Here is a 144,179-nt window from a genome sequence, read left to right as displayed (position 1 = left end):
AATCCATCAACCAAGGGGTCTCGCCAATGTAAAGTCCCAATTAGACCTCACACCGTTTGGAATAGGAGCCCCATTCGGAGTATCGGCCTGGTTGCCATGTATTCTTATAGATTTTCCTTGACTCTGATTGTCAACACGGGGGAGGAGTGCAATGGTCCTTTCGAAAAGAAAGAAGGTGTGTCTAGTGAGTGTTCGGTTGTAGGTGTCTCAGAGATTTTCTATTGTGGATGGAAAGAGTAAAGTGAGCCTCTATGAGAGAGGTAATACTACCACCCTAGAAGAGACACACACAATCAAGAAGGATTCGTCTAACATCCTTCTCGATAAGATAACAACCATTAATAACAACCATTCATGTAATAACAACCATTACAACACATTCTCAACAAGATAAACACTAAAATAACTGAAATAGTTCAACTACTTTAGCATGGATGGAAGAAAACATGAAATACAAACATTCGCAGAATAATCTTACAAATATTCATAATACATGCATGAAGAACATGTTGGCCTTGAAGGCTTTTGTTATTAAGAAAAAGTTCCAAGACGCATGTATACAATGAACATAACTAGTTGTAATAGTGGAGTGTTAGAGCCATTCATTGATCCTCAAAAGAATTGATTTGTCTCTCTAATGCCTTGCGGGAGGAGCCAAGGTGAAAATTCCCTCGCTATTACAATGAGGGTGTATATATAACAATGAGGAAGTGATACTTCACCTTTCTTATGACTCTCCATCTACCCTGATCACTTTTCGACTCCTTATGAATTTTCAACTTTTCATATTCCATACATGTCCTTTGGACTTCCACTTTATAATACATTTTTGAAACATAATTTAAATCATTAACCACCATGGTGTGGTATGTGACAAATCATGACATGAGATGACATGACACTGTTGACATAGACTGCTTGATGATATGGCAACATCAAGCCACTGCCACTACTGTGTGTTTCAAGTCTACTTGAGAATATGTTTCTTTCCACCTCTGCATGGCTTGGTGATAAGGGATCTTCAATGATCTCAAGTCTTGAGTAGTGATCGCAAACTAGTGTCCCTTTTCTTTGTCTTGATTGATCAGATTGCATACTCAACTATAAGAATTTCTTTTAGCATGTTGTGTTCTCCTTCATCATCTCTCCATGGCATGATAAGGTACCTATTTCTACAATTCACTCATGGTGAGATGACATCAGTCTGAAAACCCCATAGTATAAGATTGGGCATATTGATCCAATGATTGATCCAGAACCGGATGTAAGGTTGGGAAAATGTCTTGGTGAGTATGCAGTTACGTAGTTCAAGCAGTAGAGGGGAGCCTTGAGAATGCGCAATGCGCAGTTCAGGCTCGGCTGAGGGAGCAAACTACGCAATTCTGGAGATCAGTGTGACAGGCTAAGGGGATGAGCATTGGGTGAGCACGTTGAGCAGTTCTGAGAGACAAGGGAGACTAGGCGATTACACAACTACATATTTTAGGAGCTCAAGGATGAGCTTGACCTAGATATTGTGCAATGCACAGTTAAGGCCAGGGTGGGAGGATGAATTGCACAATTCTGGGAGTCAAGGTTGGGGCTTGAGCACAAAAACTGCATAGTGCAGCAGTCCTGGGAGGCAGGAATTACTCATTACGCAATGCCAAGAATTAAGGTCACAGATAGAGGGCTGAGACTGCACAGTGCGTAGTTCAGGGAGGTTGGGTGAAGCTAGGTTGCTTGGTCGGGAAGTTTTTCAGAAAATGACTAAGTTTGGGAAGGGTGAGATTGATGTGAACAATGATAAGGCTTCAACTATGATCATAGACTTAGACTAATTTATGACACAACAACATAAATCATCCAGGACACATGACAATGAATTTCCCTCCGTGCGATATCTTTACGACAACTTACGATAAGTGCGACATTTAAGATACACTTTGCGACGACCGTGATGACACTTGTGCGATAGTGCTTGTGACAGATGTTTACATGGTTAGAACAAGTCATTTAAACAAAGGTGACCTCTTGAAACCGCCAGAACAGGCTTACATACATGATGCGACAACTAACATGCGAAAAGAAGACATTTTTCCTATCTTGAAAAGGGATAAAAACTCCTCAAGAAAACATGTGGAATGAGTTTCAATGTTTGCAATGACAATGTACAAGACTAAGGAAGGCTTTGAAATTGAGCGTAGGCCAAAATTTTGTAAGTGTTGTAGCAGCGAAAACACTTGGTGACACACTGGTAGAATTCCAACCTCTATGTCTTGGTGTACTCTTCTATGCAGGGTCTTGGTTTTTTAGGGACTATTGATTCATCATGTAGATTACTTTGGTCTGCCCACTTACCCCGTGAATAAACATGGTCCCCTCTATACCTCTCTCTCGCTTGAACACTTCATAAGATTCAGCGATATCGCAAAGTTTCAAGTTGGGAAGGGTAGTGAAATTCGCAAGCTTAAGATTTTCAAAGTTTGTTTTTTTCTTCTCCAATGTTGCTCGGTTATGAGCGAGCCTGGATGGAACCCCGAAGGAATTGTTTGCTTCGCCTCTTTGGGTAGGAAGCCTTTCTCTTCTTTCGCCTTTATTTATTTATTTTATAGGATTGTGCATTGGAACTTATTCATTTTGTGGGTGGAAGAGGGATCCCAACTTATTGAGAGCATAAGAGGTTGTTCCTTTAGAGAACCATGTAGATAACTCTGATTTAGGTTTGCTCATTTAATTTTCCCCTTCTCCTCCTCTATTAATTGGATAGGCATGACAACACCGAAACATAAAACCGAGTGTGGGCATGAGGTTTTCCTGAATAGACACAAGTTCATGGTTTAACCAAAACTCTCCTCACGGACGGATCATATTTTCCATCAAAACTTCATCAACCAAAAGATATAACCAACACAAGGAAGATGGACAGAAGGTTAGCCAAATGTTGCAGTGCTACAAAGTCCTTTTCGATTTTTCCACAATCCCTTTAAGCCAACATATCATCTTCATGCAGGGCCTCACAAGACGAAAGGAAAGACAACACACAACAAGAAAACAAAACTAGAAAACAAGACAGAAAATAGCTAAAGCGAAACATTATGTGAAACGAAAACTAGAAAACGCAAGACAAACAACAGGCAATGAATGCAGGATGGAGGTGCAGGTAAAATAAAACTCAATTAGCCCTACTCCTAACCTAACCAACTAGAAGGTTAGGCTCACGTATAATGCAATTTCTGATGTAGCCACAATAATTGTTCTAGGCTTGCAATCACAAAGATGTGATCGACTAAAACAAATATAAAACAATGTGCAATAGGAAAGATAATAACTTGAATAGCTTGCCCAAAAATTTGAAGGTCTTTCCTATCAGTAGAAAGATAGGCCATAGCTATCGCTTCTAACCATTTTTATTTTTACCTTTTTTATGAGAACCATCATTCAAAAAACCTCTTAATATTCCCACGAATGTGTCTCCATCTGCACCAAACACCGTAGAAAGCGTGTGGAAAGATCAAAACTCATCATATGCGATGAAGATTACCAGGTAAGATTGTTCCAACCATTCAGTGATTGGATCATAAAATTCATGATAATCCTCTTGAAAACCCCGAAATATTTGAAAAGATGAATTTTCAATTAGAGGCATGGATTACGATGGGAATCTTGTGAGGGAAAATAGATTTGATCATATTCAACAGTCATATTGAGACAGTGAGGACCTAACATAACCATCAGCAAAGGTTGAAGCGCCTCAACTGCTCGACAAAAATCTGAATAGTGAGATGTTGAACAATGAAAATCAAAGGATGTAAAACAATTGTCATTGGATATACTGGTGGGAAAATGATAAAATGAATGACAGTCATCAAAGACAGAATAATGATCAGATGGGTTGATTAATGCCTCAGATTCCCATTTTGTAATAAACGAAGATGAATCAATATTAACAGTTTCACAAATGCTTTGAACAATAGAATCATCTTCCTCGTGTGATGAATGTGAGAAACTATTTCTTGTAATAGGTAACACACTACACTAACATCGTAATCATCAAAAAGAGTGAAAAGGAATATCAGTACAATAAACACATGAAACTAGTCAAGATGTAGTGAACGAAGAATAATTTGATTCACACAACAACTCATGCATTCATTCGTACTCAAGAGGATTTTAGATGCGATGAAGAACAATATTCGCAATGTGATATTCACAAGGAAATCTAGGAGCTTCTCAACATAAAACAAATCTGATAGATATGATTCCTTCAGCCAAAGATGGCCTTTGGAATGATCAACTTCACAATTCCATGACTCTATGAGAGATAGGCACTCCAAACCCGAGTTTGTTGCGAGAGATTTACATGAAGATGAATGAACTGAAAAATATTCCTGAATCCAATTAGAAGTAAAACCTTTGAAAATTGAAAGATCAGATCTAAGATACCAAACATTTTTCAAAAGCAAATTTTCATCGAGTGACACCATGAAAAGAGAAGAATTGTGCGGGAGAAACTGTATTTGACTTAGTTCGGGGAGCTTACCAGAGTCGCGAGATATTGACATAACCGTCAACGGAAGTTGAAGTGCCTCTACTCCCTGGCAAGTCTCAGAACTTTCCAAGATTGTAAAATTGCATTTTGAAGATTGAACCATATCATGCATGGTTTGAGGATATCTGCTACTAATGTTTTCAATAATTCCACTGCTCACCAGATGGCAACCATCTTTGTCACTAATCTTACCATATTTTTCAACTTCAACAACTAGATTACTCAAATCAAAATATTCTTCCGATTGCAAATTCAAACACGAATGAATTGGGGAGATTTCATGAGCAAGTTGATTTCAAGAGTTGCCTTCATGCAAGAGAAGAGATGATGAGTGATGGGAATAGTACTCAATGATTTGATTGTTTTCGTTTGCATCAAGGATAATTTGACCACCTTGTGCCAATTTATAGGTTAACTCATCAGATGAATAACTTGAAGAGGATGGAGTATCTTTGTCACACGTAGATGCATCAAAAACAATAGAGAAAAAGGGATGGTGAGACGAAGAGGAAGTTTTGTTAAGAACATTTTCTTTGACTGGATCAAATTCTGGATCTAAAGTGAAATCTTCATGAGAACCCAAAAGGTCAGTTGATGCACCTGGGAATTTGTGATCACATACATCAACAAAGTCGTCATCATCAGAATGATTGTTTCCCAAGGGTATGGTTTGATTAAAAGAGTTAATTACATTTTATTCACTACTGAGATTAGCATATTGAAAACCATTCAAGAATGGAAGCACATCATCTTCACATGGAGGATTTTAAAAAGGAAAACAAGTATTGAATGCATATTCACCTTCCTATTCCTCTACCGGCGTAATGTGACAGCCTTGTATATGATTGCAATTTGAACCAAGAACTCAAAAATTGAGAGAGTGTGAAAAACTCGCTGGTGGAGTGGGTTGATCGGGTGGATCACGGTACAAAGGGTCATGGCATGTAGATGATAGAGGATAACAAAAATCCAAATCCTATTTGAGACTAGAGTTATGAATAGTAACATCATCTTGCAGAATGAAGGAGTTAGTCTTCATCATGTGCTTCATGAACCATTCTAGGATTTCCTCCATTGAATTTGAGTCATGACAAGCGAAAGAGGAATGAGAAGATGGACTAGGAATTTGATTTGTACATTTCCAACCTTATTATCATTGCATGGAGACACCCTCGTCGGAACTGGAAAAGGAGGAGGACAAAGAACAAAAGGAGTAGTAAATTCCTCCTCTAAAATTAAAGGCGTCTCATGATTTGTAAGAGTTGGGGAAATATAAACATTGGGGGGTTCAGGTTCACCTTGCAAAGAGACATGAACTAAATGCTAGAATTTTTGTTTAAAGAAATCCCAATCCGCGTCTTCTTCAAGAAATTCATAACAAAGGTCGAGGAATTGACTAGTAAAAAATCCTCAACTGATTCATCGGGCTTCATTCTTAATTGATTGATTCTTTTATACACATATCGGTAATCATACCTATTAAAGGCTTGATAAATCTCCTTGAGGAAATAATGGAAACAATGGATGGAGGTGGGTGGTAAAGTATGACACCATTTATTGACACGACCTTCAAGGGTGAGGAAGAAAATCACACAAGCAAACTCTTCCTCCTCGATTTCGTAAGATTCACAAAATTTAAGAAAATCATAAATGTGTGTGGTTATGGCTGTTCCATTCTCACCATTAAAATTTAATTGAGACAAGTGATAAAAAGGCTAATCAGGGATTGAAAATTGATAAATGGATAAATTAGAGAAACACCATGGGAGTAAGATTTTAGGGTGAGCCATTTTATATAAGAGGTTCAAAACATATTCAATGGGTTTAGCTTGTCATCTGGACCTCCTTCTAGCGCCATTTGTTGATGGTGCTAGAAATTCGTCAACCAAGGGGTCTCCCCGATGTGAAATCCCAATTAGACCTCACACCATTTAGAGTAGGAGCCCCATTTGGAGTATTGGCCTGATTTCCTTGTATTTTTATAGATTTTCCTTAGCTCTAACTGTCAGCATGAGAGAGGAGTGCAATGGTGCTTTCGAAAAGCAAGAAGGTGTACCTAGTGAGAGTTAGGTTGTAGGTGTGTCAGAGTTCTTCTAATGCATAGGGAAAGAGTAAAGTGAGCCTCTAAGAGAGAGGTAATAGTATCACCCTAGAGGAGACACACACAATAAAAAAGGATTCATCTAACATCCAGCAGAATAGTCCACAAAAGATGTGACGGTCATTCCAAAAAATCAATGAGAAATGTCTATCTAGTATCTAATGGAATAGTCCACAAGGATGGGACAACAATAACAACCATTACAACACATTCTCAATAAGGTAGCACTAAAATAATTGAAATAGTCCAACTACTTTAGCATAGATGGAAGCAAACATGAAATAAAAACATCTGCATAATAGACTTACAAATATTCATAATCCATGCATGAAGAACATGTTGGCCTTGAAGGTTTCTGTTATTAAGTAAAAGTTCCAAGACACATATATACAATTAACATCACTAGCTCCAATAGTGGAGTGTTGGAGCCACTCCTTGCTCCTCAAAAGAACTAATATGCCTCTCTAATGCCTTGCGAGAGGAGCCAAGGTGAAAAGTCCCTTGTTGTTACAATGAGGATGTGTGTATAACAACGAGGAAGTGATGCTTCACCTTCCTTATGACTCTTCATCTACCCTCGTGAATGTTTGACTCCCTATGAATTTTCAACTTTACATGACTCTTCATATTTCGTACATGTCCTTTGGACTTCCACTTTGCAATACATTTTCGAAACATAATTTACAGCATTAACCACCATGGTGTGGCATGTGACAACCCATGACATGCCATGACATGACACTGCTGACATAGACTTCTTGGTGATGTGGAAATATCAAGCCACTACTAATATTGTGTGTTGCAGGTCTGCTTGAGAATACTTTTCTTTTCATCTATGCATGGCTTGGTGATAAGGGATATTCAAGGATCTCAAGGCTTGAGTGGTGATCACAAACTAGTGTCCCTTTGCTTTGTCTTGATTGATCAGCTTGCATACTCAGCTACAAGAATGTCTTTAGAATGTTTCACCCCTTCATCTTCTTCTTAATCATCTCGCCATGGCATGATAAGGTACCTATTTTTGCAATTCACCCATGACGAGACGACATCAATTTGAAAATCCCATAGTCAAAGATTATGCATACTAATCCAATGGCTGAGTCAGAACCGGATGGAAGGTTGGGAAAAGGGATCAATGAATGTGTAGTTGTGCAATTAAAGCAGTCAAGGGGAGCCTTCAGACTGCATAGTGCGTAGTTCAGGCTGGGCCTAGGGAGAAAACTATGCAATTCTGGAGATCAGTGTGACAGGATGAGGGGATGAGCACTGGGTGAGCACATTGCGCAGTTTTTGGAGACAAGGGAGACCGGGCCATTGTGCACTTGCGTAGTTCATGAGATTAAGGATGATCTTGAGGCTAAATACTAGGAAATGCACAGTTAAGAGAAAGTTGGAAGGAGGAATTGTGCAATTTTGGGAGTCAAGGTCGGGACTTGAGCACAGAAATTGCTTAGCGCAGCTGCCCTAGGAGGTAGGAACTATGGTAGGAACTATGCATTGCGCATTACCAAGAGGCAAGGTCATAGCCAAAGGACTAAGACTGTGTAGTGCACAGTTCAAGGAGGCTTGGTGAAGCTAGGTTGCTTGGTCTAGAAGTTTTTCAAAAATGACTAAATGTGGGAAGGGTAAGACTGATGTGAACAGTGATAAGATTTCAACTGTGATCACACACTTAGAATACTTGATGACACAACAACATAGATCATCTAGGACACATGACAATGCATTTCCCTCTATGTGATAGCTTTACAACAACTTACGACAAGTGCGACACTTAAGATACACTTTGTAACGACCGTGATGACACTTGTGCGACAGTGCTTAAAACTTTGGAAATGAGTGCGATGGATGTTTACATGGTTAGAAAAAACTCATTTACACAAAGGAAACCTCTTGAAACCACCATAATAGACTTATATAAATGATACAATAGCTAACATGTGAAAATACTACATCTTTCCTATATTTCAAAGGGGACAAAAACTCCTCAAGAAAACACATGGAATGAGTTTCAATGTTTGCGACGATAATGTAAAAGACCAAGGAAGGCTCTAAAATTGAGCGTAGGCAAAAGTTTTGGAGGGTGTTGTAACAATGACAACACCCTGCAAGATTCTTTGTTCTCTATTTTGATCCAAGCACTCAATGGCCTTCTCATAAAAATCCACCTTAGTCCTGTGAAGATACAACTAATTCATACCTAGAAGCATATGGTATGATCCCAATGGAAGTACATTCAGATGCATTGATGTAGGCATACCATTCAACTCAAATACACAAGCTCTTACCCAATGATGAACTCTCTTCTTAGTATTTGTAGCCAACTACTCTAACCAAGACTTTGCATGCACTTGTTTTCTCAAACCACACTTATCCACTAGGTCAAGGTTAACATAATTATAACTAGATCAAGGGTCAATCAAAATATAAACAAATTGATCACAAGGACTATCATCCATCTCAATAATAGATGTCTGGTGATCCACCTGCCTGTTATCTAATGTTGCATAGATCTAAGGAATGCTCTTCCCAACATCCCCAACTCTCTACGCTTCTTGTGCACTGTAGATCTAAGGCCTACCACCCTAATACGACGAGAAAAATCATTCTTAAAATGCTCCTTGCCACATATTCAACACTGTAATTGTCCCTTACCATCACCTCTATTTTGTTTCCCTCTAGGCTGTGACCCATGTCCCTTTCCAACTACATTGAACTTCTTGTAAGGAAAAACATTCTCTTTCTCACATGCATCCCGAGGTCTTATTCACTTCAGTGGCCATTTACCTTTAGTCTTTTCTTTCCCTTTCCAACCTTGTTGAGACTCTGTCTTATGCTTCGATTTATCATAACAGTGTTTCAACGTCTCAATGAATTATTCTAGTGATTGAGGTTCATCATACTCAATCTAATATTTAAATTCTAAAGGTAATCTACTGAAAAATCTATGAACTTTGGCCTTCTCATCCTTAAGATATGGTACATACCTCAACGACTCCAAGAACTTAGTCGTGTACTCCTCATCTGTTATCGATCCAATCTTTAGCTCATAGAACTCCTTAGATTTACTATCATATTACCTCTTTGACAAGTACTTCTTTCTGAAAAGTCTTTTCAACTCATGCCAACTCAACTCCTTTGTCTTGATGTCTCTGACCCACTTCACATCTTCCCGCCAAATGTTTTCTTTCCCTTTGAGGCTGAAAATATTTATCATGGCCTTCATGTTCTCTGTGTAATCATGCAGCTCAAATAATTTCTTCATTCCAAGAAACCATGCCTTCGCATCCTCCTGTTTCTTCAATTCTCCATAAAATGTAGGTGGCTTGGCTTTCTTAAAATCATCTAGAAAATATCTCCTATCACTCCTCCTATAAGCATGATAACGATAATGACCATGGTACTTGTCCGAACCAAAACTAGAATAAAGCCCATGCCCTCTGCCTCTGCTATCAGGTGTATTCGAGAATCTTCCATCCCTGACAATATCATCCATGTCCAACTTGTTGCCATCATGATATCTTATACCACAAGATCCATTAGTCCTGTCCTCCTATCCATGACTGATCCTAAGTGGTCCCTATCTCTGCAAGTATGAAAAACTTTGAAGGATAACTGCATTGAACTCTACTTTTTTCTTTTGTGCCCTGGAAATTCTCTCTTGTGACTGAATGATTCTGTCATTATCTACTTTTCCACTTCTTATTTCTTCCTTCAAACTTCTCAATGTATTTTCTATGTGAGGAGAGTACTCATCACCATGATGTTCATTTGATTTGTAAGGAGAGTCTTGTGAACTGTAATCCACCATTTTCTTAGGCATCTTTGATCTTCTTCTTCCTGTAAGTATACCATGTCAGCTAAACCAAAATATAAACATAACCAACACACCACGGTATAGTTGAGGGGAGGATATATCATCTGCAAGATCAACCAGATTAGCACAATACATGCATAATCATAATCATAACAGTATATCGACATCATGCATAACAATATAAATTACATACCATGAGCGAATGCACGACAACCATTCCCATAACAATGCATGTATAAGAACATATAGACACTGACATGCATGACAAATACATATACAACTAACATGTATTCATGAGAAACACATCCCAACAACAACATCATGAGCTTCTAAATGTCAGCACAACTATAACAATGACCACCACCATGAATACATAACAAACACCTATACAACCTACCTACATGCATGACAAACATCTTCTGCCCAACCAGTCCAAGTGTTGAACCATGCTCTGATACCAATTTGTAACACCCTCCTCTCACGCTTACCCAAGCTTATTGGTTCACCGGGGTAAATATGTGATGAAGAGTTACTATGATATGAATCAACTCCCTAAGTACAGTTAAGGAAGTGGAATCGATGAACCAAAACCTTATTAACCTCCCTCAGGTGTTGTAGGACCCCTAAAAGCCAACCAACCACTCTAGGTGCCCAACCCCTACGTTAAATTTCTCTTTCACTGACCTAGGCTCTTAGCTGCTCCCTTGACAAGGCAATCTAGTGACTATAACCCGCCAGTCGCTCTCATAAGCATGTTTCCTAGTGGCTGTAGATTAAGTTACTTAGTTCTCTGCCAGCAACCCCGCAATCTAAGCCACTCTTTTAGGGCTAAGACCCAGGCCTCTACCCATAACTTAATGAAAATCTCATACTTGAGCAATAACACAAATACAAAGCCTTTAATGTAAAACTTGAACAAGGACTTAACCCGACCCATCCCAACCATGACATACATTTCATCAAACACATCATGAACAATTGATGTACAGGTCATAAATACACATTTTAACATAGGGATCTCATACTTATCTGAGAATCGTCAAGAAGGTATGATGCCCTCTCACAATAGTTTCAATGTCATCTATTAGGTCATGCATTAATTAACCATTCATTAACTAATCAAAACATGATGAGAGCCATAACTAGAATCTGCCATGAAACCATGCTTATAACCAACCTATAACCAGAATAATAACAATGATAAAACAACCATCAAATCCACATAATAACAAGTATATTTACTAATGAAATATAAGGAAAAAAGAGTTATTATTAACCCGACCATAATTTGGGTTGAACCAAATCTTTCTTTCAGCCAATCACCCCCGTGCCATATTCCAAGCATGAATGTGAGACTCGCAACAAAACCAACCAAGGATTCCTCAGGCTTTACGACATATCCTGCCATTACCAATCAAGGTATTTCTAAGCTCTAAACCCTCATCTATACAACTAAGATTTACCGTGCATCCTACCATTACTGGTTAAGGGATCACTAGGCCCTAAACAAGCATGGATTCCTCTAGATTTCTTCACCATTACCTTGAGGAATTTTTTCATCTCCACCCACATTATTTACCATGTATCCCTCCATTACTGGTCAAGGGATTCCAAGGCCTTTTGGAATTCTCTTGAGACCATCTCACCCAATTCCAAAACCATCTAGCAATCCATCTCAACCAAATGAAAGAACCCCATCACACCGTGGCTATCCAGAAATGGAAAGGCAAGGTTGAAACCACTGTCACAACTGGAGAAACCCATGCCAATGAGCAAGAGAACCAAATACACACATGCATGTACCATGCATGCCAAAACTAGCAAGGAAAGCATACATGCAACTCGATACCTATTGTTATCACCCTGTAATTGAACCTCTAGGCTCAGAAAAGGTTTGTAGGGGTAACCACAACCTCTTTTGGCTAGAAAACTGGCCTTTCCCAACCAAGTTTGACTAAGAGTAAGCTCAGTTCCTTAAACTGAAACCTGTCATTTTTTGTGTCATATATCACTTTTTGTATTGGAAAGATCCCAATGGTATGTTGTTGAACTGTTTACTTGAAGATGAGGTGCAGAAAACTATAGAGGATTTTCACAAAGGTGATTGTGGTGGACACTTGTTCTAGAATGCCACTGCTAACAAGATATTAAGGCTTGGTTCTTACTGGCCAGCATTGTTCGTTGATGTATATAAAAAGGTTTCCAGCGATCATGAATGATAAGTTTTTTAAGGAAGGAATAAACTGCTCCTCCACTGCCCTGAAACCTATTGCAATTGAGACACCTTTTCAGCAGTGGGGACTTGATTTCATAGGTGAAATCCACTCGGTCTCATCTGGAAAACATAAGTGGATTCTGACAGCAACCGATTATTTCACCAAATGGATTGAAGCAGTCCCAACTAGGCAGGCTACAAATGCGATTATCATTCAATTTTTGGAAAGCAATATCCTGTCTAAATTTGGTTTCCCTCATAAAATTATTACAGACAATGTTTTTGCTTTCAAATCAAGGAAGATGGTGGATTTATGTCATAAGTATAAAATTACCCTTGGCCACTCAACAACCTATTACCCTGAGGGTAATGGTTTTGTCGAGTCTTCCAACAAAATTCTGGTCAATATAATCAAGAAGTTGTTGCAGGAAGACAAAAGGAGTTGGCATAAGAAGTTAGTGAATGTGTTGTGGGTTGACCAGGTAAGCACTAAAAAATCAATGGGCATGTCCCATTTTTAGTTAGTTTATGGCACATATTTTTTTTTCCTTCTTCATTAGGAGTTTCAGTGATGAAATTCCCGATGGAAGTTGAGGTGGAAATCGATGATGTACAAAGAAGAATCAATCAAATGATCCAATTGCAACAATCTAGGGAAGAAGTTTTCATAAATACTCAGGTGCTATAGGACCAGATTAAGAAAATTTATGACAGGAGGAATTAGGCAGCTAATTTCCAGATTGAAGACTTGGTGTTGAAATGGGATGTCAGGAATGAGGATAAAGCAAAGCACAAGAAGTTTGAAAATTTGTGGAAGGGGTCCTTCAAAACTAATTCATTCCACGGAAATAATTCTTACTTGCTCAAAGATTTGACAGATGAACTACTTGGAGGAGGGTCTGTCAATGGTAGGCTGCTGAAACATTTTCTCACTTGAAATTCAGTCGATTCAACACTCCATTGTACATACCACTTTACTTTCAGTACTCCAAGTGTGGGCGGTTATCATTGGAAATTGAAGCTTGAGGAGAAGGCCTAAGGTTCTGGTAATCTGCTACCATATGTAAGTTAGTTAGTCAATTAGTTAATTTTCATCCAGTTAGTTAATTTTTTAGTTTTCATGTTGACTCCATTTACCCAATGGTTAGGTTACTAGTCTACAATGTTCTTGGTGCCTCACTAGGAGATTGCCATCCCTGTTGGAGCCAATGTTAAGGTCCTATGTTTTAGAGATCAAAAGTCTTTGTCTCTTTCATTCATTTTGAAAGTTTGTGTAGCAGTTTAGCCTATGAACTGTTGCTGTCATAGTCTGAAGAGTATTATGCTCTTGACCTGCGAGAAATTCCAGAATACCAAATATGCGAAGAAGTACAACCTAGAACACAGAATAAAATGAGAAAAAACAGCAAGTATTTTATTATTCAAAGATAGATGCAATGTTCACTTGCCTCTTCCAGGAGGAAACCTCCAGCAAAGCAGAGCTCGATTACAAATAAGACTTGATTATCTTTCCCTTCTAACTACGACTATTTATGGCTAAATGACCTACAACAACCTAACGACTAGTGGTCCTTTGCATAACATGGGTTAACCACTTTATTTATTAATTATGGCCCGTTTGCAACTAATTGTGGTCCCTTTCTTAAATGCGGGTCAACCACTTACAATTATTAATACGGGCTTTATTGACTCTTTAACTAACCATGACTATGACTCAGCCCCATTGGGTTTATTACATAAATAAAGGGGATAGGGTTGGACCCTAACATGCCCTCCCCCATCAAAAGCAACCTTGTCCTTAAGGATGAAGCTACAAAAACTGTTGAAGAATAATGGATGGTTCCCAGGTCACATCTTTTGGAGAGGTGTCTTTCCACTTGACGAGGACTTCCTTGATCGTGCGGCAACACAGATGTCTTTCACGAGTATCGAGGACCTGTTCTAGTTGGAGCCAAAGTGAACCTTCCTCATCCAATTCGGGTAGACTGGTTTGAATTCTACAATTGTTCCCCACCACTTTCTTAAGGCATGATACATGGAAGACTAGATGGATTTTTGAAGTTGGTGGCAAGGCCAGCTTGTAGGCTACTACTCCAATGCACTGAAGTATTTGATAAGGTCCATAGAATTTTGGAGCTAGTTTCTGGCAGCCCTTTTCTTTGAGTGATTTTTGCTTTTATGGTTGCATCCATAGGAATACATGATCCCCTTCTTGAAATGTGCGCTCTGAACAATGTTGGTCTGCCTATTGCTTCATTCGATTCTAAGCTTGATGGAGATTATCTTTGAGATGAGCTAGCCTGGTGGCACGACTCTGTAGGAGTTGTTCAACTACTTACACCTTAGAACATCCAGGGATATAAGAAATAGGTGAAGGTGGGAGTTGGCCATACACTGCTTCATATGGAATCATCTTGCTGGCTTCATGATAGTTAGTATTATACCACCATTCAGCTAAAGGTAGCCACTATACCCATTCATGCTGCTTTTCTGAAGTGAATCACCTTAGATATGTCTCCAAAAATTTGTTGACTACTTCAGTTTGACCATCGATTTGGGGATGATAGGTAGTACTTTGTTGGAGTTGGGTGCCTTGTAGCTTGAAAAGTTCTTGCCAAAATTTGCTGGTGAAATTTGGGTCGCGATCAAACAAAATGGAAGTTGTTATGCCATGTAGTTTGAAGAACTGGTCCATGAAAGCTTGAGCCACCAAAGTGGGGGTAAATGGGTGGGTTAGAGTGCAAAAATGAGCATATTTAGAAAGTCTGTCCATAACCACCATGATGACAGATTTGTTGGCCGACTTTGGGAGACCAGTAATGAAATCCATGGAAACATCCATCCAGACAGAGGCAGGGAGTGGAAATGGCTGTAAGGTTCTTCGTAACCTAATTTTTTCTCCTTTGTAGCATTGACACACATCACATTCAGCTACGAAATAAGAATTTCATTTTTCATGCTCGTCCAAAAGAAATAACGACGAGTGCAAGCATAAGTCTTCTGAAAGCCTGAATGCCCTTCCGTGGGAGATGAGTGCAACTCTTCTAAAATGCGGGTTTTGAGGGTGGATGTTGACGATATAACTACTTGATCCTTGTAGTGAAGAATATCATCCTTCCAAGAGTATCCGACTGAGGAATTAGGATCTTCTCTCAAGTTATTAATAAGTTGGGAGAGAGAGGGGTGTGAAAACCATTCCTTGTGGGCTTCTTCAATCCAATCTGGTATGGGAAGAGAGATTGATAGCAGGGTGCTTTCATCCTCAAATTGGTGCGATAAAGCATCAACTACTACATTGTCATGCCATTTCTTGTAAATTATCTCATAATCATATCCCAACATTTTGGCCAACCATTTATTTTGTTGTGGCGAGGATAGACGTTGCTCCAAAAAATATTTGAGGCTTTAATGGTCTGTGCGGATTTGGAAACATCTCCCCAATAAGTATGGTCGTCAGGTATCTGCTGCATGGAAGATGACCATCATCTCTTTCTCATATGTAGATTAACCCAGATGTTTCCCACTCAATTATTGGCTAGTGAAAGCCAAGGGTTGACCTTCCTCCATTAATACAGCACCAATACCAGTACCTGAAGCATCACATTCAATCACAAAAGATTTGGTGAAGTCTAGTAGTGCCAATACTGGAGTGGAACACATAGCCTGTTTGAGAGCCACAAACACCTGTTGTGTTACATCAATCTAGAGAAATTATTTTTGCTCGAGAAGGTTAGTGAGGGGTCTAGCAATGCGACCATAATTGCGGACAAATTTGTGATAGTAGCCAGTAAGACCCAAGAATCCCCTCAAACTCTTCAAGGTTTTTGGTTGGGGCCAATCTTGAATTGCCTATATCTTTTTTGGATCAACCCTGACACCTTCACGACCCACAATGTGTCCCAAATACATGACTTCTTCCACGCCAAAAGAGCACTTGGACAATTTGACAAATAATTTGTGATTCTAGAGCAGTTGCAAGATTAGGTCTACATGTTGAAGATGTTTTTCCCAGGTTAGGTTGTAGATGAGAATGTCATCAAAGAAGACGAGGACAAATTTTCGGAGATATGGTTTCAGCAGGTGATTCACGAGGCTTTGAAAAGTAGATGGATCATTACAGAGACCAAATGGCATGACCAAGAATTCATAATGGCCTTCATGAGTTTGGAAAACAATCTAGGATATTTGGCGATAGAGAGAGCGAAGATCTAGCTTGGTAAAGAATTGAGAACCATGTACTTCATCAAGCAGATCATCAAAATCAGAATTGGGAATTTGTCTTTGATAGTGAGCTTGTTGAGGGCCCAAAATTCCGGACACGTGTCATTATCCATCTTTATTTAGCACCATGACCACTGGTAATGAATAAGGATTGATGTTAGGACAAATAACACCTGCTTCAAGGAGTTCCTTGATGATTTTTTCAATTTCATTATTTTGGGTGAAAGGATATCAATATGGACGCACATTAGGCGGTTGGGCCCCCGGGACCAAAGGGATGCTATGATCATGTTCACCTCTAGAGGGTGGAAGCTCTTTAGGTTTGTCAAATACTTGTTGGTGACGGTCTAAGACCTGTTGCATCTCAAGACGAATATGGAGAGTAGTGGATTCAATGGCCTGGATGGCATTAAACTAGGCAATGACTCCATGTTGAACCCCTTTTCAACAAATTTTCCATTCGACGCAAGCTGATGATAATAGGAGCACCTGCCCGAAGTCCACATAGTGTATGAATGCGGTCATTCTACTTAAAGCTCATATATAACTCCTGGAAATCCATTGTGATTAGGCCTAGTTTTTGAAGCCATTCAACACCCAAGACAATGTCACAACCACCCATATTAATCACAAACACGTGGGTCTTTAGGTGGTAGTCTCCCATCTAAAGTTTAATATTTTCGTAGCGGCCTTCACATTTCATTGTCCCCCCATCAGTGATAAGGACTTGGAAATTAGAGACTGCCCATATAAAACAATGAACAACTTCAGCGACTCGCTTATGGATAGAGTTATGAGCGCTACCACTATCAATCAATACCACTATGGGGCAATGTTTAAGAAAGCCTTTGATTTTGAGAGTGTGGGGTTCAAAAATTCCTGCCAAGCATGTGCAAGATAACTGGTTCATCTGGCATAACTGTGAGATCATTGTCATGCTAGGTTTCCTCAACTTCGTCCTCTGGCCCCCTAAGGGGTGGGGCTTCCACAGATGAGCTATTATCAGTAACATCAATTTGAAAGAATTTTGGCTCCTTGCATTTATTCCCCGGGAGTATTTGTCATCACAGTAGTAGCAAAATCCTTGTTTTCTTCGTTCAACCATTTCTGTTAGAGACACCTTTTGAACCTTAAGTGTTTGGGTAGGGCCTTGACCCTGGGTTGGATGCCCCTTGGATACGAAATTTGGACAAGTAGACTGGGCAGCTAAGGAAATTTCCACCTCGACAACCTTTTTGCAAGCGTCCATCCATGTAGGTGGGTGGTGCATCCGGACATGTGCTTAGATTGCTTCTTTAAGACCATTGATGAAACACTCCAAGTAGAAGTCATCTCCTAGACCTTTTGTTCTGATGGCCAACGTCTCAAAGGCTGCAATATAGTCTTTTACTGTGCTTGTCTGTTGGAGCTTAGTGAGACGGCCCAAAAAATTAGATTCTTTGTCAAAGCAGTCACAAAGGGATTTTGAGAACACGTGCCAAGTTATGTTCCCATGATAACATTTCAGATGCCACTGCAACCATTGCCATCTCTCTTGGTCCAAGTAAAGGACTCCCACTTGTAGTTTAGTTTGATCATCACAGATATCATTCAGGGTGAAATATTGTTCCATTTGTGCTACCCATACTATCGGATTAGAGCCATCAAATTTATGCATGTCCAGCATGGGTGGTCGAGGGTGGGAATTTTGGTGATTTCCATGGAAGTGAATATGATGGCTAGATTCTCCTTCGAGGTGTTCATCAATAATATGTGCCTCCTGATGAGACCCCAGCATGCTCTTGGTGAATTGTGCAATCGCTTTTGCAATGTTGTCCAGTCGGTCCTTGAACTCATTCAACCATGTTTTAAGGCGCTCGATCTTCTCATTGGCCATGACTCGAGCTTTGCTTTCTACCATACATAGATCTCGGTCACTTGAAGTCACTCTGAAAAAATTTGGGACCGCCAAAAAATTGACGCTGACAAGTGAATGGTACCACTACGATCAGCTTTTCCTCCTAAATCTTATGGGCTAAGTCTCTTGTAAGCGTCCTCGGAAGGACTCTCCCTGCTGATCAATACTGTAGTGGCCAAATTCTAGAAAACTTGATCCTGCCCAATATCCTGTGAAAATTAGGCCCGACTATAGCAGTAGCAAGCCTCACTGCGAAGAGAGTCGGATCTGCCTGTGAAACCCCAACAACTGAATGTGATTTGCACTGCAGCGGGAGAACCCCAACAGTTAGATATGATTGGTGTGGCAGTGACAGAACCCCAGCTGCTAAAAATGAATTGTGTTGCGGCGGTAGAACCCCAACTGTTGGATCTGATCTGGAAGATAAGATAATGGGCAATCTTCAGAGAGTAGAGGGAACTATGGTCACAAAGGAGTGTTAGGTGCTACAGATCGCAATATACATAAGGGTCCAACAATAGTACTCGGCCCAATCTTTTAGGGTGCTAACTAAGGAGGATCAACCGTACCCTTAGCCGTACTACTCGACCACCCTATCATAAGTGCAAGTAATCTCCCTTAGTGTTGTTATCAGTATACTGTAGTAGCAAGACGGTCGACGGCTTATCTAAGCCAAGGTTTCAGGTGATCCTATGGGGCTTCCAATATACCCAAAGGGTACGTGGGAGTGCAGGCCATGCGCGGTTCTGTCTAATGCGCTACTACTCGAAGGGGTACCCACATGGGTTACAAGGGAGTCCAACAAATGTGACCACCTCTTGTATTTCCTACGTGCATGCCTCCCCTAATCCGCAAGTTTATGCACTCAATGACAGATCCTGTGGTTTAAAGACGTTGGAACATGTCTCTAGCCTAAAAAAAAATTCGCAAAAATTGGAGGTACAACCGGCCCTGGAAAGTGCTCTGATACCACTTGTTATGCTCTTAACCTGTGAGAAATTCCAGAATACCAAATATGCGAAGAAGTACAACCCAGAACACAAAATAAAATGAGAAAAAATAGAAAGTATTTTATTATTCAAAGATAGATGCAATGTTCACTTACCTCTTCGAGGGGGCAACCTCCAGTAGAGCAAATATCGATTACAAATAATACTTAATGATCTTTCCCTTCTAACTATGACTATTTATAGCTAAATTACCTACAACAACCTAATGACTAGTGGTCCTTTGCATAACATGGGTTAACCACTTTATTTATTAATTATGGTCCATTTGCAACTAACTGTGGTCCCTGTGGGTCAACCACTTACAATTATTAATACAAGCTTTATTGACTCTTTAACTAAGTATGACTATGACTCAACCCCATTGGGTTTATTACATAAATAAAGGGGTTAGGGTTGGACCCTAACAAAGATTCATTGTCTGACATCACTACAAGTCTTTCATAGAGGGTCCATAAAGAGAAGACAAAACTTGAAGAGAGACTGAGTCAAGGAGAAGGTCATGGGGTCATCTGCTCATATAAAGTCTTTTAGGGTTCGAAAGGTTATGTATCATTGGTCACTGGTTAGAACCATGAAAAACAAGTTTGGTTCAATTTTAAGGTTTGTTGAGTATGTTGTTGAGTATGGTTCAAGATGCCATTCCACCATTTATAGCTCATGATCCCCGTTCTTATATCCCTATTATACACTTTTCCATTCCTATACCCATTTCATATATCCTATTTCCTAAAAACCCTTACATACACTATCCCCCTACATTTATGTTTATATCTAACATTGTATGCATGCACACACCACCTCTGAAACTCACCTCTTATGATTATTACCTATATTCCCTCACCTCTCATCATTATCACCTATTTTCATTAACCCATTTCATCATTATTGATATTACACCCTCACAACTCATAACTATCGTTTTCCTTTCATGACCATGATAACCATAATAACCCTCTTCTAGGTTCATACTCATGACCAAAGCAAAACAAAAAGGCGCACTTTCAAATCTCTTTTCATACCACCCTCATTTCTCTCTCCACTATGCAATTAGCACTCTTCTATAAGGTAAATTGATAGTCACACAGCACAAGGCCGAGAGTAATCTAATAGGGGTGTGAGGACAAGTTTGTTTCGACTGTGGGAGAACTATTACTCAACAGCTGCACAATCGTTGAGCGACCGCCTCCAACTCCTTGTAGAGATTTCACACAACTTCAAATCAGGCCTTCTTATTTCCAGAGGTAGGAGACATCACTTCTAGCCCTATTTTTCCTTTTAAAACTCAGTTAGATATCATTTGGAAATCGTTGTATGCGTTGCTGCAAAATCGTTATGCAAACCATGTTTATAGTATGGTCTGAGTTTAGGATAATATCACATTCTTAGGGTTTGCGTGTCATTTGTATGGTGTCACAATTTGTTGACTCATAAACTTGGCATGAAATTTTTCCCATACATATTGCACATTGTATACACTACATTGTTAAAAAGGTTGCCAGCGCACTAATAGGTAGAGCCCTGTAAATTTTGTGAAAAAGACCTATCAGTCACCTTTGGATTGCATTGTCAGTTTGCAGCCACCTTTGCATTGTTTGGCCATTCCTCCACAGAGTTAGTGTGCCACGAAAGTATATTTGAACTATGTGTTGTAGTTTTTAAAAGGCCACATGGAAAGCCCAGTTAGCAGAGGAAAAACAAAAGGAGGAGAAGTGTTTCGTATTGAGCCTAGGATTCTAGACATGGTGAACTCTAACCCAACCATTAGAGCAGCATTTGAACAAACAGGGTGCATATATTTTTGTGAAAAATTGCAGACTCATGACCATCATTCTCAACTTGTAAGCATGTTTTCTCTGAACTTCAAATGTGATAAAGTCGAAATTGGTGACCTGGAGTTTGTGGTGTCTAAGGAAACCATTTGTCAAGCTACAACAATTCCTTTATAGGGTGAGAGTTGGTTCAAAGGGAAGGAATTAGATGCCTCACACTTCAAATATTTTGTAAAGCCTTAGTTCAAAAACAAATATGATACCACATTTCCAAGGACATATTTGTTGGATCACTACAGTCAATTGTTGAAGGTTATACAAAGATACTTTACATGTGAAGGTCACTTTCGCAAGGTGTGTTAATACCACATTAGATTGCTTATGCATTCCACTGGTAAAAGGAGCTTGAATTTGCCCTATTACATATTTAAAAGCATAGGCAAGATGGCAGAGAGGGTTCAGTCAAAAGGAGACAAACACTTGTCTAGCCTATTACACTTTTCACTGATCAAATTTTTGGTTTTACATGAGATAGAGAATATAAAGATCTCTTGGGATAGATTCTTTTCAACTTTAGGTTTGCTGGCTCATGCAGACATTTCTCCAATGGAAACACATGAAGAACAACCTAAAGCTAAAGAGATAGAGGCATCTAAAGCCAAAGTGACAGTGAAAGAGGCAGAGGTACCTAAATTTGCAGAGACAGTTAAGGAAAAAAGGATAGATAAGAGAGAAACAAGCAAACAAAAAAGCAAGATATCAGTGAAAGAAGCACAGTTTATACATATGCCAAGGCCTAGGTCGAGGACAAGATTTTCTACAAAGCAATTGATTGAGGAGCCAACTCCTTAAGTTGAGATCTCAGAGAATATGCCAGAACAGGGTACGGGGGAGGAACAAGATGTTCAGATGGAGGAAGACAAATATCTTGAAATTACAAAGTTGCAGGACACCCTTGCTAAGGCCCAGCTTCAGACTGCTTATTTGCAAAAGGAAAATAGAGAACTTAGGCACACAACAGAAAAGGTAGCACAACGACAAGAAAGTGACAAGTCCAAGAGGCCTCCCAGACCTTCAACTCAGGAAAAAGGAAAACAAGTAATTGATGTGGAGGAGGAAAGAGAACCCAATGTGCCACTAAGGAGACCTATCAAAAGGTCAATAGCTAAAGGGAAAGAGCAGATGGAAGAAACCTTTCAAACAACAGAGAAGTCGTTGTTTGATGAATGGAAGGAGTATCAGAGGTTGTTGAGAGAGATTGAAGTGTGCCAAAGGCAAGGTGACTAGGTAAAAGAGAACACTGAAAACTACAAGAAGGCCATCAATGATACTATCATAGAAGTTGATACTCAAATTGCGAAAGCTTTGGATGCAATTGATGGCGCTAAATAATTCATGAAATGGACTCTTCCCCTGCGTAGAAATCTAAAGAATTATTACATGAGAAATCTAATTTTGAGGAGAAGATTGAGGGTGATGAAGCAGAAACTAGAAAAGGCTAGGAGACAACTCAAGAAAGTCAAACAGTCCAAACAACCACCTAGTGACTTGCCTACAATAGTACAACCAGCTAAGGAAGTTAAAACAACCTCTAATAAAGAGGCCAAATAATCATCCAACAAGGCCAAACCATCATTCGGCAAGAAGAGAAGGAGCTAGTTTGGGTGCCTGATCACATACTCTGTCTCATTTACTGAAAGTTCAATTTGTGTAGCTAGGCTCATTTTGTAGTTACCCAAGATTACATTTTTTTGAGGAAAACTATGGAGGCTTTTGGTATTTCGATGCTTGCTGGGAGTCATAAGTTACAGGTGATGAAGTTGTTAGAAATTGTTTTGTTTTGGAGCGGGAAAAGAAAGGCAAACTCATAAATTCAAAATTTTGTTGCGCAAGTGCCGAATGGGCAATTCTGAGCTTTGCACGCATGGAAAGAGGCATTAGACGAGTCTTACTCCAACTCAACACCCTTTTCATCATCCTCATTAGCTCAGTTTTACTCGGTGCAGCCTATGTCTATGTTGAGTTGGAGCCTACTACGCAGCTCATCATTCAATTTTTTTGTCTTTTCAGTTAGTTTTGGACCTTGCTATTATGATATTGGTGATATGGATAGAAAATAATGGATAGAGATCCAATAAGTAGATAAGATAAGGTTGGTTTTATCAAAATGATGTTGCAATTTTATTTTTAGCTTTGTCTTAGTTTTAGCTTTTAAAAATTGATGTTTCTAAGTTGATATGATTTGATCCTCTTAGTGGATGAAAGATACATTGTATCTAATTTTGATTTTTCATTCTACCTAATGTATTTAAACTGAACAAAACAAGAGAAAAGGGTTTGAATTTGGGAGAAGGCCTGTGTATGTATTTTCTTTTGCTAAAATAAAATTATCAGTGCAATGAATTTGCCACTTGACCAAAGATTCTTGTGGTATGTATTTCAAGTTTTTGTGACCTTTTTAATGTGTATGTTATTCACTTTCTTTGTTCAAAATTTCACTTTTAAATTGGCTCTAAAATTTTTTCTAGAATTCATCTATGTTGATGCTCTGAATCACTGTTATCCTTCTACACTATAATGGAATTCACCTTTAGCTATGTGATCCTTTATAGTATTCTTCTAGATATTTGATCATGAAATACATGTTTCAGAATTCAATTCATGCTCGGTTATATGTGGTTGGATATCTTTGTGTGATTTCAAGTTATTTTCAAAACTCATCCTATGTTATGACAAATGTTGTGACTTGAAATAGTACCTTCCCTTCCTCTGTTTTCATAAGTGTCTCATGTGAAGCTTTGATATATATATATATATATATATATATATATATATATATATATATATATATCAATCATGGATCCATGCTTAGTGACCCTCCCTCTCAAGTCTATCAACCCTCATCATTAAATCATATTTACCTTTACAGATATGGCCTCTGTCGAATGTCATTTAGCATTATTGTTTACACAATTTGACCTTTATTTCAAGTGAGGGAGCCCCCTCCGGTTGGGAAAGGCCAATTTTCTAGCCAAAAGAGGTTTGTGGTTACCCCTATAAACCTTTCCTCATCCTAGAGGTTCAATTATGGGTGATAACACCTACAATTATTTTCATTATAGTTGCTTGATCCAACTCTTCCTTCCTTGGTCCTTGCTTCCCTTTGCTTTCTTGTCCTTCCTTTGCCTTCCTTTCTCCAATGCTAGAGTGCTCCAAGAATGCTCTAAGTATGCAAGAGTATGAGAGAGAGAATAGAGAGAGAGCTCCAACCCAAAATTGTCAAAAGGTTTTGAACTGATCCTCAAAAGCCTTTTTATCAATGACGCTTATATTTTCTTCAACTTCAATTATTTTCCTTCAATTTCCTCCTCACATGCAACTTGTGACCTTTCACCTTCCTTTTCTCCTATTTTCCATTATTTTCATAAATAAAATGCCAATTAATACCTCTTTTCCTTTTCAATGCCTTTTCCATTGCCTTTGCCAATTTCCCTTAGCCATAATAAACCAAATGAACACCCACTAGGATGTTTTTCCCAACATTCAGCTTGGAATAAGTGTCCCATGACCTTGGTGTTATTTTACTTTTATTAACTTTATTACATGAACTTTTAACCTTGGCTTTCTACAGGGTCGATCCATCATTTGGAAGGTTGAGTCTTAGGAGGTAAATTCGTTCTCTATATGGAGGTTGAATTGCTTAAGTAATTGGGGAAAATATTTCATTAGAGTTTGGAGATTTCTATGGTGAGGATTTTGAAGGTTTTGAGATCTCGGAGCATCCACAATATTCATTTTTGAGTTTCGATGTTTCGAGTCAATACCATGACTCATCATCAGGAAAAAACTTGCAAAGAAGAGAAGAGAAAGGATGAGATAAATAGGAGGAAAGAAAAAGGTGAAAGAAAAGAGCCGACCAGCAGACCCAACCTAAATAAATGAGAAGGCATGAAATAAATTATTTATTATAGTTAAAAAATTATTTTTATTTATAATTTATTTTATTATTTCTAATTTTAATTTTATTATTAGAAAATCATTAATGTTAATTTTAATAATATAAAATTTAAAAATTTTATATAATTATTGGAGGCATAGACTCGTTCTTTTTTTTGCCCTGAGCGAGATCATTAATTAACATGTTGGTGGAGACCCACATAATCATGATTTGAAAATTATTTGCAAGGGTTCGATGCATCACCTGGAAGATGAATCCATTGAAAGACTGAGTTCCATACATTTTGAAGGTTGTGACTAGTATTTAGCAGATCAAATTTGATCTACCAAGGATGTTGAAACCCATCAAGTGAAAGGAGCCCATGATCATTAATTTTCCAGTGGTTTGTTCTTAAATTGGAGGCCAAAAACCCTACAAGTTTAACTCATTTATAAACTAGTCAACTTTCATAAGCATTCAACAGAGCGAATTTAGCAATAGATGTAAGGTAACAAGATTCACTTCTTGGGCAAAGCTAAATTTTTGCTTAATATATTAGGTCAAGTGTCCTTCCTAGGTGTGAATATTCCTATCTAGCAGGCTAAAATAAATATTGTATTTCTAAGATGAAAACCATTGTATATATTGTTTGGTCAATTTAGTGTGATCTAAATTGCTATTTATAATGTCAATCCGGGGTTCGTAAACTGACGAAGTGAAGTGTACTATATGTACTAGATAACCATTTCCTTAATCTTTTGTCGTTTTTGAGTTTTTAGTTTATTTTTGGATTTATCTTTCCCTAATGTGTGATGGTGAGAGTGAAAGTGAAGTATGAAGTATGGATGGTGATGGTGGTTTCTACGGTGATTTTCTCAAACTTGAAAGTGCTCAAGAAGAAAGCTTTAGAACAACTAAACTGAAATCAATTCTTAAGAGAAAGTAAATGCATCAAAAAGTGAACTAATGACAATGGCCCAGTGTCCTTGCTGCTGAATGAAAAGAAAGTAAAAACTGAACTTAAAGCAACTCAAACCAAAATCAAAGCAGCTAATTCACACTACTTAAACTCTTCAGATCCTTTACCCTTCAGCTCAATGTACCTTGTGGGAAGTAATCATGAATAAGTCAAGCAATATGCTATCTAAATGGCAAGAAATTAAATTGCATAAAAGAAACTAGTCACGCTACTTTAACTCTTCTGGTCCTTTACCCTTCAGCTCAATCTACCTTGTGGGAAGCAACCATGAATAAGTTTAAGCAATATGATAACTAAATTGCAAGAAATTAAATTGCAGAAAAGGAAACTAATCACACTATTTCAACTCTTCTGATCCTTTACCCTTCAGCTCAATCTACCTTTTGGGAAGCAATCATGAATAAGTTTAAGCAATATGATAACTAAATCACACTACAGTTAGTAATATTATGATTTCTTGCTAATAGAGTCACTTCACTATAGAAAGAAACCATAAATTGATGAGCAATATGATATCTAAATAACAAAAAAAAATAAGTAAGCAAATCACAACTTGAAAAAGACAGTGCTGAAATTAAACTTCAAAAAATGAAAGTTAGCAGGAAGGACAAGATGATCTCATATGTCAATAGTTATCAAAAAGATGAAAATTTGCCCGGGCTGCCTAAGAAAACCTGCAGAAAAGCACTGATCAGTTGACAGTTATAAGAAAACAGAGGTGAAAATCTAAACAGCAGTGAGTTAAGAAACATCAAACAGTGTGTTATGTACAAGCTAATGATACAAGAACATAATAAAACCAAATGAAAACTTTACAAGGCTTCAGCGCGCAGGGGCCCTCTGCCACTTCAGCCGGTCAACAAGTAGTCACACGAATAAGCTCAGAAAAGTCTTCTCATATATTAAAACAACAACATGTATAAACAGTGGGGTGACAACACAACAGTTCAGAATTTACACATCAAGGAAAAACTCCTTTACAGCGTTCATTGACGCGTTATTTATAATGACAAAATGTTGAAACTAACTAACTAACTCCTACGCTATTGACTGTGTTGCCAAAGACACGTAGACCCCTTTAGCCGAGATCTAGCGTAATTGTCAACATGTCTATTAAATCTCTGGAGTGGTTGCTATTAGATTCCGGTTACAGAAGTGATCTCCAGGTGTGTTGGTGTCTTCGTGAGCTGAGGACTGTGCCACGTAACGTTCACGTGCTCAAAACAGAGACGTGCCACCGCTGAACTCCTTGGTTGGCTCTGCCTTTGACCTTCGTTGACCGTGACCTTCCATGGATGATTTGGCTGCTTCGAAGGGACACGTTCCATGTATCCGTCACCTGGAACTTGCCCATGTGGCTCGTTTCTTCATAGGACACCTGTAGCACAGATTTTAACAAAATAGCTGCGGAAACCTGTGTTGGCTGCGGAAACTGACAAGTTTCTGCAGCTGCATGAACAAAAAAACTAAACCAAACAACAGTCATAAGCATAGTCAGAAAACCATGTAAAAATGTCAGTTTCCGCAGCTGCATGAACAAAAAAACTAAACTAAACAACAGTCATAAGCATAGTCAGAAAACCATGTAAAAAGCTCTTTTTAAACTACAATGCAATGATTTAACAGCTGGGTGGATGAAATAAGTGGAAAAGGAAGGCTGAGAGGGTGTATAGGAAGGTGCAGGTTTTGAGGCTCAACATATATCTTGGTGGATTCTTTATATGATGATCAGATTGAATTACTAGTGACCTAAACAGATCAAGTCTTTTTCACCTAGGCATGAATAATTCTCCTTGTGTTAGGTCAAAAGTTTTGTATATTAGGGGTATTGGAAAAAAATTCTTACAAGGTCGAATTCTTCTTCCTCTGGGGCTCTATCCCTATTTATTTCAAAATTCCAATATGTAATCCCAGGGTCAAACACTTATCAGTAAAGGAGGCCAAGTTGCATTATTAATTCAGTGATCAAATGTAGGATTAAAGTTTGAACCAATTGTCACTTGGTCATGATAATTTTTTGGTGGAAAATGGGTCCTTCGCCTCCCTATTCTAGAGTAGAGGATGATTAATCATACTCTTCAAGGGTCTACATTAAAAATTAATTGAGAGATCAAGTTCTTTATATTGGAGAGATAAACTTGTGGGCCATCTATAGCAGGTTGTAATTTCCTTCTTGTTACTGAAGTTGGACAATTATATTGGATGTAACAAATCATTGTAGGCCCCAATCAATTACAAACCTGAGCAAGATTCTCTAAATCTTGGGCATGGGTAATCCCCCTTGGTGGATGGAGGTTAATGGCATTCCTGAGTGAATATATCAACAAACAATAATGTCATACATACATCTAAATTCTAGAAAAGTCTATGGACAGGTTGAAAATCCTTTGGAATCTATACGAAATGTCACTATAAACTGGGTAGTAAACCTTCATTCCCTTGGTGGTTGAAAATCAATAGTAGACAGACCAGTATTGGAGGGTTGAATACACTTATTATCTCAAAGGGCCAAATTGCAGGTATTTTAGTGGCTTGATTTTTCCATTAAAGCTTGAATCTTTGTAGGCTAAATTCATCAAGTCGTAGATTTGTGTATGCAATTTCCACCTGCAAGCAGATCGTATTTTGAGCAATTTATATTAAATGGTAGACCATTTATGTGTTAATTTTGGGTGAGATCTGTACTATGCACAATACTCATAACTGGAGTAGAGTATTAGCTTAGATTCGATGTGTGGAGTGGTGACTCTCAACCATATCATTTTGATAGAAAAATACATTGTACAGGGTGTATCAAGTTTCTCATTGTATTTATCTTGAACTTGTTATTTGCCCCAGAACAATTACTTTGCAAGTATTATAGTTGCTTATGACCTATTTGAAAAAAGTTGGCATTGAGTTGTCTCTTAAGTTCATAGTTTCTTAAAAATTTTCTAAGTTGTTTGCAATCTGTCTGAAAAAACTCTGAGTGCAAATTGTTTATAGAAATTCATGAGTGAGAATATTTTGGGAACATAAAAATTTAGGCCTAGTATACTACAATATAGTTCTATTGTTATAATGTATTGTTAAGTGACTTGTTGAGTTGCAGAAGGTTTTGGGAATAATAAATTAAGGAGCTAAGCATATTTTATTGTTGAGTGTATTGTGTCAAGTGTTGTATGGATCCCCTACTTTTCAAATTCACTTGGACGATTGAGCATGTATCTAGGTTGAGTGTGAATAAGTGTTACTTGAAAATTTTCATAGAAGGGGATTACAAATGGTGTGTGTTAATATTCCCCAAAGGGAACAACATGGACCACTTGTCCATATACTTAGATGTGGCATATTCCACCACATTACCTTATGGATGGAGAAGATATGTCTCTTTTAGTTTGGCTATTATCAATCAAATTCAGCACAAGTTCACTATCAAGAAAGAAACTCAACATTAGTTTAATGTCAAGGAGAGTGATTGGGGATTCACATCGTTCATGCCTCTACTTGATGTTTATGAACCCACCAAAGGATATTTGGTAAAAGATACTTTGATTTTGGAAGCAAAAGTTAGTGTGTGAAGGGTACCTGATTATCAAACATATAATTACAAAAAGAAGACACAATTTGTTGGACTAGAAAATCAAGAGGCAACATGCTACATGAATCTTTTTCCCTGGGAACTCTTTAGAAAGAACATGCACTATCAAAGTCCAATACAATGTGGGACACATATGATTCTTTCATGCAACATGATGTGCAAGAGGTCAACTGAGTACTTTTCAAGAAGAAGAAGGAGTTGATGAGGAATGGTGGTAAAGATAAGGATGCAGAGGGTAAAACAAACAAGAAGAATGAATTAAGGATGGAATTTCTATGTTTTATCTACAAGGGAACTTGTGCACCTAACCACACATGCTTGAGTGATATGGAGAAGATAGTAGGGGTTCCTCCTGACCATTATGATGAGGATTCTTATTGTATAGTTGAGTCCATTAATTTTCATGAGGATACATGTTGACACTGCGATCAACACCCTCCAAAACTTAGTCTACACTTGAATTTTGCAACCTACTGAGGATCTTACAATTTGTCTTCTATGATCACTTTATTCTTAGTTGATGTTATATTAAATGTTTAAGTCTTCTTCCTAGTTGCTTGATCACGCATGTTCAATCCTTGATTAATGTATAAGAACACTTCTTTTATGCAAGCTTGAACAAGCATAACATAGTCCATCAAGATAGTGCACGTGAAATCATCAACATAGGCTAACAGTTGGTCTACATTTTCTATTGATAGTCTCCCTCACTTTGGTTTCAATTGTACCTCTATTCTGGTAAATTTTCCCACCTGTCGCTTTGGCACACCTTTGCCTTCACAAGTGTTGGTTTCATGTTTATGATTGCTTTTTCTTGCTTTCACTTTAACAAGTGCTGTTTTTGTATTATATTCGCTCTGGCACGTGTCACTTTCAATGTCGTCTGCATTTGCAAGTGTCGTTTTCAAGTTTTCTTACTCTCACGGGTATCACATTTGTTGTTTTATTTCTTGCATATGTCACAACTTTACACGTCACTAAAGTTAGTTATGGCACACCCTTTTGCATTACATGGTCCTACATATCATTAGAATACACACAAGACACATTCCTACAACTTAGCGTGCATTTTGGTCACAGCCGACATTTCTGTCACAACTTGTGTTTTAAGTGTCACAATGTGTTGTTTCAAATATCACACTTAAAAATAAGTGTCGCTTTGTTGTCATTTCAAGGTGTGACTATTGTTCATGAGTATTGTATATATTCCTCACTTGCATTGATGGATTTCATGTGTATGATCCATGTTTGAGTCACGTTTGGATGCATTTCCCTCTCCTACTCTATTGGTCTCACACTTAGCCATTTTGGAGATCTATTGGTCCTCCTTCCCTGTAGAAACGGCAAGAAATTTTCTACTACTTAAGAATTAAAACTAAATACAAGAGATAAATTTCTTCTATAGTTTGTGGAATAGAAAATCACAAGATAGGAACACATGCAATGACATGCAACAATCAAAACACAAGGAATATAATGATTTTACACGGGAACCCAACTAGGAAAAACCCCTCTATTGCTTTTCATTAATCAAATGAGAATGAGAAATTATTACAATGTCTTGCTTCAACTCTAAAGCACACCTTGCACTATAAACCTGTTCTCCTACTGACTATCTCTGACCAACACTTAGCCTATTCAAGCCTCCATCTTCCTCCTATTTCCTTTTAAATTTTAGGATAAGTTGAGCTTCTAAATAATACGGAATTCCCTATTTCCTTGCGCAATTCCAAGGGAATTGATCACCTACTTAATTACCAACAATGTACACTCAACTAGTATACAATTGATAATTTTTCCTCCACTCCAACTAGGCAATTCAAATTCCATGCATGTATGGGATATTTTTAGCTGATTGACTAGTTAACATAGAGATCAATGAGTTAAAAACAGTCATAACTACTCAACTGACTCAATTAGTGACTAGAGCTCAGATAACTGAGTTCAACTGAAGGCAAAAAAAAAAACAACAACAACAACAACAACAACAAAAAACAAAAAACATAAAAAACAAAACAAACAAAACAAACAAAAACAAACAAACAAACAAACAAAACAAAAACTGAATTAGATTGCTACAGATTGCTAAATTTTAGCAATCACTACATGAAAAACTCTACTCCAAGCCTACAAAATTGAATTTGTTGATCTAACTAAGTGACAAGGCCATGTCACTCAAGATAACTAGAATACAAGTCATACTACCGATGTGGAAAATTGAATTTATCCATTTGACTAAGGCACTAGTCAAATGAAGCTTTTCTTGCTACATTTCTAACACTTCCTCTTAGCAAGAAAATGAATTTTCACCAGCCTTATCCTGCACCTATGGAACTCGAATTGCCTCTTGACAATGCCTTTGTCAAAATATTTGCATCCTACTCCTCGATGGGAATGTACGGAAACATCATGATTCTCCTCTACACACAATCTCTCATGTGATGGTACTTAATATCAATGTGCTTGGACCTGTCATTAAGTACTGGATTCTTAGAGAGTTTGATCAAACTCTAATTATCACAATAAATCATTGTTGGATCCATCTCTTGACTGAAAAGACCACAAAGAATTTTCCTCATCCATATGGCCTCGTATGTTGCTTGACTTGCAAACACATACTCGGTATTTGTTTAGATGAGTGCCGCAAACCTTTGTTTCCTGCTATACCAGGAAATAGATTCATACCCAACACTCAAGATAGCTCCTGAAGTACTCTTACTGTCTGATGGAATCGCTACTCAATATGAATTAGTGAAGCCTTGTAGCTTCATAGGATTTGTCCTCTTGTCGCATAACCTATAATTTGTTGTGCCTATGAGGTATCTAAGCACATGCTTTGCTACTTTTCAATGAAGCTTGGTAGGCTTCACCATAAACTGACTTAGTTGATTAACTTCATAACATATTTCAAGCCTTTCATTCACCAGATACATCAAGGACCCCACCAGATGTATGTTAATGGTAGCATATACTGCCTCTCCTGAAGAAGCATCCTCCTTCCTCCAATTTCTAGCTAGAGGTGTGTTTATATGCTTGCAGCCATATATATGAAATCTTTGAAGTATTCAGAGGAATACTTTCCCTTACTCACAAACATCGCTCCATCTCACGACCATACCTCCAAGCCAAGGAAGTAATGCATCAAGCCCATGTCCTTCATCTTGAATTCTCTTACAAGATCCTCCTTGCAAGAGTGGATCAACTTCTCATCCCCTATATGTATCAAGCCATCAACATACAATACCAGGATAAGCAACTTGTTAGCTACCACAATGTGATAGAGATTGGCAACTACTTTACTTTTTGTGAAGCCCAATCTGCTGATATATGTGTCAATCTAAGTGTACCATGCTGGGGGCACCTGTTTGAGACCATAAAGGGCTCTCTTGAGTCTTAACACATGTGTCTCTTTATCATATGTCTAAAAACCATATGGCTGTTCTATGCAAATCTCTTCCTCAACCACTCCTTTGAGAAAGGTAATCTTCACATCCATATGGTGGATCTTCCACACAATCTGCACAACTAATGCTAGAATGCTTATGATTGAGGAATATCTTGCCACAGGGGAAAAAGTCTCCTCATAGTCAACTTCCTCTACCTGTGAAAATCCTTTGGTCATAAATTTGGCCTTGTACTTCTTGACGCTCCTGTCAGTTGCATGCTTCATTTTGTAAATCCATTTGGATCCAACCACTGACTTGTTCTTTGGTATCAACACCACCTCCTATACATTATTCTTCATGATGGAGTCATACTCCTCCACCATGGCATCAACCCACACTGGTTGAGAAACCTCTTCCTCAAATAAAGAAGGCTTGGAATCAATCAGTTTTGTCATGAGAGAAATATACCTAGTGTATATGTATGTTCTCCTCCTATTTCGGTGCAAGGATGTTGGATTTCCCACATGATCATGTGCATCTTGCACCAACCTGTCATCCCCTTTGGTTCTCTCCCTCCCCTCTCTGGAAGATTTTGGTTGAGTGGGTGTCTCTACTTAGCCTCCTCTTTGCTCATCCATATGTGGTTTCTCCATAACATCCTGAAGCTCCATTTGAGGCTCCTCCTTTGGAACTAGAAGCTCCTCCTCTGGCAGGATACTCAAATCTCACTCTAGAGAGCATCTCATAGCCTTCTCCTCATAAAATATGACATCTCTCCTCACCACTGTCACCCTAAGTGAGGGAAAATACACTTGATAATTATTTGATGCCTTTGTGTATCCTACAAAGACTCCCATCTTAGTTATAGGCTCCAATTTCTTCCTGCTATTCTTGGATACATGACAATACACAGTAGCTCCAAAAATTTGAAAATGGGATACATCTAGATTTCTCCCAGAGAAAGCTTCTTTGGGTGCGATCATGCCAAGTATTCTATGAGGGCTCCTATTCTACATATAAATTGTGTTGTTGCATGCTTCTACCCATAGATGTAATGGAAGCCCTTGATCATGCAACAGAGCTCGTGTTGCTCCCACTATGCTTATGTTTTTCATTTCATCCACCCCTTTTTTTGTGGGTTATGAGGTGTTATCAGTTCTCTTCTAATACCCTCTTTGGCACAAAATTCCTTGAAGGTGTTAGATACAAATTCTCCTCCATTATCACTTCTCAAGGCTTTTAATTTATGACCAGACTCCTTTTCAACCAATTCGTTGAATTCAACAATGTAAAAAACTTCATCATTTTTCCTCATGAAGAAGATCTAGCATTTTTTAGAAAAGTCATCGACAAAAATCACACAATACTAGTGTTTGTCTGTAGAGATTGTAGAAAATGGTCCACATACATCAGAGTGGACTCGCTCCCAAATTTCTCCAGCTCTGTTATCTTGGACTTGGAAGGTGGATTGACATATTTCCCTAGTGCGCGTCCCTTACATACATCATGCTAGTCAAGGGTGCATTTCAAGAGTCTGGTGGTAATTTGTTGATTATCTGGTTTCCTTGTGATACCCCTTAATTCAACTTCCTTTCTTTCCCAAAAAGAATTCAAGAAAAGTTCTTGAAAATTAAAAGCTATCGTCCCCAAAGATTGTAACCATTGGACTCTTAGTACAACATCAACACCACCCATTGGAATGGAAATCATTGGACTATGAAAGACATATTCCCCCATGTTTAGCTTGATATTGTGGTGTTTTTTGAAGCAATCTATTGTTCCTCCATTTGCAACCATCACTTGACACTCTGGTGTTGGATATAGAAAGCAATTCAATTCCTCTCAACTTGCGCAATTAACCATTGATTCCTTAGCCTCCTCCAACTATGCACTGCACATTTCCAAACCATAGTGATGAAGCCTTACCTCCTGGAACTATGCATTGTGCAATCATAGAGGACAACCTCCTTCAAATGCACATTGAGCTATCTCAGAGCTCAGTGACTCCATCATATTGATTATACTTTCTCAATGTGCAGTTCTTGACCAAACAAACCTAGTGTTGTGCACTGCACACTTCTAGTGGACAGTCAAGTCATCCTTATACCCTTGCCATACTCAACTGCATAAAGTGTAATCATAGTGGCAAATCATGTCACTCTTGTCTCCTACATTGCTCAACTGCAAAATGCCTTGATTAAATCTTGCCTCCATTGTGCACTACGCATTTCTAATGGACAATGGGATCATCCCTTAATCCATGCATTGCTCAACTTCGCAATCCCTAGCTTCCCTTCCTTGAGCACTGCACACTACGGATTATCGGTCAGAAAGCTTGTCACTCTTTCCTCTTACTTGCTCAACTATGCAAATGTCATTGTCAATCTTTCCTTTAATGCGCATTGCACAATGACATGAACATGCAAGTTAAACTAGTTGATTTTGGGACTGATATTGTCTTTCCATGAGTGAACTTACTTTGCATGTGTTACCATCTCAACATGACAAGGTGATACTCAAGGAGGACATAAAGGAAAATGTTACAAGGACACTTATGGAGACAAGTCACAAAGATGTTATCATTCAAGAGTAAAGGAGCCTTGGACCGCGATGAGGAGATGGCAACTTATGATGACTTAGAAGGTTCCAATAATTATCTAGACCCTTTGGCAAGTGAAAATGAAGCACATCATAGATCAACCATTAAGAGTTAAATACGTCACTGTAAAGAAAGGAGCCTCACATCGATACATCACAATCAAGTCTCAAGTCATAGTCACCAAATTATGGCTTCTCAAAGTGTCATTAAAAAAGTATTATGTTGTCCATGCATTTTGCCACATTTGGTGGAATGTAATATTGTATTTTCAAAAAATGATAAAATGTAAAATGTGGAAGCCAAAGGGTCACACATGGAATGTCAAAAGTCACTAGGAAGTCCAAGAGTCATGTAAGAAGTTCAAGCGTCATGGTAGAAACTCATGAGTCATGAGGGAGGTCAAGATTTCACATGGGAGATGAAAGGTCACCTCATTTTTTATAAATAAACCCTCATAACTCAAGCAAATGACTTTGGACTTTTGACCATGGCTTCTCTAGCTTGGCATGGGAGAGAAGATATTTCTTTGGAGAAGCAAGTGGTGACTTAATGTTCCACTATTGGGGCTAGTGTTGTATCATTGTAATTATGTATCTTGGGTCTTTTACTTAATATATGAAGCTCTGAGAGTCCGCGCACTTTCATGCATATGTCATGAATGATTATAAGATTATTCTTTCATTGTTTGTGGTGCATGTTTATATTCACACATACTAATGAAAATTAAATAGTATGTTGGCTTTGGTATGCATCTTGTTCAATGTGTGTTGTTACTTAGTTTATGATCGTTGTTGCCTTGTGAAGTACTTTGTAGGTTAACTAATGATTTTTTCCATGCTCTTGTGTGTCCCTTTTAGGATAGTACTATTAATTTTCTTCTAGAAGCTCACTCTCTCTTTCCCTTACATGAAAGTACCTTATATATATTGTAATTGTAATATGTATGCTTCACAATGTAGACTTACTTGCTTGATTCAAAGATTGTTTGTATAATCTCTTGTGTTGATAATTCTAGCCAAGTAAGAATAATGTTGATTGGGCCTATTGTCCAAATCAGGCTCTTAATCCAAATAGGGTGACGTGTAGTTGGGACTTCATACCAGGGAGACCTCTTGTGTTGGTGAACCTCTATCTTCAGCGTCTTTAGGACACTAGAGACCAACTTGTTGTAGTGGGGTCCACTCCTCAGCCAACCGCGATGGTGAGGATAGCCCTGAATGGAGTCTCGAATGAATGGAAAGTTTTCGTCCAAAGCATATTGGGTAGAAAAAAAATACCTTCATGGGAGGAGTTTTGGGTGGCTTTTCAACATGAGGAGTTAAGGAGGGACCTAGTGAAGGTCAACCTCAATGGCAGCAGTGGGAGTGGCACAAAGACAAAGGAGGAGGAGGAGAACACAACTCTAGCATCGAAGGGACAACAAAAGTCGAAGCGAAAACGAACATTTCGAAGGTGAAATGTTTCAGTTGTGGTGAGTTGGGCCACTAAGCATCCCAGTGTCCTTTGAAGAAAAGGACAAGGATGAGAAACATGATCCTAAGGCTGCTTCAGCGAAGATTGACGAGGATGAGTTTGCCACAAGTGCCCACGCATCTTCAGGCGAGAGATGGTGTGATATTGAGCTGTAGTCGGGAGGACTACATGTGGGAAGGATCCTTGAGGAGTCCACCTCTTGGATCAATTCCTTGCTACGGGAGCCCAAGATTCAACAATAGCGAGATGGACTTAGTGTCAGATGACGCAGTGGATTGTTTGGAGGACAGATTTAGTAGCTTGGGACCAGAGACTGATTATGCAGAGCAAGGTTGGCAACAGTGCAATTGGCACAATGCAGAAGTCAACAACATCGCAGAAGATTCAAAGGGTCAAAGACTAGTAGCAGTCAGATTCCAACATTCATTGTATTATGCTTAACATAGTTAAGTTCAATTAATTTTGGATGTTTTTCAGTTGCTTCTCTCAGCAATTGAGTTGCAGTACGGATGCAGTGTTAGCAGTGACAATGCTAGCAGCATAACAAATGCAACGTTTGAGAGGGAGCTGTAATATAGATGCAACAGTGGTAGTGGCAGTGTCATGGACAACAATAAAGTAGTAGCAGTAGCACAATGTTGGTAGTAGCAATAATGTAGAAAGGAGGTGCTTCAGAAACAGAGCAACATGCAGGTGGACATTGTTTCTAGAGCACTTTCCTCGCTAAGAGGGAGTGTTAGTTTTTGGTAGCATCGGAAGTGATTTAGCCTTGAATATTGGTGGAGGGGCTAAGTCGCATGAGTTCGAAAGAACCCATAAACCGTTCGATGAAATTCCACCCAAATTTATTTTATTAAAATAATTAATATTTTTAATGGAGTTCCTAAGTCTAAACTTAGGGAAATTAAAATATTAATGGGTATTAATCAAAATATGGGTGAGAATGATCTAGAAGGCAGATCAAGTCATGTTTTAATCTTAGCCATTGATTAGAGACTTAATCTCAGCTGTTGAAAACTCAACAGGAAAAGTATAAAATGGAGGCTTGGGGTTCACTTGGAAACACACACAAAGAGATTGAGGAAATAGATTTTCTGAGGTGAGAAGTTCTTAGGAGGAAAAACGATTGGGGAGGCCTTGCAGCAGAGGGGCAGTGAGAATCCGAGAGGACTTTTCGGAGAATATTGACAGAGAGGCGGAGAGAGCTTGCAGAGAGGTAGCGCAGAAGCCGGGAGAGCTAACAGAGAAAAGTTGTTTGTCACACATAATCCAAAATTGTCGGAATAACCGAAACTGCTGGGAACTGTCAGAACAACCGGGAGAGCTGATGCAGAGGCAACGCAGTAGCCAGGAGAGTTGATGCAGAAAAGTTTCCTGTCACATAGAATCCAGAACTATCGGAACAACTAGAACTACCGGAACAACCGGGAGAGATGACACAGAGGGAAGAGAAGGTGACACAGGGCTTACATAGGGTCAATGCAAAAATAGTTGGGGCTCAACTAGTTTTGTGCCAGATCAGTCTGAATTCTGCCATGTGAAGTGAGGTAAAACTCACTCAAATTTTTTGCCAGTATTTTCTCTGTAAAAGATTGCTAGATGAACATCCTAGATTTGTATTCAAATATTTCTCCTGCATAATAGTAAAACCCTCAGAGTTGCTGCATCGATTTTCCTGCATTGGGTTTTTCCGTGGACTATTGTGTCCAAAAATAAATGTGCCCTATGTGTCTTGTTCTTTGCTCTGTTTTTCTATTTCATGAGATCAAATATTTAATTAGTGTAGGTTGTGGAAGTAATTTGCTTCAATATTCATAAGAATAACTTGGTTAATGTATATTAAAAAATCAAGTAGGTGAAGTAGATTCAGATTCGTTGCAGTAGGGGTTCCTTCGAGTCTAGAAATTTTCACATGAATAGATAAAGAGCCTGATGATATTGGACAGTCGTCATATTGAAATCTAAAGCAGTCTTGTGGAGAAGATGATTAATTGTTGAAGTAAGTACATTCATACATTCTATTTGTTAAAAAAAGAAGGGTTGGAGCCCTCAACATCATTAGTGTCCTCACTTGTTCCTAATAAAATTCTTATTATTTATTTGATGATTATAATTGTGAAGGATCTTAACTGGTAAACATAACAATTGAAAATAAATATTGATTCACCCCCCTCTCAGTACTCCCAACACCTTGGACATAGGTAATAAACAAATATGCAAATACTTTTTTAACTATTTTGTTCCAAATTTAGCAAAATATGTAACTATTTCTTTGATGAAAAACCATGAAATTAATGAGCCACTCTATTTCATATCACATGTGTGAATGTGGAATGTCTTAACTGCTATAAATGCATATCATCTTATCTTTGTTTAATTGTGATAATGTTCATTTTCTTCATTTTATAAGGTTAGATAACTACAATTCTTTGATTGTTTTAAATTATTATGTTTCAACCCCGGATGCGGGTGCTCTGCATAGTCATTAATTCGATGGGATGGAGGATGGCGAGGTGTGAAGGGCACATGTCCAGCATGCGCGCCAGACGGAATATCGGGTGGGAAGACGGGACATTAAGCGAGGAAAGCGTTAAGGCGAATAGAATGAAGGGTCTCGGCATTAAACAGAAGTTTGGCTCCGCACGCGCTGAGAATTACCCGCCTGCAACCACCCTGATAGCCACAGTAATGGCGGGTGAAGATTGAGGGAGAGGCGCCCGTTTATTTAAGAGTTCTGGCAGCAGCGAAATGCTACTATGCCTCATGATATTCATAATCATTTTGGGTTTTGGTTCTGCAAAGGTCTTGGGTGGGTCTGGCTCTGTCTGCTGTTTTCGGATTATGGTTGGGGAGAAGGACTCTTTCGCAGCTGAAGGAGGCTGCCGTGGTGGTGTATGCAGATTTAATCTGGCTGATAGTAAAGGTTACCCGGGTTCGCAGGCTGTTAATCAGGGCGGTAGCGGACAACTCTTTGATGGTAGCGGAATCCCCACTGTTGCGCCTAATCTTCCTTCGGCTGCAGGTAATACTCTCAATGTAACTCGTGGATTTCCGCCTGCGGTTGATTATTTTCATCTTGTTGTCTGCAATTTCTGGATAGTTATGACGAGACCCCGCCAGCGTTTGTTAAGCCGTAGGGGCTCCGGCCGTGGCAACCCCTCTCGCCCTTCTGTTGGGCCGGGTTCCAAGGAGCAGGTTCCACACCCTCTGAGATCTGAAAACGTCATGAGACCGGGTCAATTTATCAATCCAAGTTCTCCAGGTTCTACCGGCTCGCCGTCTTCGGCTCTGCTACTTTTACTTTTAATTGTGCTCTCAGTCGACCCCGAATTAATGCTCATGTCTCTGTGCTTTTCCTGGAAGATACCCAAGATGAAGGCGAGCCTGGTATCACTCTGCCTCACTCCCTTGGGCCTTCTCCTGCAATGCACTACGGGATATCACAGCCTGCCAGCGCTGTCAACACTATTTCAACTGATCCAACTCAGATGGAAGGGACGAAAATTGACGAAGGTGGCTGCAGGATTGTTGAAGAGCCCCATGATGTTTAATCCCATGTCTCAAATCCTCTTCAGTTTTTTGCTCATCTGGACAAGATTCAGTTTTGGCTCTGTTTGTCTGATTATATGTGTTTGTTCTTGTGTCGGATCTACTATCATGTTTCATGTTCCAGTGATATGTGCATGTATCAGTGGTATGTTCATGTGTCGATTCTATATTCAAGTCCCAAATGTTTCTTCCTGATTCCCCTGCGAGGGATATCTTCTCTCATCTTACAGTTTTGGACTAGACATGCTCATTCGGCCTATCTCTCAGGCACGATGATTATCAAGACCCAAATGATGTAACAATATTCTCTTTTTGTAAATAATAGATTAATCTTACTTAGCAAAAAAAAAATTATTATGTTTCAAGCTCCCTTTGGATTTCATTGAGACAAAGTCTTCATTGCTAATCCAATAGTTGAAAGATAAAAGGTCGATTCCTTTTGAAACCATTGCATGTTACTTCAACATGCAATCTAACAAGGGACAACTTTGGCAACTTAATATGAACTTTAAAATGATCCACGAATCCTAATCCTCGAGTTGGTTTATAAATGCTTGGAGTCTTATGAAATGTTGAAGTTATGATTGTGTGGTTTAAGTTACAAGTTGCTCCGAGTAGTTACATCATGGTTAGTAATTTTATTTATGGCCATGCCCTTTTTATCTTCACATGCATGAACTAGCTAAAAATTGGTTGAGTTGTTTCTTTATCCATCCTTCAAAATTGATTTGAATATCCTAGTTTTTTTCTTTTCTTTTTGGTCAAATGAAACCTTGTGGGAAAACCCAAGGGATGATGCCCCATAATCATGGATGGCATCCCTAGCAAACTCGTCGACATAGACTAATATGCTTGACCTAGGAGGATTTAAATTGGGCCGTTGATGGCATAGATCAACCTACATGCATAACAACATTAATGAAAATCAATTGACCTACCACCTTGGTTTATTTTAAATTGAAAGACATGGAGGTAGGCTTTGATCCACGTATAAGCCTTTTGGATAAAGTACATTAATTTTCATGTTATTTTATGCTTGATAAATTATTTGAAGAAGATAATTCTAGATTGTGAATTGGTTGAAAATTTTTGCAAGTTTTCCCAATTGCATCAAACATAGTCAATCAAATGACTTGCATAATTGCATCGAACATAGTCAATCAAATAACTTTCATTATTCACGCGGAAAGGAACACATGTTCTTGTTTAGATTTATTCACACTGAAAGGAACACATGTTCTTGTTTAGATTTTCAACCTTGAGATGGTTGTCATTTGCTTGAAGTTTGAATTCACTGAATTCAAGAAAATGCTTAACACTTATGGGGTCATGGTTTAAATCACGATTATGAGAATTTTTACCTTATGGTGTTGAACTAATTTATTGGTTTTTTGAAGCTTAATACATCATTTGTCGGGAAACAAATTTTAAGGTTTGGAAAACGCTTATTAATTGCAACATATTTATTAGTATTAGTTCTTTTCCTATTTTCTCATATATGCAATTTTAACGTTGCATTGAACTACTTGTTTATTCCATTTTGATGATGCTTCACGCACTAATTTTAATGTTGCTGCGATGCTATTAGATGCAACATTATGCGAACTAGTGGATGATGTCTTTCTATTTATGTTTACTATCCGGTACATGTTGCCATATATTGACTTAGGCATGTTTCACTATTGTTCTGCAATTGACTATAACTTTGCCTCTTTTAATTTCCCTTCTCTTATATACTTAATTTCCATCATCTTATTCCACGACAACACATCTCGTTTAGGCATTTTCTCAGACACCTTCAGTGCCTCAGTGACAAACCCAGTGTGTAAATAATCTCCAATTAATGTATCCCAAGAGACCGCATCTCATTAAGGCCTTTTATCAGAAAGATCGCGTGCAAACTCTCTATTTCCACATTTTGCATAAACGTCAACAAGGGAATCCCCTGCACAGACATCTGACATGAACCCACAACTAATTACATCTCAATGTATCTCCTTGCCCAGTTCAAGAGCACTCAAAGAGGCACACCGGGAGAGCACTTGCAAAGGTACATTTATTGGGTTCAAATCCTACCCCTTGCATGTGGTACAACAGTGCCAATGCTTCCTCGACATTCCCATGTCTGGCATCAGCTGTAATTGCCACTATCCAGGAGGCACAATCGCGCTCCGGCATCTGACTGAAAACTCTGCCAAGTCGCCAGGCTCTCTAATTTCACATACATGTTAACAAGCGCGTTCTCTAAGAATTTGTCTGGAAAATTCCCCATTTCAATCATGTGCGTATGAACTGATTTACGTTCTGGCGTTTCTTTTTTTTTGGTTGCAACCCATACATTCAAGAAAGAAGCATATGTAGAAAAGTCCAGAAGAATCCGTGTTGTTGGTTAGTAACATCTAAAAACCTAAGCGCTTCTTTTCAATCAACCCAACATACAGAGCGTTTTGGGGTGCTGCGAAGAATGAGGTTAGCAGTAATTGCGCTAGGTTTTAATGACACCATTTGTAATAATTTTTGTAGGCTGAAGTTGAAGCCTGGGGAGCTAATGGACGCCATTCCTTTTTGTCACTGCTGTGTGCACCTTTGTTTCTGGGCATGAGCCAGCTGTCATGATTGTGGCTGGTCCGTGCCCAGGATGTCTTAAGATTTGTTTTTCATGTTAATGTGGATCAATAATTATTTATCAGATAGATTTTATTTCTCATCTGCTACGCATTTTGACAATAATGCGCTTGCAATTATTGAGTGTAGTGGGCAGGGAGCCTGGCAAGCCCTCATTGCCTATGAGGCCTGTGTGCGTCTTTGTCTCCGGGCATGGGCCAGTGGTCGCATGGAAGCTCCTAAATTCCTTCAAAGTGAGTGCATTGTTTTGCGTAATGCCTTTCGGTAGGTTATTAAGAAAATTGTCTTTGTTGATTTCTTTTAATTGTCATGTAGCTCGGAAAATGCAAATTCTTTCACAATGAAGGTAATACTCTGCATATTATTAAGTAATTGTGTAAATTGAAATATCTGCAACTTGTATAGACTACAGCAAATACTGTTGCAACCAGAGGAAGAACAGTTGATAAATGATTCTGCAGATGCTGCCATGGAAGGAACTGCTCCTAAGCCAAAGAAAACTATTGGAAAAATTAAGGTTCAAGGTATAGTAGCATCTGGTTCTTTTCATGGTTATTTTGTATTGACTTGATATGGATGCATCAATAATAAGTACAATTGATTTGTTTTTATTCCTTATTTTCTAAATGGCACATATCTCGTTCTTCTTGAAAGGTAGTGAAAAAGAAACAAATAGATGTAGAGAATAGAGATCTGTTGTGCTGTTATAATTTCCATCAAATTTTTTCCATTAGGTAGGTTTGGGAGTCTATGGTTGTTTGATTGCACTTGAAATAAAGCAAGTGAATGTAAAACACGTCATGATTCAGGAAGTTTAAACTGAGCTTTCAATACATTGTTTTTGATGCAGTGCGTAAAGTCAAGATCATGCCAGATATGCCATCCAGATGCAGTTTTCAGTCTTGTAGGTCATCCTTTCTAAATATGGAGTCCCTACGCTCCCGATCTTCAAATTTACAGTCCACAGTTTTGGCTAGATGGGAAGCAGTGAGAAAAATTCGTGTTAGACCCCATCCTCCTTTGCGTGCCACATATTCTTAGCGTGGTCTTGCTTATGTGCAAGCTATTGCAGAATACATACGAGAGGTGTCTACCCTTATAAAAGTAGGGGTGACATCAGTTCACAACAGCACATCAAATGAAATGACACAAGCTGTGACTTATCTTCTATAACGTTGTAGAGGTTTTAGACCATCTTTGTCAATGTCTGGCTATTAAGAAAAAATATTCAGTCACATAGCACAATTTGAACCTCTCTGTTACAGGGATGTAGGTTATTAACAAAATTGTGTTTATTGATTTCTTTTAGTTGTCATGTAGTTCGGAAAATGCAAATTCTTTCACAATTAAGGTAATACTCTGCATATTATTAAGTAATTGTGTAAATTGAAATGTGTGCAACTTGTATAGACTATAGCAAATACTGTTGCAACCAGAGGAAGAACTGTTGAGAAATGATTCTGCAGACGCTGCCCTGGAAGGAACTGCTCCTAAGCCAAAGAAAACTATTGGAAAAAATAAGGTTCAAGGTATAGTAGCATTTGATTCTTTTCATGGTTCTTTTGTATTATAAAAATGTTTATAATGTACAAACACATATCAAAAACTTAAAAAACAATGAGAATTTTGGTTCTTGAAATTGCTTTCCAGGATTGCTTCAGATTGGCATGTTCCAAACTTCTCAATTTTTCCAAGGCTGGTACAACAAATCCTTCCACTTTATACCAAGCAAGGACTTCAACAAAAACTTTCCAAACCCTAAATAAGGCATTCAAAATCACTATGAACATTAACTAGCAAGGCATAGCAAAGCATCCCAATGAAGTGTCTCCCCAAAAAACAACAATCTGTCATCACATCAATTGTCCAACCCACAATTCATCTGTCACAAGTAATCTGCTCAAAAAGGAGACTGAATCAAGGTTCCAGTAGTCTGTTCCAAGGAACTATGGTAGGACTATTCTTCGTACTATAAAAAAATTGAACTCACACTAGGTAACAAATCTGCTCCTGACTTGGCAGAGGCTTTGTTCCAAGCTATGTACAAGCTTATCTAGAGAAAAAGAGTTCAGAGGTCAGAGGTATATTTATGTGATATATGAGCTTCCTAAAAAACTACTTCTTTGAAGAATGTGAGCTACAGGAAAACCATAATTTCAGTGAAAAATGTGAGCTACAAGAAAACCATAATTTCAGTGAAAAATGTGAGCTACAAGGTATAGTAGCATCTGTTTCTTTTCATGGTTATTTTGTATTGACTTGATATGGATGCATCAATAATAAGTACAATTGATTTGTTTTTATTCCTTCTTTTCTAAATGGCACATATCTCATTCTTCTTGAAAGGTAGTGAAAAGGAAACAAATAGATGTAGAGAATAGAGATCTGTTGCGCTGTTATAATTTCCATCATAATTTTTCCATTAGGTTGGTTTGGGAGTCTATGGTTGTTTGATTGCACTTGAAATAAAGTGAGTGAATGTAAAACACCTCATGATTCAGAAAGTTTAAACTGAGCTTTCAATACATTGTTTTTGATGCAGTGCGTAAAGTCAAGATCATGCCAGATATGCCATCCAGATGCAGTTTTCAATCTTGTAGGTCATCCTTTCTAAATATGGAGTCCCTACGCTCCCGATCTTCAAATTTACAGTCCACAGTTTTCGCTGGATGGGAAGTAATGAGAAAAATTCGTGTTAGACCCCATCCTCCTTTGCGTGCCACATATTCTCAGCATGGTCTTGTTTATGTGCAAGCTAGTGCAGAATACATACAAGAGGTGTCTACCCTTATAAAAGCAGGGGCGACATCACTTCGCAACAGCACATCAAATGAAATGACACAAGGTGTGACTTATCTTCTATAACTTTGTAGAGGTTTTAGACCATCTTTGTCCATGTCTGGCTATTAAGAAAAAATATTCAGTCACATAGCACAATTTGAACCTCTTTGTTACAGGGATGTAGGTTATTAACAAAATTGTGTTTGTTGATTTCTTTTAATTGTCATGTAGTTCGGAAAATGCAAATTCTTTCACAATGAAGGTAATACTCTGCATATTATTAAGTAATTGTGTAAATTGAAATGTGTGCAACTTGTATAGACTACAACAAATACTGTTGCAACCAGAGGAAGAACTGTTGAGAAATGATTCTGCAGATGCTGCCCGGGAAGGAATTGCTCCTAAGCCAAAGAAAACTATTGGAAAAATTAAGGTTCAAGGTATAGTAGAATCTGATTCTTTTCATGGTTATTTTGTATTATAAAAATGTTTATAATGTACAAACACATATCAAAAACTTAAAAAACAATGAGAATTTTGGTTCTTGAAATTGCTTTCCAGGATTGCTTCAGATTGGCATGTTCCAAACTTCTCAATTTTGCCACGGCTGGTACAATAAATCCTTCCACTTTATACCAAGCAAGGACTTCAACAAAAACTTTCCAAACCCTAAATAAGGCATTCACAATCACTATAAACATTAACTAACAAGGCATAGCAAAGCATCCCAATGAAGTGTCTCCCCAAAAAACAACAATCTGTCATCACATCAATTGTCCAACCCACAATTCATCTGTCACAAGTAATCTGCTCAAAAAGGAGACTGAATCAAGGTTCTTGTAGTCTGTTCCAAGGAACTATGGTAGGACTATTCTTCGTACTATAAAAAAACTGAACTCACACTAGGTAACAAATCTGCTCCTGACTTGGAAGAGGCTCTGTTCCAAGCTCTGTACAAGCTTATCTAGAGAAAAAGAGTTCAGAGGTCAGAGGTATGTTTATGTGATATATGAGCTTCCTAAAAGACTACTTCTCTGAAGAATGTGAGCTACAAGAAAACCATAATTTCAGTGAAAAATGTGAGCTACAGGAAAACCATAATTTCAGCGAAAAATGTGAGCTACAGGAAAACCATAATTTCAGTGAAAAATGTGAGCTACAGGAAAACCATAATTTCAGTGAAAAATGTGAGCTACAAGGTATAGTAGCATCTAATTCTTTTCATGGTTATTTTGTATTGACTTGATATGGATGCATCAATAATAAGTACAATTGATTTGTTTTTATTCCTTATTTTCTAAATGGCACATATCTCGTTCTTCTTGAAAGGTAGTGAAAAAGAAACAAATAGATGTAGAGAATAGAGACCTATTGTGCTGTTATAATTTCTATCAAAAATTTTCCATTGGGTAGGTTTGGGAGTCTATGGTTGTTTGATTGCAATAAAGCAAGTGAATGTAAAACACCTTATGATTCAGAAAGTTTACACTGAGCTTTCAATACCTTGTTTTTGATGCAGTGCGTTAAGTCAAGATCATGCCTTGAAAATAAAAGATGAGTTTAGGTTGAATTTAAAAATAAACGATTCCATAACAAATGGATCGTATATCATTATAATATAAAAACAAGTTATTACTTTAAGACGTGAAAACAATAAATGAATGCCTAAAATGATATGATATGATGCATAACCACATAACAATCATGACCATGATGTAAGATATACTAACTAGTGTCAACATTAATGCAACTGGTGACGTTCACTACACTAACCTGCCATATATTTCTGGTGCATGTAAATTCATCCGTCACAGGAAACAACCAAATAAAGAGCAACCTTAACAATACTATATACTACAATAAAATACCTTACATTATTTATGACAAACCATTGCATTAGAATTTACGGTGAGATCATGATAATAAGAAACCTATATAGTCTGTATTTCAAAAAGAGTTTCCAAACAGTCTTCTGTTGTCAGTGTACTCAAAATACACGAAATGTAACTCAATTTTCATCTCAAACAAAAGTAACACATTTTTCCTCAAAATAAAACAACAGTTTTTTTCCTTTAAAAAATAAAGAATTCGTAACAAATGAACCGTGTATAGCATTGAAATAAAAAAAGGTTATTTGCGCATCCAATAAATGATTGCTCATGATGCTAAGATATGATGCATAGCAACATAACAATCATGACCATGATCTAAGATAGACTAAGTAATGTCAACATTAATGCAACTCAAGACGTTCACTTCACTAACCTGTCATATATAATGACTTTTAGTGTATATAACTTCATCCATTGCCGGAAACAACCAAATAAAGAGCAGCCTTAACAATCAACCAAATAAAGAGCGGCCTTAACAATACTATATGATACAAAAAAGTGCATTATTTATGACAAATCATTGCATTATAAATTACTATAAAAAAGCAACATTTATATTCATAAGACAATGAAAACATACATAAATAGAACAATGTTCAAGCGGTATATTGCCAAAGTCATAAGGCAGTTTCAGGCTATGTAATAGCATGTGCACAATGTGAAAACAGAAATTTGGACAAAACAAAATTGTGGAGCAGGTTCATTCTATTATGGAATAACATCACCATCTGCGAAGGAAAAACAAGTTCCATTCCACAGAGGATACTGAGTAATGTCTAGTGGTCAGCCAACCCAAAATCAACAACAGGAAAATAAGACAAAAAGCAAAAAATCAGAAACTGCCAAAACAAAACTACACAGGAAGAAGAAGGTCCCCCATGATATAGATATTGTTTTCCCAAAAGATTTCCATGTACCATTTACCTATATCTTTGAACAAGCCTTTTTTTGAAAGGTTGTCAGCTAGCGGATTTTGTGATCTTTCCTATGTGTTGGATAGAGAAGCCATTTTGAAGTTGCCAGTGAAACTCGGTTCTCTTTAGCCATTTAGTTAAAAAAGGATTGTTTATGGAAGCTTTATTTACATTGCTATGCATTTAAACTTAAATTTCCACCCCAGGTACTGTCAACAGTTCATGTTTTAGCTTTTTCATCTCATTCCTTAAATTGGATTAAGCTTTAAAATGTTATTAAAATTAAAATGTTATTTTAATTAATATTTTTAAATATAAATTTCTCATTTATTTAAAAAATAAAATATTTGCATTCTTCAATTTATGCCTTACGACGTTTCCTTTGCAACATCTGATGCAAATGCTAGTTTTAATGTTGATGTGATGCTATTAGATGCAACATTATGTGAACTAGTAGATGATGTCTTTCTATTTATGTTTACTATCCGGTACATGTTGCCATATATTGACTTAGGTATGTTTCACTATTATTCTGCAATTGATTATAGCTTTGCCTCTTTTAATTTCCCTTCTCTTATATACTTAATTTACAAGGACAAATGTTATGCAATTAATGTTGTTATTATGGGGAACACATTTGTCATTACTTAAAATCTAAGCTTTCGCCATTTCCAATATTCCAACTTTTCGTTATCTCATAATTAACAATTTTTTATTCAAAAGTAGAAAAACACCTATAATATTGGGGTCACTAATTTAGTCTTTATGAATACAATCTCATGATTTTGATATCTATATACATATGTATAAACAAAACTTGATCACCTAAAATAATCTAAATAATTTATTGGTAATTGAAAAAAAAAATACTTCTCATCTTAAAGATTATTAACTCTTTTTTTAAGTATAAAGAAGAAAAACTTCTCTCAAGATCTACTGAGAGGGATAAAATACATTGATATGCAAACTAGCATAGAGTGAAAAAATATTTGATCCCTCTTGGGGCTTGGTAGATCCAAGTAAAGATGGATATTTTATTTATATTTTTATTTATTATCAAATATCCTGATATGCAAACTAGCATAGAGTGAAAAAATATTTGATCCCTCTCGTGGCTTGTTAGATCCAGAGTAAAGATGGATCTTTTATTTATAAGTATAAAAAGAAATTTAGTTATTTACCATACCTCGGGTTTATTTATATCTTTATTTATTTACCATACTTCTTTTTTGAGTGTTAGTAAAACTCTTTATATTTTAAATGTATAATAGAACTCTTTATATTTTAAATGTATATTATGTTTATACATAATAATAATTAGATTGATTTTTAAATATGGACGACACTAGATTAAAAATGTTAAATATTACATGTTAAATGTTTACATTTACGTGAGATCTACCCCCATTACATGTTAAATGTTTACCTGTGAGATCTTCCCCCATTACATGTTAAATGTTTACGTTTACGTGAGATCTACCCCCATTACATGTTAAATGTTTACATTTATGTGAGATCTACCCTCATTACATGTTAAATGTTTATGTTTACGTTTATGTGAGATCTACCCCCATTACATGGTAAATGTTTACTTATGTGAGATCTTCCCCCATTACATGTTAAATGGGGGAAGATCTCATGTACCTAAACATTTAGGTGAGATATACCCCCATTACATGTTAAATGTTTACGTTTAGGTGAGATATACCCCCATTACATGTTAAATGTGAGATATACCCCCATTACATGTTAAATGTTTACGTTTACGTTTAAATGAAAGAAATCTACCCCCATTGCATGTTAAATGTTTACGTTTAAGTTTAAGTGAAATCTACCCCCATTACATGTTAAATGTTTACGTTTACATTTAAGTGAAATCCACCCCATTACATGTTAAATGTTTACGTTTCGTGAAATCTACCTCCATTTTTCATTTCTATATTCTATGTTCAAGACCCAAAAAAATACATGAAATAGTTTGCAGACCAGCGAAAACCAAAAAGAATAGGAAAAGGGGAAGTATAAAAGTTCTATTTTGCGTCGATGAGGAAATCAGACTAAGAGAGGAATTGGGACGATTGTGATGTGTTGAATAAGGTGCCAAATTGAAATTTGAAGAAAAGAAAAGGTTGAGAGTTTTATATATAAAAAGGGAAAACGAGAAGGAAACCACATTGGGTGTGTTTATATTTTTTGATTGAAGAGCAGGGAAGCAGAGAGAGATAAAACATGGTTCAAACAATGCAGACTGCCCATAGAACCACTGGTGGGAGGCAACTACATTGGGTGTGTCTATATTTTTTGATTGAAGAGCAGTGAAGTAGAGAGAGATAAAACATGGCTCGAACAATGCAGACTGCCCATAGAACCACTAGTGGGAGGAGACCAGACCGCAACAAAGGTTGCTTACCTAGCAACTAGCGACCGCTTAAGGAAGGCATGGAGGAAGGCAAGGAAGAAGAAGTAGAGTGGTGGGAAGGCAACGAGGAAAAGTAAAGGTAGAGTAATGAACCCTCAGGGAAGCATCGTTTCCTTGCATGAGATTTGAGAGATTTGAAAGCGTGAGAAGGGCACAAAACTCCTTTGAGAAATCACTCCTAGGAACTTCAGATTCCCACTCTCTGCATTGGCGGAAGCGACTTCTCGTAGAACCACCAGTGCAGAGAGTTGGAATCTGACGTTCTTGGGAGTGATTTTTTTAAGAATTTTGTGCCCTTCTCACGCTTTCTGATCTCTCAGATCTCACGCATGGAAACTATCCCTGCATGAGGCTTCATTACTCTGCCTCTACTTTTCCTCGCAGCCTTCCCACCACTCTGCTTCTTCCTCCTTCCTCCGTGCCCTCTTTACGCGGCTGCTGGTTCGCTGTCCAGGCAACTTTTGTTGCCGTCTCCCACCCGGGTTTCCTCCCACCAGTAGTTCTTTGGCAGTATGCATTGTTTGAGCCATATTCTCTCTCTACTTAAACACACCCAATGCAATTTCCTTCCGCTTTTTCCTTTTTATATCTCAATTTTTTTTTTTTTTTCCAAATTTCAATTTCACACCTTATTCAACACATCACAACCATCCCAATTCCTCGCATCGTGGCCGTCTAATTTCCTCAATGCGAACCACGTGTAATTTTTTTTGGGTCTCGAACATAAAACATAGAAATGAGAAATGAGAAATGGAGTTAGATATAGAACTTTCGCTGAAAGGTGCGATCTGCGAACCACTTTGAGCCAGTGCGAATCACTTTGAGCCCAGTGTAATTTGTAATGAGTGTAGATCTCATGTAAACGTAAACGTAAACATTTAACATGTAATGGGGTAGTTTTTATTAAACTTAAACATTTAACATGTAATGAGGTAGATGTCACCTAAACTTAAACTTAAACATTTAACATGTAATGGGAGTAGATCTCACGTAAATGAAAACATTTAACATGTAATGTTTAACATTTAACATTTGTAATCTAGTGTAGTCCTTATTTAGAAATCAATCTAATTATTATTATGTATAAACACAATATACATTTAAAATATAAAGAGTTTTACTAACACTCAAAAAAGATGTATGGTAAATAAATAAAAATATAAATAAGAGATCCATTTTTACTCTGGATCTTCCAAGCCCTGAGAGGGATCAAGAGTAAATCCAGAGTAAAGATGGATCTATGGTGGTTTAATTCCTCCCTTTAAATAGGCTACATTCCACGTGAATACTATGGGTCAATACCATTGATTCTCAATACCATGGGTCAATACCATGTGCCATCTTTATTTTTATTAATATTAATACTAGGGTTAATGATGTTTTTTTTCATGGTATTAATAATAATTTCGCCCACCGTATTTTTCCCATAGCGTTCACTTAGATAAAACCTCTTTTTTGAGTGTTTGTAAATGTAAAATGAAAATGTTTTATTTATTTATCATACCTCGGGTTTATTTATATTTTTATTAATTTACCATATCTCTTTTATAAATATGTTATATGGCCCAAGGTATTAAAATGGTATTTGGCCCATAGGCTTCACCTAAATAAAACTTCTTTTTTGATACTTGGTAAATAAAAAGAGGTTTATGGACTAAATATAAAAAGAGGTTTTATTTATTTACCATACCTCTAGTTTATTTATATTTATATTTATTTACCATACCTTGGGAGTAAGTATAAAAAAATGTTTTATTATTTACTATATCTCCATTGTATTTATATTTTTATTTATTTACTGTATCTATTTTTTGAATGTTGATAAATCTCTTTATATTATGTTTATATATAATAATTAGATTGATTTTTAAATAAGACCGACATTAGATTAAAAATGTTAAATGTTTACATTTACGTTTACATATTTATGTGAGATCTACCTCCAAAGCAATAAAATTTTATACTATTATCTTAAAAACTATTAACCTTTTTCCTAAAATATCAAATAAAAAAATACATATTTATTTTCTAAATTCAAATGTCTGTATCATGTAATAATTTCAGAACCTGCCGTCTAAAAGTTTCAAACCATCCAATATAATTCATGATCTAAGCGTTTCAAACCATCCACTATAATGAAATCCTAAACCACACTAAATATTTAAATTGAAAGTTAATCTAAAACCAAATTTCGAGTTCTAAATGCATATACCACGTTTTCCATTTCAGATATTCAATAAAGTATCCCGAATTGTAAAAACGATTTGCTCACTACAAATCCGACAGTAAGGGATAAGCTTAGGCATTTTGCTCTCTCACACCTCTTTCCCTCACCATTAACGGGTAACATGAGTTCAGGCCTGCGTTTAATCAGTTTTGTAGAAGATTTTAAACTATAAAGTATCCGCTAAAACCCTTAAAACCCTACGGTGAAACCAGCCAGAAAAACCTCAGGTACTCTGATCAGAAGCATGACGTCCCGTTGCGGAACATTGTTGAGATCTTCGAGGTCCGCACTTAGTTCAGGCGGAAACCTATTCAGATCTGCAGGTAGTCGTCCCTCTGTAACGTCAACTGCCAGACCTCCTCTTCTGTCTTCCCGCACAAATCCATTAGCAAACGACACCGCAAGCTTCCGACCTGGATTCACTTCTTCGTTAAGGTATTATACACACATACATCATTTAAATTCGCCGCACAGTATTATAATGTGTTCATGTTTTTCAGGGGTTTATGGTTTGTTTAAGTTTGTTTGCCAGAATTCCTGGAGAATTAGGCTGTGTGATGTCAATCATTTCACTACACAGCTCGGTTGTAGCTTCCAGACCAACGTCTCATCATGTACATGCCAATTCCAGGGCTTGTAGCGCACTGGCTCACGGTACCGTTTACTACACTTATTTGATTGACATGCTTTGCCCAGTGAAATAAATCTCTTCTTTTGAACAAGCTTATGTGGATTCTGCAATCGTTTATGATACATTTTTGTTTAGCTATTGGACAGGGTAAATACATGTCTAGGAGAAATCTGTCTGGGTCTTTCTTTGCATTCATCCATGATGCTTTAGAATCCGTAGTCCTTCCATGCGATCCTTCTCCTTTGATTGTTGGTACTTGGGCTTCTCACGTGATTCCTTGTCTGCCGATATTCTTGTCCTTTGAGTTGATTGGGAGTCCTTCAGGTTAATCCTGCCTTTCTTGAACTTGCGCAGCGGGCCTTTAAGCCCCTTTCTAAGGAATGATTTCCTGCTGTTTTCCACGCTTTGAATGCGATGCAATTCAAAAGTTTATGCCTTGGTAAGGCTGTTGATAGGATTTCTGTTATGTTAGTTGGAGCTATTTTGCTATACCTTTTGCTTATTGAAGTTCTATGTGCTTTCCCTTAGTTCTTCCTCTGTACGCTAAGACTATTACGCTTTTTCACCCTCTCAATTTTGCTGCCACTCTTGAATTGGTTGCCCTTTCAATCGGATTGTTGCCATTGACGGCAACGATCTGTAGTGGCCTTCACTACCTTTGAAGGAGTGGCATGATAAATCTGCAATCATTAACTTAGGGATGGGGCCGAAAGAAATTCCCCATCTCCAGAGAACTATAATAATTGAAATGCAACTACAGACTTCTTTATTCCATGGGGTCAGTAAATCGAAAATTGATTAGATTTGATTATTGGACATTGATGATCAGGCTTTCGCATTCACCTTGCCAATGGTCATCCTCTCTCATCTCGTATGGGAACTAGATCGTTGTATTTTTAAGCATTTGTGGATGGCAGAATTGTGCAAGGTGGCTAACCACTTTGTTTGAGATCTTTATTGCATGTGAGAAATTTACCTCCTCAAGAATCTTGATTGCATCTAATATGCAAGTACCTATGAGGATCAAAATGTCGTTCCTCACAAGGTCAATGACTAATTTGATTCCCCTTCAATTTATTATTTAACTCTGTTTTATTCCAATGTACGATAGAGCTTTATCCACGTCGTGAACGTGCCATTTGTTTTTGATTATTTATTTGTATTTTAATTTCCCATGTATAGAGAGCTATAAAATTTCCTTTTATGTCTTAGGTTACAGCTCCTGCTCCTGCCTCTTCAGGGGTTACCTTTGGTTGCCACATCAAAGTTTATTTTACTCCGCTCTTTTTGCAAAGGAGTCCATATTTGGTGTCCGTTGCTGTGTCTATGGAAGGTTTGCTTTTTATAGGAAGAGTTTTCTCATCTTGACCTTAGTTGGGGTGCTGTTTTCTATGAGTGGGATCTTCTCTTGCTTGTAATGTTATAATTTTGATTATGTGTTTTACTGTTTCCTTAATTCTCTATTTTGTTCTCTTCCAAATGTACTATGGGGTGAGAGATTGTCCTTGGAAAATTGGTGGTTTCTGGATTTCTTAGGTTCCAAAGAATAAATTTGGCATATCTTCCATATTACCTTCAGCTCTTGAGATTTGTAGTTTGGAAGGGGCCTTTTTTTCAAGATATTCTCCTTAGTTTCCTTTTGGAATTTGGCATTCCATTTCTGAAGTTTAGAGGTTCTAAACTTCTTTTTCTATCTCACAATGTAGAATAATATGGTCCGTGTCCTCTTCTTGAGAAGGCAACTCATTGCACCTTGTTGGACCTTAGTAGCCTCTCTTTCGCAAGCTGTGTACCTATGGTATCCATTTTGAGCATGCTTTTTGCACATGGGTCTATGTGTACCAGTGTTCCACCAAGTTTCTGGGATGGGGGAGCGTAGGAGCAGTGAGATGCACATGGGGAATGTATGGAAGCACCCCAAAATTTTGAGGAAATTGAGGGGGGACAGGGGATGTCGGGGTCTCTATCTCTAAAATTATTAAAATAATAATATAATGATAAAATCCCAACAATATCAATTCATCTCAGGCAAATTCATCATTGTGCAATGTCAATACTAAACGATAAACAGTAAAATTGTAATAAATTCAAAATTGTAAATGATATAAGCATGATTCAGATTCAGATTCAATGATGAAACACATTGATACGTAAACATGAATGAAACAAAAATAGTAAATTTTTGATACATTGATTTAAATTCATTATTGTAGAATCTAATTAGTATGAAAAATAATAGTAGATATTGAAGTTTGAAATAGTAAAATGAAATTACTCAAACTCAAAATAGTAAAGAGTGACAAGTCAAAGATTCAGTGTGAGGTCATTTGTATCTAGAGTCAAGACTCAAAAGTTAACACTGAAATTAACAATGGACAATGAACATTGAAAACAAAATGAACAATGAAAATGAATAAAAGTAAAAGGCAGGGTTTACACACACACATACATCATTTTTTAAGCCTTTATAGCCATAAATTTGGTGGGCGGGGTCGGTGACTCCCAAAAGTCCCTCTTTTGTGGGGGGATGCCAAAAGGCACCCCTTTTTTGGGGGCGCCCAGAAGCACCCCTTTTAAGGGGGATGGCTAGAATTCCGCCTTTCATGGGGGGATGCTTAGAAGCACCCTTTTTTTGGGGGTGGGTTGGGACACCCAGAAACACCCTTTTCCCTGGGGGATGCCCAAAAGCCCCCCTTTTGGGGAAGCATGTCCCACACACTGGGGAAATGTTCCCCCTTGCATTTCCAACTTTCCCTGCGCTTCCCCTGTTGAAGAATGTGTAACTAGGTTTGGTCTTCATAAGTATGAAATGTATTCTTGTAAATAATAAAATGAAAAGAAATTATTATTGGAGCATGGGTTTCATGCTCAAGTTCTTTTATTTTATAGGTCAAGCACCCATTGAGTGCTTTTAGGGATTGTAGAGTCATTGTCATATATTGAAGACCCTATGGGTACATTGTATCTTGTAAAGAAGAATTTATTTTGTCTTTAAAGTGTCGAAATACCTCTAAGATCAAGTCGGCCTACGTGAAGATCAACGTCTCCCCCTTGGAAGAGCCTATATATAGAGAGGTACTCGTCCTCCATTCTACATCGTCCACTTATCTCATTCTATGCGAAGAAGAGGAAGAGAAGAAGCCGAAGAAGAGGGTACGAAGAAGAAGAAGTCGAAGTGCTTGGGCTAGATCTCTCTCTCTTGAGAAGGTCGAAATTAGGGTTTCTGCACTGGGACTATCTCTGGTTTGATCTTGGAAGAGGAAGAGAAGAGAAGGCAAGCGAAGGTCTCTTAGGGTGTCTTAGTAGCCCTAAGACTCAAGGAAAGGCAAGTGAAGGGAGGAGAAGGCTATTCAAGGGAGATCGAAGTCTCCAAGAGAAGTAGCAGTAGTTGCCGTAAGCCAAAATTTCAGATCTACAGTGGGAGGTCAAAGTCTGTACAACTGGAGGCTGAGTTGATCTTGATCTTGGAGGGTATTTGTCTAAGTCACTAGGTCATGGTATTCGTCAATTGAAGAATCTATAAGAAGAGAAGAAATTTACGGGTTTTCCCCTCAAGAGGAGGGGTTTTGGCCCTAGCTTGCAGCTTATATACTGTGTCACTGTTCTTATTGTTTTGGTAGTTGTTTGATGTATTGCACATTGTAATAATAAGGAACAAAGCTAATAAGTAAAAAGGTAACACAAACAATTATCAAGTTAAGAGAATTAACCTACTTACTGCCCTATTGAATTCTCAACATGGTATCAGAGCTAAGGTTATCTAAGGGCATCATGAAGATCTCCTCTACAGTGAAGAAGTTCATCAAGAAGATTGCAAGCCATCTCAAGAAAGGCATTAAGGAAGCATGGAATTTCTTATTCTCTACAAAGAAGGTATCAATCAAAGAAAGGGATGAAGGTCTCTTCTTGGCTCTCTCTGGCACATTTCAAGATGAAGACATTTGGGTAATTGACAGTGGTGCATCAAGGCACATGACTGGTCACTCCAATAGATTGAAGACCTTATCAAAAGGAAAGTTTGCTTATTCAGTGGAACTTGGAGATAACAAGAGCTATCTCGTAAAAGGCATTGGATCAACCTCCATAAAGTTGGAAGATGAAAGCAACATCCACCTCAACAACATTCTCTTTGTTCTAGGTTTGCACAAGAATTTACTTTCTATTTCAAGTCTAGAAGATAAGGGTGATAGAATAGCCTTCATTGATGGAAAGGTCGTTGTCTGGGGAAAAGACTCAAGTATAGATCAAGCCAAAGTTATAGGCATTCGAGAAGGAAGACTCTACAGATTAATGTCTCCTGTGGCTCAAGCCCTAGTCCACATTGAAATTAGCCCATGTGAACTTTGGCATCGAAGATTTGGTCATCTACATTTCAAAATCCTTCCAACCCTAAGTTCCATAGTAGATGGAATTCCTAATCTGAAAGAGGATCATGAAGGTGTCTGTAAAGGATGTGCATTAGGTAAGAATACCAAGAGACCATTTGGAAGCAGTGCTTCACAGTCAAAAGAAATCTTGGATCTCATTCACTCTGATGTATGTGGTCCCATGACTCCTAAATCACTTGGAGGTCATCTATAGTATGTCACATTTATAGATGATCATTCAAGAAAGACTTGGATTTACTTAATGAAAACCAAGGACGAAGTATTTACAAATTTCAAGAATTCAAAGTTGAAGTGGAGAACCTTACAGAAAGAAGAATCAAGATACTAAGATCCGATAATGGAGGAGAATATACACCAAAGAGATTATAAAATTCTGTAAGGAGTCTGGGATTAAGAGGGAGCTGATAGTCCCATATAATCCCGAACAAAATGGAGTTGCAGGAAGGAAGAATAGGTCCATTGAAGAAAGTGTAAAAGCAATGTTACATGATCAAGATCTACCTAAGTTTCTGTGGGGAGAAGCCACGAAGGCAATTGTCTACATTCGAAATCGAAGTCCCCACAGATCTCTAGACAACAAAACTCTGGAAGAAGTATTCATTGGAAAGAAGCCATTTGTAGATCATCTCCGGATCTTTGGGTGTACTATATATGTCCATATCCCAAAGGACAAAAGAAAGAAGCTAGATCCTTCAGGCATGAAGGGAACATTTGTTGGGTATAGCAACTCATCAAAAGCTTATAGGATCTACATGAGAGATGGACATCACATAGAAGTCAGTTGTGATGTCATATTTGATGAGAGCATAACATTCAAGAGATCAAAGGAACTTTCCATAGATTCTGATGATGAAGAACTTCCGATATTTGAGGAAGAAGTTGACCAAGGAAAAGAAGAATCACACCATGAAGAAGAAGGTCCCTGTGAACCTGTTCAACCTGTGGTCATCCTTGAAACAAGGAAAATACCTAATTGGTTGAAATCTACACTACTTGATGCAGAAGGTCATGGAGCAACATGCTCATTTAGAGAAAGCAAGAAACCGAAAAGATATTCTGGATATGCTGCATACATGACAAAACTTATAGAAGCAGAACCATCCTCCTTTGAAGAGGCTATAAATAATCGAGAATGGAAGGATGCCATGAATGAAGAGTATCGATCTATAATGAAGAATGGAGTTTGGGAGATCGTGCCTAGGCCCGAAAACAAATCTGTGGTTACTTCTAAATGGATCTATAAGATCAAACACGCAGCTAATGGAAGTATTGATAAGTATAAAGCAAGATTTGTGGCGAGAGGCTTCTTTCACTTGAAGGCATTGACTATGAAGAGACATTTGCTCCAACAGTAAGATATACAACGATTCGATCATTAGTCTCTTTGGCATCATCGATGGGATGGAACATCCACCAAATGGATGTCAAGACTGCGTTTCTGAATGACACAATAGATGAAGAAGTCTACATAGAGAAACCCTTGGGATTCGAAGTTAAAGATAGAAAGGCATATGTTTGCAGACTGAAGAAAGCACTATATGGTCTCAAACAAGCACCAAGGGCATGGTGTGCTAGAATGGATGCATACCTTCAAAGGATAGGCTTCACAAAAAGCTTTGCTAATTCCAATCTTTACATTAAGGTTGTAGATAATGAACCTGTAATCACTTGTCTGTGTTTAGATGATCTTCTCTTGATAGGTGTAGAAGGTCAAATTGAAGAATGTAAGAAGCAACTTGCAACGGAATTTGACATGAAGTATCTAGGGCTGATGCATTACTATTTGGGACTAGAAGTCTGGCAAGGGCCTAATGAAGTTTATTTGGGTCGAGGGAAGTACGTGATCGAGTTACTGAAAAGGTTTGAAATGATGGATTGCAAACCTATGACTACTTCGACGATCACAAACTTGAAGGGACTAAGGAGTTCCGAACGTAGCCCTGTGGATCCTTCCAAGTATAGGCAACTCATTGGTTCATTGATGTACTTGGTGAATACTCGTCTAGACTTATGCTTTGCAGTAAATGTACTTAGTCAATTCCAAGTGGAGCCACAGCATGATCATTGGGTAACAACAAAACATATTCTGAGATATCTATAAGGAACCATCCACTACTATCGAAAATATAATACAAGGAATGATGTCCAATTAGTTGGATATACAGATTCCGACTGGGGAGGCAGTGAGTAGGATGGAAGAAGCACTGCGGGAGGATGTTTTAGTTTGGGATCCTCCATGGTCTCATGGATGAGCAGAAAGCAAGACTCAGTTGCTTTGAGTAGTGCTGAAGCTGAATATGTTGTAGCCTGTGAAGTAAGCAAAGAAGCAATATGGTTGAGGAAGCCGCTATCCGATTTGTTTGAAGGACCGATGAACCCTACAATGATACGTTGTGATAACACCAATTGTATACGCTTGTCTGAAGGTCCAGTGTTTTATGGAAAGACAAAGCATATAAACAACAAGTATCACTATATCCGAGAGCTAGTACAAAATGGTGTTCTGAAGCTACAATACATCTCCATTGATGAGCAGGTAGCTGATACATTGATGAAGTCACTTCTAAACAAGAAGCTTGTATACTTGAGGGACAAGCTTGGTTTGGTAGATGTATCCTCCCTAATTGAGGGGGAGAGATAGACACTACATTCTTGTCTTCACTTGGGAAGAAAGAATGGAGGATTGGGTAACCCTATGGCATTCGATACTCTTTGAGAATGTTGTAGGGCATTCAAGACAAGAGTAGTTGTGGACCGATATTTTTTGAGGACTAGCTATCCAAGATAAGAATAGTCCAAAGGAAGGTCATACTCTATGAACACCCGGGTGGAGTATGAACCTTGTGAGACAATGATTATGGTGTCTATGAATCATTGGTCTCGCCAACATTGTACTCTGCTCATGTGGATAGAGCTGGTAGTCAAGGCCTTGCTATGTAAACAATGCTGGTTGATATGATGCTAGACAGATGGGTTACCAATCCAACACTTTTTATGAGATCTCTTCAGATTGAGAATGACCATGTACCTCTTATGAATAAGAGGGAGTTTTGAAGAATGTGTAACTAGGTTCGGTCTTCATAAGTATGAAATGTATTCTTGTAAATAATAAAATGAAAAGAAATTATTATTGGAGCATGGGTTTCATGCTCAAATTCTTTTATTTTATAGGTCAAGCACCCATTGAGTGCTTCTAGGGATTGTAGAGTCATTGTCATATATTGAAGACCTTATGGGCACATTATATCTTGTAAAGAAAAATTTATTTTGTCGTAAAAATGTCGAAATAACTCCACGATCAAGTCGGCCTAATGAGCTATCAAGTCAGTGTATATGAAGAGCAACATCTTCCCCTTGGAAGAGCCTATATATAGAGAGGAACTCGTCCTTTATTCTACATCATCCACTTATCTCATTCTATGCGAAGAAGAGGAAGAGAAGAAGTCGAAGAACAGGAAGAAGAAGTCGAAGAAATCAAAGTGCTTGGGCTAGATCTCTCTCTTGAGAAGGTCGAAATTAGGGTTTCTGCATTGGGACTATCCCTGGTTTGATCTTGAAAGAGGAAGAGAAGAGAAGGCAAACAGAGGTCTCTTAGGGTGTCTTAGTAGCCCTAAGACTCAAGGAAAGGCAAGCAAAGGAAGGAGAAGGTTATTCAAGGGAGATCAAAGTCTCCAAGAGAAGCAGCAACAGTTGCCGTGAGCCAGAATTTCGGATCTACAGTGGGAGGTCGAAGTCTCTACAACTAGAGGCCGAGTTGATCTTGATCTTGGAGGGTATTTGTTTGAGTCACTAGGTCATGGTATTCGTCAATTGAAGAATCTATAAGAAGAGAAGAGATTTATGGGTTTTCCCCTGAAGAGGAGGGGTTTTGGCCTTGGCTTGCAGCCTATATATTGTGTCACTGTTCTTATTGTTTTGGTAGCTGTTTGATGTATTGCACATTGTAATAATAAGGAGTAAAGCTAATAAGTAAAAAGGTAACACAAACAATTATCAAGAGTAAGAGAATTAACCTACTTACTACCCTTTTGATTTCTCAACACTCCCCTCAAGTCATGCACACTAGGGCCTTTGAAGCCCTTTCTTGCAGCTATAACAGAGTCTCACATAGCTTGGTAATAAGGTGAGCGGGCAACATTAAATGGGATATTTGCATCATACCACCATCTAGCAATGTATTGAAAAGAAGATTCTTTGCATTGCTTTTTCCAATGGTCATCCAAAGTGGGTTGATGTTGAGTTAGACTTGGTTGGGAGGAAGTGGGATTAGTAGAGGCAATGGTGGCAGAGGTTGAGAAATAACTCTGGATGTTCATCCTCTTTTTTCCTTTAGATTGTTGGCCTTGATGATAAGACCCAAGAGCAAGAGGAACATAGTGAAAGGGGTCATTGGTGGAAGGGATAGAAGAGGAGTCTTGAATCTCAAAATCATCATACCCACCATCTTTCATGGCTTGTAAAATTTCCTTCTTGCAATTTCTTCATGGATAGCCTTTTCCCTTGCCTTATTCTCCTCAAACTTCTCAAACTTGGCAAGGTGTTTTGGCCCTAACAATACCTATCTCTACCTTTGGTGCATCACATGGCTTTACTTGGCCTCTTATCGTAGCCAAGTGTTATTTCAACCTGAGAATACCCTCCCCTCCAATAGATTTATTGCAAAATTTGCATATCATTTTTCCATCAATCACATCACAATGAGCCCATGCAGTGTCCTTGGATTTTGGAGGCATGGTGGCTAGAAATATTTGAAATTTGAAAATGAAAAAAAATTGCAAATTAAAAGAAAAATTGCAGCAAAGTAAAATGGAAAACCTAAGATAAATTTAGGAAAAAAATGGGGCATATTTAGCCTACAAAATTTAAGACTTGAAAACTAACAGTTGAACTTGAAATTTGATAGCATAGAACACATAAAAAAATTAAATACATGGACAACAATGAAATATGGATTTTTTCAAGTGAAAATCCTTACCTGGAAATGCAAACTAGCTCCCTTAGACTCCTCTTGAAGATGCTCATTACCCACCATTTTGTGGGTGATATCCCTAGGAGAATTTTTTTCTCCAAGATGGTCCTCAGTCGGCAGCCAACAACCCCTTGCAGCCACCAACTAGTTCGTTGTGCCATTTCTTCGCCACCTGAGCCAACCATGTGGTCCCTCGCCCATTTGCCATGATCGTATGTTTGAAGGTGGGCCTCCCGAACCTAAAGGTATGCCTTGTCATTTGGTAATTGAGTATTGTAGTTTGCTTATCATGGACACTTCTGGGCATGGATTAATGGGTGGATTCAACGGAAAGAATGGACTAGGTCTGTGCTCTTTTCCCCTAGACCCCTTTTAGGTAGTAATTTTGGATTCTAGCCCTGTGGGATCTCTTTTACTGACCATTTGGCTCTAGGGATGGTATTTCATAGGAAACTCTGATTTTGGTTGCGTGGTCCCACTCCATTATCTGCTTATATTACCCTCTTTCCATTCATTATCACCCCGTTCATCATTTCTCCCACCTGGGTCCACATTCCTCCATTGGGTCCACATAGGGTTAACATGCCCCTACCCCTTGCCCACACCTCAGGTCATGGCCCGGAATGAAGCCCGGAGGTTGATGCAACTAAAAAGAAAGATAAAAGCATATATGGTCACATTCAACAGGAAAATGTACCACAAAATGCAAAAGATGGCTGGGACAAACGCATTTAGCGCGTGGGCAAAAGCCAATACATGAGCTCTACCCCATCGTCATGGCCATCGCCCTGGTTCCTACAAGTTCTGTGAACCTCCCTCATCATATAGGAATATGATTGTCCCAATCCCTGGTGGGCAATGAACCACCTTACCATTAAAGGGGGTATTCACTGCTATATCTTGTACATCATGTTCTTACCCCTTAAGCCCTGAGCAGTTAATCAAAGAAAATCATAAAAAGCAAAAGGCATATAAAGAAGTGTGGAAAAATCAAGGCCGACACACCTCATGTGCCACGATTGCTCCCTCCTATACATTATAAATCCAAGTGTGGGTTTCCCTTTTATTAGCTACCATTGTACCCTAGAATGTGGCCCAGGGCTACCCCTACTCATCCCTTACTTCATTCACCTATTTGTCACATGCCACCACCTTTTGATGTAACTTGAGTATATTGTCCCCTTTAGAAGTAGAAACCACTCAATAGGATACTTGGTTAACCCCATTTCGATTTTAAGAGACATTGGCACATCCCGAAGCCCATTATGGAAGGGCAGACCATTATGAAGTCCCTGTTATCACTCCAGGAAACTCTCCGAGGTTGTAAATCAGAGATGCCTGGTAACATATAAATTTTAATATTGTTCTCTGAAATATTGGAATGAAAGATGGTTTGGATCAAGTCGGATAACCATTTCAGCTCTATTCACACTCAAGGCATGCATGAACACCCCCAATAACACAAGGCTTTAGACTGCTAATGCTCAATAGTTTGTAGATTTAATGGATAGATGGAGAACACTGACTATGCCAGCAGGTTGCATACATGGACCTATACGAATGGCTAGCTACAGGCAGCAAATGAACTTATTGACTATACCGGCAGATGCGTATATAATTACACATATAAATGGCTAGCCATAGGCAGCAAAGAAGCTTGCAAATCTAATATATCAAAGCAGAGATAAGATGACAGTTATCTGGCCTCGAACACACGGAAAACTTGAACAAACTGTTCAGGTGCAAGCATAGAACAGAAGAGAAATGGACATTAAACATGTAGCAGCAAAAGAAGCTTGTATTACTAAAGACTACAGATGAGAAGCTTGAGAAAACAGGGGAGGAATAATCTCCAAAAGTTGAACCCTTGTTACATCTTGTTTTCAGCTATTTATAGCTTGTTTACAATGGTCCTCAGCCTTTTGAGGCTTCAGGTGTCTTAATCTATCCTTCTGTCTTGTTTAACTGATTGATTCCCTCAATAGGTAGGCATGGCTCGGCGGTTTTCCTCTTCCAACAGAAAAATAACGATACTCAGATATTTTGGGTGGCCTGCTGTGATGCATAGGAGCTCCCTCGTGCCAAAGATGCCCCATTAAGTTCGTTAGGATGATTGCTGCACTGGCAGGGCCGTTAATGCTCCATGATTTTATTTGATTTGGGTTGAGGCGTGTAGTGGCCCTTCCCCTTCCCTTTTTGGGTTCTGTTTGCCGGCCGCTGTCCCTTCGCCGAATCCTTCTTCTGGTATATAGCATAACTGCACGGTTCCTTCAAGGATGGCTTGCCGCTTGAACCTGCAATGGAGTGGCTGCCGTTCTTATGAAATCCCTGCACCGGTCGCTTGTTTTTTTAATATTTGAACAATATACATAAAACAGCTGCAAAATCATGAAAAATGGCTCTGGCGGATTTGAAGAATATATATATTTTACTTTCGAATCCCATCGGATCCAAAACCCATCATAATCGGCATCTGCCCAGGGCTTCCCTTTATATTTTCTTTATACAAAGAAAATACACCAAATACATTGAAAACGATATGGGCGCGGACTTTAAAAAATATGAAATGGAGTGTTGTGCATATATCGGGTCCGGCCCATCGGCCTGCACCATCATTTGTGTTAAAGCCCCGCCCCTTTGAAAGTGCCGATGCGATATCGGCGATCACCGCGGACCCGATATTTTATAAAATGGAGTGTTGAAGGGTCATCGGGTCCGGCCCATCGCATCGGCGCATAACATATGTGAAAGGCCCTGTACTCTTTGGCAGCCCCGATAGCGAAATGTCGACGTGATGCGAGCCGTTGATCTGTGCACGCGATTAATGGCCCTGATCAAATCGCTAGACCGCAATCGCAATGCCACTGCCGATACCGCCGACCCGTCAATCGCCGATATTGTCGCGGACTCGATATTTTATAAAATGGAGTGTTGAAGGGCCATCGGGTCCGGCCCATCGCATCGGCGCATAACATATGCGAAGGCCTTGTACTCTTTGGCAGCCCCGATAGCAAAATGCCGACGTGATGCGAGCCGTTGATCTGTGCACGCGATTAACGGCCCTGATCAAATCGCTAGACCACAATCGCAATGCCACTGCCGATACCGCCGACCCGCCGATCGCCGATATTGCCGCGGACCCGATATTTTATAAAATGGAGTGTTGAAGGGCCATCGGGTCCGGCCCATCGCATCGGCGCATAACTTATGTTAAAGCCTGCCCCTCGTAATCGCCGATAGCGAAATGCCGACGCGATCTGGACCGTTGACCGGCCAGATCCAACGACTGATATGATTTCGGACCCTTAAGCCTGCAACTTTGGTTTTTATGTGTTTTTTTGGGTATTTTCACCTTCCAATAGTGTAATTCTGCCCTCCAAAGGGCTTCCCTCTTGCAACCTCTTTGATCGGTGGGTAGCTTGTGTCATGTCTTGATGATTTGAACAACAAACATGGATTTTGGGCATGACTATAAGCATATTTGCAGCCTTTGAGAGCTTTTTGAATCTATTTTTAATCCATTTGCATAGCAAAGCTAACACTGGCTCCTTCTGGGGATGAGATCCTCCTTGTGAGGTCTCAAGAACCTGCAGACCAATGCCTTCATACAAAAACAGCTATAAAAACACTTGCCTAGTGTCCATTGGGCATGGAGTCAACTAAGCATACAACATAAAAACTGAACAAGAAACTATTTACAAACATAAAAGCCTGAAAATTTAAACTTCAAAATTTGCCCATTTGCTGGGCCACCAAAATTGTTTCTCCTGTTCTCAGCCTGGTTCATCATATATCAGCAGGACAGGATTTATTTGATCATCCACTTCAAACAGTTTAGGACACTTGAGCTTAATAGGTAGAGATGATCGGTGCTTCATTCCCTTTCTGTGTGTTTTCCTCCTTGGACGTTTTTCAGAGGAGCCTTTGTACAGCTGCTGGATAATCATGGCTGCAGTGTACGAGTCTGTGTCTTTTGCGGCCTGCTCCACTAATATAAAAGATGCACCATTGTATCCTTGTGCAGGGGACACAGAGACATTTTCTGCTCGTTCATCTTGCTTAGAACAGTCCTCATCCAAGGAGGAATCCCAAAACTGTACACCCTCTTCCTCTGTTAATTGATAAGCTGCCTTTTCAGTCTGTGTGGAGGCCATCTGAGCAGGTTTCATAATATCAAGACTGAGATGATCAGCTTCAGCCTCGATCATTGAACTATTTCCTGCCTCAGTGTTTAAGGGGCAACTAGGAGGGATTTTCACTTGAGCAGACAGAGAAGCAAAAGATGATGGGGAGCTTTCCTCCCCGTTTTTAATCACTGAACTGGGGACAATAGCAGGCTGGAAAATTTGCAGATCTGCATAGCCATGTAAAGATGAGCTGGCTTCAGGCACAAATTCTTCGAGGGGGAAGGGATCTGCTGCTGGCTGCCACTGCTGGTCAACTTGTTCTTCTGCAGTTACGACAAATTGTTGAACAATGACTTTGGATATTGCTTCCTCATAAGCAGCGCTTGTTAAGAAAGGAGCACCTTCCAAAACATGGACCTCCTCCTCTTCGGGATGCTCTTCTTCCATGACTATATTTTGACAAAGGGTTTTCACCCTTTGATCTTCGTTTACCTCTCTGCTTCTCTGCAAAATCTGCGCATGCTCATGTGTTCGTCTACATGGATCTGGAGTTGGAAAAGAAATAGAACAATGAGCTCCTGCTTCTTCAAAATGCTGCTCAGCTCTCAACTTGGAAACTTCAGAGGTCAAAAGCTTGATCATCCTAGCTAATTTATCAATCTCAAGCTCTGAGGATGATGAGGATTCACCTCCCTGACTTCTGCATTCATCATCACCTTCAAGTCTTCCTGCAGCCATAATATTGGCTTCTACTTCAAAGGCTGCAGCTTGCATATCAGCCAAAGAAGTACATCTTCGTTCTCTTAACAACAGGCAGAACTGAGAATCGAAGGCATTGGCATATGTGAGCATGGCAGAAGAAGGGGTAGGTTTTATTTCTACTGGCATTCTGTTGTACAAATGATTAAATCTGATATTGAAATCAGACAGCAGCTCACCATCTTCTCTCTGCAAGTTCCCAAATTCATCATGATAGAAGAGCAGATCTTTATTATTTCCCCAGTGCTTTAAAAATACATCATCTAAAGCATCAATGTCTGCAATGGACCTAGGGGGTAAATCTCTAAACCATTTTCTAGCCTCCCCATCTAGGCTTTGAACAAAAACCCTCATCCAAACATCCTCTTCATTGATATCTAAATTGTCAGCATAACTATAAAAAGCTTCAAGATGTTCTTCTGCTGTCACTCCCTCAGTTCCAGTAAATCTAGGCATATATTCCATATAATCTCCTACAGGCATGGCATTCAAAGGGGTAGGCAAGACCAAAGGTGCATACCTAGCAGCAACTATTCGTTCTATCTTTGAAAGGGCTTGCTGGCCTGCCATGACCGAGGTAAGGTAAAAAGATACTGGTAAACTGAGTGATATGAATCAATAAAGAGGATAGGAGAGACAGAGGAAAACGATAGACAACATGGATGCTTCTTTCAACTGAGGTCCGAAAGGGAAATGAATGGGGGAAGGAGCTGAATGAATCTCTGAAGGAAATACTTCAATCAGCAAAGATACATAAACTTCTTTAAGGCTTACCTGACCCTGATGCTCCTTCTACAATATTTTCTTCGATTAACGATCTTCTCAGGATCAGGCACTGGCCAGCTAGTGATTTCTGAAGATTTCTCCGAGCAAGCTTCACGAACTGCGCCAGAACTTCAATGTGGAGTCGCCAAAGGATGGCCTTCCTCCAGTGGAGTCGCCAGACAAATGATTACAACCAACGTCTATGTTCAAACCTTGTCTGTCATCAAAGCTTGAAGCTGTGTCGTCTCCCAGGGAAGCTGAGCTTCGATTCTCTTCTCCCCGGCAACGGCGCCAATTATGTTATCACTCCAGGAAACTCTCCGAGGTTGTAAATCAGAGATGCCTGGTAACATATAAATTTTAATATTGTTCTCTGAAATATTGGAATGAAAGATGGTTTGGATCAAGTCGGATAACCATTTCAGCTCTATTCACACTCAAGGCATGCATGAACACCCCCAATAACACAAGGCTTTAGACTGCTAATGCTCAATAGTTTGTAGATTTAATGGATAGATGGAGAACACTGACTATGCCAGCAGGTTGCATACATGGACCTATACGAATGGCTAGCTACAGGCAGCAAATGAACTTACTGACTATACCGGCAGATGCGTATATAATTACACATATAAATGGCTAGCCATAGGCAGCAAAGAAGCTTGCAAATCTAATATATCAAAGCAGAGATAAGATGACAGTTATCTGGCCTCGAACACACAGAAAACCTGAACAAACTGTTCAGGTGCAAGCATAGAACAGAAGAGAAATGGACATTAAACATGTAGCAGCAAAAGAAGCTTGTATTACTAAAGACTACAGATGAGAAGCTTGAGAAAACAGGGGAGGAATAATCTCCAAAAGTTGAACCCTTGTTACATCTTGTTTTCAGCTATTTATAGCTTGTTTACAATGGTCCTCAGCCTTTTGAGGCTTCAGGTGTCTTAATCTATCCTTCTGTCTTGTTTAACTTATTGATTCCCTCAATAGGTAGGCATGGCTCGGCGGTTTTCCTCTTCTGACAGAGAAATAACCATACTCAGATATTTTGGGTGGCCTGTTGTGATGCATAGGAGCTCCCTCGTGCCAAAGATGCCCCATTAAGTTCGTTAGGATGACTGCTGCACTGGCAGGGCCGTTAATGCTCCATGATTTTATTTGATTTGGGTTGAGGCGTGTAGTGGCCCTTCCCCTTCCCTTTCTGGGTTCTGTTTGCCGGCCGCTGTCCCTCCGCCGAATCCTTCTTCTGGTATATAACATAACTGCACGGTTCCTTCAAGGATGGCTTGCCGCTTGAACCTGCAATGGAGTGGCTGCCGTTCTTATGAAATCCCTGCACCGGTCCCTTGTTTTTTTAATATTTGAACAATATACATAAAACAGCTGCAAAATCATGAAAAATGGCTCTGGCGGATTTGAAGAATATATATATTTTACTTTCGAATCCCATCGGATCCAAAACCCATCATAATCGGCATCTGCCCAGGGCTTCCCTTTATATTTTCTTTATACAAAGAAAATACACCAAATACATTGAAAACGATATGGGCGCGGACTTAAAAAAATATGAAATGGAGTGTTGTGCATATATCGGGTCCGGCCCATCGGCCTGCACCATCATTTGTGTTAAAGCCCCGCCCCTTTGAAAGTGCCGTTGCGATATCGGCGATCACCGCGGACCCGATATTTTATAAAATGGAGTGTTGAAGGGTCATCGGGTCCGGCCCATCGTATCGGCGCATAACATATGTGAAAGGCCCTGCACTCTTTGGCAGCCCCGATAGCGAAATGCCGATGTGATGCGAGCCGTTGATCTGTGCACGCGATTAACGGCCCTGATCAAATCGCTAGACCGCAATCGCAATGCCATTGCCGAAATCGCCGACCCGCCGATCGCCGATATTGTTGCGGACCCGATATTTTATAAAATGGAGTGTTGAAGGGCCATCGGGTCCGGCCCATCGCATCGGCGCATAACATATGCGAAGGCCCTGTACTCTTTGGCAACCCCGATAGCGAAATGCCGACGTGATGCGAGCCGTTGATCTGTGCACGCGATTAACGGCCCTGATCAAATCGCTAGACCGCAATCGCAATGCCACTGCCGATACCGTCGACCCGCCGATCGCCGATACTGCCGCGGACCCAATATTTTATAAAATGGAGTGTTGAAGGGCCATCGGGTCCGGCCCATCGCATTGGCGCATAACTTATGTTAAAGCCTGCCCCTCGTAATCGCCGATAGCGAAATGCCTACGCGATTTGGACCGTTGACCGGCCAGATCCAACGGCTGATATGATTTCGGACCCTTAAGCCTGCAACTTTGGTTTTTATGTGATTTTTTGGGTATTTTCACCTTCCGATAGTGTAATTCTACCCTCCAAAGGGCTCCCCGCTTGCAACCTCTTTGATCAGTGGGTAGCTTTTGTCATGTCTTGATGATTTGAACAACAAACATGGATTTTGGGCATGACTACAAGCATATTTGCAGCCTTTGAGAGCTTTTTGAATCTATTTTTAATCCATTTTCATAGCAAAGCTAACAGTCCCCACCTGTGGTCCAGGATTGGTAGGCTCATTTACTCGATTTCTCAAATGACTTGTTGTATTGAAAGGCTAGGGGACGCATTGGATCTTATGCAGGATTGCAGATGGTCTCCATCTTGGGTTTGGTCTCCCTATACAGGGTTCTAACCCTCTAGAGGGCTACATTGGCACATGTAGGGTGTGCGTTGAAAGCCATGGGCCTCCACAACAACAGATAGCACTCCATGGATCCCCACAACCATTCAGAGATTGCTCGTGTTCACTTATTGGATGGGGAAGATGTACCTGATCCATCATGCCCAGCTGGCCCCAGATTTGCACCATACACTTGGCAGATGATCCAGGACTTGTGCGATGATGTGGCATCACTCACACCATCATCCTAGCCCTTGCGGGTGATCTACAACATCTTCAATTTGTTTGGAGACCGACAAAGACACTTGTGTGCCTCCACATGTCATTTGGAGCACCAAAGGTTATTACAAGGGGCCAACTCCTTGTCCACTGCTTTTTAGGGTCCTATTCTTCATTATGGAACCCATGGACCTCATTAGGCCTCTTAGAGGGCCCTATGACATGCATAGATTATTATTTGACTTCTTGAGAGACTTACTCTTTTATTTATGAGCTAGTTTGGTGGGCTTGTGACCAAAAGTTGGATTATTAGAACATTAGTTTATTTTTGGGGCTTATGTAGGCCAAGGAGGCTAATTCGAACTCCTAATTTGTGTATAAATACAAGTGAGATGAGTTCATTTGCTCATCATCACTTTGGATTGGATCTTTTTTCTCTCTTGAGAATTTCACACTTTTTCTAGAGGATGAATTGGAGCTTTATGGATGAATTTTGATGTGTGGATATTGGTCTGTCTTGTCTTGGAGCTTCTCTTTTGTCAATTGTGGATGGTTGGATATATTCTGTTACATGTAAGTACATGCTTTTAATGTTATTCTTGTTTTACTTTGTCATATACATTGGATTGAGATTTTTGCTATTTTAGGGCTAATTGTTGCAAGCATTCATTTCTTTAAATTGTGGAATTTCATCTCTATTATATCATCTCTCAATGTATGGGCCTTCTAATGTAAAGGAAATCTCCTAGGGGTAATTCTTTCAACGAATTGACCTTGATAAGTCATCTCCTTTGTACATCGAAGTATAAAAATTGCAAGATTGCTTCTCTTTGACCTAGAGGGCTAGCAAAGTGGTCTTGAGGCCTCCTTGACTGCAAATCAAAGATCCTCACTCATATTCATCATAGACTTCATTCTACCAAGACTAAGAAACTGATCTACCAAGAGGTGGTCACCTAAAATCATATCTTTTCACCTTTTCCCAGGTTTAGCCAAGTTGGGTCACCTAGGGCATCATTTTCCCGACAAACTACCCATCCAAAAAGTTCGATCTCTTAGGGTCTCCTGCGCTAGTGTTTCCTCAAGACCTCCTCCAAATTTGAGGCCATTCCGACGGTGGAGTTGTGAGAAAATCTAAGCCCTAGCTCTGCGATCAAACTTTGCCCTAACATCCCCAAAGGCTAGTACCTTATTGGAATAGTTCAAACCTTTAAGTGGATATTATTTCTTTGATCCATTTCCATACCTTGTCTAGGTTAGGGACATCATTGGTTGCATTACTCTTCTCCCCTACCCTACACTGGGTCTACTTGGTCCCGTGTGGTCCCATTCCTTTGAAAAGACAATTCTTCAAGAACCATTGGGGATACCAGTTTCAATAAGGATTTTAGGGATTGGGAAATTCCTTCACAAGTCACATCCCATAAACGTAACCCTCAAATCCTCCCTTCCTTTTCCTAGAAGACTTTGTACCTTGCTTAGAAAACAAGCGAGCTCTATCTTTCTAACTTTTCTAGGAAAGGGATTATTTGGGTCACTCCACATCTTTTCATCGACTTATCCGTATCGGTGACTCCATAATATACTGGGTCTCCTCCCATCAGTGAAAGTCCGTAAATAGAAGGGAGCCTTAGCTAAGGTGATAGTGGGCTAAGTCTCCATTTTTTGCCCTTGGTCTAGCATTTTCCCTTTAGGGTTTCCCCTTAAGTCCCCTGCTAGTTTGAGTGGTAACAATGCCGACTCCACTAACAACTCCAAAGTAGCTCCAAAATAGCTCCAAGTCCAACTCCAAGCCTCTAAGATGACTACTCTAGCAAAACTCAACAATCTCCAAGCTCCTAATGAAGCTCACAAAAACTCCAAATGAGATGTGTGAGGCAAATGAGAGGGGAGACCTCTTTTTATTGGTTTGGAGGGGCTGTTTTTGGAGGGAAACAAGCCTTAGTTTCCCTCAAAACCACCTCACAAGCCCTAAAAACCGTGTTTGGTGGGTTTGTGGCTGGCTTGGCAGTGAACCAATCGGTTTATGACAGAACTAACCAATTTATGGGAAAACTCGTTGGTTCCATCATAAATCGGTAGATTTATTCCCAATTTGACCAAAAAATCAGTGAGGGCAGTCTAACTAGGTTTTTTTACTGGTCTGGTGGAGTTTGCTAATGAACCAACCAGTTTGACCGGTTTCTGGTTTGAACTGGCCGATTTTGAATACTATGTTCCCAATAATGTAGGTAGTACAAAGAACATCTTGCTTCTGATGGAGCAATAATGGCAAGAACATCCTCCTTCACTTTGACAGGTAATTGATGACATTGTTGAGCAAGCACAGATGCGCTGATTCACTGAAATGGTATATGATGACTTTGTCAAGCAAGGACAGGTACTGAAATAATACATGATGACTCTGTCAAGTAGAACATTCATGCAATGGTAGACACATGCTTTCTACCATTAGGAGAAAATGTGATGGCATATCCCATGTTCTAGTGAATAGGTTGACAAGATGAACTTTTAGTGCCTCTCTTCTTTTAGTGAGTAGGTTAGCAAGCAGACCTTGATCTGGTCATAGCCAACAAGGTTGTGCTTGACTCGTTTGCATGGTTATGGATACAAGAATGGTATCTTAAATGGATATGACAAATTTCTAGAAAACCAAAATATGACATGGCTAAGAAATGCCAAATACGTACATACAGATAAAAGAAACTAGGAAATAAAAATTTCTGAATAAATTTGCAATTTTGGAAATAAAGCCAAAAAGAGAGTTATCATTAAGAGAGCCCCAAGCCCTCTTTTTATAGTTTGATTCCTACGAAACTTGTGTTAACACACACACACACACATTGATTGAGATTGAGAGGCGGAAACCCAAGCCTTCTTTTCATCATTTGATATGTAAAAAAATTGTGTTAACAATTACATGTATTTTTTAAAATTAATGTTTTTTTTTTGAAGAAAAGGGTACTAAAAAGGTGTTGCCCAGTGCGTTTGCCATTCTGCCTAGGAAAACACTTTAAAACACCTTTTTAACACGTGACTTTATGAGTTTGATTAAAGTCAATATATAAAGTACTTTATGTGCTATGTACTTTTAATATTAAAGTTACTTTATGTGGAGAAAGTACTTTATCTACTATGTACTTTTAATATTAAAGTTACTTTGTGGAGAAAAAGTACATGGTACAAAATATGAAGTGATAAAGTGATTAGGATTCATTAATGAGGGGACCACATGAAAAGGAGGTCAAGTGAGGGAATTATCTCCACCATTGATCTAGAGCGCTGAGATCTAATCTCATCCCTTGATCAAAAGAGTTAGGGTTTCTGTTAAAATTGGCAACTAGGCCCAAACTCCATGTGGGTCATCTTATTAATGGAAGCTGATATTTTTCTTGGATCCCTCTCATCGAGAGGTGTAGGATTGGTCTAAAGATCATCCGATTTCGATAAGTATTCATAGAGATATGAATTTATTTGTGTTATGGGACAATTCGTCAAGGTCGGCCAGCAACCAAATAAACCCCACTTGTGCTCAACGTTTTAGTATAAATAGAGGTGGCCTTCAAGTCATTTTCAACGCACTTGGGATATCTTCCTCTCTACTTGTCTTTGGGTTTTAGTAGGAGGAGAGATCCTAAGGGATAACGCTACCCTAATCTAGAGGGCATAAGCCAGAACTGCCGGGAACTGTCGGGAACAGTTGAACTGCCATAACTGTTGGGAACTGTCGGGAATTGCCGGAACAGCCGGAACAATCGGGAACTGCCTGAATAGCCGTAACTGCGAGGAACTACCGGGAACAGCCGGAACATCTGGAATTGCTGGAACTGCCGAGAATTGCCGAGAACTGTCGGAACTGTTGGAACTGTCGGAACTGTCGGGAACAGCCAGAACTGCTAGAACTGCCAGGAACTGTCAGAGCATCTGTCTCCGAAGGAGAGCAGCGTGCAAGGGACAACTAGCATGCAACAACAAGCATGCAAAGGACAACAAGCATGCTAGGGACACCAAGCAAGCGAGATGCATCCAACACATAGGTTAGTATGACAACATGGTGCAGCAATGGCACATAATGTAGTACAGTGATGGGTACAATCATGATTAATGAAGCATGATGAGATGCAGCATAGTGATGATGGGTGTAGCATGGTGTAGCACGGTGAGGTGCAGCATGGTGTAGCACGGTGAGGTGCAGCATGATGACGAAATGCAACACAACGATAGGTGAAGGAGTCACCTTGGAGAATCAATTGAAGCAGCATGTCTTCAACTAATCTCATGTATCATCTTCTTAGAGATGATCTTTGCTCTTATCTAGATAAGTCAAAGTGTTGACTTCTGTTGTAAACGTACTATCTCTGTCTCTCTCTGCTGAACTATTGAAGAACATATAAGAAGAATTGATCAAGGGTTTCCCCACATTGGGGTTTGTCCTTGGCTAGCGCCACATCTTGTGTCCTCTTGTCTTGGCTTGTCTTCTGCGATTTATGTTTATGTTCTATCTGCAGTTTACTTTAATGCTGATGTGATTGCTAATCTGGAAAAGATATTGAGCTAACTTTGAAAATTGAAATAAATTTGATCCAAAATGGATTTTGGATAGACTTCTAAGTCTAAGTGTTCCTCACAGAGGAAAATTAAAGTCTAAGGATGCTCCTGGAAATAGTCCCATTGCGTAGATCTTTTCATTCTGAATCTACTGCAATTTGAATGGGCTAAAATGGACCTCGGATGCAGAAGTTATCGCAGAAAGAAGTTGCCCTTTGTCCTTTGAAAAAGAGGAAAAATCTTCAAAAAATGGCCTAAAAGGCTTTATAAAGGAAAATCGCATCGGAATGGTCCAAGAGGCGGACTTAAAGCGGAGGCGGAAGAGACCCCCGATCACCGATCTCCGACATATTGGGTTGGAGGTAGGCATATGCAAATAATATAAGGAAAGGACACCGGGTCGATGCGATATTGCGATCACCAATGATCGGATTGACAGATCGGCATCGATGATGTACAGACCCCTGGGCCGTAGCGAATGCGAAATGCGATTGTCGATCCGTGGCATGCGATCTCAGCGGTCGGATTGGAAATGAGATCAATGGCCAGGATTAAATCGGCGGTTGGGAGATTGGCGATCCCCGACACAAAGGGCTGATGCGATAGCGATATGCGATGCGATTTGGACCGTCCGATCGGGGATCAGATCAACGGTCCAAATTAAATCAACGATCCCCGATAGCAGGGCTAATGCGATTGCGATTGCGATAAGCGATAAGGGCCGGACCCGATAGGGATTATGGACCCGATTGCATAAAATTTGAAGTCCGAAAACACGAGATTTCTTTGTATCTCCTGTGTATTGGGTTTTTTGATCATTTTGCCATGCGATAGTGAATTGAGATAAAATGGCGGACTTGATGGGTTTATAGGGGCGATTTAATGGAATTTCAAGTTCGGATTTCACGCCCGATAGTGTATTTTCAGAAAATCTCTGTGTATTGAAATTTTGTACATTTTCAAGTTTTTTGCCTGGAGGAAAGCCCCGAATCCTCTGTAACCACTCCTGATCATCGTGCCACGCTGCAAGCGGGCGTTTTTGCAGACAATGATGCATTTTGAAAGCCACAGAGCCAGATGGCCAGTCGAATAGACAAGGAGCAGAGAAGTCGCAGAGCCACAGAGGGATGATGACACGCAAAGAAACGGCTAGGGAAGCCGCAGAGCCGAGAGAATACCTCAAAGAAGCCAGAGAGCACGATTGAGGGCAGTGCTTGACGGAGAGCTCAATTGACAGTAGCGAGTTGTTGCTGAAGGTCGTTGGAAGGTTGCTAAGGGATGCTTGGAGGTCGAGCGATCCATTGATGCACGCAAAGGCTGAGAGAAGCTCGTGAGAGCCAGAGCCAGAGCCAAGAGCCAGAGCCAGAGCTGAGAGCAAGAGCACTAGAGCCGCAGAGCCAGAGTGCTTGACAGAGGCATAGCCACCAAAGGTTGGAGGCAGAACCTTAAAGCCACAGAGCTCAAAGCAGACTTCCAAGAGCTGTGATGCTGTAGTGAAGCTGCAAAACAACAAAGGGTTGAAATGATCAGCTGTTGTTTGTGTCTAGAGTGGGCTGAAGACAGAAAAAGGCATTTCAGAGACAGTTAAGAGGATTCTGAGGGAGTCGGTGCAAGCTAGAGCAAGATCGCTCAGAGCGTTGATTGAAGGAGTTGAGTCCAAAGAAGCCTAGATCTGTCGTCGGAGTGAGGACAACCAGCGGGAGAAGATGGCATTTTAAACCCATAGGTTAAGTGTAAACTAATGGAGTTGAGCGTGGAGCTTGTAAAAGATTTCTTTCCATAATCCCAGAGAGCTTAGTTGAGTTGACTAGGGCTCAAGGAGACGTAGCCCAAAAGTAAAGGGTGAACTCCATATTATATTGCTGTTATGTGTTATTGCTTATTGTTGCATTGCATTTGCTGCTTATTTGCTGTTCTATTTACTGTTATATGTATTTTAAAAGCAAACACAAGCATACACCATATTTCAAGCATTATTAATTCCGCAATTGGTTAATCACTAGATCTTGGGAATATTTAAGCTTTGGAAGTGGGAGAGGTTCTTGTAGGATTGACAAGAAGCCTTTAGTGCCCCATTTTCAGATCAAAATTGCTCTAAGCATAGAACATACCTAGAATTTAACATGGTATCAGAGCTGAGATGAAGACAATGCCCAAGCAAGAGTGAAAGAGCAATCACCGAAGACAGTTGGGAAAGGACAAAAGGATCAGTGGATTCCTCATCCCTCTTCAAATTCATCGAGGGTGAAGTTGAAGCAGAGAATATTATCAGAATGGCGCAGTGGAAGTTTTTGATGGCCTACCTAAAGATCACTTCATTGGGAAGTCCGGATCTAAGGGTGGAAGGAAACGCAGATGCCTTGGTTGTAATAAGTTCGACCATTATGCGAAGGAGTGTCTGAGGTAGGGACACATCACTTGATGATTATAACAATCATTCTAGGGACATATTTAATGATCAGAGGAATGACAGGTAATGCAGGTCATCAAGGAAACGATCGACTCTTTAGAGAAAGCAAGGAACCCCAGGTATGAAGAATCAAATGTTGTTTCTGATAAGATAAAGAAGCGTTATCTTGTATTGGCCCTCTCCTTCAGACTCTTTGGGAATCTGGCTTATTGATCATAGTGCTTCAAGGCACCTCTTCGGATAGAAGCGTGCTCTCTCGAATTTGGTAGAGACGGAAACAACTGTGGGATTATACTTGGAGTCAATGCCACCTATCTCGGAAAGGGTGTAGGGAATGTTACCCCTCAATTGAATGAGGATAACTCGATTCATTTACAGAATCTCTTTTATGTACCTGATCGCAAGAAGAACTTGGTGTGCATTTCGGCAATGGAAGTCAAAGGTTTCAGGGTGGCATTCATCAATGGAAAGGTACGTGTTAAAAAATAGAATTTTCAAAGATGTTTTTGAGTTCAGGGTTGTATCAAGTTGCAGGAAGTCCACTGGGGACCATGTCCATTGACCCATAACACCGGAGGTCTGTGAGTCAGATGGTGATATGGATGCCTGAATTCAAAATGAGCACGAAAGTACATGTCTGAGATGTAACGAAGGAAAATCTTACAAGGTGACCATTCCCTTCATGTAGCAAGTCCACAGATTTGGAACAACCCGAGGGGTTTGAGATTCATGATTGGGATTCTCATGTATATAGGTGAAAGAAAGCCCTCTATGGATTGAAGCAAAACACCTTGGGCCTAATATGAGAGGATTGATAGTTGTCTGATGAAGCTGAGATTCAATAAAAGTGAAGCCGATCCAAACCATCGTTTGAAGGTTGTGGATAATAGACTTCTCATACCGACACCTTCTGAGAACGACCTATCTCTGATAGGTGCAGACCCTCTCACTTGCTGAAGTAAGAGGGAGTTGGATTCCAGATATGGAATGGTGAACTGCAAGCCCATGACTACCTTGAGGATCTTAACTTTCAAAAGTTATATGGTGGTGATGCCGGACCAGATTTAGGAAATGCCTCTGAGTTTCATAAACTCATTTGCATTGATGTTCTTGGTGAATTTTTGTCCGGACATATGTTTTGCAGTTAGCATGGTGAGCTCATATTTGGTTGAGCCTCACTGGATTGGTGCCAAGAATCTTTTGAGATATCTTCGGGGCACAATCTCTCATGGATTGACATACATTGCCGGAAATATGAAACTGCATGATTATTCGAATGCTGACTGGGCAGGCAGTGTGGAGGATCACTAGAGCACTTCTCAGTGTTGGTTCTCTTTGGATTCTGCTTTGATATCATGGATGAGCAGGAAGCAGAAGTCGGTTGCTATAAGCACCGCTGAGACCGAATACATAGCTATGAGTATGATCTCGTGTGAAGCTGCCTGGTTGCGGAAGCTCTTCAGTGAGTTGTTTGTACACGTGATGAATACCACTGTGATTCTCTGTGACAACCGGGGGGGGATTCGATTATTGAGGAATCTCGTATTCGATGATTGCTCCAGCAGATAGACATCAGATACTGCCTTATCTGGGATATGGTAAGTCGATGAGAGAGGAGGCTCCATCGCATTGAGATTGATGTACAGGTCGCAGACATTTTGTCAAAGCCCTGGGGAAAGGTCAAATCTGTGACTTTCCCGAATGACTTGGAGTTGTTGAGAGACCTTCTTATAAGGGTCCTGCATGTTGCATGCATTGAGCTCTGGGAACTCTGGGGGGCTTAGGGTACTAACTGTGGAATAGGATGATTAGTTCTCCTGTGGGCCGAGATGATTAGTTCTCCCGTGGCAACTGTGAAACAGGATGATTAGTTCTCCTGTGGGGCGGGATGATTAGTTCTCCTGTGGGCCGGGATGATTAGTTCTCCCGTGGCGACTTTGGGGTAGGATGGTTCGTTCACCTATGGACAGGATGATTAGTTCTCCTGTCGAGACATCCTACCCATGCAGTTTGGGACTCATGGGAAGTACCTCTCATCTGATCAATGAGCAGGGAGATGGGGTTAGGGACCATAGTAGTACTATCGATGGACGCATCGTTGTATCTACCATACTCCCTATGCTAGGATGACCACCATTGATCTGGGATCAATGAAACTGATCTGGGATCAGTAATAGTGGTTTGAGACACTCTCTTGTGATATTGATCTGGGATCAATAAAACTGACTTCGGGTCAGTAAGAGTGATGTGACACACTCTCTTCAGATGAAATTGACTTCAGGTCAGTAGAGAATGGTATGAGACATTCTCAATCAATTCTTCTTCTTCATGGTTCAACAGAGCAGAGCAAAGCAAAGCAGAGCTCAGCGAAGCAGAACTCAACAGAGCAGAGCAGTACAAGGCACTGATGGCAGAGATAGTACAGTCGGACATATGGATCAACGGATGGAGTTCTCCCTAGTTGAGAGGGAGTGTTAAAATTGGAAACTAGGGCCAAACTCCATGTGGGTCATCTTATTAATGGAAGTTGATATTTTCCTTGGATCCCTCTCATTGAGGAAAAGGCAGGTCTGAAAATCAAGGTAAAATCGGTAGATACCAGCATTGAAATGGAGGCAATTTCAGCGTGATTTTCAAGGCTGAAGGAGGCCCGAATTTCCAGGAAAGGGCAAGACTTACAAACATGTTTTTCTAGGCAAAAGGAGGTCTGACAACAACTTTGTTTTCAATGCATTAAATGTTGGTTGACTAGTCCAAGTTTTAAGACAGTTGAAGGCAAACAATGGGATGAATTTCTGGGTCTATAGTTTGATGGTTTAGTGACACAATTCGAAAAGGAGGTTTGATAGAGCACACAGTTCGAGGAGGCAGAGATTACAGACTGTGGTTTAATCATTAGACTGTGGCTCGAACTTCCAGAGTAGCAGAGCACAGATTTCAAAGGGAGATAAGTACCCTTGAATGTGATTTTTCGTATGCTGTAAAAGTTTCCTGAGAAAGCAAATAAAATCTCCTTAGAACTGGTTTTCCCCTTGTGGGTTTTTCTAGGGTCACTATTGACCAAAAAACTGTGGGTTTTTCTAGGGCAACCTACAATAGTTTATACCTTAAGTTGATAAGAAAACCCAACAAGCTACCTTTTGCTATAGGACAGTGAACAGTCATCTAAAACTTTCCTACATATACCAGAGTATAGTGGTTGAGAAGAAGGCTAGTTGTTGATACTCAGATTTGAGATTTTGTGTTGGTTGTGGGGGTCATGGCGACTGGTTTGAGGGTGGAATATAAGCTGAGTGAGGTTGATAATTTTGGCCCTTGGAAGGAGAGAATGATGCTATTGCTTGACGAAGTTGAGGCGTGGGACACTGTGGAGAATCTAGTGCAACCTCCCACTGATCCAGTTCAGTTGGTTGACTTCAACAAGCAAAATGTGAAGGCAAGGAGAATCATTTTCGATGCTATTAAAGACCATTTATTCCCTCATGTGACAGGGATAAAGTTTGCCTATGAGATGTGGGATTCCCTAGTCACACTACACCAGAGCTCCAATGAGAATAAGAAGATGGTATTGCATTAGAAGTTAAGAAACACCAAGATGACCAAGGTTGACATGGTGACCTCATACCTCACCAAGCTCACACAGGTGAGAGATGAGTTGGCAACACTAGGATGGATTCATATATGGCATTGTGGCAAGAGAGCATTTTCCAGACGGGAGGATGATGTGGGATGATTTCATCTAGGAGGAGACCAGGGAGAGTGCCAAGAGTAACAATTAGCGTGGTGGGTAGATGAGCAGGAGAGTGTTGCCCTCGCAGCTAAGCGCAAGAAAAAGGCCAAGAAGGGTCTTCTAGTGGGGCCAAGTAGTAGAAGAGGAAGTAAAGGCCAAGGAGAAGGACATGAGCAAAGTGAAATGCTTTGCTTGTGGGAAGTTAGGTCACTATGTTGCTCACTATCCCAATAAGAAGAGCAAGAACAAGGGCGTAGCAGCGCCGACAAAGGTGGATGAGTTCTCCTCCAAATTTGACACATGGTTTTCCTTAGTGGTGAGTCTTGCCACTAGTGTCATGTCTTCTGGTGTGTGGTTTTTAGAATGGAGCTTCCTGTCATATGACTGGAGTGAGAGAGCTTTTCACGAGTATCACAAAGGATGATATTGACTAGGAGGTTGTGCTTGGAGATAACTCCAAGGTCAGAGAAACAAAAGTGGCGACATTATCCTTTCAAAGGGAGTCATCACCTCCTCTAAAAGTGACGAATGTTCTCTATGTTCCAAAGCTGAAGAAGAACTTGATTTCAGTCTCCAGTATTGAGGACAGGGGTTATGTAGTGGTGTTTCGAGAAGGATAGGTGCTAATATATCCCAGGGGATCGAGTAATGAGTCTGCTATAGTGATTGGAGTCTGTAGTGGGAGACTCTATAGGTTTATGTTTCAGCCTACTAGAGCCTTAGTGGCGCAGATTACCAGTAGTGAGTTGTGTGAAATATGGCATAGGAGGATGGTCCACTTGCACCGTGGAGTATTCAGGATGCTGAGGGATATGGTTACAAATTTCTCTAAGTTAAACACTGAGCATCATGATGTGTGCAAGGGGTGTGCTTTGGGAAAGTACACCAAGACACCTTTCCCAAGCAATGACAACAGGGTAACAGGTATCCTAGACCTGGTACACTCTGATGTGTGTGATCCTATGTCTCATGTATCATTGAGCAAACACGAGTACTATGTGACCTTCATTGATGACTACTCCATGAAGACCTAGATTTTCTTTTAGACCAAGGATTAGGTTTTCAAGAGGTTCCAAAAGTTTAATTCTCTTGCGGAGAACCAAACGGGGAAGAGGATTAAGGTGTTGAGATCAGACAATGGGGGTGAGTATACTTGCAAGGAGATGAAAGAGTTCTGTAGGAGTGCTGACATCTGGAGGGAATACATAGGGCCTTATTAATCCTAGTAGAATGGGGTGGCAGAGAGGAAGAACAAGGCCATATTGGGTGCAGCTAGAGCTATGTTGCATGATCAGAGGCTACCTTTCTTTTTATGGGCCGAGGCGTGTAACACTGCAGTGTATTTGTAGAACAGGAGCCCACATAGAGTCTTGGGGAGTAAGACTCCCGAGGAGGCTTTTTCTGGGAAGAAGCTTGAGATTGGGCACATCAGGATTTTTGGGTGCCTTACATATTCACACGTCCCTAAGGAGAAGAGGACAAAGTTGGAACCCACTGTAGAGAAGGGTATCTTTGTGGGTTATAGTGAGACCAACAAGGCCTACCGTATATACATTCCCGCGCTGAGGAAAGTTGTCTTGTGGCGGGATGTGAGATTTGAGGAGGGGGCCTTGAGGATGTCTCTGGAGGTTGATCGGATAGAGAAATAGGCTCCTCAGCAAGGAGTAAGGTTGCTTGGGAGTGGGAGCGGAAGCGAGGGTAGGGAGCGACATTTTCAAAAGCTCCTGGGTTGGGAGCGAATCAGGAGCAAATTTTTATATAATATATACTTTTTATATATTTTGATGCATATATGTCAACAAAAGTATGTAGAATGGTGAATTAGATATAAAAATCATAAAAACATGGATTAAACCATATAACATCACGCTTATATAACATGTGAGGGTGGACATAGCCAAAATAACATTGAGTGCAATGCATCTCTGAACCAAAAATACATCAACAAATAGGTTGTAGATGGCCTCTAACATCCAAAAAAATCATGCTACAACAAATACCTAAATATCATCAAAATCATTGCCTATCTTGGGATCTTTGTCATTAATATCACCCTCTAAGCATTAACATAAGATACAAAAAATGTAGCATGTCAAGTCAAGATTTTGTTTGAGTGATGGGTACATTTTTAGTAGGGTCGTGATAGAGGAGTTTGACATGTTGAAATATGTAACTAGGTTCGGTCTTCATAAATGTATTTGAGATGTACTTATCAAAAGAATGAAGAAAATATTATTATTATTATTACGACTTATTAAAGCATGGGTTTCATGCTTGGGTCATCATGTTTTAGGTCAAATTCCCCATTGAGGACTTCTAGGATTTATTTAGAGTCATTAGAGTCATTGTACATTAAAAGAGACCCTTCTTGAGCTTTCAAATATGTAAAAATAATTATTTTTGAGTAAAAAATGAATTTAGTCTCCTCCACACCAAGTCGGCCTCAAGAAGATCAAGTAGGCTTCAAGAAGAGCAATTCGACTTCCTTGGAAGGCTATATATACAAGGCAATTTGAATTCATTTGGAGCATCTCATTCTCTCAAGCATAGTTCGATATCTGAAGCTAGAAGTTGGGAAGTGCGAAATTGAGAAAGGGCTAGAAGGAGTTGGAAAGGAGTGCGAGTTTGTGGAGGAAGATAGAAGACCTCAAGATTGAAAATTTGGGACAACTCTCACTCACTTCTGAGGTTTATCAAGGGAGATCGAAGTTTTTCTAGTTTGGTCGAAGTTGCTGTTGCTACTACTATTGGGTTGAAGTTGTTGTTGATGCTGCTAGGTCAAAGTTGATTTTGAAGGGTTGTCATCTACAAGAAGGATTGAGGGCTGACTTGGTGTGGAGGAAGTCTCTATCTGGGTCTAGAGTCTTGGATTATCTCGAGAAACTATTGAAGGAAGAATTGTTGACTGGGTTTTCCCCTAGATAGGGGTTTTAGCTTGGCTGTCCACCTACATCTGTTGTCTTGTGTCATTGTTTTGGTAATTGCTTGATGAATTAAAAGATAAAAGAGGAACATAAAGATAAAAGAATCATCTATATAAGAAAATCTTTCTGCCTTTCTGATTTTCTAACATGGTATCAAAGCTAAGGTGAAGAAGGAAAAAGGCAGTTTTGAGTATCTACTAGAAGGAATCTAAAGGATTGATCAAGGGATCATATAAGGAGCTCTTATAAGGGAAGAAGCTCACTATCTTCAAGGACAATGTCTAACACAAGAAAGAGTGAGAACAAATTGGAGGGAGCATCAAACTATAGATCTTGGAAGAGGAGAATTGACCTCATTCTTGAAAAGAACGAGGTCCTGGATTTGGTCAAAGGAAAAGTGAAGAAACCTATTGAAGAATCTAGTGATGCAGACAAGGTGAAAGTATAGAGAATTGGAGATATTGGCTATGACACTGATGGTAGAAAGCATAAAGGACAATATTGTCCCTTACATTTCCAATATAGACCATGTTCAAGAAACATATGAAGCTTTGTCAAAATTATTCACTATCAAAAATATTGGTCAAGTAGCAAGTTTGAAGAATGAGTTAAGGACTACAAAGATGACAAAGGATGATATTATGGCTTCCTTCTTTGTGAGGATATCTAGAATTAGAGATGAGCTTTAAGCCATAGATGAAATTGTACTGGAAAAGGAACTAGTAATCACTGCACTATTGGGATTACCACCTACTTGGAGTTCTTTTGCTTCAGATCTTAATAGTTGGAAAGAAGCTCCTACCTTTGAACAATTGTGGAATGCTTGCACCCAAGAAGAAATGAGAATTTCATTAGTATTCAACAATGAAGAAGAAAATGTTTCAAATGCATACCTTTGCATCTCACAAGAAAGGACACGCCAAGAAGTCAAGAGGGCCAAGAAAGAAGGTTGATATGTCCAATATAGAATGCTACTAATGCCACAAGATGGGTCACTATAAAGGTGATTGTCTTAACAATCTGAAGAATAAGAAAAGAAGCAGAGACCAAGCCAATGTTGCTGAAGAAGGATTTCCAAAGAAGACTAAGCTCGAAGAACTGGATATAAGGGACTTACACTACTAAGTCCTTTGATCGAAGCTTTAGTTATTTTATTTTTGATTTTTAGTATTTGTAGGTTTAACACGTTTTAGAAAAACATTTTTATTTGTTCTAAGGTTACAGGTATCCCTCAAACTTGGAGGGAGCCCTCACCAACCTCCAAAGGAAAAGCTTGCTGAAGACTCAAGAAAGAAGGCCTCACAAGACAAAGCATTGGAATTATGAGGTTTGTTAAGAAACAAGAGGTATGTTTTGAACTACAAGTTTTTTCTATCTTCATATTCATTCTTGGTAAACTATTACTAACATCTATTTGCCTAACTTTCTTGAATCTTAAAGATTCTTGATTGGGTGATTCATCATTAGATAAATCTACCCTCATATCTTTGATTATTCTCATGGAACCCTAGAAAAATTCGTTGTGAAAACCCTAACTTAAGGGTATGTTGATGATTATGTTTGGAACCCTAGTTTACTTAGGGTTATTGATGAAGTCTAAAGAATCTAGCTGATGCTTTGATGATATCATGTTGGGGATTATGGTATGGGTATGGAAACACTAACTTGTTAGGGTTGAAGGTAATGTTTGAAATCTCGAACCTTTGAAGTATTGATAATTTAGGGTTTGCTATGTTTTGTATTGAAACCCTATATCATTAGGGTTTGGTAGGGTGTATAAGCAAGATCCTTATAATGAAATCCTTGGCATGTGTGTTTGTCCAATCAAACCCTAGTCTGATCATGTTTGTTATATGTCTAACTCTTATTGATATTTGTGTAGTTGGGTTTGACTAACACATGTTATGATATGCTTGTGCATGATGATGGAATCCTAGATATATGAGTTGACCTAATTGTTGATGGTCTTGAGTCCTAGGGTTTGGAACTAAGCCCCAGTCAAAGTTTGATTCTATATGATGATAGTATTTGTGAATTCTAGGGTTTTGTAACTAAACCTTAGTAGAAGTCCAAATCTCTGATTTATGATGACAATGTGATAATTTGAGATTTGTGTAAGATTGCTGAAATTTGAATTTGAGTTATGATTGTTGGGAATAAGTAAAATCTAGGATTTTGTTGACGGTGCTGGACCTGCCAACATGTAAGGGGATCTCCCCGGTAAGAAGTCCCAATTAGACCTCAGACCGTTTGGTGTAGGAGTCCCAACAATGGGTCGTATGGTAATGCCTCGACCGCGATTTTGCACAGAGGAAAGTAAGATAACTCTGTTAGTAGCAAGGGTGTGACCATTGTGGTGAGTCAAGGAAGGTGCATGAGAGGTTCTAACACATGTGGGTTGAGATGAGTGTGCCCCTTGGCAACCTGTAACTGTACTTGGATGGGAAAGGAACACACGAGCGAAGATGCATCACAAGTTGGAGAGCAAGTCAGCTGGCAATCCAAAGTGATGGTTAGACCGATCAACACAGTTAAGAAAGATTCATACATGCTCATACAAAACAGTCCATACATGCGTGCATAAGAAAGAAAATACATATGCCATTTAGAGTAAACAAGACAACTGGAATACAATACAACATATGCATGAAACGTGCTGGCTCTTATTATATAAAGAAGTGTAAGTTCCAGTCATACAATACATCCATGTACACCTGCTAGCCCCAACAGTGGAACGTTACAACCACATCCGCTTGCTCCTCTAAAGAGATGTACTAGCTCCGTGTAGTGGAGAAGCCAAGGCGCGTTACAATACTGTCCAAGCTCTCTCCAAGATAGTCTTATCAGAAGCTTGGCTGACCAAAAGCCTATACAATGAGTTATGAGGTTCTATTTATAGCAAAGGGTGGGGTGACCCTTGACATTCCCCTTTGTGACAGTTCATCTACTCTCATGACTCTTCATCTACTCTATGACTGTTACATCCAACTATTGACACTTGAACTTCCACTTGACATGACGTTACATTACAATGCCCATGTGCTCAATGGCTTGAGCAAACCATGGAAGACATCACTGACACTCGGTCTGTTGTGGTGAGACCAACTCTTTGACATGCTTGTGATGGTGAAGGTGGTGAGCTGATGCCAAGCTTGGTTGTCTGTGATGGTGTGCATGCACCCAATGGTGACATCTTGCTGAAGCGAACTCTTGCCTCCATTGCAACCGGTGCATTGGTTCGGCTCCTTCATCCAACTTGTCTGCAAACATGTGCATGGTCTTCTTGGGTGCGACTGAACTGGCAACACGCTTATGCATAGTGTCCATGCTGATCTTCAAGTGTGTGTTGGTGGTCATGCACATCAACTTGCCGAAGTACATGTTCAGCGCCAGTTGGACTTACTTCTTGTCTTCGTCTTGGTGAGTGTGCTGAATGGGTTGGATCGCATGTGTGTGCACAATGACATGAATCCCTTGCACGCGATGAACAACACTACTCACCATGTCTGCTCCGTGCCAGCTACTGGGATAGATCTATAACTTGTACGGGCGTAGTTTCATCCGTGAGTGCATGTTGCGCCCACCGCTATTCTTGTTCCTGCTGCAACTCATTCGTCTGTCTGTGCAATTTCATGTTCTTCCTTCAGTTGCTGCTTCAGCACATGCAACTCCTTCTTTGTTCCATTCTCTGTCTTCGTGCGATCTTCATGTCATGTCGTCACCTCATAGCCTGAGTCTCCAAAGTTGCTCTCGTCATTAGTGGACTGCTTCAGCTTGCAACTTTGTTTCGCCTCTGTGTTGTCAACAAGCTCTGGCATTTGTTGCATTCGTTGCGTTCGTTGCATTCTGTATGCTACCTTCAACTACTGTTCATGATGCTGTTGCTGTCATATCTTGATGTCCTTGTCTACGAACTACTTGATATCTTCGTGAGTAGGCAAGCTCATAGACATTTGATCAATTGCATCTCCAGGTGTGCTCTGAATAGTGTCTTAGACTCTGCTCTCTTCGAAACCATTGTCCCTTCACTGCTGAGAGGCAGATGAACACCAGCAATACCTGGAGACATGGCAACACTCATGGCAAGCAAATTGTCAGTCGAAAACCAAAATGAATTTGAGAACTGACTTACAACATACCTGTGTGACTGATCATGAAGGTTGCGCAATTTCGGCTGGGTGGTCAGGAGACTGACTGCCAAGACTGTGCAAGGCACAGTCTGGGCTGCTGGAACTGCGCAATGCACAGTCCAGTCTGGTTGCTAACTGCTGGAATTGCGCAATGTGCAATCTCAGCTGGCAATCGTTGTAGGCTCAGTGACTACATTACGCAATTTTCTGGGCCAACAGTGATTGTCCCTAAGAAATGCGCACAACAGTCTTGGAGGACAGTCATTGGGCAGAAATGCGTACTTCCTGAGAGGAAGACATAGCCTTCCCTCTCAGGATTGCGCAATGTTGTTTTGGTGAGGCAGAGTCCGGGCTAAGGTTGCCCAGATTCGTTGACAGGCAACGAAATGCGAATGTGAATGCGAATGCATGGTGATATTGAGTGTAAGCATAAGTGAATGATCATGCATGCAAACGGTGAATGACAGATTCAAAAAACAGAACACATGCATGTGGGTGAGGCGAGTCGCCAAATTGACGACCGTTCGTGAAAAACAATTTCATGCATGCGACAACAGTGAGATAGCAACGAAAACTGAAACAATGCTAGGAAAAGCTAGTATACATGTAAACGACAGCAAGCATTCAAAGAAATCAAGCAAACAATACTCACACATGCAAAAAGACAAAAGGCGACGGAAATGTAACACAAGGCATGGAAAGCGGGCTTACCCCAAAACAACTAAGCTGTATGTGTCGACTACTCCTAGATGTGATGTGGGATGTTAGAGCTGCAAGGTTGATGTGAGGAATGAGCTCTGCAGCATCCAATTGATGAGGTTTGATAACATCGAGGTTGTGATGCGCATGCCACTAATTTAGGGAAAGCAACACTTGGTGGGAAGTTTCGGAAATGATCCTTGCATGTAACCTCCAACTGCTAAACATAGATCCCATAAACAAGGGATGCCTTTGCATGCTGCCTTGGGAGAAGAAGCCCATGCATGCAAGTATGCAAGTCAGTTTTGCTCGGTCCCGGAGGGAACCGATCAACTCAGTTGCACATGTAAGAGACTGCTCGACCACTGGGAGAAAATGCGCATTTCTGGCTTGGAGTTGGGTTGGCTGCCCATGAGATTTGCACAATTTCTGGGCAGAGCCGCTAACTACTGCCCAGATTTGCACAAATTCTGGGTTGAGCAGCCCTAGTGAGGAAAATTGCGCAATTTTCACTATGAGTGTTGACTGCCAGAATTGCGCAATTCTAGAGCCCAACACGCTGCCAATTAGGATTGCGCAACTTTTGGTGGGAAGGCTGGTTGCCCTCCAGAATTGTGCAATTTCTTGGGGGAGCTGCTCAGCCTGTAGCTGGACCAAGTTCGGGTGATCAGCCTGTGAGGGGAATGCATCGAGCTGTGATCAACAGACTGCCTTTGTGCAAGCAAAACACTGAAGCTTGTGAACTTGACGAAGCAAGGCAAGCTGTTGTGAAGGTTGGAAGGGAGGCTCCAAAACAAAGCTAAGGCAAAATTTTGGAGGGTGGTTGTAGCCGCTACAACAGGTTTACAACAAATCCTAGTGGAAGCTAGTCATGTTGTTGATTGGGTTGTGATTGTTGGATCTCATGTATGAAATCTAGGGTTTGTATGAAATCCTAGTAGGAAGTCTAACATATGAATTCTAAAAGTCATTGATACATTGTAGATCTATATTTGTTTGAATTGTTTCTAGGGTTTGCTATATGATGTAGTAGGGTATGTCATACCTTTGGAAGAAGCATTGAAACCCTAGATGGAATAAAAGTTGTTATGAAATGCTCAAAGTCTTGATGAAGTAGTCTAGGGTTTATGACAAAAACCCTAGCAAGAAGTCGAAGAGTATGTGTCTCGTGTTTGTAACCAAGTGTGAATATTTGATGTCTAAAGTTGAAAGCTTCCATGATTTTGATATGGTTAACCTCATGCTTCTATAGATTTGGTTGTACTTGCTATCTAAGTTGTGTAGGTACATAATCTTCAAGATGGTGAAGATGTTCATAAAGTAAAGTTGATGTGATAAGCATGATGAAGAAAGTCATAATGGTCATGATAACTTTGATAAGAAGGATGGAAGCCAGGAGAGATTCTTTGATGTCGTAGGTTGAGCCCCCTATGTTAAGAGGGAGCTTGAATAAAAGAAATCTCCCTAAGTCGAGAGGGAGCTTGGATAAAAGGAATCGCCCTAGTTGAGAGGGAGGTCATGTCATAGTCATGATGGACACCTTGATAGAAGAAATTGGAGAATGTATTTTGAAGGGTTGCTGAGATAAGAAGAGCCAGATCTATTTGTAGAATATGTCGTTGCATGAAAAATAGGAAAGGAATCTGTATAGGAATCTTCTGTCAAGATTCATTTGGAAAGCTCTAAGTTCAACTGTGAAAAGTTGAGAAGCAACATTAAGTTGTCTAGAAGACCCCAAAGGTTTGTATCTATTTATGTACATTTGAAAGTTAGTTACTGATTAGGGTTGTGTTTGTACATGTAAATCTCTCTAAGGTTTGATAGCATGTTTTACATGCTTAAGAGTTGTCAATTAGTTTGTTTGGGAGAGATTTGTTGCCGATCCATTTGATCAAGGAGGATTTGTTACCGATTGGAATAATCGGGAAGTTGAGGCTTTGTGAGTGAGACATTGCCTGGGAGGACATCTGGCCTACACTTTGTGTTGATGTCTAGTTCCCGAAGTGGGGAGGGTGGCATTGGTCATGGAGCTCTGAACTTAGATACGCACCTAGATCCCTGGGTTGATGGTTAGTAAGTAAGTTTGAAGAGGCTGATAACTTTAGTCCATCTTAGTCCCACTTGGATAGATTTCCCTGGTCAAGAATCTAGTCCATGGCATTGCGGTGCCTAAACTGTTGGAGGACCTTGGATAGATTGCCCTGGTCAGGAATCTAGTCCATGGCATTGTGGTGCCTAAAATTCTTCATGGTTCATGTGTTCTGAGATCTTCCTTGTACTTGTTCTGATGAATAACTCCCTAGTTACGAGGAGTGTTGAAATATGTAACTAGGTTGGGTCTTCATAAATGTATTTGAGATGTACTTATCAAAAGAATGAAGAAAATATTTTTATTTTTATTATTATGATTTATTAAAGCATGGGTTTCATGCTTGGGTCATAATGTTTTAGGTCAAAGTCCCCATTGAGGACTTCTAGGATTTATTCCGAGTCATTAGAGTCATTGTACATTAAAAGAGACACTTCTTGGGCTTTCGAATCATGTAAAAAGAATTATTTTTGAGTCAAAAATGAATTTAGTCTCCTCCACGCCAATTCGGCCTCAAGAAGATCAAGTCGATCTCAAGAAGAGTAATTCGACATCCCTAGTGTTGAAAAGTGTAACTAGGTTCGGTCTTGATAATGACATATATAATTGTGATTTTATGTAATTGATGAAAATAAGAAAATAAAATTATTTTTGTAAGCACTTGAATCATGGGTTTCATGATCAAGGGATTTGATTTTAGTTAAGGTTCCCATTGTGAACTTTTAGGATTTGTCATTTAGTCATAAAAGTCAATTGGAGTCAATGTCATGTATGAAGGACCCCTCTTGGGCATGTTACATTTGTGTATGAGTCAATGAAAGTGTCAAATAGCCCTCCAAGGCAAGCACAAGTCACCTCCTTCAACTCAGTTTCAAAAGAATAATGAAATCTCTCAAAAGGACACGTCGGCTCACCCTTAGTTCATGTTGGTTCATTATGCATACTCCAACGACTATAAATAGGCAACTCAACCTCATTTCAGATACACAATTTTGGTGAATCAAGTCTGAAATCAAAATGTGCGAATATCACTTAGAAAGGAGACTTGTCATCAACGAAGAAGGGAGAGGAGGAGAGTGAGGTCTTTGGTATCATTTGGATCTGTTTTGGGTCTGTTTTAGGACACATGTGCGAAGAAGGAAGTGGACATTTGTTGCAGAAAGCGTCGAGAGGAAGTACAATCCTTCTAGGTAGCTAAGTTGGTAGTAGGGCAAGTTGAAGAGGAAGTCGAGGCAAGCTAGAAGGAGTCACTATGCAAAGAATGCCTAATTCAAGGAAGTCGAAACTAGTGAAGGTCTAAAGCAGAGGGTAGCTAACGTTGAAGAGAAGCAAAGAAGAAGGAAGTAACAGAAGGTTGACTATCGTTGACTCAAGGAAGGACTTAATCAAGGAAGCTTTGTGTCTTGGTCTTGGAGTGGCAAATAGGTCAAGGGTCTTGGTCTTGGTATTCGTCAATTGGAGTCTCTATAAGAAGAAAAATTTGTTCGGGTTTTTCCTATCAAGTGGGAGAGGTTTTGGTCCTAGTTGATAGCCTATATTCTGTGTCTCTTGTCGCTTTATGGTTTATGCATGGGTAGTTGTTTGATGAATAAGAACACTATAATAATTCTAATCTAAGAAGTAAAAAGCATTCACAAGCAATTATCTAAAGAAGAGAAATCACCTAATTGTTATGCCCTAGATTTATCAACATGGTATTAGAGCTAAGATAACAAAGTCAAGGAAGGGCATCTTATCAAGGGACACTCAAGGATCAAATCTCGAGGAAGGCATCAAAGCAAAGATCATCTTGAAGTCAGGATCTACAAAGGAAGCATCATAACCCTAGACCAAAGAAGAAGTCAATAAAGAAGTATTGGGATCATCATCAAGAAAAGAAGGCCAAAACCCTACATCTACTCAAAGAGATCTACGAATCAAGGTAAGCTTAAAGTTTATTCATCAAAGAAAAGCACTTCAAGATCAAGATCATATCATCATCAATCAAAGAAGCATTCATGGGATTTGCTCTCAATCACTTTGAAGTTGAAGTGTTTTGAAGACTATTCATTCAAAGGAAGCTAGATCAAAAGGCGTTGTCATCAAGACTCTAAGGTGATCTCTCTCTCAAGATTCCTACCATTAAAGACATCATCAAGAAGTCATTATTGATCTTCATCAACAAGACTTCACCATCAAAGGATCCTAAGGGATCTTCATCTCTATGAGATCAAGGATCATTATTGAAGAAAAACTATCTTCATCAAGGAGAAGTTTTTCTATTCTCTATATTATCATCAACATCAAGGAAGCAGCAAGGAGAAGGAGCATCCTATCAAGTAAGTATATTTATGTCCACATCTGAATCTGTCAAAATGTCTTTTTGCAAGGAAGTGATCCGAACTTAAACATGAACGCAACAACTTACAGATATAATCATAAACACAGAGATGCAGCAGAAAAACACTTCATTTCATTAATGGAAAAATACTGAACTAAGCTTACAAACAGAATGGAAATGAGATAGCTTGGGCGATGGTAGCTTATCTTTGAGGAGAGATGTGGCGGCTACATGCCTCTGAGTTGTGTTACAATGAGGCTCAAAGGCCTATTTATTATTGAGAAACAATGGAAAACCCTAAACATCCAAAAACCTAACCTTAGGAGATGAAGCGCCAAAACTGCGGGCCCCATTTGGGTAAATTGGTACATCAACTTCCGGGGTTGTAACTTTGGCATACGATCTCCGTTTGGCTATCATAATACCTCGTTTCGAAGATCTCGAAGAGAAGGCCAAAAACAAACTGGCAAGCCAATTTGGGACGTTTTCGGTCTCTCCGTTTTTTGTAAAAACGTCGTTTGGGGCCTCAAAACAGCTCCGGAAGTTTAGTACCCAAAAAATTGCCAAAAATAGTAAACAATGTTACAATTAAGGAAACCAAAAAACTAAAAGAGACAGTGTCGGGGGTCCAAGTGGAATAGGTAGGTGGCCACCAATATCCCCCTGGATCAGGAAGGCAACAAATTGGTTGGGGCTTCAAACTATCTTGCATGGAAGAAAAGGATAGATTTGTTCAAAACCAGGAAAAGAAGATGCTTAAGCTCTTGCAAAATATACGAAAGGGGAAGTTAGGGCTCAAAGGATTCTCATAGAATCCATCAAAGATCCCCTCATCCCATATGTATCCAAACTCGAAACTTCAAAAGAAATCTAAGACAAACTAGTAGAGTTGTATTCCATAAGCACTGCTGGAGAAGTCCTCTCATTAAGGCAAGAACTCTACAAGCTGAAGATGTCAAGGGAAGATGGAATAACCTCATACCTCTATGAGGATATCTGAAATCCAGGATCAACTACAAGATCTAGGAGAAGGCATGTCTAACAGAGAAATGACTACAGTTATATTAAATGTACTACCGGAGGAGTGGGGTAACTTTACTTCAAGTATTTATGGGAAGAAAGAAGCTACTCCATTCCAGGATCTATGGTCACCGTGCAAGATTGAAGAATCTAGACTAAAGGCCAAATCTTATGTGGGAGCAGGTGAGAAAAATCAAGCTTATGCTACATGACAAGAAGAAAGGGAAAATTTGAAAAGTCTGGTTCTCGGAAAAAGAAGAGGGACATGGCCAAGATTCAATGCTATGAGTGTCAAGAATATGGGCACTACAAAAGAGATTGTTGTAAGATCGAGAAGGAGAATAACAAAAGAGGAAGAGAAGAAGCCCATATCACCGAAGAAGTGGAGGAAGCTAAAAAGAAGAAATCCAAGAATGAGGAGGTAAGAGATCTCTATTATGATTGAGATAGTCTTCCTCACCTAACTTCTTTTCAAGTTCTTAAGTCTTCTGTTGTAAGATATGGTTATCATGGTTCACTAAGGAAAAAAATGATGGAATGCATCATAGAAGCATTGAAAGCAAGAGCTCGTGACATCAACATAGAAAAGCATGAAAGATGGTCGAAGCATGGCAGTCAACTATGGAAGGATATAGCTCTTGGAAACCTCATTTGTAACATAGGTGGCACTTATGGAAGAGAAGGAAAAAGGTCATCTAGTACAAGGCTCATCATACATTTGTCAAAAGGAAACATCTGTTAGATGGGGATATTCTAGATCCTCAAGATTCTCTGATGGAATCTTCATTAAAAGGTTCATTGATCAAGAAAGGAAGCAAGTGTTTCATCGAGAATTCCAAACTTGTGGAATTCATGGGATGATGGTATGATGACATAAAAGGTGAAGAAGATCAAGGGATTGAAGCTCTTTCAATTAAGGAAGCTGCTACAAGAAGTCTGGATGACCCAAAGGAAAATGAGGTATGGATGCTTATCTTCAATATTGAAGAGTCATGTCATATGGTTACAGGCAACATGGATCAATGCTCTATCTTGAGAGCATGATCAAAAGAAAAGGATCTCCTCATATGAAAGGATACAAGAAGGCGTTAGTCACACATTGTCTAGATGAAATCAACATAATATTTCCTTATATGTAATATGAGGTGGACAACAACAAGAGGAGTTCTGATTGGAAATTCCCGGGAATGAAATGTGTAAAGAAAGGAAGGAAGAGATTGTGGAATATGCAACCATGGTAAAGGCAATCGACATCCGAAAGGCCAAGAAAATTTGACTAGGATATCTCCATAAAAGATATGAAGACTCTGATGGAGTTTGAAAAGTAAAGAGACCCTTGACAATATATATCTTTGGGAGATGTGTTGATATGTATGCAGAATGCTCATGCAAACTAGAAGATGTCATGATGAAAGATCATCACAAAGGTAATTTTGATTTAAAGTGTTTATTTCTTATTTTTTGAGCGAATATCTGGTGGGCTTATGCAGGTCTGCTGAGGGAAGATTTTGGATAACTTCCACCACTGATGCCCATGTAGTAGGATGAAAGATCCTTATAGGAACATGGCATGAAGAAAGGCTAGATATGAACCGATGGATCACTTTCCGACGATGACCTGACTAACTTATGGATGAAAGTGATGGATGGTCTGTGCCCTATGAAGAAGTCCCAAGCATAAAGACTCCTAGATAACGAAAATAAGTTCATGGCATCGTGAGGAGGAGTTCTTCAAGCAACTGGTTGTCCCATCATCTCCACCTGAGGAGCTGTTGTATGTCCCTAATTAAGAGGGAGCCTAGAAACAAGTTTCTTACTTGGAAGAAAAATTCCTAAGCGAAGACAGAGCTTAGGTACATTCCTTCCATAGGAATGAGTACATTCCTTTATTGGAATAGGTATGTCCTCCAGAATTAAGAGGGAGAAATAGACACATCATTCTTGTCTTCATTTGGGAAGACATAATGGAGGATTGGGTAAACATTTGGTATCCAATGCTCTTTAAGGACGAGTTAGGGCATCCAAGATAAGAGTAGTCGTAGAGGACCGATATCCTTTGAGGATTGGGAATCCAAGATAAGAATAATCTTGGTGGAACACAATCTGAGAAAACCCGGGTGGGTTATGTTCCGAGGGAGACAATGATGAGGGTGTCTATACATCATCGGTCTCGCCAACATTGTGCTCAGATCTCGTGGACATATAGAGTTGTTAGTCAAGGCCCTGCTATGTGACAATGCTGGTTGATATGATGCTAAACAGATGGGTTACCAATTCGACTCTTCTTATGAGAATTCTTCAGATTGAGAATGACCAAGTACCATTATGAATACCTCCCTAGTTAAGAGGGAGTGTTGAAAAGTGTAACTAGGTTCGGTCTTCATAATGACATATGTAATTGATGAAAAGAAGAAAATAAAATTATTTTTGTAAGTACTTGAATCATGGGTTTCATGATCAAGGAATTTTATTTTAGTTAAGGTTCCCATTGTGAACCTTTAGGATTTGTCATCTAGTCATAAAAGTCAATTTGAGTCAATGTCATGTATGAAGGACCCTACTTGGGCATGTTACATTTCTATATGAGTCAATGAAAGTGTCAAATAGCCCTCCACGACAAGCACAAGTCCCCTCCTTTGAGTCGGCTTAAAAAAAATGAAATCTCTCAAAAGGACACGTCAGCTCACCCTTAGTTCATGTCGGCTCATTATGGAGGCTCCAACAACTATAAATAGGCAGCTTGACCTCATTTCAGATACATAATTTCAATGAAGCAAGTCTGAAATCAAAAGGTGCGAAGATCACTTAGGAAGGAGACTTATCATCAACGAAGAAGGGAGAGAAGGAGAGTGAGGTCTTTGGTGTCATTTGGATCTGTTTTGGGTATGTTTTAGGACACACGTGCAAAGAAGGAAGTGGATATTTGTTGCAGAAAGAACCGAGAGGAAGTACAATCCTCTTAGGTAGCCGAGTTGGAAGTAGGGCAAGTTGAAGAGGAAGTCGAGGCAAGCTAGAAGGAGTCACTATGCAAAGAAGGCCTAATTCAAGGAAGTCGAAACTAGTGAAGGTCTAAAGTAGAGGGTAGCCGAAGTTGAAGAGAAGCCGAGAAGAAGGAAGGAGCAGAAGGTTGACTATCGTTGACTCAAGGAAGGACTTCATCAAGGAAGCTTTGTGTCTTGGTCTTGGAGTGGCAAATAGGTCAAGGGTCTTGGTCTTGGTATTCGTCAATTGGAGTCTCTATAAGAAGAAGAATTTGTTCGGGTTTTTCCTGTCAAGTGGGAGAGGTTTTGGCCTTTGTTGAGAACCTATATACTGTGTCTCTTGTCTCTTATGGTTTATGCATTGGTAGTTATTTGATGAATAAGAACACTATAATAATTCTAATCTATGAAGTAAAAAGCATTCACAAGCAATTATCTGAAGAAGAGAAATCACCTAATTGCTATGCCCTAGATTTCTCAACACCTGGAAGGCTATATATACAAGGCAGTTCGTATTCATTTGGAGCATCTCATTCTCTCAAGCATAGTTTGATATTTGAAGATGGAAGCTGGGAAGTGCGAAATTGAGAAAGGCCTAGAAGAAGAGCTGGAAAGGAGTGCGAGTTTCTGTAGGAAGATAGAAGACCTCAAGATTGAAATTTTGGGACAACTCTCACTCACTTCTGAGGTGTATCAAGGGAGATCGAAGTTTTTCTAGTCTGGTCGAAGCTGCTGCTGCTGCTACTACTGGGTCGAAGTTGCTGCTGATGCTGCTAGGTCGAAGTTGCTTTTGAAGGGTTGTCATCTACAAGAAGGATTGGGGCTGACTTGGTGTGGAGGAAGTCTCTTTTTGGGTCTAGAGTCATGGATTATCTCGAGAAACTATTGAAGGAAGAATTGTTCATTGGGTTTTCCCCTAGACAGGGGTTTTGCCCTGATTGTCCGCCTACATTTGTTGTCCTTGTGCGATTGTTTTGGTAATTGTTTGATGAATTAAAAGATAAAAGAACATAAAGATAAAGGAATCACAAGTAATTATCTATATAAGAAAATCTTTCTGCCTTTCTAATTTTCTAACACGACAACCAATGTCACTAACATGAAGGTACATAGAGGGCTTGGTGCTCTTGATTAAATACATGTTCCATCGTACATACCCTAGTACATGACAAAATCCAGTGGAAACATTGCAATCCCCCTAGTCCTGAAATCCTGAAAAAACTAATAAGTCTGCTGGATTTTGAGTGAGATCTAAAATTCTACATTCTCCATATGAAATTCAATGAGGTTAGAACCACTGTCAAACATCTCGAGTCATTTAATGGTAATGTTAAAAATTTAAGTAAAAGGATGAAAATGAAATATAAAGGACAATGTCACTTTTACTTCAAGAATTTAACATTACCATGAATTGCACATCAATACTAGGGCCATAGGCTTGAATATTAGGTTGCCCCACTAAAAAAATCTCATTTCTTTGAAAAAAATTGCATTTGGAATGCGTTTGCAATTTTTTTTTTGCGAAAAAAGCTAGGGAGCGGAATTTTTTATGCGGGAGCGCACTCCCGATCTACTCCCGCTCGGAGCACACTTCAGAAGCAGATTCGGAGGGGGGGGGATACTCCCCTGTAACCTTGGCAGGGAGCCACACCACAAATATCAGGATCTTCATGTGGTACATGAGGATTGTAGGTTTGAACCTTGTACAGAAATTACCTGCATACAAATTCTAAAAACATAAAATAAACCATGGCAAGAACATAACACATAAAACAAATATACAAAGAGATTTTCCCTTGGATGCCAAAACCGGGACTACTAGATTGATTTTTCATTATTTTCCTTTCAATGTTACAATACATATATATACATGCTGAAGCATTCTTAAACCCCAATCCATTAACCTTGGATTAGAACGTAACTGTGGTTCCCTTGACTGGATCTACAAAATACCATGGGCAGAAAACCAACATGCCCAAAACCATGTGCAAAACCCATGCACAAAACCATAGGTAGGTTTGCCCACATAATTTAAGGTCTAATTTTTTTCTCTCAGGGCGTTGCCCCGGACCTCGTGCGGGGGGGCTATCGCCCTCCTGAAACCCCCTGACAGGCGAGGCTGCACCCCACCTGTGACCCCCTTGCTGCATCCGATGCAACAAACAGGGGGGGTTAACGCCCCCCCTGTGACCGCCCTGCGCATGCGACTAGTTGTGGAAAGAATATAACACATACGTAACAAGGATCACCTATGTCTGGGGTGACAGGTTCACAAAGTCTAGGATCACTAGGCATAGGATCTCAGATTACAGGTTTACCATAGACCACAGGAGGGGATTCCCCATCAGGAGGAGAGGTTCTTGTGGAGGATTTTCCCATACCAATAGAGGAGGCTACTACAGGGAAGAGGAAGCCAAAATGACTTCGAGAGACCCTGAAGGAAGCACAATAGGCAGTGGGGAAACCCACGTGGTTAGTGAGGGAGAGAAGATCACCAGAGAGGCTAGGTGTTTATGTGGCAAATGTTGTGGAGATTGAGCCAAGTAGCTACGAGGAGGATGCTTGTCAACATATCTGGAAGGATGCCATGGTGGAGTATGCCTCCATCATGAAGAATGATGTATGGGAGATAGTGTCGAGACCTGAGGGGAAGTCAGTGGTGACTTCCAGGTGGATCTACAAGATCAAACATGCTGCAGATGGTAGCGTGGAGAAGTTCAAAGCTCGTTTTGTGGTGCGGGGCTTCTCATAGGTTGAGGGAGTTGACTATGACAAGGTCTTCCCACCAGTTGCTTGTTATACCTCTATTAGAGCAGTGATATCTATAGCAACTGAGATGGGTTGGAGGATTCACCAGATGGATGTGAAGACCACCTTTCTCAATGGGGTCATACATGAGGAGGTATACATTGAGCAACCACAGGGCTTTGAGGTGCATGGGAGAGAGTCTCATGTGTGTAGGCTTAAGGAAGCCTTATATAGATTGAAGCAGCCGCTGAGAGCATGGTACGCGAGGATAGATGCCTTCTTGCAGCATATGGGTATCCAGAAGAGTGATGCAGATCTGAACCTATACTTCGTCATGGTTGGTGACGATCCACTCATTCTGGTTCTGTATGTGGATGATTTGTTTATTACAAGAGAGGAGAGACTCATCCAACACTGCAAGAGGGACCTTGCTTTAGAGTTTGACATGACCGATATGGGATTGATGCATTACTTTTTAGGGTTGGAGGTTTGGTAGGAGGATGGGCATATCTTCGTGGGCCAGGGTAGATATGCAAGGGACATACTGAGGAGATTTCGTATGGAGGATTGTAGGCCTATGTCTACTTCGATGATCACCAATTGGAAGAAGCTGCATGCTTCAAATTTCGAGTTGGTGAAGCCCACTTTGTATTGTCAGTTGATCGGTTCGTTGGTCAACACTAGAAAAAATATTTGTTTCGCAGTCAACACATTGAGTCAGCTTATAATGGAGCCTAGGAGACTGCATTGGGTGGCTGTGAAACATGTGATGAGGTACCTACAGGGCATAATGGACTATGGTTTGGACTATATCTGAGGAGGTAGAGTCAGATTAACAGGTTGTATAGGCTCAGATTGGGTAGGCAGTGTTAGTGACTAGAATAGTACTTTTGGATGTTGTTTCATGTGGGGTTCGATAGTGGTGTCATGGTTCAACAAAAAGCAGAGATCAGTGGCACTGTGCTCAGCGGAAGTTGAGTATATTGCAGGTAGTAAGGCCGGTTGCGAGGCTATTTGGCTTCGTAAGATGATATGTGGCTTATTTGGCCAGAGGCTGAGACTAACTACGATATGATGTGATAATCAAAGTTGCATTAAACTCACGGAGAATCCAGTATTTCATGATTGGTCAAAGCACACAGAGATCAAGTACCACTTCATCAGGGATTGGATTCAAAGAGCAGCAGTGAGGCTTCAACATATGTCCATTGATGAACAGGTTGTAGATATTCTCACCAAGTCATTGCCAAGGGGCAAGCAAGCATGTGTATTTCAGAGATAGGATAGGAGTGGTGAGAAACACCTTCCTCGGTAAGAGGGAGTGTTGAAGAAAAGGGTACCAAGGAGGTGTTTCCTAGTGCTTTTGCCATTTTACCTAGGAAAACACTTTTAGCATGTGACTTTATGAGTTTTATTAAAGTCATGATAAAGTCACTTTATAAAGTACGTTATGTACTATGTACTTTTAATATTAAAGTTACTTTATGTAGATAAAAAGTACATGGTACAAGTGATAAAGTGACTAAGAGTCATTAATGAGGAGGACCACATGAAATGGGGGTCAAGTGAGAGAATGATCTCCACCATTGATCTAGAGGGCTGAGATCTATTCTCAGCCCTTGATCAAAAGGGTGACGGTTTCCTATCTTAATGAAGCTAAAGAGGGAGAAAAAGGTAGAAGTGCACATTCATTCTTCAATGTGCATTTGGAGAAGTGAAAGGAATAGAGCTAGATAGGAGCACAAGTTTGCAGGAGGAATCAAACCACAACAGAGAAGAAGTCCAACACTGGCCCAAATTTCTAGGAGATTTCATCTTGCAAATTCAGGAATGTTCAGGCAAGCTTCAGTGACTAACTTCATCATGTTTTTCTTGTAGATTTGAGTGCATTTCCAGCGCAGATCTAGAGGAAAAGGCAGGTCTGAAAATCAAGGGAAGATCAGTAGCTACCAGCATTGAAATGGAGGCAATTTCGACTTGTTTTTCAAGGCTGAAGGAGGCCTAAATTTCCAGGAAAGAGCAGGCCTGTCAGACACATTTTTCTAGTCAGGAGGAGGTTTGACAATAACTCTGTTTTCAATGCATTAAATGCTGGTTGACTGGCCCGAGTTTTAAGACAGTCAAAGGCAAATAGTGAGATGAATTTCTGGGTCTATAGTTGCTGGTTTTGTGACACACAAATTGAGAAGGTCTGATAGAGCACACAGTTCGAGGAGGCAGAGATTGTAGACTGTGGGTCAATCATCAGACTATGGCTCAAGCTTCCAGAGCAGTAGAGCACAAATTTCAAGGGGAAATAAGTACCCTTGAATGTGATTTTTCTTATGCTGCAAAAATTTCGTGAGAAAACAAATAAAATCTCCTTAGAACTGGTTTTCCATTTATGGGCTTTTCCAGGATCAGTTTTGACCAAAATATCTATGTAAAATTTGTGTCAAATTCTGTGTGTGCTTGTCTATTTATTTTCTTATCAGCTGGAAAGAAAAATAAAAAAGTAGAACCGTCCTGAATGTTTCAAAAAAAGTTGTATTAACAGTTTACATATCAGCTAACTTGTGGGGGTTGTGGGCATTAAACTTTATGGTAAAAACTTGAAACTGGAAGGGCTACAAATTTAACAAATTTCTGAACTTTTACCTGTTTTAGTGACTGAAACACTGACCAAAACAACTAAAATGTTGGCTTGAAAACTTGTGACAGAGATTGGGTCGGCTAGTAGGTAAGAAAATGAAGACTGGTAGAACATTGCGGTAGGAGTGGGTCGTAGCGGCTAGCTGATTGCACACATAGGAACACAGGGATTATTTGGGGTCCATGGCTGGATCCATCAGCCGATGATGGCAGCTGACAAGCAAGAAAAGGCCGACAGCTAGCTAGTCACCAGCCACCATCAACAGTTGCAGTCACAAGTTTAAGATTCAAGCCATTTCTGTGAGCAATTGAATTCTTCGAAAAAATCTCCCCGAGTTTCAAACACTCGACCTGTGCCTACAATGTCTGGGAGCGAAAACATCGGTGTGGTGGCCTTGCTGGATTGTGTTGGCAATGATTCAAAGAAATCTGTCATATGCTATGAAATTTGCCTTGGCCCAGATGCTTTGAGGTGGTGTGATTGTTGACATGAATAATCCTAGGTAGGCCCGAATTGCAGAAGAGGTCAAAGCTATAACAGTGACGACGATGGGACTGCTAGGGGACGTCATTGACAGAGTGATCGATCCGAGTCTGTTTTAGATGATTAAGAAATCCATCATTATTCCTGTCGTAACTTGTGTCTAGATTAGACATTTCCTGGAGGCCCAGATTGTGGAAGCCACGACGTGGATTTCATAGATGAGAGCAAGGCATTGATGCCGGAAGATGATTCTAATTTCACAAACAGGCACAATTCTAGTGCTTGTTTCTGTGGTTGCTGGGACCTTGGGGAGGCCCTGCGCCGTATTGCAGAGGGTGCGTGCGATGATCGTGAGGACAACAGGGGGTCTATCCGGTGAAAAAGAAAAAAAAAAAATTGTGAGAGTGCAACCAACATGCAGTGAGGGGCTAGCACGGGGCCACGAAGGGCAACCTAGAACAGGTGTTGAGTGGGCCATGAATGATATAACATGGCAGAGGATCATGCCGCCGGCAGAATACAGTGCTGGGCATGGTCAAGTTGTTGCGGGACGTAATGGCCAACAAAAAGTCGTGTAGGGGATTTGCCAAGACTGACATGAGTTAGTAGAGGCCTATAGAGCGAGTTAGTAGAGGCCTATAGAGCTCATAGCAACCAGCAGTAGGTATGAAGGACAATACCATCGACATTTGCCAGTAGGATTGGCGGAGGTCGGATCTCAAAGGAAGAGAGGGAGACAGTACTATTTGGGGGTTGGCATCAGGTTTCGTGGGTGTCTCAGAGGATTGAGATAGACCCACAATAGTGCTAGAATGACTTAGCATAGAAGCTCAAACGTGATATGGGTGCCAGAACGGAGGTGAAGTTTGCTCTCTATCTTGATGATTGAGAAGACGGGGTTTGGTGTAATGTTCTAGGATGGACATGCACTAATCAGACCTAGGGGATCTAGCTCAGACAGTGGCCACCTCATTGGAGTTAGAGAGAGAAACATGTATAGGCTAAAGGGCCAACCTATTCGAGCAATTTCAGGAAGTAGAGTAGTGATAGAGAACAGGGAGCAGGTAGCTTTGAAGGTTAAATAGTTCAAAGGGAGTCGACCCCTCAGATTCAAGTGGGGAAGAGCAATTAGCAGATTCCTCCAAATCTGTCAAGGTTTCTTGGTATGAGATGACCTTACAAAATGTTCAGTAGGAGGCTTCTAGGGACAAGTTCATAGGGAGCAGGTCTTCGTGGATGATGGCAGGGAAGTCATCCAATTTAGAGGGAGCAACCATGGTAACGAATGCAGTCGAGGATCAAGGGCAGTTCCAGAGGGTTAGAAGGACATCCCTCGTTAAGAAGGAGTGTTGATGTTTGTAGCTCAGGCAAGTACTTCTGCACGTGCCTATGTGACTAGGCATGCGAGAAGTCGCCCATGATCTCCTTATAACACTTGCTCAAGAGTGAGCAAGTTGCTAATGTAACTTAGCTGAAGTTTTAAACTTAGGGAAAACACATAATTATTATGTTGGCTAATTGAGCTAAAGTAAACAAAGTAAAAGTAAAGTACTTTAGTGATATGTTTTAATCTTAGTCATTGATCTCAAGTGAGGCGAGAACTAATCTCGGTTATTAATCACTTCCAAGATTAGGGTCAGGGATTTACCTCAATGTAAATTTATGGAAACAAGGGAGGAGAAAGACACAATACAACAACACAAGATTGAGAGAAGCTTCTCAGTGTCAAAATGTGTTGGGTTTGAGGAAGGAGTAGCAAGGAGATCCAGATTAGCCATGGAGGGTTGATCAGCTGGATCAGATCCAATGTTGTATGTAATTTCTCAATTGAGCCATTTTCCTAGGATGGGAGCCCAAGTAAGTTCAAAAGTTTAATGAAGAACTGTGATTGAGCAGAATCTGTGTGCCAATTTATGTTATTGAGATTGGTGAATTTGCTTTCCCTGTATTGAATGTTGCAATACCCTGCTGTGCTTTTATTCAGTAGACGTAATTCTGCTCAGAACTAACTGCTGGATTGCTAGGTTAAGAAAATTAACATATCAAAGGTAAGTGTGAAAAGTATGCAAATGTTAAATTTAAATAATACATGTTGCTGTTTTTTGGAGGCAATACGTATTGTCTACTTAGCATAGAGAGAAAAAGTATTATTGCATGTGGAACCAACTTCAATCTGAAGTACCCTGAACAAGTTGTAATATATACTGAACAGATGGTTTTTATTCCATCACAGAATGGAAAAGAAATTCTCTTGATGGATGCCTATTCTATCTTACACAGTAAATATAGTTACCAGGTTCGGCTGTACCAGTCACAGACCAGGCCTATTACCTTTCCTAAAGTATGCAAGAACAAGACTCTAAAAAATGATTTAAAAGAGAAAGAAACTATTTTAGACCACCATGTTTCCAGTGCCAATTCCTTAATATGCTAAAATCCTAGAATGATTTTGATTTTATATTGCCCCATATTCCCAAACTTTTTAAACTTTTTTCTGAAATCCCAAACTTTTCGAACCTTGCCTCCTCCAGAACCTACCTGATTTTTCAAACTGGGTAACTTTCGGCAATACATTGAGTTCAATCTAAGAAGGATCAATCTAACAACGAAAGGTAGTGAATTCCATATTCCTTTTAACGGGGATTTTGATGGCCTTAATTTCAAAATTAAAGTGAATTGACATCTAACTGTGAACTAAATCTTATTTTCAAAATTCTTTTATTTTCTGTTTCTTGGAACAATTTTTTTTTCTAAGTCGTGGACTCAAGTAACTTTTTAGAATCAGATCATAATTGTTTTCATTGAGTGAAGCTTCTGTTATGCTATTTACCATGTCTTGCTTGTGCATGATAGCAATGCGACACATACTTATTATTCATCAATGATGCCTATAAAGTATTAATATTGCCACGGACATTTAAAATGAATGTATCTTCACGAGCATTTGACTTCAGCTTAAGGCTTGTTATTGGAATTCAAATATCTGCTTGTATGTTGTAACATTCTTGTGCATGGATTTCTGTGCCATAATAATTTAGGATTTCCCATGGCTGAGAATAATCTCTAATTTCTTCTGTTATGTGTGGAAGTCCTTAGCTGTGGGATGGGATGAGTATTATATTTGTTGTGTGTTATCTTTTAATCTAATAATGCATTCTCAGTACTGCTTACTGTGTGTTCCCATGGTTTCGCTTTGTTGATTCTACAGTAATTAATTTTTAATGTTTATTTTTCTCTGCATGTTAATGTATGGAGAGAGGATGAGAAATTATAAGCACTCTTAAGTTCTCAAGTGCATATCAATGGATTGCCTGAGTCAATATATTTGTTTTCTTTTTTTGTGTATAAAGTCAACGCATGCACTTGTGTTAATGGTCAGATGCTACTGATGGAACATAAAATGTGATGCATCTTGGACTTGCTGACTTTCTAATTGGCGTTGGGTTCCATCATTGCCTCTTTGCCCAGATGATAATGATGGCTCGTGATTCGTATTTTACCACTTTTGGGGAACATGCTGTTGGTGAAGGTGGAGTTTTTTGTTACCTAACATGCTCTATTTGGAATTCCACATAGGTTCCACTAACTATGATCATTGATAATTAATTCTGGTAATTTTGTTTATTTGATAACTGGGCACCATGTCTGGCTTGCTTATTCCTTCTAAGATATGTTTTGGCTACTTATTGATGTGTTATATTTTTGATGAGTATTCTTTATTGAGGAAACATATGGCTAAGCATTACATACAGTGGGATGGACCAACTATTGGAAATTTTATGAGGCTGGACATCATTGCAGATTTACAGACTTCACCGGTAACAATTTTATTTTAGAAGACTAGGTTTTCGAGTTTTTCTACAACAACATAGTAATTGATGTGCTATCCTTTGTCAGCTAGCGTTATGGTAATTACTAATATTTGAAGCCATACGTTTGTATTGTTAAGGGAATCATCTTTTTCCAAATTGTATGAATATGGAGTAAAAAAATTTAGTAGTTTTCAAGTCCTAATTTTAGAAAAATTTGGCTGTTCATTTGGGTGCTATCTAACTATTCTACGATATGACCAAAATGGTTCAAAGCTTAGACTAGTTAGACAGCGCAGTTCATTTGTTTGCAAGGAATTCTGATTTTCTTTGTACTGCCTATAAGAAGGCCATGATTTAGCACCAAATTGGTCACATAGAGCATTCATTACTACTTAGGACATCAACTACTCGGGACACTTAGAATCCTGTTTGTGTTTAAATGGACATTTTGGTTTATACTGGATTGTATATTTGAACTCGTTCATTGACTACCATATTTATGGAATAGGATATTACAAAATGGGCGTTAATTTATTTGTAACATTTATAATCTCATTTTTGGCATGACCGAATATTTATTTAATGATTTTTGATGCAAAATAAGCATGAAAAGTTTAAAATTGTGTTATTCCTTGTTGCTATTTCACGAAGCATTCCTTCTGATCTATATTGGTAGTTAGAGCTCCGTACGTCGTGTTGTCACTCGTGTTGAATATCACTAGATGCTTAGAGAAAAGAAATGATATTTAAGACAAGGGTGTGCCCAACTCATTAACGTAAATTCCGGTTCGATTATTAAAAAACTTGCTTTTACATGATTGGGTATGGAAATACGTGTTGTCACTCATGTTGAATATCACTAGATGCTTAGAGAAAAAAAAATGATATTTAAGACAAGGGTGTGCCCAACTCATCAACGTAAATTCCAGTTCGATTATTAAAAAACTTGCTTTTACATGATTGGGCATGTATTTCCAGTGCTTTGGTTCAATGCTGACGAGGACTTTATTTCTATCTCTATTCTCTGTCTATTGGCCATTAGTTTGTGTCCCGAAACTTTTTATTTTTATCTGGTTTATTGACGAGATATTTATGATTTATTCACCGAATACATGTTATTGGGAACTTACACATTGTTATTTTCTAAAAAGATAAAAAGGTTTAAATGAGGTTTTTGCCCAAGACATTATGGATTGATTACATTTTATTGCTAGCTGAATTGGTCTCTAGCTGGTGATTTAATGCCCATTTTGTATTGTAATTACTACGTTAATATTGTGTACAACAATGGTCAGTGAAGACATCAGATTTGAATGGATTAGATTTGAGTTTATATAATATTATGATTATATTTGAGTTTATAGTTTGAGTGAGTTTAATGGTTATTGGTTAGTGAAGACAAAAAATTTAAATGGATTAGATTTGAGTTTATATAATATTGTGATTATATTTGAGTTTATAGTTTGAGTGAGTTTAACAGTTAAGAAGATGTGCTTCTTCATAAGAGATCACAAATTTAAATTCAAAAGGGGTAAAGTGTGTATGCCTTAGTTTGAGCGAGTCTAATGGTTAAGAAGATGAGCTTCCTTATAAGAGATTACAAGTTCAAATAAAAAAAGGGTAGAGTGTGTGTACCTCTATAAACTTTAGCAATCAAATCGCTGCTCGGAAGTGGATCCTTTTCCCTATAAACAAGGGGGTCTTATACACCAATTTGGTATCTAGCATGGCCATGACCTTAAAATTAAATTATTATTATCATAAGATTTTGATTAGATAAGATCTGATTAGTAAAATTTATATTTTATATATGCAAATATTTATTTAATGGTGAAACTTAAGGGCATTTAAGATTTGATTAGATTAGATTAAATGAAATTTAGATAATATTTTATTATAAACTTTCTATTTTATGTGCGAATATCTATGTAAGGATAATCTTCTCATGAAACTTAAAGAGTTGTTTTTCCATATTTGTAGATGCCATTCATAGTAAACCCGTTTATGTAGATTAGTGTGCCCTGACTAGGGAAATTTGTGTTGGAGAAATGGGAGTTTTACAAATTAAATTTGGTTCTCATTTGATAATTACTTGTGAATATGTTAAGCCATTTATTGCTTTATGTTATGTTTTTTCGTCAAACAACTATCAAAATCATACATCATGAAGATTACAAAAAATAATAGACAAGATATATGCTCTAAGCCAGGGCAAAACCCCTCCAAGGGGAAAACCCAGAAAAAATTCTTCTCTTCTTATATAATCAAATCAAATGAGAAATCCAAGACTTAAAAACCACCTCAAGAACCAAGTCAACCCTCCCTTCTGTTCATTACCTTACAAGCCTTCCAATTGTAATAATCTCTGTCTTTCATAAGCTTCCAACTCTAATGAGTCTTCTAACTCGGGTATCATATTAGACTTGAAACATAACTTCGAATATCCTTTTCTTGAGACATAATATTATAGAACTCAGATTGGTGCTTTCTCAAGAGTTTTAGACCCTTCTCTTCTTTTACCTCCAAGAAACTCGCATATTTAGCTTCACTAGATTTGCATGCCTTTCCATTGAAGAGCAACAAAGTCCTATTCAAATGGAGGTGCACACTTGCCAATGTATAGTTAACTGCCTGTGCAAAGGGTCACGTCCCTTGAGTTGGTCGACTTGATCCTCTGAGAGTCTACTTGGTTTTGAGAATTTAACTTCAAAATAAATATTTTCTTTTCTTTTACAAATTAGTCCAAATGGGACTTTGACATATTCTTATTGACTCAATAATCCTAGGGGCATGAAATGCATGCCTATTAGAAATGTAATAATAACAATTTTTTTTTCTTCTTTTTATTTTAACAAAATATATATTGATACAATTATGAAGACCGAACTTAGTTGCATTCTCCAACAATTTGAACCAGGCACTTGTTTGCATGGAATTAATCAAATATGCCAACACATTTGTGACGATCGATTAAGCTAACCCCATACAATTTATTTGATATATGTGATATTCTTCAATAATGAGAGAATTCAATTTCAAAATATCACAAGTTGCCCTCTTTATTTCATACTTGTTTGCTTTGAAGTTCAATATTGTATAAGATTAATTGTGTGTATGGTATGAAGGTAATCATGGCATTATATAATCATAGCTTTGGAGCTCAAAGTTGGTCGCTATATATCTAATCTCATTTGAGTTAGTTTTCTCCAACTTAATAGTAAAAAGAAGCCTTTGTGAAACTTGCATTTTGGGCAAGTGACATAGAGATATATTTGACAAGGTGCACAGAGAGCAAACATGCAATTGTTGGTGTAGAATGATCTTTATGGTTCATTGAGAATCCCATTGTTAGCAAAAGTTTTGTTCTACTTTTTATGTACTTGTCAAATTCTTCTAAGAACATTCTTGGATTTCAAGCCATGAGATGAGGTAAGAAGAAGATTAAGGTTATCAAGATAGCCAAATAGTGGAGGAGAATACTTCTCTAATCACTTTCATAAGTATTGCAAAATAAATGTTATTTGCAAATAATTTACTTTGTCATATACTCCAAAATAAACTTTGTTATAGTGAGAAAAATTGAGATCATGATAGAAATGGAAGGGAAAAACCTTTCAAAACTCATTTGGGCTAAAGTTGGTATATGGTAGTTTTTATACTAAGTAGAAGGTGCACTAAATTCTTTTGAGATTAGAGATATTAAATCCAAGTAGTAAATATAAGACATTCATTACAGTATACTTGGTACTCTACTCCATGAAAACATCAGGAATACACCAAGCAATTGATATTAAATTACAAGAATATATTTGTCCAAGGCATGAATTGTTGAGTACATAAGCATGTATAAATGATAAATATATTAAATCTAAGTAGTAAATATACATGACCTTTATAACAAACCCTAATGTAATAAGAAGAAATTGTAGAAATGTAACTTCACATAACGTAGATCTCAAGAAGACATTCATTAGAGTATACTTGGTACTCTACTCCATGAAAACATCAAGAATACACCAAGCAATTGATATTAAAGTACAAGAATATATTTGTCCAAGGCATGAATTGTTGAGTACATAGGCATGTATAAATGACACTATTTATCATTATTATACATGAAGGATAATTTTATTAGACCTCTATATGGGAAATTTGAAGGAAATCATCCAACATGAGGTGCATTTTGTTGAACCTAAATCCCCAGAGCATGCTTTCAGTGTAGCAAGGAAGGTTAAAATAAAAATATGGCTATTAGAAGAATGGTCAATAACAATTACAAATAACATTATGCTCCCTCCCCTAACCTTAGTCAACCAACAAGGTTAACACCTCAACAAATGGATGAAAGAAGAGAAAGGGAACTACAAGGGAACTATGTTTTAATTGTGATGGAAAGTACAATAAGGGGCATAGATGTGGAACCATCATAAGATCTAAAGCTAGAAGAGACCACTCCAACAATATCTTTTCATGCATTGGCCAACATTAGTTTTCCACAAACCCTCAAGATGGAGGGATACATTAAAAAGAAAAACGTAATAGTGTTGATTGATTTAGGTAGTACTCGTAACTTCACTAATTATAAATTGGAAAAAATTCTCAATTGCTTTGTTTATTGAGCACCAAAATTTCAAGTAATGACTCCAGATGGAGGTACCATAAATTATTCAAGGACGTGTCATAGTATTAAGCTTAGGTATGGGAGAGTATTTATTGGATAGCCCCATAATGCAATACAAATGCGTAGTGGTGATATTATATTAGGGATCAAATGGTTACAATCATCGAGAACATTGACATGTATTTTTCATGAGATTTTCCTTAGAAGGAAATGAGATTGAGCATACTGGTATTCAAGAGAAACCCTCAAAAGTGATAAACTCTAAACCAATTGGTGTGTGAGTTAGTTCTAAAATTAATTGGACTATGAATTAGTGAAGAAATATTGATCTAAGGTCCCAAGGCTTGGAAGATTTTTTGAATAGTCTATTTGAAGGAGACATGTAAGGCACTAGAGAAGGGAAGCATTGAGGGATTGTTAAATCGGTAAAGCCTTTTGTGCTATACAGACCTTGGATGGACATATTTTGCTATGCTAAGAGGCCCTAACTCAACGATTGAAGCGCAAATCATGAATTACGTAAGTGAAAGAGAGTGGTCTTCATGTATTATGCCTGAGTGGCATCCTCAAGTAACCCCAAGTGAAGCTTTCCTTCAAATCATTTGATCTAGCATGAGGGTAGTTTTCTGCAAGAAAGACTACATTGTATTTGTGCATAAGGTTGGGTGGAGAGTGGATTTCTTTTCTTCTGTGTTTAGGTAGCTTAAGTGAAACAAATAAGTGTAATCTCTTTCTTGCTAATGAAATGATAACGTTGTTTAATACATCATGAATGTGGTTGTGATGATTTGATGTGTACATTCTAATGATGAGGGAAAATGTGTATTGTTCTTGGCCACTGGTTATTTTTCTCCTATGAATGAAATATGTGTATGGAGGTACATCTGGAGGCATGTTGCTTGTAAAGGACACGAACATATGGTTGTGAAGTTTGATGCATAACTTAATTTGGGCCTAAGTCTCTTGTTTTCTATTAGAATAATTAGTTTTACTCAAGCTAGTTATGGGATGGAACAATTGTAACTATATCCTTGTTGGGAGTGAGAGGACTTGAAGGTCCTTCTCTATTTGAAGGTCAAAATTCAAATGCTAGTTTGCTGTACTTTCAAATATATATATTGTGAAAGTTAAAAGTTTGTGAATAGTTTTGAAATCAATTTCAAACAAGTGATCTTGGCATTTTCGCTAAAAGAAAATTGGGAAGTTACATACCATTATGTTGAGGAACTTTATGGGAGTATGCTAGTCAAAATTTTAGATTTTGGTTTGCCATACTTTCAGGGTTATACCCTGTAGAAGTTAGCATTTTCTAATGGTTGTAAAATCGGTTTCTATGATTGACCTTGGCATTTCATTATAATATGTTCCTTAGAAGTTGCGAACGATGAAATATTGATCATACTAAGGAATTATATTGGATTATTATGGTAAAAATTTCATATTTTGCTTCACTATACATTCAGAGACATACCATGTGGAAGTTAGGGTTTGTGGATAGCCTTGAAAACAATTTCAAATGAGTGATATTGGAATTTTTGTTATTTTTTCTTTGGGACACTTCAAACTATAATGTTTTTAGAGATTTGAGGATACATATTGAAAGTACCTCTTATAAATAATTTAGAATTAGAGTTGAAAAATTGGACATTTAGCACACTTTACAAGTTCATTTCTGAAAATAGGTAATAAAAACTAGCAAGTTTTGGGAAAGTTAGCATGACTTTCATTTGCCACATCAAATTTTGGTCAAATATATGCAATAGTAGAGAAGACATTAAAGTATTACAACCCAAGTTTTAGATTGATAATGGCTCAAATCTCATAGATATGTCAAGACAAAGATTAACCATGTAGATAATCTACAAATTAGGGTTTTAAAAGGTGTGTAATTTATAATTGTCATAACTTTTGATTGGAAAATATAGTTTTGGTGATTCAAAATTTGAGATAAAGAGGAAATAAAAGAGCATTATCATTTGCTCATATTGTTTACAAGGGTACTTCAAAAGTTACTTTTCCACTTAAACCTCTAGAAAGCTCATAAACGGCTCATGAAGAAATGGAATACGTGAAATAATGTATATGCAAGTTGAATAGCTAAGTTAAGGACACAAGCAATACTATGAAGGTTGATTAATCATAGATGCAAGAATTATTTAGAAGGGATATAGATGAAAATAAGGAAGAAATTGACAAGAAGAAATAGTTAGAAAAAAACATGGATGGAATGGAGCAAAAGTTTATAGAAGTTGTAAATGGGAGGTTCCTTGAAATTGATATTGTATCTGAAGGAATTCATGAAAATAAAACTAGTATTCAAGTTGAACAACTTGCCAATAATAAGATTTTTTCAAGTGGATTTAACTCCAATTGTGGAGTTACTCATGGATGGTTTTGTAAGAAAGTGAACCTATCCTAAGCTTGAATTAAAGAAGTTTGATGGGATAAAGATAAATACCCAAGTGCAGCATATAAAGCAATAATTTGATTTGCATAATATTATGGATGATAAGCGGAGGATTACATATCAACTTTGAAGTTTGAGATAAAACATTATCAATAGTATCAATTGGTAGTTAAAAGGAAGCCCCATTATTATCAATATACTGGGGGTTTATTTACAAGATATTTTGAAGCACAACATGGAAAGTTTGGAAATAAGACCACTTTAGTCAATTGACAAGAATCAAGCAATTTGATGATTTTATCTTTTTCAAGAGAAAAAAACAACATGATTTCTATTAAAAAGATGTTTACATATTCTAAATTAGTATAGATATGTCTCATTCTCTCATATTCCACTATCTATACCCTATATTTCTCATAGAATAAAAACATACAATACATAGATGTGTCTAAAATCCAAAAAATATTTGACTTCACATACAAGCTTTGGCACTGTGAAAATTCGAGAAACCTCGAATCACTACTGCAACAACTGATTAAGTTTCTTCTATTTGTTAATTACTAAACAAATTATTCACTGCTTCCTACAGCAAATACCAAAACTACACTACAACCTTCACCAATTAAAATTATATGCGGAAACAAGAAACTGAGTAGGAAAGAAATACACAACACATGACATCGTTATTTTTGGACAAATGTCCCTAGAAAAACCCAATGCGGGAAAACCAATGCAACAACTGAGGGTTTGCATTATTAAGCAGTGGTTTTTTGAATACAATATCTGGATGCCTTGCTGGCTATCCAATATAGATAATATCACTGACAGAGAGATGAGTGAGATATACCTCACACTATCACTGGTGATCCTGACTGATACAACCACATAATGTTTAGTCCCTTGCTACCTCTGCGCAATCACTGCGTAGGCCTTGCGTCACAGCGTATGGGGACTGCGTCACTGCTCCTGTTGATCGTTTTGCTTCTAGAACTTCGATGTCTTCCCTCCCAGTCTCACAACCCGGCTTCCAGCTTCAGAATTTAACCTCTCCAGCAAAATACAGATCTCCTCTCAGGTTCTGTTGCTTCTGTGTTAACCTACGCTGCCCAGCATAGCCTCTTCCAGAACTCTCTCTGCCTCCTCTGGGATGTATTACTGGATCAAGAAATTCTCCAACAGAACTATCCCTGCCGCTCATTGCAAGGAATCTCCTCAATCAATTCTCTAGCAACTACTGCACTGCCCTCTTTTAGAATTCGATCTCTTGATCTCTCACTGATGTAATTTCCAAATGCCCATCAAACCTCTTCTTATAATCCTTCAGTTGAGAACCAACGACCCAGATTAGATTCTAATCAATGGCTCAGATCATTTTGGCTTGATCCTTGTCTTCTTCTAGAAGTTTCACCCATAATTTGATTAATACCCTTTAATTATTTTAATTTCCTAAGTTTAGACTTAGATACCCATTAAAAAAATTAATTATTTTAATAAAATTGTCTCCAGGTTGAATTTCCCAAAACAATTTCTGGGTATTGTGGAATACATGTGTCCAAGTTTCCCTGCAAATTTTGAGGCTTAGAGCACATTTGATTCTACCGTAAATCAACTCTCCATCTTAGCGAGGAATGTGCTTTAGTAATGCAACCCGTTGAAGCATCACCCTTCTCTATAACATCTCCCTTTATGTTGTTGATGTCTAACATTGTTTCCCACCAACCACTGCGCAAATGCTACATATGTACTACTGTTGACCATGCCGTTGCGAACACTGCATCTGTACTGCAACCCTCATAAGTTCTGCATTTGTGTCGCTGCTGGCACTGCCACTGCCAACACATCTACACTACAACCTTCTCCAACTGCTACTGCTACTGCATCAGCAACGGAAAAACATCCAAAATTACTGAACAAGTGTTTAACATGATGCATCTATTGCTGGAGTTCTGACTACTGCTAGTCTCTATGCTGACCCTCTGAAGCCTCTGTGTTGCTGCTGACTCTGCACTGTGCCAACTGCACTGCTGCCAACTCTGCTCTGCGCTGCTCAATCTCTGGTGCTCCTAGCCACTACAACTGTCACTCCGACACTCCTCTACACCAAATGATCCTGGTCCATCCTGCTACTTCTGATATGGAATCCCGTAGCAAGGTATTGATCCGAGAGGTGGACTCCTTAAGGATCTTACCCATCTGCAGTTCTTTCGAACTACAGTTCTACATCACCCCACCTCTCCCTTGGAGGTATATGGGCAACCATGGAAAACACCTTCTTCTCGATCTTTGCGGATGTAGCCTACGGATCATGATTCTCGTCCTTATCCTTCTTCTTGAGAGGATAATGTGTAGCGTAGTGACCAAGTTCACCACACCGAAAGCATTTGACCTTTGAAACATCTTTCTTTTTCTTCCACTGCTCCTGCTGCCCCTTAGATGCAAGGGATGCATTCTCTTCCTCCTTTGGCTTCGCTCTACTGCTGCTGTTGCTACTATCAAGTTTTCACTTGACTAAGTCTCTCCTCATCTCTTCTTGCTGAAGAGTGGCCCACATTCCTTCTCAATCTGACAATCTTTCTCTGCCCAAGATACTCTGGACAAACACTTTCCATTCTTCTGGAACATAATTTAGGGCCAGCCTTAGCGTCTCGGTAGGCTAAGGTGTTGACCCCACAGCTGGGAACGAGTCTCGGATCTCCTGAAGCTTCATTAGGAACAGATCAATGCGTTCCCCTTTCTACATCTGCGTGGATCTCATCTTCTACTACAAGTACATCTTTCGCTGCTCGAAAGAACCTTTTTATAGCATGGCTAATGCTTCCCACATCTGTTGGGCAGTATCCTTGCTAGCAATGTGACACACTTCATAATCTCTCACTCTACCGAGGATAAATCGTTTGGGCTTTGCCATTTTATGTTGATATTTCGTAGCATCAGATGTGCTCTAGCCATGAAAATTGGTGGAGAGACTAAGGCACATGAGATTTCCAAGACCCAGAAATCGTTTGGATAAATTCCACTCGAATGAAGAGTTATTAAAATAATTAATATTTTTAATGGGTTCCTAAGTCTAAACTTAGGAAAATAAAAATATTAATGGGTATTAATAAAGATAAGGGTGAGAAACTTCTAAGAGACGAGGATCAAGTCTGTATTAATCTTAGTCATTGATTAGAGACTTAATCTCAGTCGTTGAATCATGAACAAGAAAAGTATAAGAAAAGAATTGAGGATCATTTAGAGACACATCGACAAATATTCAGTGTCTCAAGGAAAATCGATTCTCAAGAGAAGGAGATCGATTTTAGAGGGAGAGCTGTAGGGTGGAGGAAGAGGAGGGCAACAACAACAGTGCGTCACTGAGGAGGAGGTGACGTAGGGACAGTGAGAGACAACGCAGGGAGAAACGCAGTCCAGAGGAGAGACGTAGCCCTCACACAAGTTGATGCAGAGGGATGCAATCCAGAGGAGAGACGTAGCCCTCACGCAGGTTGACGCAGAGGGACGCAGAGCCACTCAGAGCCACATTGAGTCAATGCAGAGTGACGCAGGAGTGAGAGAAGTGTCTCCAAAGTGTCAGAAAGTGAAAAAGGGAAAGTCTCAGGTGGTTTCTTTCAGTTTATTTGTAAAACCATTCCTTGTAAAAGCAATTGTTGCTAAAGATTAATAAAACCCTCATCTGTTGCATCGGTTTTCCAGCATTGGTTTTTTCCAGGGACAATTGTCCAAAAACAACTGTGTTGATGTTATTTTTTCTTGTGCATGTATTTTCTCTGTGTAATTATGTGATTACTACAGTAGAATTTATTTTAATATTTGCTGAAGGGATTTCATAAGTAACTTATTGTGAATAATAAGTAGGTGAAATAAATCAATTGCTGCAGTAGAATTTCAGTTTAGAAATTTTCACATGGTATCAGAGCAGAGATCTAGAAACATGATAGAAAAATCAACTATGGTTCAAGAGCATGAGGCAAAGGCATCAACTCAAAGCTACTCACACAAATTTCCTGAAGAATGCACTAGGGACATAGATCACGATTATTCTATGTTAGCTTCCAGATTGGAAGAAGAAGTCGCTTGCCTTAAAAGCTCTGCCTCCTCTGAGGTTTGGTATATAGACAGTGGAGCTTCCTGGCATATGACAAGAATTCGAGAATGTTTTTCAGATTATCAGGAAGAGAGAATGAATTTTTAGATCACCATGGGAAATAAGTTAAAGTGTACCCTAGTAGGAAGAGGTACTATAGTCTTTCAAACCGAAGTAGGAGAGTGGCTTCGAGCAACTAATGTGCTGCATGTGCCAAGATTGGGGATGAACTTACTCTCCGTATCTCAACTTCAAAACAAGGGCTATGACGTTTTCTTCATTAAGGAGAAAGTATATGTCAAACACCCGAGTTGGAAAAGGAAGGCTCAGATTGGAATCAAAAGTAACAAGATGTACATGTTACAACTAGAATCACCAATGGCACTGATAGGAAGTAATGGAGACAAATATTTGAATGAACTATGGCACAAAAGGATGGGACACTTACACTATGGGGCTCTAAGAATTCTCAGGAAAACAATATCATGGGTTCCAGAACTAAGTACCGAACGAGATGATGTATGCAGAGGGTGCGCTCTGGGAAAGTATGCCAAAGCAACGTTTTCAAGAAGTAACAATAAAGCTATGAGTGTGCTAGGATTGATACACTCAGACATCTGTGGACCGATGTCCACAAAATCTCTTAGTGGTGCCGAATACTTCGTCACCTTCATTGATGACGATTCCAGGAAAACTTGGATCTACTTTATGAAAACCAAGGATGAGGTTTTGGGTCAATTCAAAGAGTTCAAGGCTCTTGTGGAGAATCTGACAAGAAAGAAGATAAAAGTGTTGTGCTCAGAAAATGGTGGAGAGTATGTTGACAAGGACTTCATCGATTTTTGCGCTAAGGAAGCCATCAAAAGAGAGTGGACAACTCCCTACAATCCAGAGCAAAATGGGGTGGCAGAAAGGAAAAATAGGACTATTGTGGAAGCAACTAGGGCAATGCTGTATGATTAGGATATGTAGAAATTTTTGTGGGTAGAAGCATGCAGCACGACAGTTTATGTCCAGAAAAGAACTCCTCACAGGGCATTGGGCAAAATCACTCCGGAAAGGGTCTTCACTGAGAAGACACCTGAAGTCAGTCATTTCATGATATTTGGGAGTTTAACGTATTTTCGTATACTGGAAGAAAAGAGAAAGAAATTAGATCAAAATGTCGAGAAATGATATCTTGTGGGATATAGAAAAAATGCTAAGGCATATAGAGTCTATCTTCCAGGGAGTAGGAAGGTAGTAGTTCGACGCGATGTAAAGTTCCTGGAAGACAAATCTTTCAGGAAATCCCAAGAAATGCCTTCCGAGGAGCAATCAAAAGATGATTCGTTGGTCCAACCACTTCGACCAACAGAAACTAATACTAGAAATTATCCTAAAGACAAAGCTTCAGAAATGAGGAATCTTAGGAAGAGGAAGAGCTGATGAATGTGCCCATTTCTAGTGGAAGAACGAGCCGAGAACTCTGCCAGATTCCACGGGACGCAGAGGCCTTCATTGGTATAGATAGGAATAATAAAAGGGAGCGAAGACAACCAGACATATACCAGGCCCTATTAGCTTAGGTTGAGGAACCTTCTAGTTTTCAGGAGGCCGTTCAACATCAAGTATGGGTAGATGCTATGGTGGAGGAATACAGTTCTATAATGGTCAATGATGTCTAGGAAGTGGTACCTAGGCCTCAGGACAGGTCAATGGTAGGTTCAAGATGGATCTACAAGGTCAAATATGCTGCAGACAACAATGTGGAGAAATACGAAGGCAGGTTTGTGGCTAAGGGGTATGCTTAGAAGGAAGGGATAGACTATGAAGAAACATTCACCCCAATAGCCAAGTATACTTCTATTAGAACCATGATATCTCTTGCAGCACAGATGGGGTGGGAGATTCACCAGATGGATGTGAAGACGACATTCTTGAACGGGGTAATAGAAGAGGAAGTCTACATTGAACAACCAGAGGGTTTTGAGACACATGAGAATAAATATCATGTATGTAGATTAAAGAAAGCCTTGTATGGGCTGAAACATGCACCTAGAGCATGGTACGATCGAATTGATGGCTACTTGCAGAAGACAAGGTTCGTCAAGAGTGACACAAACCCTAATATCTACTATCTTGTCGTAGAGAATGAGCCTCTAATCCTATTGTTATATGTGGATGATCCTTTCCTAAAAGGATCATCGAGGCTCATCAAAGACTGCAAGAAGAACCTAGCCACATAATTCTACATGAAGGATTTGGGACAAATGCATTGTTTCCTGGAGTTGGAGGTTTGGCAACAGAAGGGTGAGATCTCCTTGGACAAGGGAGATATGCTACAGAGATCTTGAAGAGATTCAGGATGGAGGATTGTAGACCTATGGCTACTGCAATGATCACCAACTGGAAGAAGATTGATGCATCAAAAGATGAAGACGTTGATCCCACCTTGTACAGGCAGCTTATATGGTCCTTGATGTATCTGGTCAATACCGGGCCAGACATTTGTTACGCTGTCCACACCCTTAGTCAGTTAATGGTGGAACCCAAGAGGGTGCATTGGGAAGCAACCAAACATGTTCTCAGGTATATTCAAGGAACAATTGAGCATGGACTATTGTACACCCAAGGCAATGAAATCAGGCTGAGTGGGTTCACTGACGCAGATTGGGTTGGAAGTTCAGTAGATCGGAAAAGTACAACTGGGTATTGTTTCAACATTGTATCAGGAATGACCTCTTGGTGTAGTAGGAAACAAAAATTCGTGGCACTGAGCTCAACTGAAGTAGAATATATGGAACCTAGCACAACTTTGTGCGAAGCCATATGGCTTAGGAAATTGCTTGTGAATCTATTCAAGAGAAGGATGGAAGCGACCATAATTTTGTGCGATAATTAGAGTTGCATGAAGCTCTTTGAGAATATGGTATTTCATGATCGGTCGAAGCACATTGATATCAGGGGTCACTTTGTCAGAGACTGTGTCCAACGAGGAGCAGTATAGTTGAGGTACACTCCTACAAGAGAACAGGTGGAAAAAATACTCACCAAGACTCTAGGAAGAACAAAGTTTGTTTATTTCACGGAGAAGATGGGGATGGTGAAGAATCCATTTTAGTAGCAGAAATGGATAAGTATCGGAGTTGCAATGCAACTATTAGTAGTGGCAGTGCTATGGGCAACATGATGTAGCATATTGAGAGGGAGCTGTAGTACAGATGTAGCAGTGGCAGTGGTAGTGTCACGGGTAGCAATGTAGGAAGCAGTAGTGCAGGGGATGTGAGGCAGCAGGCCAAGAATCAACACAGGTACCGATGCGGAAGATCAATGTGATGTTTCTATGGTGAAGCATTACTAGAGCACATTCCTCACTAAGAGGGAGTGTTTATTTTTGGTAGCATCGAATGTGTTATAGCCATGAAAATTGGTGAAGAGGCTAAGGCGCATGAGATCTCCAAGACCCAGAATTGTTTGGAGAAATTCCACCCGGATGAAGGGTTATTAAAATAATTAATATTTTTAATGGGTTCCTAAGTCTAAACTTAGGAAAATAAAAATATTAATGGGTATTAATAAAGATAAGTGTGAGAATATTCTAAGAGACAAGGATCAAGTATGTCTTAATATTAGCCTTTGATTAGAGACTTAATCTCGGCCGTTGATTCATCAACAAAAAAAGTATAAGAGAAGACTTGAGGACCATTTGGAGACACATCGACAGATACTCAATATCTCAAGGAAAATCAATTCTCAAGAGAATGAGATCGATTTCAGAGGGAGAGTTGCAGGGTGGAGGAAGAGGAGGGCAGTAGCAGTGGTCCGTGACTGAGGAGGAGGTGACCCAAGGACAATGAGAGACAACGCAAGGAGAGACACAGTCTAGAGGAGAGACGTAGCCCTCATGCAGGCTGACGCAGAGGGATGTAGAGCCACTCAGAGCTACGCTAAGTCACACAGAGGTGACACAGGAGTGAGAGAAGGGTCTCCAAAGTGTAATAAAGTTAGAAAGGGAAAGTCTCAGGTGTTTTCTTTCAGTTTAAAAGTGATTGTTGTTGAAGATTAATAAAACCCTCATTTGCTGCACCGTTTTCCCTGCATTGGGTTTTTCTGCGGACAATTGTCCAAAAACAACTGTGTTGATGTGATTTGTTCTTGTGCATGTATTTTCTCTCTGTAATTATGTGATAGTTAGAGTAGAATTTATTTTAATATTTTTTGAAGGGATTTTGTAAATAACTTATTGTGAAGAATAAGTAGGTGAAATAAATCAGTTGATGTAGTAGAATTTCAGTTTGGAAATTTTCACATTTCAGCCTTGTACTTCTTGAGCGGATCTGGATCTGCGAGTACAACTACCACACTGTCGATATAGGTTTTGAGATCGTGCTCATCCAGAAGGCATGAGATCATTGCATTCCAGATCATGTAGTTGGATGCAAACTCCAACCAATCCTAATCTGGCAACCCATGAGCTGCCATATCTACCAACGAAATGTCGAACTGCCTCCTCTCTCCTCTGCGTTGTTGTTGGGATGGCCTATGCACTCCATACTGGAGTTAGTAGATATGATTTTCCCTGTTACTGCTTAACAAATGAGAATTTAGGCTTCTTGGTTGTAAGTCCTCTGAGGAATAATTCCATCATTAATATCTCTCTTCTTGTTTTTGACGTATTTCTGCCCTAACAACTGCTACAAAAAACTACATCACACCAGAAACCTCCTCTTCGCTGAAGCTTCTACATTGCTCCCTCTGACACTGGAAAACTTTAATCTAGAAGACTTACCTCTTTGTCGACTCACTCAGAGAGAGACCTTCCTCAAAACGTTTTCCCTCCTGGCCTGGACTGTGCAATCCTTTTGAGGCAACACTTCGACTTCCCTCCTCCTCTTCAGTGCTGGATTCTTATGGCTCTGCTCTCTTTCTTCCCCTGCACCTCTGATACCATGTGAAAATTCGAGAAACCCCGAATCACTACTGAAACAACTGATTAATTTTTTTTTTCTATTTGTTAATTACTGAACACATTATTTATTGCTTCCTACATCAAATACCAAAACTAATACATTGCAACCTTCACCAATTAAAATTATATGTGGAAACAAGAAAATGAGCGAGAAATAAATACACAACACATGACACTGTTATTTTTGGACAAATGTCCCTGGAAAAATCCAATGCGGGAAAACCAATGCAACAACTAAGGGTTTGTATTATTAAGTAGTAATTTTCTGAATACAATCTTCGAACGCCTTGTTGGCTATCCAATACAAAGAATATGACTAACAGATAGATGCGTGAGATATACCTTACACTATCACTGGTGATCCTAATTGATCTAACCACCGAATGGCTAGTCCCTTGTCGCCTCCGTGCAATCACTGTGTAAGCCCTGCGTCACAACTTCTGGGGACTGCGCCACTCCTTCTGCTGATCGTTTTTCTTCTGGAACTTCGATTTTTTCCCTCTTGGTCTCATACCCCCGATTCCGGCTTTAGAACTCAACCTCTCTAGCAAAATATGTATCTCCTCTGAGGCTCTGCACTACTTCTGTGTCAACCTACGCTGCCCATCGTACCCTCTGCGTAGCCTCTTCCAGATCTCTCTTTGCCTCCTCTGCAATGTATTCCTAGATCAGGAAATTCTCCAACCAGAACTATCCCTGCCCCTCACTGCAAGAAATATCCTCAATCGATTCTCTAGCAACTGCCGCGTTTCCCTCTTTGAGAAATTCGATCTCTTGATCTCTCAATGATGTATTTCCAAATGCCCATCAAGCCTCTTCTTATAATCCTTCAGTTGAGAACCAACGAACCAGATTAGATTCTAATCAATGGCTCAAATCATTTTGGCTTGATCCTTGTCTTATTCTAGAAGTTTCACCCACAGTTTGATTAATACCCTTTAGTTATTTTAATTTCCTAAGTTTAGACTTAGGCACCCATTAAAAATAATTAATTATTTTAATAAAACTGTATTCGGGTATAATTTCCCAAAACGATTTCTGGGTATTGTGGAATACATGTGTCCAAGCCTCCCTGCAAATTTTGACGCTTAAACCACATTCGATGCTACCAGAAATCAACAGGAACTGTCCCAACCATTTCTCTATAATTTTAACTTATACAATACCTTCTTTGACATGAAAAAAATAACTTTAACCAAATTCGGCATAAATCCCTCTATACAAATAGATTCTATATAAAATGAATGTTGCCCTCTCTGTGTAGAGTGTCATTATGAAAAGCAGTGTAATGGATCACTCCATATTTTTTGTAGCATCCTTGTTTTGATAATGCATCTGCCACATTGTTCCTCTCCCTGTAGAAATGTTCAAAAAATAGAAGCTGAAAAATATCAATCAACTTGTTAATATGATTCATCCAATTAATAAGCAAGGGTGGTGCTAGTTTTGTTCTCCTATGCACCTAGTCTATGACAACCTTGTAATCTTCAAATACGATTATCTGATCAGTAGACAACCATTGCACACAAAAAGGGACCCCCCCAGAGAGTAATGATTAATGCCTTACTATTTATACCCTCCCCACCATTCCACACGAAAAGGAAAAATGAACCAGGTTTAGGATATAGCGAAAATGCTACGACATATAGAGTCTATCTTCCAGGGAGTAGGAATGTAGTAGTTCGACGGGATGTAAAGTTCATGGAAGACAAATCTTTTAGGAAATCCCAAGAAATACCTTCCAAGGAGCAATCGAAAGATGATTCGTTGGTCCAACCACTTCAACAACTAGAAACTAGTACTAGAAATTCTCCTGAAGACAAAGCTTCGGAACATGAGGAATCTCAGGAAGAGGAAGAGCTGATGAATGTGCCCGCTACTAGTGGAAGAACGAGCCGAGAACTCTGCCAGATTCTATGGGATGCAGAGGCCTTCATTAGTGCACCCAGGAATAATAAAAAGGAGCGAAGACAACCAAACATATACCAGGCCCTATTAGCTCAGGTTGGGGAACCTTTAGTTTTCAGGGGGCCATTCAACATCAAGTATGGGTGGATGCTATGGTGGAGGAATACAGTTCTATAATGGTCAATGATGTCTAGGAAGTGGTACCTAGGCAGGACATGCCAATGGTAGGTTCGAGGTGGATCTACAAGGTCAAATATGCTGCAGAAAACAGTGTGGAGAAACACAAAGGTAGGTTTGTGGCTAAGGGCTATGCTTAGAAGGAAGTGATAGATTATGAAGAAACCTTCACCCCAGTAGCCAGGTATACTTCTATTAGAACCATGATATCTCTTGCAGCACAAATGGGGTGGGAGATTCACCAGATGGATTTGAAGACGACATTCTTGAACGGGGTAATAGAAGAGGAAGTCTACATTGAACAACCAGAGGGTTTTGAGACACATGAGAATAAATCTCATGTATGCAGATTAAAGAAATCCTTGTATGGGATTAAACATGCACCTAGAGCATGGTACGGTCGAATTGATGGCTTCTTGCAGAAGACGAGGTTCGTCAAGAGTGACACAAACCCTAATATCTACTATCTTGTCGTAGAGAATGAGCCTCTAATCCTATTATTATATGTGGATGATCTTTTCCTGAAAGGATCATCTAGGCTCATCAAAGATTGCAAGAAGAACTTAGCCACATAATTCGACATGAAGGATTTGGGACAAATGCATTATTTCCTGGGGTTGGAAGTTTGGCAGCAGAAGGGTAAGATCTCCTTGGACAAGGGAGATATGCTACAGAGATCTTGAAGAGATTCAGGATGCAGGACTGTAGACCTATGGTACTCTAATTATCACCAACTGGAAGAAGATTGGTGCATCAAAAGATGAAGACGTTGATCCCACCTTTTACAGGCAGCTTATAGGGTCCTTGATGTATCTGGTCAATACCGGGCCAGACATTTGTTACGCTGTCCACACCCTCAGTCAGTTAATGGTGGAACCCAAGAGGGCGCATTAGGCAACAACCAAACATGTTCTCAGGTATATTCAAGGAACAATTGAGCATGGACTATTGTACACCCAAGACAATGACATCAGGTTGAGTGGGTTCACTAACGTAGATTGGGATGGAAGTTTAGAAGATTAGAAAAATACAACTGGGTATTGTTTCAGCATTGGATCAGGAATGACCTCTTGGTGTAGTAGGAAACAAAAATTCGTGGCACTGAGCTCAACTGAAGTAGAATATATGGAAGCTAGCACAACTTCGTGTGAAGCCATATGACTTAGGAAATTGCTTGTGAATCTATTCAAGAGAAGGATGAAAGCGACCAGAATTTTGTTGGATAATTAGAGTTGCATGAAGCTCTTTGAGAATCTGGTATTTCATGATCGGTCAAGGCACATTGATATCAGGTGTCACTTTGTCAGAGACTGTGTCCAACGAGGAGCAGTATAGTTGAGGTACACTCCTACAAGAGAACAGGTGGAAAACATACTCACCAAGGCTCTAGGAAGAACAAAGTTTGTTTATTTCAGGGAGAAGATGGGGATGATGAAGAATCCATTTTAGTAGCAGAAATGGATAAGTATCAGAGTTGCAATGCAACTATTAGTAGTGGCAATGCTATGGGCAACATGATGTAGCATATTGAGAGGGAGTTGTAGTACAGATGTAGCAGTGGTAGTGGTAGTGTCACGGGTAGCGGTAAAGGAAGCAGCAATGCAGGGGATTTGAGGCAGCAGACTAAGCATCAGCACATGTACCGATGCGGAAGATCAGTTTGATGTTTATATGGTAAAGCATTACTAGAGCACATTCCTCGCTAAGAGGGAGTGTTTATTTTTGGTAGCATCAGATGTGCTATAGCCATGAATATTGGTGGAGAGGCTAAGGCGCATGAGATCATCAAGACCCAAAAATTGTTTGGAGAAATTCCACCAGAATGAAGAGTTATTAAAATAATTAATATTTTTAATGGGTTCCTAAGTCTAAACTTAGGAAAATAAAAATATTAACGGGTATTAATAAAGATAAGTGTGAGAAACTTCTAAGAGATAAGGATCAAGTATGTCTTAATATTAGCCTTTTATTAGAGACTTAATCTCGGCTGTTGATTCATCAACAAAAAAATTATAAGAGAAGACTTGAGGACCATTTGGAGACACATCGACAGATACTCAATATCTCAAGGAAAATCAATTCTCAAGAGAAGAAGATCGATTTCAGAGGGAGAGTTGCAAGGTGGAGGAAGAGGAGGGCAACAGCAGTAGTCTGTGACTGAGGAGGAGGTGACGCAGGGACAATGAGAGACAACACAGGGAGAGACGCAGTCCAAAGGAGAGACGTAGCCCTCACGCAGGCTGACGCAGAGGGATGTAGAGCCACTTAGAGCCACACTAAGTCACACAGAGGTGACACACAAGTGAGAGAAGGGTCTCCAAAGTGTAAGAAAGTCAGAAAGGGAAAGTCTCAGGTGTTTTCTTTTAGTTTCTATGTAAAATCATTCCTTGTAAAAGTGATTTTTGTTGAAGATTAATAAAATACTCATTTGCTACACCGTTTTCTCCACATTGGGTTTTTTTGTGAACAATTGTCCAAAAACAACTGTGTTGATGTGATTTGTTCTTGTGCATGTATTTTCTTTGTGTAATTATGTGATAGCTACAGTAGAATTTATTTTAATATTTGCTGAATTGATTTCATAAATAACTTATTGTGAAGAATAAGTAGGTGAAATAAATCAGTTGCTGCAGTAGAATTTTAGTTTAGAAATTTTCACATTTCACCCTTGTACTTCTTGAGTGGATCTGGATTCGTGAGTATAACTACCATACTATCGACATAGGTTTTGAGATCATGCTCATCTAGAAGGCATGAGATCCTTGCATTCCAGATCACATAGTTGGATGCAAACTCCAACCAATCCTAATCTCGCAACCCATGAGCTGCCATATCTACCAACGAAATTTCGAACTGCCTCCTCTCTCCTCTGCGTTGCTATTGGGATGTCCTATGCACCCCATATTGGAGTTAGTAGATATGATTTTCCCTGCTACTGCTCAACAAATGAGAATTTAGACTTCTTGGAAGTTGTAAGTCCTCTGAGGAATAATTCCATCATCAATGTCTCTCTTCTTCCTTTTGACGTATTTCTGCCCCAACAACTACTACAGAAAACTACATCACACCATAAACCTCCTCTTCGCTAAAGCTTCTGCACTGCTCCCTCTGACACTGGAAAAATTTAATCTGGAAGACTTACCTCTTTGTCGACTCACTCAGAGAGAGACCTTCCTCGAAAAGTTTTCCCTCCTGGCCTGGACTGTGCAATCCTTCTGAGGCAACACTTCGAATTCCCTCCTCCTCTTCAGTGTTGGGTTCTTCTGGCTCTGCTCTCTTTCTTCCCCTGCACCTCTGATACCATGTGAAAATTCGAGAAACACCGAATCACTACTGCGGCAACTGATTAATTTTTTTTCTATTTGTTAATTACTGAACACATTATTTACTGCTTTCTACATCAAATACCGAAACTAATACACTGCAACCTTCATCAATTAAAATTATATGCGGAAACAAGAAAATGAGCGAGAAATAAATACACAACACATGACACTGTTATTTTTGGACAAATGTCCCTGGAAAAACCCAATGCGGGAAAACCGATGCAACAACTAAGGGTTTGTATTATTAAGTAGTAGTTTTTTGAATACAATCTTTGGACGCCTTGTTGGCTATCCAATATAGATAATATGACTGACAGAGAGATGCGTGAGATATACCTCACACTATCACTGGTGATCCCGACTGATCCAACCACATAATGGCTAGTCCCTTGTCACGTCCGCGCAATCACTGCATAGGCCCTACGTCACAACTTTTGGGGACTGCGTCACTCCTTCTGCCGATCGTTTTTCTTCTGGAACTTAGATTTTTTCCCTCCTGGTCTCATACCCCATATTTCGGCTTCAGAAATCAACCTCTCTAGCAAAATATGTATCTCCTCTGAGGCTCTGCACTACTTCTGCGTCAGCCTATGCTGCCCAGCGTAGCCTCTTCCAGATCTCTCTTTGCCTCCTTTGTGATGTATTCCTAGATCAGGAAATTCTCCAACCGGAACTATCCCTGCCCCTCACTGCAAGAAATCTCCTCAATCGATTCTCTAGCAACTGCCACGTTTCCCTCTTTCAGAAATTCGATCTCTTGATCTCTCACTGATGTATTTCCAAATGCCCATCAAGCCTTCTCTTATAATCCTTCAGTTGAGAACCAACGAACCAGATTAGATTCTAATCAATGGCTCAGATCATTTTGGCTTGATCCTCGTCTTCTTCTAGAAGTTTCACCCACAGTTTGATTAATACCCTTTAGTTATTTTAATTTCCTAAGTTTAGACTTAGGCACCCATTAAAATTAATTAATTATTTTAATAAAACTGTCTCCAGGTATAATTTCCCAAAACGATTTCCATGTATTGTGGAATACATGTGTCCAAGCCTCCCTGCAAATTTTGAGGCTTAAAGCACATCTGATGCTTCTAGAAATCAATAGGCCCTGTCCCAACCATTTCTCTATAATTTTAACTTATACAATATCTTCTTTGACATGAAAAAAAAAACTTTAACCAAATTTGGCATAAATTCCTCTATACAAACATATTCCATATAAAATGAATGTTGCCCTCTCTATGTAGAGTGTGATTATGAAAAGCAGTGTAATAGATGACTCCATAATTTTTGTAGCATCCTTGTTTTGATAATGCATCTGCCACATCGTTTTGCTTCCCGTAGATATGTTCAAAAAATACAACCTGAAAAACATCAATCAACTTTTTAATACGATTCATCCACTTAATAAGCAAGGGTGGTGCTAGTTTTGTTCTCATATGCGCCTAGTCTATGACAACCTTGTAATCTCCAAATACGATTATCTGATCAGTAGACAACCATTGCGCACAGAAAAGGACCCCCCCAGAGAGTAATGATCAACGCCTTACTATTTATACCCTCCCCACCATTCCATACGAAAAGGAAAAATGAACCTGGTTTAATGACAATAAAATCTCCACAACCATGTGTAATTTTGTGCTGCCCATCAAAGAATCCAACATGATATCTATGCCCCACATATTCAAATTTTATTGATTTTTCAATCTCCATATTAGGGCATATTCCATTTTAATAGCCCATGATCTTTAAACAAGTATTTTTGATGTTTGGAGATTTACCCTAAAAAATCAATGCATTTTGACACCTCTATATACCCCAAAAAATGTAAAAGGGGAGTGTACGGAAGACTTTGTAGTGCATGTACCACTTTGTGAGGCATACTTCCAAAGACCTGACATTCCAATATACATTTAAATGAAGAAAGTTTAGAAAACCATACCAGATGAAAACAACAAAAGGACATTGGAGGAAGAGATGAATGACACCCTCTTACTCCATATTACACAAGGCACATCTCCCTTGTTCATTGAATCCTCTCTTACATAAATTGTCCCATGTAAGGATCTTGTTCTGCCATGTCAACCAGTCAAAAACTTTGAACTTGAGTGGGAGATTCCAATTCCACATTTTCTAGAACCAACTTTGATTTCTTTTGAAAATAGTGTTGGAGAAATGTAACTTTATGCCTCCGTAACCATGATCTCTCCGTCTTTATAAAATCCATCCCATACAAATACGCCCTCATGTTCTCTGAGAGAGATGTCTGCCTTTGATATGTTTAGAATATATGACTATCCTATATATCTGCTAGAATGCCATATAAACCAATATATCTAGCATGTAGCCAAGAAGGAGACCTAGAAATGATATCAATAGGCATGGAAAATTTTAGGGGCTAATATTCACAAGTGGACTAATTTTCCATGATTTTTCCACAAAAAAGATTCGCCAATTTCCATTTTTTATAAAAATGGTTTTTCCTCATGCACAAAACCATAGGTGGGTCCACCCAACCTAACATAGGGTCCAAAACCAAAATTTTCCGTGGCACTGCCCCGGACCCCATAAAGTGGGGTTACGGGTGCCCTTCAAACCCCCTGTTAACTATGTGGAAAGAATATAACACAACCCAACATTCTCCCTCTTGTTGTTTTCTTTCCACAAGGGGCCACAAGAGAGTTTAGTCATTTTCCCAGCCCTGAAATGCCCATTGTCTCTCTACACCAAGAGAACTTCTCAGAGCTCACAGATTTTGTCAATGCATCTGCGGTATTCTTCAAAGTGTCCACCTTTACCAGCAAAACCTTTTTTTCTTCTATCATATCCCTCACAAAGTGATATTGAACGTCAATGTGCTTTGTCTTTGAATGATATGCAGGGTTCTTTGCCAAGAAAATTGCACTTTGGTTGTCACGGTCTATCCTTATAGCTTCCTGTACTAACCCCATACTTGAACACAATCTCTGCAACTAAACTGCTTCCTTGATTGCATGAGTGGCTTCCATGTATTCTGCCTCTATAGTTGATAGTGCCACTACAAATTGTTTCTTACTCATCCAACTGAATACACCTCCAAATAGGTTAGACACATACCCACTTGTAGATCTTCTCTAATCCAGATCTCCAGCCCAGTCTGCATCAACAAAGCCACGAATATCCAACACTCTGTCCAATCCTGGTCTTCCTTGGTAGCGCAGACCATAATCACTAGTGCCACGCAAATACCTTAAAACCCGCTTCACTGCTGTCCAATGCTCCTTTCCTGGTTTTGACATAAACCTGCTCAATACTCCCACTGCATGTGCAATGTCTGGTCTAGTACAGACCATTGGATACATCAGGCTACCGACTACACTTGCATATGGAACATGGGACATGTCCTCTTCCTCTTCTTGTGTCTTGGGACATTGTTTAGCAGATAACCTCACACCTACAGGAATATGAACCTTCACCGGTTTACTATCTTGCATATTAAACCTCTGCAGTATTGTCTCGACATACTTCCTCTGGTTTAACCAGAGCTTCCTCTTTGCCCTATTTCTTTAAATTTTCATGCCCAAAATATAGTTTGCAACACCAAGATCTTTCATGTCGAATTTGGAGGACAATTGGGTCTTCAATTCCTGGATAATTTCTTTGTCATTTCCAACCAGTAACATATCATCTACATACAAGACCAGATAAATAACACGGTCACCAATTAATTTAAAATACACACAGTGATCTACTTTGCTTCTGGTGTAGCCAAGTCCCTGGTATAAATGTATCAAATTTCTGATACCACATCCTTGGTGACTGTTTTAACCCATACAGAGACTTCTTTAACTTGCATACCAGTTCTTTCTTACCCTTCGTTGCAAAGCCTTCAGGTTGCTTCATGTAGATTTCCTCTTCCAGATCCCCGTGAAGAAATGTTGTCTTCACATCCATCTGTTCTACCTCAAAATCAAAAGCAGCAACAACAGATAAAAGTAATCTAATAGAAGTTACCTTGGAAACATGAGAAAAAATATCACCAAAATCAATTCCCGACACTTGGGAATAACCTTTTGCTACCAACCGAGCTTTGTATTTCTCCACTTTTCCTTCTGCATTTGTCTTCTTTTTGAACACCCATTTGTTGCCAATGGGTTTCCTTCGAGCCGACAACTCCACCAGATCCCAAGCCTCATTTTTGTGCAAAGATGCCATTTCATCAACCATGGCCTCTTTCCAGAGTTTTCCATCCTCTGAATCTACTGCTTCCTTCACAGTTCTAGGATCATCGTCAGTAATATATAAAGCAAAATTTGGACGAGAAGTAGATGGACTATACTTTTCAGGCTGCCTTCTTTCTCGAACTGATCCTCTCACAACCAGAGTTTGTGGCTCTTCATCTTCTGATTCCTCCTCTGCTGTAGAGTTTGATTCTTCCTCCTTTAGCTCAAACTCTATCTTCTCAGGTTCCTTTCGTTGGACTTCATGTTTAATAAAATCTTTCACCTCTCTGAACACCACATCTTGGCTGTACACAACCTTCCGTGTGACTAGGTTCCAAAGCTTATAACCCTTTAAACCATCCTTATACCCAATAAAGATGCACTTTTTAGATTTACTGTCCAACTTGGTTCGTTTCTCCTTTGGAACATGCACATATGCATCACATCCAAATACCCGTAGATGTGAAAGAGAGGGTTTCTTACCAGTCCATACCTCTTGTGGAGTCTTATCCTCCAACGCTGATGACGGTGCCCTGTTGACCAGGTAACATGCAGTATCTACCGCCTCTGCCCAGAATTCCTGTTCTAGCTCGGCACCACTGAACATGCTTCTTGCCCTTTCCATGAACGTCTTATTCATTCTTTTTGCAACTCCATTTTGCTGAGGTGTATATGGAGTAGTCTTCTATCATGCTATACCACACTTCTTACAGAATTCTTCAAATTCCTTACTGCAAAACTCTCCACTGTTATCTGTCCTCAACACCTTATCTTCTTCTCTGTCTAGTTTTCCACCAGAGCTTTAAATTCTTTAAACCTGTCAAAGACTTCAAATTTCTTCTTAAGGAAATATATCCATGTATTCCTTGAGAAGTCATCTATAAATGATACATAGTACACAAACTTACCTAGTGATGGAACCTTCACAGGTCCAAACACATCACTGTGCACAAGTTCTAATATCTGTTTCGCCCTCTTACTACCAGAGGGGAAACTCACCCAATTCTACTTCCCATATACACAATTTTCACAGAAATCAAAATCCAGAGAGATATTATTCATACCTTCTACCATACCTTTACCATGAAGTATCCAAAGGCCCTTTTCTCCAATATGTCCAAGCCTTTGATGCCACAGCATGGTTTTCTCTCCAGAGACCACTAGATTTTCTGCTCCACTTTCAAGAACCACAGAACTATTGCACCCATCAATAATAGTGCTACCTTGCAGCTTGTACAAAGTTCCAATCCGAACTCCCGCATCAATACCAGTGCTCCCCAAACCATATTGCAGGTATCCTTCTTGAACACTGTTTTTACACTTGCATCATCTAGCTTGCTAACAGAAATCAGCTTTTTGGCTAATGCAGGAATATGTAGAACACCTGGAAGTGTTCTAACCCTTCCACCTTGCAACTTCAACTTTGCTTTTCCGCGACCAACGATTCTAGCCTTCCTGTCATCCCCCAAGAAGACATCACCAACATCATATTTCTCATACTCGCAGAACCACTCTCTATGGGGAGTGAAGTGAAAGGATGCACCTGAGTCAATCAATCATGCCTCATGATCTACATGTGTACTTGAAGAATCCAAGTACACATCCCCTCCTTCATCTGAGGTGGTTTTCGCCTCTGCAGAAGGAGCCTCATCAGATCCCTTTCCTTTGTCAGGAGCTTTAGATTTACAGTCCCTTTTGTAGTGCCCTTCCTTTCCACATTTCCAATGCACCACCTTTACAGGTTTTCTTGGAGATTTAGATCTCCCACTCGATGACTTATTTTTGTTTCTGTTCTGGGTCTGCCCTCGTATAGACAAGGCATCACCATTTTGGCTCTCCATATTTTTCCGTCTCATCTCCTCTGTCAGCAAGGATGAGACTATTTCATCATAATGCAAGGCAATTGCATTGCTACCTATTGCAATAACCAGACTATCCCACGAATCTGGTAGAGAACACAACAAACTGATGCACTTATCTTCATCTAAATTTTTAATATCAATAGATGCTAACTGACTTACCACAGTATTAAATGCATTCAGATGCTCTGTAATCGAGTCTCCATCTTTCATCCTCAGGTTATACAGCTTTTTCCACAGGAATAGTTTATTCACCAGAGACTTAGATTGGTACAAAGTCCCTAACTTGTTCCACAAAGCCTTCGCCGTAGCTTCCCCCGATACATTCAGCAATACTGAATCTGAGACACACAATTGTATTGTGCTCTTTGCCTTCCGATCCAACTTCTTCCATTCTTCATCGGACACTCCCGTTGGTTTAGTACCCGGATCTACTGCGATCCACTGGTCTTTATCCACCAACAGATCCTCCATCTTGAGTTTCCACAACTCAAAAATCTGACCATTAAATTTCTCGATCTCTTTCTTTCCACTGCTCGCCATCTTCTTTCACCACTGGAATTGATCTCGCAGATCTCCCACTGAACAGGGTCTACCACAGGCTCAAGCGAAACCCCTGAGCAGCAAAGGCGTCCCCTTGAAGCCAAAACAACTCTGATACCAAATGTAGGTTTTAACCCCATACAGAAATTACCTACATACGAATTCTAAAACACAAAAAATAAACAATGCAAGAGCATAACACATAAAACACAGAAAATAAACAATGCAAGAGCATAACACTTAAAACACATATACACAGAGATTTTCCCCTAGATCCCAAAACCAGGACTACCAGCTTGATTTTTCATTATGTTCCTTTCAATGTTACAATACATATTTATACATGCCGAAGCATCCAATACCATGGACTGAAAAACCATCGCGTCCAATACCATGGACCGAAAACCATCGCGTCCAAAAAACATGTGCGAAAATCATGCACAAAACCATAGGTGGGTCCGCCCAACCTAACATAGGGTCCAAAACCAAAATTTTCCGGGACGCTGCCCCGGACTCCATAAAGTGGGGTTACGGGTGCCCTTCAAACCCCCTGTTAACTACGTGGAAAGAATATAACACAACCCAACATTTCCAAATTTTACAATATAAAATTATGTTACCTTAAAAATAACCAACATTATATAGAGGCTATATATAAAATCATTATAAATTTTAATAATTTTACAAATATATCAATAAAAATTTTGTAGTTTGCATATTAGGGACTAGTGAGATACACCAATGTGTTTAAACTTCAAAATAATTTCCATCCTTAAAATTTTCCCCGTCAAGAGGGATATAGATCTGATTCAAATAATAGAATCAAACTGTTCCATATATATGAAACAATATTTGGAACCTGATCTCGATCTTTAATCCACTCTAAATATGACAAATTTCTAAGATATTGTTCTTTTATTATACTCCGCCATAAACCTTTACCAGAAAAAGCCCACCCTAGGCTCTTTGACAGTGAATCCCAACCAAAAAGTTTCGTGTTTTTTATACCCCATCCCCCATCCTCCTTCCACAAAGAAAGAACTTCCGACCTCACTAAATGGATCTTTTAAGTATCCCCAGTGCCAACCCAAATAAGTCAAGAGATAAATGAGCTGATCCGACAAATAATATTCTTTGGCATCAAATATAGATGCATTTAGTAAACAGAGATGCTTTTAAAAATAGAATGGACCATGATTAACTGACCTCCCATAGTAAGCCATTTATGAGACCAAATAGAAAAACGTTTCTCAAATTTATTTAACAACCACTCCCAATCTTTGACACCATAATTGTTTGGTTTCAGATTGAAACCAAGGTACTTAAAACCCTCATCCATAGAAGACATCGTGATATCAAAAAGATTTGTAATCTCCATAACTGAATTATCATCATGTGCCATAACTATTATAGGCCATTTTGTCACATCTGGTCAATAGGCCTGTTAACTGGATTAATTAACATCCTCTTACTCCTTGTCACCACCCTTATACAAATCCCTAAGCATGAATCTCCCTAATCCTTGAATTTCTGCCTTTGAACTACTTCATTTCAATGCTTTTAAGGCCTATCACACCCTGTTGCCTTAGGACACTGCGTTCACTAGCAGGTTGACCCTCTCTAGACCTGTGTTGATCACTAGTAGGTTTCCCCTTGCTAGGGTGCACTGATTCTAAAAATTTGGGAAAAATAATAAGAATCCCAAATCTTCCTCTTCTAGAAGATTCCAGAGGTTGTTCTAACCATTTAGCTTGGATGAAAGTCTCGAATCCTATCCTATCCTACCTTGGATATTTCACCCCTTATCCCTTGAGTTCATCCTCCCATTAAGAGTGGATCTCAAGCCTATATTGGTAAATGGATAAAAATTCCTAAACTACCATCCTCTCCTATATATTTACTGCCATCCAAAAGCTAGGGGTTGGCTTTTGGAGATAGATTCTACCCTCATGCTGCTGTTGTGAGAGTCATTATTCCATGCATTAGGGTGACATAGAGGTACACTTTGTGACAAGGAAGGACAAGTCAACTTGGAGGAGCTCTTATACAAGATCAACTCCTATATTTGGTTGTAGCTCTCTCTATTTATATTAATACAAAGAGTTCATTGTTTTCCTATATCTGGTGTTATGATTTCATATATTTCAATGCCATGTTGATCCATTGAATAAAGTCATTGGATGATACTACATAGATGTCGTAGATTGTTGGCTTGTGTTGTTTGATTGTGCAAGTTATAATTATAGTGATTGGAGCTAGGATTGGATCATACAAGCCAAGAGAGGAGTGAAGCTTACGACAGATTCCAGGTAGGCTTCATCCCGTTGTCCATTTACTTTAAGGAAAACATTGGTTTCTTTGCTTTATGTTGTTTTAGACTAGGCCATCAAGTCTAGGGAAGATACTTCTGTCTGCAGTCGTAGATTCTGTATAACAAATTGGTGACCATACTGGGGATCAATGTATTCACTTGGTAGTTTCCTTGTCATTAGTGCTTGCTTTAGCTCTTCTTCAGGCCTTCACTATATTACTCAGTCAAGAATAGACCTAGGAATACATTTCATTGAGTTTCAACTACAATTTTTGTGTCAGAACCTTTCGTCCTGTGATCAATGCTCCCTCTGGTCTAGAGATAGAGCGTTGAAACGATCCTAAGCCTTCTCTGTGCCTACGTTGCAGAGAAATGGTGCCCTTTTAGCACCTGCGTTGGCCCCTGTTCATGCACAAATTTTCTTTTGTTTGAATTTCTCTCTGTTCAATTTTGTTCTAGCTGCTCTTCCTTGACTCCCTAAGTGTCGTATGGTCTCTCAGAAGCCTCCATTTTGTTTTCTTTTGGTTTTGAGTGCCTATGATAAGGATTTGTTTATATTTTCCTTTTTTCTCATCATTAGGTCATTAGCGAACTAATTTGTTTGATCATTGAGTGCTTGAATGAATTGGTGTTCTAGTCATCGTTCTGAAAAAAGTTTTCTTTTATCAATGATTAGACACACATCTTAGTTTTCTTCATATTTGAAAATTAAGTGGAATTGAAAAGAAAAATCTCTTTGCAATGACATATAGTGTTTGTGTGTGCATCAATTTTGGAACAGTTACATTGTTACATTTTGTATGCTGCGTACTCTTTGTCTCTTCCCTCCGTTAGATAGATTTTCATTGAAAGTGAAAGATTTCATTTCTTCATGCTAGCTTGCATCTTTGCAAATTCAGGTGAAACTCGCGGTGAGCCCCAAAATTGAAACTTAATTGAATATAGACATTAAAATTTACTGAATCAACTGAAGGAGCATTTGTAACAATAACACAAACACTTAGAGGTCTAGGCTAAAGACGTGTTCCCACGTCGTTAAACATAGGAGTTGTCGTTGTTTTCCAGCGATGTATCCTGGGGGTGATATCCCATTCAATGTACGTAAGTGTATAGGATTGTTCTTCGCCTTCCTTTGGGTGTATTGTATAGTGCTCCACGCATGATAAGTATATGTGAATGCTCTCATTGAATAATTATGTGTTAGACAACACTACTATGGATTGCACTTCCACGTAACATCGAATATATTTTGGAAGTCTGTTAGGCCCCTTTACTACTAGTGTAACCCCTTATTGTTATTAGTACAACCCACTTATTATATTGATGTACCCATGTAGTGCCCATATTGTTACTATTGTGCCCCATAGAAGCCCACTATTGTTAATATTGTGCCCTTACATTATTATTGTTATGTCGGCTCTGATTATGTTATGACCCCTTAGACTCCTATATATAGAAAGGAGGTCTTTTCATTTGTATCATCCAAGAATTGTTCATTTGTGTAATGTAAAGGAGGTTGCCCCCTCGAAGAGGCTGAATTATAAGGCGTTGATCTATCTTTTCTATCTTTTTGTGAGTTGGTTCGGCCTAACACTCCCACTGCATTTAAGATGGGGGGGTGGCATGGCCAACCCACCCCATGTAGAACGCATGTGATTTTATTCTTCATTCACGGCGATATTAAGCCACATGTAGTTCCCTTGTCTTATGAAGAATAATGTTTCTCTCCAAAATTTATGTTGGGCCTGATATCCTCCCCCGCCACTAGTGGGGTTATTCTCTCAGTTTTTTATTATGGTGTGATATTTGGCCTCTTCTTGAGAAGGGGTCGCTTGCCTCTCGAGATGCAATGCCAGTGACTTGGGATTACATACAAGCCAACTTGAATTTTTGAGTCTAGTAGAAAGAACTCTTGGTTTGGGATGTTGGTTTATGGACCAGAGCTAGAAATTTAGATTATAAAGCCTTCATACCTTGCAACTCTATAGATTTCACTTGAGCTAAAAGGGGAGGATGTCGATGTCACCACCTTGCACTCATTGTATGAAACCTTATCGACTCCAGCATAATGGGATATCGCTTTCAAGGTACAAGATTTTCTGTCAACCCTCATTACCGGTTCTTATTTTTGTGATCTTGTTTGGTTCAAGTTTGGTGATTTCCTCTTAACTTTCACGGGGGTTCACTATGTCCTATGACTTGGGGTTTCCTAGAAAGTCGGTGTTTCTGCCAAGAGTTGGCCTTCTGTGTTTGTGGTGTATTGGTCTTTTGATGTGTGTTTGGTAGGGTTGTCCCAAATTCCCTATATCTTTTGTCCTATCTTCTATCTCGACATGTTTAGTCTTGATTCCCTTAGTTTGTGTTTGTTAGGGTTCAGTGATCGTGTTTGGATTCTTTCCTATTGGTCTGGAATGCCCTAAAAACATATGTGTAGCCACAAGGGAGTTGGTGGTAGAGGGCCACAAGGTTAGTCGCATGCCCGGGCCCAGGCCTAGGACACCACTGCTATTTTCCACTCTGCGACACCTCCAGACATTCATGAAGAAATCCGTCAACTTGAAATTCTTACCACCAAAAAATGCTAGGCATACTCTGATTATGAAATTATAGAGGAGGTGGCCAATTGGGTTCCTGACCCTGGCCACACCAGGGGAAGATGGAACAAGCTCCTAAATTCCATCACCCTCCATTGGAAAATTAAAACTCTTTTCGGCAGAGTTGTGAAAGAGAAGAATGAAGATAACAATGACCTCATTTCTTCCCTTAACGAGATCAAGCAGGTGAAGCAATATCAGTGCTCATGTTTGGCTAGCTTGGATGCTCTCTTGGCTCAACTTGAATTCCATCTCCAATGTGAACTTAAGCCCTCTCCTCCAGCTAGTACAAGTGCACAAGACCTTTCTTCAATGACTTCTTTTGACTCTTGACTTCATATTAAGTCTCCATGTAGTTATTTTGACTATCTATGTAGCTCAATCTCAGTTAGTTCTTGTAGTTTTTAGCTGTAGATGTTTTATTTTTCCAAACTTTCTTTTAAATTACAATATGGTTTCCATTTAGACAAATTGAGACCGGTAATAGTTTGAACTATGATGTTTGGGATGATGTATTTTGAAAATTTGAGGTAATGCAAAATTAACTTACAATTTTTGTTGTTGTAGATTTTGTAATATTTTGAAAATTTGAGGAGCATAAAAAAAGTGAAATAATTGATTTCACTCATATTCATCAAATTTATGTCCACTTGGGATAGTTCAATTGGCAATAGCCATAGAAATGAAGTCTCACTGAACTGGAAGTCTTAGGTTCAAACCTTGTACTATCCCCTGATCGGGGTGAGAAATTAGACATGATGAAAATATAGTCCTACCAAACTTACTATCTATATATATATATATATATCAAATTTCTAAAATATTCCAAAATTATTGAGTTTCTAATATTTTCCATCTCAAATACAATAATGTTAATCTTCTAACACTTTCCATCTCAAATACAATAATATTGATCTTCTAACACTTTCCATCTCAAATACAACCCCTCTCCACATAAATGATATTACAAACTTATTTGATAAAATCAACATGCGCATCTAATGATATTAGCAACCTATTTCAATAAGATTAAGCTTAACCAGAAATTCCAAACCTACTTTGATGAGATAGATATGAAAATCCAAAAATAGGAATTTTCATAACGAAATATATAACTAATAATATTTTTCATTTAATATATTACTAATAATATTTTTCATTTAAAATCAGGTAGGAAAATAATGGCTTTTGAATTGTGCGATCCGTTAAGTTTATGTGCTTTTATTTTATATATGATAATTTTTTTTTCGATTATAAAAATATTAAAAAATTAATATAAATTAATTTAATTATATACAAAGAAATTAAACATTTCTTTTTATATAAAATAAATACAAGCTAATAATAGATTTTAAATTGATGTGACCCCCCTCGGGATTATGTCCTTTCATTTTCGATATGATAAAATTATACAAGTTATTATAATAGGTTATAAAATAATTTTTAAATTGATGTTACCCCTCGGGATCATGTTTTTTTTTTTTTTTTTTTTTTTTTTTTTTTGCAAAAGGTGGAAAAACCTATCAAACTCAGTTTGTCAAACCAACAGTGAGCAAATGTCAGTTGACACATCACTGTTATCAAGGAAAACCACGCCACCTGAAATAACCCGCTGGTGGTCCGTAAGGGAGCAGGCTTTCACTCCTGCCAGATGCCTCTGGGTCTTGGGCCGTTAACCTGTTTCCTTACGTCCGAGGAAGACGAGCTCTTAGCCAAGCAGAAGCAGTTTTAGGGCATACTCCAGGCCCCATGTTTTTTCTTTTTACATGTAATAAAATTACACACGATTTACTGTTATAAAATATTTAAAAAATAATAAAATGTATTATTTTTTTACGATATTTTTTTTTTTTTTTGGTTAATTTTAATCAAAATCTTAAAGAGATTTTTAAAAATTTGATTTTAAGTTTTTTAATTTGTATAATTCGAGTACTTAAGGGGTTTTCTTTCAGGACTTTGATGCATTCAAAAATATACTTTAAACAACAAAAAAATCTTGAAATTGTATTATTGGATTTTAGTGAATTCTGGTGAAAAATGCTATTTCCTATGTATAGATTACTCTTATATTTTTCTATCATTCACAAGAATTAAAGAAGAGTCACTACATAGCTCTACTTGGGAATGGACCTCACACTTGCTGGGACCAAATCACCACTTGCAACCATGATATAAATAAAAATTTATAAATTTATTTTTATATA

General features: G+C 39.1%; 1 protein-coding gene across 4 annotated transcripts; it reads left to right on the top strand.

Moving 5' to 3' along the window:
• Positions 1 to 54,163: 54,163 nt before the first annotated feature.
• On the top strand, positions 54,164 to 109,214 carry LOC149250399 (uncharacterized). 4 transcript variants are annotated; one of them, XM_089459067.1, is made up of 3 exons: positions 54,164 to 54,357; positions 54,455 to 54,576; positions 108,646 to 109,214. In XM_089459067.1, exons 1-3 carry the CDS (start codon positions 54,167 to 54,169, stop codon positions 108,663 to 108,665), a joined length of 333 nt encoding a protein of 110 aa, XP_089315193.1. In that variant the 5' UTR covers positions 54,164 to 54,166; the 3' UTR covers positions 108,666 to 109,214. The 4 variants fall into 4 exon arrangements, with proteins under 4 accessions (XP_089315193.1, XP_089315192.1, XP_089315191.1 ...); XM_089459066.1 differs by having other exon boundaries at positions 108,557 to 109,214; XM_089459065.1 differs by having other exon boundaries at positions 54,443 to 54,576.
• Positions 109,215 to 144,179: the final 34,965 nt, after the last annotated feature.

The sequence above is a fragment of the Pinus tabuliformis genome, chromosome 7 (genome assembly GCF_031772625.1).
Source record: "Pinus tabuliformis cultivar Carrire ecotype Pingquan chromosome 7, CPIR1, whole genome shotgun sequence".
Taxonomy (NCBI): domain Eukaryota; kingdom Viridiplantae; phylum Streptophyta; class Pinopsida; order Pinales; family Pinaceae; genus Pinus; species Pinus tabuliformis.
Note: the sequence above shows the minus strand (reverse complement) of the source record. Positions and strands in the feature narration are given on the sequence as shown.

Bases quoted from the DNA above. Each gene is read 5' to 3' on its own strand.
- LOC149250399 (XM_089459065.1), top strand. From the start codon at position 54,167: ATGACGTCCCGTTGCGGAACATTGTTGAGATCTTCGAGGTCCGCACTT. The intron at 54,358-54,442 runs GTATTATACACA...GGTTTGTTTAAG, and splicing joins GGATTCACTTCTTCGTTAAG to TTTGTTTGCCAGAATTCCTG. The intron at 54,577-108,645 runs GTACCGTTTACT...CTCTTTGCCCAG, and splicing joins TTGTAGCGCACTGGCTCACG to ATGATAATGATGGCTCGTGA.